We start from the raw sequence: 121,896 nt of genomic DNA, 5'->3' as shown, positions 1-121,896 counted from the left end.
GCACCTATTGCGCTTGCGCTATGCATTTAACGATCACTGGAACCAACGGTCTCGGATATTTTTTGGGCCCTTTAAATAACACGTGTTTGAGCGAAGGTGAACCGAATGATTAAAAACAGGTTTTTTGAGGTATGAAGACGGCTTCTGCGACACAATAATACCTACGTCAGCGGACATCATAAAACATGTAACGAATGTGAACTAGTTAGCCGCTTAAGTAATTTCTGATAATTATTTTTTAACTATTACAGTTCAGCTACTTGCTGCAGTTAGTGACTTGTAGCCAGTCGTTAGTAATAGCCATATCAGTTTTTTCCTTTTTTACCCGTTTTTTTTTTATTTTGAATTCAGCCGCCCCGGTGGCTCAGTGATATGGCGCTCGGCAGCTGACACGGAAGATGCGGGCTCGATCCCGGCCGCAGCAGTCGCATTTCGATGGAGGCGAAATTCTAAAGGCCCGTGCACTGTGCGATGTCAGCGCACATTATAGAACCTCACGTGGTCGAAATTTCTGGAGCCCTTCACGATGGCGTCCCTCGTAGCGTGAGTCGCTTTGGGACGTTAAGTCCCCATAAACCAAACTAAACTTTTGATTTCTGGAAGGGCAACTTTGAAGCAGACCTCTTGAATTCACGTAGCTGCTTTACCGCAACTAACTTTCGTACTGCCTCCATAACCGCTGCTAAGAAGCGGTTCATAAACCAAGGGAAACCTGTACAATCTTAGAAGGCCCAATTGCATTCAAACAAAGCCGAGAGACGTTAGAGATCCTGAATAACATGCATACAAGGAGCAATACCTTTTCACCGAGGGTAACTCAAAGGGCTCAGTTTTCATGCGCGGAGCGCAGACCAGCAGGTCGAGAGACTGCACTGTCGTTTGAGGCGAAGTGGCAACGCAGGCCGCATTCTAGGAGTATGGGCATCGGAAGTTCCGATTGGTCTCGTTTATGAAGATGAGCTGAAAGTCGGCGGTCGTTGTATCCGCTTTTACATTACATTCTTATGTCGCTGTTGCAACATGAATTCACATGCGGTGTGGCACCATTTCAATAAGACGTAGTATATAGTGCATACCTCATACGGACACGTTCTACCTCAGTGGCTTTGGTGTTCGGCTGCAGAGCCTAAGGACGCGGGATCGAATCCCAGCGGCGGCGGCCGTGCTCAGATGGAGGCGTAAGGCAAAAACGTCCGTGTACTGTGCGATATCAGGGCTTGTTAACAACCCTTGGTGGTTGAAATAAATGAGTAGTTCTCCACTGGAGCGTCCCTCGTAGACCATATGCAGCTTGGGGTGTCAAATCTGTCATACTACACTGTACATACCTTTTACAAGTAGCTCAAAGGCAGCGTCCATTGTTGTTTGGATAGGTATCGGATTAGGTTCCTAACTAAAAGACATCATTGATTAAGGGAGTGCTCTGCCGGGGTAGCTGTGACGTGGGTAGGTATGTCGTAGTTGTGTGCGGTGGAATAGAGACAAATGAGTGTTTATAGTAGTTAAAAAATATGAGGACGTGTATTTCTGAAAATAAGTAACACACCTGGTTAACTGCCTAACAGGCACACTGGCCATGAAGGGATGTCGAGTATGCGCCTTACTTCATTGTTCTGTGGGAGCATTCATGTTTAATAATGTCATTTCCACGCCATTGTTTTTTGTTGCTCCATTTCCTATTATTCTGTAATCAAGAAAGCGTCCAGAGATGCACCAAAAGGATTCGGCGTTAGAGCTAGGTAATAGCAACAGGTATTGGCATTTTCAGACATTACAGTTATTCTTGGGGATTATAGCTATACTTAGCTTTGACCACGGCAATAGATGAAGATAGAGGGACTGTTCTCTGTGACTTGGTTTTATGATCGTCTAATTAAAACCACGCAACGAGAAGCAACTGTCCAGATACCAAGATATGACTGCTCTCTTTATTAAGTACTGCGTCAGCCCTGTAACCTAGCAAGTGATGTTTACCAAGTTATTTGTTTAAAGCAAAAAAAAAGAATGAAACGGATGCAGGCGTTGTCAGCGGCGTAAGCGCGCGCGCGCGCGCACGCACGCACGCACGCACGCACGCACGCACGCACGCACGCACGCACGCACGCACGCACACACACACACACACACACACACACACACACACACACACACACACACACACACACACACACACACACACACACACACACACACACACACACACACACACACACACTGCTGCAGACTTCTGCAACAGTGCAGGCATGGTTCGCTTTATGAAATGAGTCTCGGCGCCATCTCGCAGTGACAGTCTCCAGACGTTGGACAGGAGAACAGTGAAAGAAGAAGAAAAGGTAGAGGTGAAGAAAGCGAGTTCACAAACAAACTGCGACACTTTGGAGCGTTTATTTAGGAAACATTCATCCACCGCCAACCGCCCCACCCGGGAGAAAACAGCCGACCCTTTGAGAGCGTTGCTCGCGGTTTCTTCACGATCCCGCGTCGCGCGCGAGAGTGTTTTTCTACGGTTTTGTCATTCGCGCTGGCTACATGGAGGAGAAGAACGGATATATTGCTCTCTCTGCTCGACGACGAGTTTGGAGTAGAGTGCGCGTGTGTGTGTGTCTGGACGGAGTCGTTTGCGAGTTTTCTCTCCTTTTATTCCATCTCTCTCCCTCGCTACGCGGTGCATGCCCCCTCGACGTTGAAACCTTTCCTTCGGAGCAGACAGGCAGAAAACTGCCTGCGGGGCCAGGTCGGAGAAGGACATTGACTAAGCACGTCGCTGAAGAGAAGACGGGAACCAATTCGCCAGAAAGCCTTCTCGGTGCCTCGCGTCACGTCATGGTGTGCGTGTCTCCAGTGCCGACGGTGGCCTTTGAAATGTAAGTCGCCGCACAAACCAGAGTCCTCGCAGCCTTCAGGGCATGTCACACTGTAGCCCCCCCTCCCCCCCTCCCCCCCTCCCCCTGCCACCGTCCGCGGGATGTGGTACTTCGGGTGCACGTCTCGTCTTCCAGCTTCTTTTTCTTAAATGGACGTTTCGAATTTCCTTTCCACAATTCCGCGCGCGAAGCCCGAGCCAACACAGAGGGCGGGAGCCCTTTTGTGGCACTCTTCGTCGTCCGGTTCTATTGTGTGTGGGCGGACTGTGGTTCCGAAAAAAAACACCAGCGACAAAGGATGTGCGGCGTGAAGAAAGGAAGTAATGGACAAAACGCCGAAAATACATGAGGTGGACATTGCGTGAAAGGCATCGAGCCGACAGAATCAAACACTAAATACTAGACACAAACTTAGACCGCAGAAACGTGCCGTGAAAGTTTAGAGAATAATGCACGCGTATCATGAAGTCGTTGCGAGAAGCAAAACTGCGGGGAACCAAAGGAGGAACAGGAACACACATAAAAGCAAATTTCTGGTCACACAGCGAATTTTCTTTTCGCGACTCGGGCGTTTGCGATTGGACCCGTAGAACGGATAGCACTGCTGGTTTTGGTGTTTTAGAAATTGTCTACTTTTTGAGAATTCACTTATTTCCTACCTGGCCTAGCAAATGTTGAAGGATTGGCGTTACGTAGTTGACTGCACTTTGGGTACATGGAAAAGAAAACTGAATAGTGAAACTTGTTCTGAGCAATACCTAATCTGTTTAATGAGTAGTAATGGTCACTGGCCAAAGTCAATAAAGATGAAAAGACGTTTCGGGAGCACTACGGCTACCGATATAGTGAACAAGAGAGCCGTAGTGCTCCCAAAACGTTTTTCCCTCTTTACTGACCTTGTCAAGTGACCAGTGCTCCTCATGACCATGATTCTTGACCAGACGGTATGCCGCCAAACCCTCGACTACTCGTAATCTGTTTCTGTATAACAACTGAGGCAGAAACTCGAGAGCTAATGCGAAACTGATGTCATAGCAGTCATATTCAGCGTGTCATGACGTATCTCACAAAAACCTCGGGTAGCCTTGAAAGGCGTCGTAATATCGAATTGGCGGCGTCTTTTTCCGAAGCTGCTCGATTCAAGCGAACGGCGCACTCGAAATCAAACTTGAACCAGCTGAACTGTCTCGTAACTCCCGGTGGAATTTTAAAGCAACGCGTGGGGTCATTTTTATGACATGATCCACTTTCGGATAATGTCAATTTGCGAACTAAGGCCAATAGAACTGAGAGATTTTAGGCGTGGGCGACGTGCCTAATAAGCGACGTTGCAAAGTTGCCGTCTACTCACACTTGCCCTACAAAACCTGGTCTTATTAGACCGTACATCAGTGCTCATCCCGCCGCTAACCAGCGTCTTTACCCTTGAAGATGGAAGTGACAGTGCTCAAGAAAAAAATCGCGTTTCATTTCATCTGCACGGTAAGCACAGAGCACTTTGTCTAGAGCAAAATTGTTTCACGAGTTTTGCAGCTTTCACGTTTTCGAAAAATCCCATTTTAACGAATGAATGTTCCTGGGCGCTCAAGCGCTTCTTCTGTTAAGGTGTTCTCGTAGCGCTGACGGAGAAAAAAACATGCTGTATGTGTTCCCTATGCAAAGGCGATTCAAAGGACCAGTAAGACGTGCGATGTTTTCGCGGAATCGAGTGGTGGCGAGGAAGCAAGGCTGTCGCGGCCTCCGCTCGTATGTTTAACGTGTTCTGTGCGCACACATTACAATTACCGCTGGTGTTAAGTGTAATCAGACTAAAGTTAATACCCATGATAACCAGTTGTGTTTGTTGTGCACACAGCACGTACTATTTCGAATGTCCATAGTTCGCCCTCTGCTTCAAATTCAGCCGTGATATTCTTGTCACCTTCAATGTAGCACGCATCATACCCACACCACCCAGAACGATCTGTATCGTTCGCAGTACGAGCCCTTGTTCAGTACCTGCCGCACACGGGTGCTGAGCGGCTTAGCAAGAACCCCTAACGTTAGGGTGAGCTGCGTACCCGACAAAGCGCCTTCTTGGGGGATCGCGCCTGGAGGATGGACGCTACAAGAGTAGAAATTGGAGCACGCGATAACAATTCGGACGGTCAGGATCACGACTGACTGCGCATGTTGAGCGATTAAACATCCTACCACTTCATCGACGACGTCAGGGCTACAGAAGAGGTACTAAATCCTCGGTCAGTCGAAGCACTACTGCGATCCCGAGGTTTAGTACGTCCAGTTTGCTGCAGGCCGACCTGTTTTCCTAGAAATGACAACTGCTGACCATAGGAACAAATAGACAGAGGCATCACTTTCTGTTGTATGTTCGCGAGTAACGTGTGTAGGCAGGTTTGCCGGAATGCCAGGCCAGGGCTGGCCATGGTGACCCGTCTGATAAGAAACGCCAATGTCACTTCAGGAATGCAGTGTGAATGTGACACTAATGTTTAACTAGACCTAGTGAGTGTCAGGTGAGGATACCGCTACTCTCTTCACGGTTCCAGTGAATACGGCTGAAGAATATTCATCAATAATTCGACAGTGTCCTCCCTTGTTTTCAGGCGGCGGCCCACGTGCTATGTTTTACTGATTCCTTTCGTTAAGAAGGTATTAGGACCTTGACGGAGTTCGCGCGCCAAGACGTTGACGTCGTGGAGACAGACTAATAATCCGCCGCTGAGTCATCGTTCGAGGTCCTAAATGGCCATCACAAAGCTTGAAAAGCTGAAGGTCGACAGTGCGCCAGTCGGTGCTTCGACCCGTCCATCAGCGTTACAGGCCAGAAACCGCAAAGAAAGCCCACATGACAAGCAATGACCAACACTTGCATGATGTCCACTACATGCCTCAAGCTCGTCTTTCCCTGTCTTGTCTTTCTCTCCAGCAGGGGTTTGCCTGGAACAGGGGTACAGGGGTTTGCCTGTACAGGGGTTTGCCTGGAACCTTGCCAGCTGCAGTGTCACGGAAGAAAAGAGATCAAAAACTTCGGAAAAATAGTCCTCAATGACCCGGAGCCATATTTTGTAACGCTTCTTTTCCCCAGCGATTATTTTCTTTCTTTCCTATAGGCCATTGTTGTCTTTTATATCGACGCCGACGAATATTCGCGCTAGCTGCCTGGCTTACGTCGCCAACTACAGTGACGAATAAGAGAAGGGCCAAATAATGAATAGGGAAAAGACCGATTCCGCACTCCGCATCCAATATTCGTTTCCGTGGCGCCGCCTTTCCTTCTACCCAGCCTCACGTGCCTCGGTTTGCGTGGAACATATCACCGGGTCATGCCAAAGGCACGTCGAAGTGGGGAAGTGGAGCAGTGGTTAAACAATCGCGCGCGAAACTCGGGCGCTTAATTTGTGGACACAGTGCAGCACGAGCAGCCCCAGCGGCATTCCGCCAACGCAAGACGCCAAGAAGGACGCCAGGAAGCGCGCGCGTGGCGCCCCCTCTCAGTAAGGGGCGGAGCACGCAAAGTCCGTGGAGCCCTCGACGGAGTTGTCGTAGCAGATGGGTTCGTCGGCAGCGCCGCCCTTGCGGCGGCGCAGCGCGAACACGAGGCAGGTGCCGAAGCCGAACACCTCGAGGAAGAGCGCCAGGCCCCCGACGACGGCCGAGGCGGTTGGCTCGAAGCACATCACGCCCAGATGCTCAGCGATCAGGTCCTCCATGCTAGCCGGTCGCCCTGTACATTAGCAGAGAGAAAGAGAGAATAGGGAAGGGCAGCGTCAGATGACAATAATCTCGCAGGAACATCACATGACTCATAGTCTTAAGTGATATATGACCTACGGCTCAAAAGAGAAATTAGAGCGGGTCGCCGATTGGTCATATCAGTAGACCATGTGGCGCATTCAGTAGACATCGTTACAGTTAAATAAACTCGCAACTGAACCCTCGACACATTCCCTAATCACATTTTTTCTTCCCTCACTCTTGCATATACAGTCGCAGTTTATGTTGAAACTGGTCTAGGGATGTGAACCCACCCGCCGCGGTGGCTCAGTGGTTAGCGCGCTCGACTACTGATCCGGAGTTCCCGGGTTCGAACCCGACCGCGGCGGCTGCGTTTTTATGGAGGAAAAACGCTAAGGCGCCCGTGCGCTGTGCGATGTCAGTGCACGTTAAAGATCCCCAGATGGTCGAAATTATTCCGGAGCCCTCCACTACGGCACCTCTTCTTCCTTTCGTATTTCACTCCCTCCTTTATCCCTTCCCTTACGGCGCGGTTCAGGTGTCCAACGGTATATGAGACAGATACTGCGCCATTTCCTTTCCCCCAAAACCAATTATTATTATTATTATGTGAACCCCACTTTACCTATGTCTGCAGATAAAAAGGAAAAACGTAGGGATGATTTCGAATAAAAATATTCGCTTTGTTGTGCGTGTTAAAGCATATAGTGCTCCATTTAATTTATCTATACACATTCTGAATTCTCACATGAGGCTTTGTCGATAGGGAGAGTAGGAAAATGGAGTACAAACGCATCTGAGACAGTCAGCAGAGAGTAACGATTCTTCAAAGGTAAAACACTAATGGCGCCAGGAAGGCAGTTCCACACTGCTGTATTTAGCATGCGAGAAAAAAAATGCTCTATTTAAACATGTAATTCCGAGTATTGAAAGGCGAAATGAGCTTGATAATGTTTTATGGCTGACTAAAGCAAAGTAGTTGAGCAAAATCATCCTGTCTACGCACAGTAGGTGTGCATTTCGCCGCTAATGAGGGGGCGAGCTTCTAATTGCGTGCTCATAATAGCCTATATGCGCTAGAAACACATAAGATGACCTCACTGGATGATTGGTATAAACCGATCCACTATTTTATCCCGCACTACATGAAGCCGAGGGTCACTTCTACACGTTAAGTGGACATTGGTACCAACGTCATGCAATTATTGTTGTGAGTAAAAATTATTTGGCTCTCTCTGGCTACGTTGATTGTCCGGCAGCGAAAAACGCATTTATAGGCGAGAAAATCAGATTTAAAAAAAATCTTTCCGCCAGTGGATAAAAACTCCTTATAGAAATGGACGGATTGCCGGAGTTTGGAAGTGAACGGCAGTGTAGAATAGCTTCCGGGATCCGCGCTTAAATTCGGTTTGGTTTGTTTTATGGGGGCTTAACATCCCAAAGCGACTCACGCTATGAGAGACGCCGTAGTGAAGGGCTCCGGAAATTTTGACCACCTGGGGTTTTCTAACGTGCACTGACATCGAACAGTACACGGGCCTCTAGAATTTCGCCTCCATCGAAATTCGACCGCCGCTGCCGGGATCGAGCCCGCGTCTTTCGGGCTAGCAGCCGAGCGCCGTAACCACTCAGCCACCGCGGCGGCTGTGCACTTAAATTCGATGTCGACGCACACATTTTACTTGCGAAATAGGATAGTGGTGGCGCCACCTGTATCTTGTTTTTTTTGTTTTTGCCTTTCCTAGCTTATAACAGCTCTGTTTCCGGTGAGAGTGCTGTCTTAGCGATAATAACGCGGCACTCTATCAATATACTCCGACTTCTATATATACCAATTCTTCCTTTAAGAAACCGAAACAAGCCTACCACACAGAAAAAAATGTTAACGTAATGTTCACTGAAAAAATTTCCCCCATATAACATTTATGTTTTCTTGTTCTCCCTTTCACTTCCTTCGATATTATTTTTAAGGATCAGTGTACCAATAGGAAAAAAAAAACCCTCTAGTGACTCCAGCAGCAACAGTAGATAGAGACTCTCCAACCTCTATGAAGCGCCAAAAGATTAACAAAAAGTAAAAGCGAAATAGACCGTGGGGATTTGACAGCATCTCTCTATTCGTTTTTTTATTTCGTTGCTTTTGCGTTTTTCCCACACGGTCCTAACCACCAGGCCACGGCGCAGGTAATTCAAACTGCAATTCAGTTCACTATTAAGTCTAGAGTACATGAGTGAACGAACAAATCAATACTAAAGAAAAGAAGACACAGATTGATAGTTTAAGCAAGCTGGGTGCCACTCAACCCTGCCGATCCCAGAGAAACCTCCCTTTCCTTTCTCGGTATTGTGCCGCTGGCTTCGCTTGGAGCGTCACGAGCAGAAGTCATCACTGTTACTGGGCATTGGAAAGAGTGAAATAGCAGAAGCGAAATGCAGCTACTTGTGCCTTTAGTGAACCTGAAGAGTCCTCACTACGGCTACTAAACCACAGCAGACATAAAGCAGCCAAAGAAAAATCCATTCTGAACCGTGCTGTGCCGTGGTATATCACTTGTGAAGAGTTAGGCAATACACGACGCCTCCAGGAGTGTAGTGTTTTCCAGGTGACGCGATACGCACTTGAGGGCTCAACCAGCAAGCGCTTCTGATTTTACTTGGTGCTGTGTTAACATTGACATGATTTAGATCTGTACACGGCTGGTTCCTGAGGCTTATTCTGACAGAACGCGAACAGCGCGAAGAAACTAATAATTGAGAAAAGGCAGACGCAACGGAATCGCTTGCGTTGCATTCGTCCATCCTTTGGCCTTTCGTTTTCTGCTATTCTTTTGCAGAAGCTGAAGTGAACAGCGGACGTGCATCAAGCAACTTGAAGATATTGGCTGGGAGTTCCTTCTTGATCAACATTCCAAGTTTAACATGATCTAATCCGCACTGACAAACCTGATGTCAGAAATTTTGTAGCAGGAAGCCGCATTAAGAGATACCGTTTAAAATATAACGAAACTAATCATCTCATGTAAGTGAGTCCACGTAAGCTAAATACTTGGCCATGTACCCACCTATGCTCCCGTATCGCTCTTCGCACTGGCCGCACTGAATTATGTACCGAGAATTGATATCTATATCAGTTTTTAGAATTTTGAAAGCGCGGTTACGCTCAGCGCTGTGGCCAAACAAATTTTGGCTCTTTCGACGAGTTACGTCCGCTGGAGAGGTTGCTTCGCCTGCAAGCTTCTTGAAAGCGCTCGTGGTACGATGTAGCCAGCATTTGCTGTGCCACAGCACCGAGGGTAACCGCGTTTTCGAAATTCTAAAAAAAAACTGATAGGGATATTACTCACGGGGGGCTACACGCCTCTCAGTAATTAAGCAGTCTAACAGCAATAGCTAAAAAGTTACCTATTCAATATCAGTAAAGCGGCCTGCTACTTAGCACGTCTTAGCTGAATTCTGATGTACCACACCGCTGACAGGGCTGTGCCGAAAAAACCCTGTTCTAACTCAAAAAGCCAATCCTTTTAAATTGTGTAAAAATCTTACGCGAACCCTGCAAATCGTCCAGGCAATGAAGAAAGAGCGAAGAAAGACGAAAGCTCACAGCAGTTGTGTTGCATGGCTGCATTGAACAATTAAAAACACAGCCTTTACATCAGTGCTTAACTAATAAAAACAAAAATAACACGTATTTCCGGATGATCTCGGCATCACATGCGCAGCCTCCTTCAAGAACGAACTCAATGGCGGCCTCATTTAAAACGTTATGCCCGCACGTTAAGATGTACATGCATTTTTCAAAGTTGAACCGGAAGCCTCATCATTGCTATAAGAGCTACAGCAGCTATATGTGCTTCTCTTTCCTTAAACGTGTTACGTATACAGGACTGTGCTTGGGGTCGTCAAACGCTTTTTATCAAAGCTTCGCCCCCGCATCTACACTGCCCATGTGCAGACCAGGAACGACCCACACTGCCCCCCCCCCCCCCCCCCCCCCCCCCGGTACCTCACAGCCCAACTTCCTCAGAAGATCTCAATGCGGGCCACTCGCTAAGGGAGGCCCGTGCGTCTAAAGGCTAAAGAATAAAAGCGTACGTATAGGTACGCACACACAGACACAAAAAGCAGAAAGGCTTGCCGAGCGAGCCAACCGCCCGTTGAGACTCGCCACACGGGGAGTCCTTACTCGGAGAGCCATCAATTTTTACGAGAGGCAAGAGTAAGAACAGAGGAAGGGGAAGAAAAAAAAACGTCGCCCATAAATAACAAGAGCGGGACGAAAAGTTAGACACGGGACACGGGTCGGTCGGGCCAGCGGACTACTCGTTTAACTCGTGGCATAGCGAAGAAGGCCAAAGAAAAAAACGAATAAAAGAGGAGTATACGACTGAATCGGGTCTTCCCTGGTTCTGGTGTGCGTATATATATTTTTAGACCGAGTTGCTTCATTCTCGAGACAAAAGCAGCTCCCGAAATGCGACGGCCACCTTTTTTCTCGGCGCGCGCTTCGGGACTAATGCCCGCAAAAAAGTGAGGGACGGCGCGCGCGGCTTCGCCCTGGCCGAAGACAAAGGAAGCTTCTTTCCCGAAAAGGGAAGAGAAAGGGGATGAAAGGCGTCCATCTCGCCGGCGCGGTGGCTATTTCGGTTTCCTGGCCGGCCGCGCGAGAGTCAGAATCGATGCTGCAGTGGCGGAGACTTTCGTTTCGAGATTGAACAGTTGCCGCGCGTGGTCTTCTTACCAGCACAGAGTGGAGTCGGAGGAGATCCAAAAAAAAAGTACTGCGCGCCAACTTCGGGAAGGTCTCTTTTATTTTTTTACTCCTCCCTCGCAGTGTGCATGGCGTTCAATTTCGAAGTAAAGTAAAGCAGGCCTTCGGCAACACGGACTGTAAAACTAAAAAAAAAATAGCGATGAACGCAACCGCTGGCCCCAGGGGATCATTTCGCATTGCGCACCGCCCTCTGAAAGTGCCACTCTGAGAGGCTGGTCCCGAAGGGACGCTGGTCGGGCCTGTGCGGTGGCATAACTTGTCGCTGTCGGCTGGCGCGCCGGTGCTTTGCGTCAAGTGAAGGTTCTGGTGTTACTGCGCGCGTGTGTTATGAGCTGTGCTTCCAGCGAACCTCACGCTGCAGACCCGAGCCGTACTTTGTTTACTGAGCCCTAAACTATAGCGAGGGCTATGGCGTTGCTGCGCTCAGCGAGCTGTGCTGAGAATTTTGCTCGTACACAGTTTCCACAGTTCATGGAGGGGTGGAGGAAATTAGTCTGGAAACTGAAGCGCGGTTTAGTTTTAATGATTTAGACCTGCATTCTTTCTGGTCATTTTCTTCCTTCAGTGTGCGCATAGTTTAGCACTGTGAGCTTCACGATGAAGACGCAGAGACGAGGTAACAGCAGCGCTGGCAAACGGTGATTTAGAACCCATCGAATGGCACTGAATTAATAATAATAATTGGTTTTGGGGGATAGGAAATGGCGCAGTATCTGTCTCATATATCATTGGACACCTGAACCGCGCCGTAAGGGAAGGGACAAAGGAGGGAGTGAAAGAAGAAAGGAAGAATAGGTGCCATAGTGGAGGGCTCCGGAATAATTTCGACCACTGGGTATCTTTAACGTGCACTGACATCGCATAGCACACGGGCGCCTTAGCGTTTTTTCTCCATAAAAACGCAGCCGCCGCGGTCGGGTTCGAACCCGGGAACTCCGGCTCAGTAGTCGAGCGCCCTAACCACTGAGCCACCGCGGCGGGTAATGACACTGCACTGAATCCAGTTTTAGTAAAGCGAACATCGCACGTAGTCAAGATTTTCTGCCATTCAGGAGTCGGAAGGCGCTATGCATTTAAGGAAAAAAAAAGTATAGCTTGCTTGATGCCCTTCAACGTCATTGCGGATAAAGTCCCTCAGAGAAAATCTAGATAGTTATTACATGAAAAAAAGAGTGCAGACGGTTTAGCACGGCTAAGAGCGAAATATCATGCGTTAGTACTAGTTGCGGTAGGCATTCAAAGTCTTTGTGTGATAAACGCATTTTACGTAAAGACCTTTACCATAAAGGCTTTTGGCTTAATTGCCTTCTTTCTAAAGGCCTTTACCCAGAAGGCATTTTCCATGAAGGCCTTAATTCACCCAAAAAGACTTTGGCTTGAAGGCGTTTGATCCAAAGGACTTTACCACAAAAAAATATTAGGCGTACAGGCCTTTAACATGAAGGCATTTGGGCCGTCACCAAGGTGTACCCTTCACCTATGCGAAGGCCGCCATGAGTACACACCTGTCAAGTTTCCCACAGGTGGGCCGCCTGCCACAAAGCAGGCTTCAGGGAATTACGTACTTATGCACGCATTCCCGAAACGAGAAAAAAGTGCCACTTTAAAAAAATGCGGTGGGTGAAATTACCCACGTACAAAATGACGTGTGAAACGCTTGAAGGTACTATCGGGACAGAAGACTCCAAGACGCGCGAAAGACAAATGAGGCGCATGGCCTTTTTTTCCGTACCAGTGGCGAGGGACCCCGTTTCAGAAGGAGAAATTCCGACCTACTCAATCTCTCATGCGGCAGTGTAGCCAACCGATCGTTGAAATACACAGAAGCAACAGGCGGAGATCGCCGCTAGCGCGTCCTGAAGACACTTTTGAACCCGGTGGTGCATGTACAGGTGGGGACAGAAGTCTTCTAGCGAAATTTTCGCACTGCCCAGATGAATCCTGGTGGGGTGGCTTGAGCATGCGGGTGGGTATTGCTGGTGCGATTGCGCACGCAGGCACTAAGCTTCATGTATTGCAGCACCATGTTGTATTAGGCTATTTCCCATTGTTTAGCGTCGTCGGTGACGTCCGTTCGCACGCCTCATCACGCATCAGAAGGATAGAAATATATATGTACAAAGCTGTCGTCTCAGGCGTGGTCACACTACGAAACTCTTATGGCCACCCTACGACCATTCTCCACTAGCCATCCTCCCACTAACCCCACTAAGACCATCCCACTACGACCATCCTCCCACTAGGCCACCACAGCGGTGGCCTAATGGCCCCGGATGCAGGAGGTGCGGGGTTCGATCCCCAGTGCCGAAGGTACCCACCGGTGATACAATGGGAGCAAGCTTCCCCCTAGCCCGGTGCTTGTCTTCTTCAGGGTGACATGCTTGGGAAATGGATCTTTGACCCCATCTTGAGAAGACGACAAATACCTTGTGCCATGGCGCTCTTTGTTCCCAGATGCCCTTGCGCCATAAAGATTCATCATCTTCATCATCATCATCATCACCATCATCTTCATCATCATCATCATCATCATCCCATAGACTCCATTCAGCGGACGACCTAACACAGATCACGATTCGGAGTACATTTCCATTCAGCCATGAATCCACCCAATCATTCATATCGTACTTCGGCTATATGTGTGTGTTCAGCGACAATTCAGTAGCTGCGGCAAACGCGTTATTGGCGGTGATAGTGGCGCGAGGCGTCATCCGTGGAGCCATCAGTTTGACCTATCATTCCTCATACCTATGGGTGAGCTGCTGTTTTTTTTTTTCGGAACAGGTTTCAACAGGCTCCGAACAGAGGAACGTGCTACGTTCACTTCTGTCACCACTGTACAAGGACCGTTGTGAACAGGTACGGCTCAATCGCAAGGCAATTTTCTAAGGAGGTGATCACGTATTAAATGCTTAAGGTTTCGGCATGATTCGTAAATCTGCTACTGTCATCGTCGCCTTCCTCACTGACACCAAATTTGGTGGTGAACACTTTTCCTCCAGGTTCAAGCAAACAAAGGCAACGAGTGGAGTAAAGAGTAAGAATAGCAGGAGCGAACAAGAAAGGGCGCCGACGGTAATTTGCATAGCTAACGTCGAGAGACGTCTCTTGAAACAACACCGCCTCCATCTGGCGTCGTTCCCTTACACGGCTGTTTTCTCTGCCGTACACGCTTTGCGAAGAGGCGACACGTGCGAGACTGCATAAGCACCCATATGAAACACTCTGCGCAAGCATTCTGTCGCTGTCTTCCCGCTTTTTCATTTTTTTTTTCAGAATACCTCGGGGCTCACGCGATCCGCGTCAGGAATTCCTGTCGCGGTTTTACATTCATGCAAGCTTCCGCGCCCCTTCAACAACACACTCTCTAGAAAGGTACACACGCGATGAAAGGAGTAACCGCGCCCAGAATGCACAATGCGGTCTCGGTCTCCGGTATCTCATGACGCTATGCGCAGCTCGCACCAGAGCGGCTCACCGGAACGCTCTGTCGTGCAATAGGAGAGTCCCGCGCACTATGCGATCAGAATAACTACCGCGAAAGGTGCTCGCCTTTCTTTCCTCGCATTCCGAGAGGCGTGTGCAGGCGGTCGTGAATTCGCTTCTCGTTTTTTTTTTACTAGTATTTTAGGGTCTCGCTTTTACTTGTGTAGCGCAGAGGACAAGGTGGCGAAAGAAGCATTATCCAGGCGCACTCGCGGCATGTCGTGCGATTACGGCGCAGGAGCCAAGAATAGAGGGTCTTGAGCGTATTAACGCTTAACTGCTGGCAGGCTAACTATTTGGGGGCAGCAAAAACGCGTTCAGAAGCATGGTAGTCATATTGAGTGTATCTTCCACCGAGAACACCACAGGCCCGACTTCTGCTCCGCCAAGAATAGAAAAGCTGAGACTGAAAATAATTATAATGGGCGAAAGGTCGTTAGTGAATACAATTCCTGACGCTAGGAACTTTGCCTGGGATGCAGCTAATAAATTGCTAGAACGCTAATTAGCAAACAGGAAATGCTCTGAATTCATACGGCTATCATTTCGTATTAAACCGCAGCAAACAATAACATCGGTGTAGATCAAAGGTATGTTTGCAACCGGCTATTGCTCATCGCTCTTAAAAGGGATCTGTTGCCTCGTATGTAGCAAGAATGCATTAAACGCAGATAATACAAGCGGTTTTCGAACTTCCGACAGTTAACAATACATATAAATGAACTACTATGACGCCTAATTAATTAATTAGCTGTGTTTAGAAACACCTCTGATAAGCACCTTTAAAATATCAATAACACTGTAAGAAATAAGAATTAATAGCTTTTGATTTGGCAGAATTTTTATCTCCAGTTTCTAGTGGCGTAGCCTCGAAAACCTTAGGCTTACATTCTTTTTTGATAAATATTGATAAATATTTATTATTCTTTCCTGGAGAGTTTCGTCACATAACACATTTTTCTTCATAAGTTAACTTATGGAATACCTTACATGATTACTGATGCCGAATCAATCGCAGTGCTACGAGCACTCAGGTGTACTCATCACGCATATTTTGCAATAAGTGCTTACTTGACGTTAATCACACTGCCCCTCAGCCACCAGATTCAGTATCATCTGCCCGGTCTCGCGCTCAGATTAATAAAAACAACAACAATTAACGCATGGTCTAGCATCGCAGTGCAAAGACACGTACCACAGATATCCCAAAATATCTTTATCGCAAAGATTAGCTCTATCTCAAGCAGGAACTACCTTGGAGGCGTTTTCTTTTACTACTACTGCCGCTAAACAATTGCGCGCCCATTTTAATGCAATTATTTATCATATCTCGTTAGCAAGACTCCATGCACTTGTGGTATACTTTATAAGCTGCCTTAATCTACTAACTTGGCAGCTTTAAAGATATACAGCCTTTGTCATAAGTGTCCGGCCCACAAGGTTTGCTGTCCAGTCGAGCAGTATAGTGCAGCACTACAACGGCTCCCCTGCAGCTCCATATCTCAAGAGGGTGTGCAGACTTCTGCTCCTCGCCCACGGAGCTCTCCAGCATCAGTGGTGATGTAAATATTTCTCTACACGGCTCGGCAGTGGACCATATCGCCCAGAAAATTCTGACAAAGGAAACGGAGACCTCTTCAATAATTGATATATAGTTCCATGCCCCCCCCCCCCCCCCCCCCCTGCGATTTCATAAAATTTACTACGTTTCTTTAATTACGTACAAGCAAAAATTGATCTATCTATTATGTTCAGTTTTGACCACAACTGCTACTCATGACAGAAAAAGTTGTCCTCAATAATAATTGCCGTACAGAAACTTACTTTCAAGAAAAAAAAATGAAGCTTGAAACTGACGTCCGCAGTCCTTGAGCCAGCAGTCAGTAAAGTCGGCCTTAATGGGTCTTCAATCGCCAGGGTGTCCGAATTCATTCAAAACATTCAACTACGGTGAGCAAAGCTCGGCGTATAAGACGCGCTAGACTTAAGTACGTATTTCGTCCCTGGGCGTCTGTTCCGGTTCCCGCATTCAATGTTGCGTGCATCCATCCTCCGAAACACATCAAACCAAAAACCGCACGTTCGCCTTCAAATAACGACGCTGTCGCCGCCTGGAGGCGCGGACCGCAGAGCTTACGCTGAAACCGAACAGGCTGGCGGCCGCATCACACGTGCGCATAGAAATACGAAACACGATCCCCAGAGTGCGCCACTAGACAGCAGTTTTGAATTTCGGAGCGGACCTCGGTCCGGACCGGGGGTTCGCTTCTCAACTTTCAATTCACGAGCTCCCGTTCCGGTGTTTTTTCTTCTTACTTTAAACTGAATGTCACGGGAGAAAACGAAACAATACAAAAAGAGCGCGAATGCGGTTCGCACGTCGACCGGAGAGCCCGTCTCCGACAACGAGGTTGACAGTGCGCCGGTGTGCATAGCATGCAAATTCCACGCGCCTTTTATAGGGCGCGATGACCGCATCAGTATCGGAAACAGTGCGTATGCCGCTTCCGTGCGGTCTGAGCTGCGGTGGGAGAACATATTTACGGCCATTGGTATTCCGGTGTTCCGCTCTCGACAGGCACAAAGCGGCGCGACGTCAGAGCACCAGGGTGCTCTGATCGGGGGCGGTGAGGGGGAAAAATAAATGTTTTATAGCGGGCACGGGGAGCGGGGGGGGGGGGGGGGGGTGAAAGAAGAGTGAGATGGCGGTTTCGATGCCTTCGCCGGGAAAATAACTTTGCTCCGAGTCGTTTTGGCGGCTGAAAGCGAAACCTTATATGCATGCCTCGTAGCACTGAAAGCGGCGCTCTGAGGAGTATAGTTTCTGGTTTGAAAATTTAACGCTGCGCTTTGCGTTCTTTATTCCTGTTCTTTATAGCATTGTATAGAACGGAGAGAGAAAGAATAGACAAAGTAGAAGTGTTTCACGCGTGAAACCGCGGTCTGGAATGTGCAGTGGAATCAGGGCACCTGCTTTTGCTTTAAAATGCTTTACGACGCAGGAAAAGCGGTGAAAAGCTGTTTCATTGTTTCTTTCTGAAATCATTTCAGAAATTAATTTGGCATACTCTTTCTTCTGGCCCGCACACACGCTAAGAAATAAATTCACGGCGACACCATATTACATTGTGTGTTGGCAATGCAATAAAATCAAGCTGGGAGAAAATGATACCCGTAGTGCAGTATACGAATTATCGATTGGCTTCGCAGGCAAAGAAAGCTTTCGTCTTTGAAAGCCCGATATGTATTCAGTGACCGGGCCCATTTTCCTCGACTGATATTTTATCCATGATACCATTTAATAGAAGATCAGAAATATAGAGCGGGCCGACTGGGTTCAAAACACTTGAAGCAGAACGCTGAATATTTCCAATGTATTCGCGTCACCTCGCGTGATGTCAATTAAAGCCCAAAACACATCGATTAATCGATTTGAACATTGCGACTCAGTCCGTGACTAGAAAAGGAGTCGTATATATGAGAGTGTACTGAATGATATATCAGCCCATCGAATTCAATCGTGCGAAATTTTCTTGACGAACAAATAAATATGATGTATTATCGCCTCATCGCAGACAAAGGTTGCATTGACCATCCTAAAAAGCAAATTTTCCCAGAAAAAAGAAAGATACCGCTTTTCTCGTCGGAAATCTCGAAAATAGTCTGACGTTCCGTAAAAATTATTCTTTCAGACAGCTTGACGGGGACACCGGTATACAGCATTCTTTCATTTATATCACCCACTCCGAGCGAAGCGCGAAGACTTGACCCTTGTAACCAGAATGAAGCGATTTCTGAAGCGCGTTACGTCGCTACCTGACACCTAACCTAACCTAACAGCGCCACTTAACCTAACCTGAACATATCGTACAATAGCGCACAAAAAAAAAGTCAGGAATGGGTCTCGAGAGAGCGACAGGAGGACTATCGATCGCTCGGCCAACTTTGGCACACATGTTAATTCCTAAAATAAATGAACAAACCTAAAGACGCGGAAATACTGCATGTTCCGTGCGCATCCTATGAACACAAACGCTAAGCTGCCACAATCTTTTTGATTCAGTTTGTGGTTTTAAGCGTCCTTGATAGTATCATAAACTGACGAGAGTACACTTAAACAGTAGCGGCGAAAGCGGGCCATCAATTGGCAAATAGAATCATTAAACTCTGTGTAGCGACTTGGTGACACTGAAACGGAAGCTGAATAATGGTGGCATATACAATGTGAGGCACGCGAAGCGCTTCTTAAACGACCAGAGTAGGACATTCAGTTATGGCAATAATACTTGAATAACAGAAAAAAGAAATAGTTGAGAATGGGCAGAGTAAGAGGCGGGAAAAAATACAATTTGTCATGACTGCACAAATCAATAATGAAATTCGAACAGTAGAGCAGGATAGCAGCTCGCTAACCCCTGTTTTGTATTTTTTATATTTTCACCATTGTATATATTCTGCGTGTTTAAATACAGACGCTTTGTCGATAGCAAAGCGCTCGTCTTTACTCTCGTCTCTGTCGTGCGCGCTTTTGACACTTCTTGATATGGAATTGTACTAACATACCCACCTAGCGCTTCAGCTGGAAAAGACTGCAAACAAAAACAATTAAACCAAGAAAAACAGCACAACGCAATAATACAGTCGCAAATACAGCGCAGAAATGTAAAAAAGAAGGGAAGACAAAGCCCAGTGCGAGAGCTAAAAGAAATGTTAAAGCAGCAGCTTACTTCCCGGGTTCGACGAGTCATTAACGTATATAGCTGGCTTCTTGAGATCATGCATGAGATCATGCATGACTAATGAATAATGATATCACATGGTGCATGAATAATGAGATCATGCATGACTACCACTGCCAGTGAACCACTTTGCCAGTGTTACTGAATCGGCCCTGAACAAGAACAAATAGCTGCTTTAACCTATGAGGTATTGAGCGGACTTGGAGAAGTATATATATTCGGCTCGAATTCGCTTCACCGAGCTGGCCTTCGCCGGAAGTTGGAGACCAGGATACAGCGGTCGCAAGGTGGCTGCGCTTAAGCCAGGAGGTCAGTACATGTCCATATTTTGTTGTCGGTATTTGTGCTGTGGGATGAAGCATGCTGGCTGATGAAGACACCGACGATGCAAAACAGGGGGAACTAAAGGCTAATACAGGCAACACTATGAAAAGAATCACTGCACATAATGGACGCAGCGGAAGCGCCCCTACCGGACGTGGTGGGCGCCGTCACGGGGAAGGCGTAGCTGACGTCCTGCGTCTGCTGGCCCACGCCGAACTCGCTCGCCACCACGGACAGCTTCTTGGTGAGCGTAGTGCGGCGCAGTTCGTCCTCGGACAGCGGCTCGCCGTCGGCGCTCCGCCGGCGCCGCCCGAACGATGTCACCGTCTCGATGTCGTCCTCGCGACGACCAGTGGGGATCTGGCACAGCACCTGTGGAAAGGAAAAAAAAGGGGGGGGGGTGCTAACTACATCCTCTCTAGGCCTTCACAAAAGATCGGTTTGTCAGTGCTAATAATAATAATAAAAAAAGCACTTTCGAATTCTGCGTGTTCCCATCCAAAAGTAACCTTGCCAAAAGTAACCGAGCAACAGTTTTATGCTTCTCAACCGTATAGTGGTGCCCTTACGGGACCTCTAAAGACCGACAGGTGTGAGAACGTGAGACTGAGGTCAAGGGTTCACCTAACATTCAGAGCTTAACAGCTTCCATAGGTGCTTCGGTACGCGGCTAAGAAACGAACCACCGTTGCTCGGTTACTTCTGGTAAGGAATGCGAAAAAGACATTTGTAGCCGCAGGTGCAACAGTTTTTTGTATTTAAATTTGCTCTTTGCTCTGAGAAACGGGCGTCTACGCCTTCATAAGCATGCAGGAACGTCATATTATCAATAATTAAAAGTTACAAATAACCTCATGTTGAGGCGCGATAAACTCGAGTTATTTGGTCGCCACGATCAGCAAGCCGGTTTAGACAAAGCAACCATTTTGGAAGGGTGCTCAGAGTGCTCTATTGCTGAGTAGTTCTTCAAAAAGTGGTGAGAGCACAGTGAGAACTCTGCCTTCCAATGGCACTTACGCTGCGGAAATGATGTGCTTAAAAGAATAGAAAAGCCACAAAAGACAGGTGTAAATTATAATGTTCGCGAGGTGTAACGAGTATAAGGTAGTTGGTATCTCTTCACGTCTCGGAGCAGCGCGGGGCATGTGGTGAAGAGGGGCTAAGTGGGTTCCACGTGCTGGAGTCGCACAGTCTTGAAACAAAGCAAATCAGCCGTTGGGACGCGGACCGCGATCGCTGTGATGTAAATGACACAGGGAAGATTATCAGGCACAATGGCATGGCATACGTGAAGCCGGCAAGCCCACGGCCCACTGTCGTTAGTATATAGCCCACTGTCTACGAATCGTAGCTCCGTTCCATTCTAATCAGGCTACGTGCTTGGAGAATCCATATCCACGAAAAAACAAAAGGAAGGGATTTCAGTCTTGTCTTAATAATTTTCCTCTAACTGGATTTGGCTGTGCCATGAAATATGCTAACCCTGATCGATCTACGTCGGTGATTGAGTGATACCTACACTTTAAAAATAAAGAAGTCTTCATAGGAATGAAAAGGAGTCAGTGCACACCCTTCTAGGGGCAGGGTATACAGTCCAAGTTCCGGAACAGATTTCTTTCACTAAATGTATGGAATGCTTACTCTTGGCAACGGAGGCGCAATCCCACTGCAAAGAACAGTAACTTGATGCAGTTAGCAATGGGAGAAGGCTTCTTAAATGTGGCGCCGGAGGTTTTGCGGCTAGCAATAAAGAAGATTGAAACATGGGTTAAAATATTTGTAACCGATAGAAGCTCGGATTTTTTCACACCGTAGCGCACACCCTTCTAGGGGCAGGGTATGTGGTCCAAGTTCCGGAACAGATTTCTTTCACTAAATGTATGGAATGCTTACTCTTGGCAACGGAGGCGCAATCCCACTGCAAAGAACAGTAACTTGATGCAGTTAGCAATGGGAGGAGTCTTCTTAAATGTGGCGCTGGAGGTATTGCGGCTAGCAATAGAGAAGATTGAAACATGGGTTAAAATATTTGTAACCGATAGAAGCTCGGATTTTTTCACACCCTAGCGCACACCCGTCTAGGGGCAGGGTATGTGGTCCAAGTTCCGGAACAGATTTCTTTCACTAAATGTATGGAATGCTTACTCTTGGCAACGGAGGCGCAATCCCACTGCAAAGAACAGTAACTTGATGCAGTTAGCAATGGGAGGAGTCTTCTTAAATGTGGCGCTGGAGGTATTGCGGCTAGCAATAGAGAAGATTGAAACATGGGTTAAAATATTTGTAACCGATAGAAGCTCGGATTTTTTCACACCCTAGCGCACACCCGTCTAGGGGCAGGGTATGTGGTCCAAGTTCCGGAACAGATTTCTTTCACTAAATGTATGGAATGCTTACTCTTGGCAACGGAGGCGCAATCCCACTGCAAAGAACAGTAACTTGATGCAATTAGCAATGGGAGAAGGCTTCTTAAATGTGCGCCGGAGGTATTGCGGCTAGCTATAGAGAAGATTGAAACATGGGTTAAAATATTTGTAACCGATAGAAGCTCGGATTTTTTCACACCGTAGCGCACACCCTTCTAGGGGCAGGGTATGTGGTCCAAGTTCCGGAACAGATTTCTTTCACTAAATGTACGGAATGCTTACTCTTGGCAACGGAGGCGCAATCCCACTGCAAAGAACAGTAACTTGATGCAGTTAGCAATGGGAGAAGACTTCTTAAATGTTGCGCCGGAGGTTTTGCGGCTAGCAATAAAGAAGATTGAAACATGGGTTAAAATATTTGTAACCGATAGAAGCTCGGATTTTTTCACACCGTAGCGCACACCCTTCTAGGGGCAGGGTATGTGGTCCAAGTTCCGAAACAGATTTCTTTCACTAAATGTATGGAATGCTTACTCTTGGCAACGGAGGCGCAATCCCACTGCAAAGAACAGTAACTTGATGCAATTAGCAATGCGAGGAGGCTTCTCAAATGTGGCGCCGAAGGTATTGCGGATAGCAATAGAGAAGATTGAAACATGGGTTAAAATATTTGTAACTGATAGAACCTCGGATTTTTTCAGGAGGGAATCTGGTTATGCTACCGACCGTAAGTATTCCGTATTTTTAGTGACGGAAGATTAGCGCAGGGCTTGGGCAGCACACCTAGACTTTGACCTTGACTTGATGTCTTTGTACTTGTAATTCGAAGACGCCGAAACCACACACACGAGAGAAGAGAGGGTCATTGTGCTGCAGCGGATGTAACGATTCGAGCGATGGTGTTTATGACGTCATTCAAAGTTCGCGGTACGAAAGAAGCGCGTACCTTGAGTCTTCCGCTGATTGTTTTTTTTTTTCAAACAGTATGACCTCAAAACTAGGAACATTAAGGAGACGCCATTGAATAACCCACAGCGACCAACAGTAACTAAAACCAGTCATCGCTGCCGCTGATAATTTATTATTAACGAAGAATATATCATCCCCCTTCTTTTTATCGAATGCTCGCATGCCCTGACGAATGTATTCCGAAACAGAATGGACGGAAAACTAAATCAAACGGCTCCATAGAAGGGGTTACCAAAACTCCGTGGACGTGGGTGCTAATTTTTACGCAAGCTCAATTCCGGAGACCCCGTAAAAGGCTAAAGCTTAATTGCGCGCAGATGAATTTAGAATAACTGATGCTGAATTATGTTCTTTTCAAAGAAAGGCCACGTAATAATAATAATAATAATAATTGGTTATTTTTGGGAAAGTAAATGGCGCAGTATCTGTCTCATATATCGTTGGACACCTGAACCGTGCCGTAAGGGAAAGGTAAAGGAGGGAGTGAAAGAAGAAAGGAAGAGAGAGGTGCCGTAGTGGAGGGCTCCGGAATAATTTCGACCGCCTGGGGATCTTTAACGTGCACTGACATGGCGCAGCACACGGGCGCCTTTAGCGTTTTTCCTCCATAAAAACGCAGCCGCCGCGGTCGGGTTCGAACCCGGGAACTCCGGAGCCACGTAATCGCAGCGTCCACTTTATATCGATACACAAAGCGCTGTATAATTTGCGATAATAAAAAGCACGAAGTCGCCAGATTATACTAATACGAGCACGAATTATGCAGACCTTTTATGTGCGTTTTATGTATTTTTTATGCGACAAAAATGCAAAATCTTTTAAGTATAGCACGCGTGGTGATACAAGTAATTTTCATGCTTTTCATCTCCAAGCCCCACGGAAAGCGGCACACAGCGCAGTGAGTTAAAACTGGAAAGCATTCAGCGCTCTGTCGGTACAAGCAGTCCAGAAACGCGTACAAATGAGTCCATTAGAAGCAGAGCAAAAAAAAAAAATCCAAACAAAGAATGAACGCTTCCAGAGACTGAGAAAGTCAGGAAGTGAAAACCGCGCCAGAGTAATAAATGAAGCCCCATTCCAGGCGCTCTCACGAAAAAGTGCTTTTCTGTATAAATAATAAGCGAGCAGTAATGCAAGGCTCTTACGTAAATCGCCAGCTCTTTGGCGTACCCTGACTGCAGACACCTAGTTTTGGCGTTTTGAACGTGAAACCAGAAGAATGAGGTTGAAGGGCAGCACAGAAAGCGAGCCTGAACGCTGGAGTCATTTCATCGCTCCTGTCTGAAGCACACATTACTGTTTGTTTCACAGCTATACGCGAAAAGCGAGTCGTTACTTGTATTCTTTGTTCAACTTGCAAAACTGCTTGCTGGGCATGCTCCTATGCTCAGTTTTTTCTTACCTCCTCACCCCTAGTAGTGATGACTCAGCCGTTTTTGTGTTTCTACAGAGGAGGAGGAGGAGGAGGAGGAGGAAGAGGAAATAATAATAATAATAATAATAATAATAATAATAATAATAATAATAATAATAATAATAATAATAATAATAATAATAATAATAATAATAATAATAATAATATTATTAATAATAATAATAATAATAATAATAATTGGTTTTGGGGGAAAGGAAATGGCGCAGTATCTGTCTCATATATCGTTGGACACCTGAACCGCGCCGTAGGGGAAGGGTAAAGGAGGGAGTGAAAGAAGAAAGAAAGAAAGAGGTGCCGTAGTGGAGGGCTCCGGAATAATTTCGACCACCTGGGGATCTTTAACGTGCACTGACATCGCACAGTACACGGGCGCCTTAGCGTTTTTCCTCCATAAAAACGCAGCCGCCGCGGTCGGGTTCGAGCCCGGGAACTCCGGATCAGTAGTCGAGCGCCCTAACCACTGAGCCACCGCGGCGGGGCGAAGAGGAAAGGCAGGGAGGATAACCGGAAGAATAACCGGTCTGCTACTCTAAACAGTGGGAAAGGGGTGAGGGGTTGAAAAAAATTAAGGAGAAAAAAGAGTCGCAGGAAATTGAAGTCACTATGCAAAGTCCACAGAGAATCGCATGAGAGCTTGGGGGGGAAGTTGTAGGGAAGTCTCACACATGCCTCGGCAGCTGCCGCTGCTTTGAATCTTAGGAAGTTGTGAAGCACACAAACATCTGCTCAGCAGCCAGGCTGAGGTAAAAAAAAACAAAAGAAAGCAAATGGAGTTAGTCTGGACACCGAGGCGTCCCCACGGCTGCACCTAATCGCTCCCCGGGCACCCTTAGAGCTCGGACATTTTTATTCTCCTATTCTGCCCCTTCGTAAGAAAGGCGCACCTGATTAAAAGAACGAGTAGAAATAGTGCGAAACAAAGTGCTTTCAAAAGGCGAGAAAATTGCTGTTGCTTTGTTGGCGCTATGTATGGCAGGCAAGGCACGCGCCTCAAGTCTGCAGAAATCGATGGCTCGGATTTGAATAGACGGAGAATGTAGAAGTGAATCAAGAATGTTCAGGCGTGCAGGGAACCGAGTCTGAAGGAAGCTCCTGGTGCAATTCGCGAATTACGGCCCGCGCATTCTGTTAATAAATAGGCGTTTACTCAAGCATGACATGACAGTTTAATGCGTGACAGACGTGATTCTCAGGAAAGAGACGTTTCCCAAAGACCACGAAACACCACGCGAATATAATATAGAAGACCAAGTCCAGGAATAAAGGAAAAAGGAAAGAAGAGGAACGTCAGACACATTTGAGAACAACAACGTTTCAAGTTTGTAGCTTTAAGCGGCCATTGTTGACATTTGCTTTCTAAATTAAGATGGACGAAACATAAGTTGCAAGTATTGTAAGAGTGGGTCGTGAAGTATTTGCTGGAGCCTCATGAAATAATTCAGAAATCAGTGCTTGCCTTCTCTTAATGTCTCTGCGCCCTTAGTTCGAAAAGTCGCCGTCGCGCTGCATGCCTTAACGAATGAGCCGCAAGGATAAACAACAACATAACTTTCGCAGCGGTTAACTCGGCAATTCCACTTATTTTGGGAGCTTAACTGAAAGCGTTCTATGTAGACAGGCTGCTTTTTCATATGTCCGGCTGACAGAAAGGAAAATTCATAGTTTTATCATTAAAAAATCGTGATTTAGTCACTCAATTACTGAAGACATTATTTAATTATTCTTTATCTTTTACAAGGTTGACACCGGCTCTGGGGCACTCCTGTTGGAGACTTCCAGGTTAATCTCGACCGCATGGGGTTCTTTAACGTGTCCCTGAGCCTCAGTACACGAACTCATTTTTATTGACTGTGCCGCCACGCAGACTAAAAACCGAATCCAGTAAATCGAAGGTGCAACTTCAAAGCCAGAAGCAGAATACCACGGCTGCCCCACTTAGCCACCGCTGCCTGCTTAAAGTCCCGGGCGTTTAATTATACGCCACCTAATTCCCCCAAGTGTCACTCAAGCCATTTACCACTTCTTTCCGACACGGCAGTCGAGGTTCATTCGTGAGGTGTGCGACGTTCAAAGGCTTTCTCTTTCCGAAGCGAGCTTACTATGAGAGTCTGGCTTATGGTTAATAATAATAATTGGTTTTTTGGGGAAAGGAAATGGCGCAGTATCTGTCTCATATATCGTTGGACACCTGAACCGCGCCGTAATGGAAGGGATAAAGGAGGGAGTGAAAGAAGAAAGGAAGGAGGAGGTGCCGTACCTGGGGATCTTTAACGTGCACTGACATCGCACAGCACACGGGCGCCTTAGCGTTTTGCCTCCATAAAAACGCAGCCGCCGCGGTCGGGTTCGAACCCGGGAACTCCGGATCAGTAGTCGAGCTCCCTAACCACTAAGCCACCGCGGCGGGGTCTGGCTTATGGTTTACGTTAATTTTATGGTAAACTTATTCCCTTAATGACTCAGGCAGGTGGGAGGTGGCGGGGGGGGGGGGGGGGGGGGGCTGGGGGTGGCGTGTTTTATGCGGGTTGAAGAGGGCCACAATTTTTCTTCTAGAATCAGCAAATTAAGACCGCGTAAGGAATCGCCCGATAAAACGCAAAAGAAAAAACAAGTGAAAAGAGACGAGTCTAATTAAGAGGCTTACGTCATTACCGCCTTAGCGGATAAAATTCGTGCAACAGTATTCGTGAACTGCGCTGAAGTAATTATTATATACGATTATAATGGGCCTCCGTAAACGGGAAAGATAAATGGCCCTTCGTGAATCACAAAAATTGCATTGTTGAGGCGGAAAAAAAAACGAAAGATAGAAAAAAGGAAGAAATAAAGAGAAAAAAGAAAAATAGAGAGGAAAAGGTGTGGTGCTTTGCATGTTTCCGGCTTCAATCATTCAGCGAGAGGATGTTTGGGAAACGATCGCTAAAAGCGAGTTAAAGAAATTAATGGTCACCTGTGGGACCTCCCAGCCAGAGGCATGAACTGGCTATATCCAGAAGAAAGATAAAGACACGATAAGCAAAACGCGATAAGTGAAAAGAGGGGAGCAACGAAGAGGTTGGGCGAAAAGCCACGGTGGCAAGCCACCTGAAAAAGGCGGACAAGACAAAACGATTCACACACACCAAGAAAGAAAACGGCGGCGACGATCATGGCGCTGCCGCCAAAAGCAATAGCCTAATTAAGCGAAGACCAATTAAGATGCACCGCGCCGAACGAATAGAGAGGCAGGGAAAGTGTGTGGCAAGGTGATCCTGGCCTCGCCCAATTTATAAATTGGCTTTGCGCTCCAGTAACGGCGTTGCTTGGGGGTGGATGACGGTGATGGGGGAATAGGGGTTGGTGGCCGAACGTGAACCATTAGCCGGATGGGAGCACGGCCCAGCGCCGGGATAATGCAGGGCGGGGGGCCACTGTGGATCGATAGGTAGATTGATTAAATTGTTTGCGCGCCACGAAAAAAGGGTCGTAATATGAAAGCGCCTGAACTGCTTTTGTGATGCGGCCAGGTAAAGAATGGTATCCGAGAGAGGTGAACAGGAAAGTTAAACAACGTAAAAGAGACGCTAAGGCGCCCGTGTGCTGTGCGATGTCAGTGCACGTTAAAGATCCCCAGGTGGTCGAAATTACTCCGGAGTCCTCCACTACGGCACCTCCTTCTTCCTCTCTTCTTTCACTCCCTCCTTTATCCCTTCCCTTACGCCGCGGTTCGGGTGTCCAACGATATATGAGACAGATACTGCGCCATTTCCTTTCTCCAAAAACCAATTATTATTATTATTATTATTATTATTATTATTAAAAGAGAAAACGCCGATCTTGCGTTTTACTTTGGAAGACTGCCACCCAAAATGCGACAATAAAGACGCATTGCCAGATTAAAGAAATGTAAACTTGGAAATGATAGATTACACAATGAAAAACTACGACTTTATGGTTTCTGCAGCACCATGATATATGTGCAGTGAAGAGGAACCTTGGCACTTATATCTCGCAGGATAATACCAAAAATATGAGGAGCTTTAATTAACATCGATTTTGTGGGATGAAAATAGGGATAATAATAGGCCTGCTTTGCAGGGTAACAACGTCGTCGAGATTGAAGTCCACAAATGAGTTTTTTTCTTGAGAACGTCAGCTTAAAGACACATGAAAGCTCTGAGAGCCTCAGGAAACTACCCACAGCCCACAGAGCTCAATTGCCTACGAACTACATGTGAAATGAAAAAAAAATACTGAGAGAAAAATAAAGTTATAAAAGACATAGCTAAGATTATCAATCTTTCATTACGCCGGTCTATTGACTCAGCAAATGAAACTGCTATCCCCCTCCATTGATTCGATGCAGTGAAGAACAAAAACAGCCCCAATTACTCCTTCCTCGTTTCCCTAAATCCTCCTATCTAAAAGTTGTTTCTGCCGAGAGGGTCTCTATCGAAGGAAAGCTTTAGAGGATTTCTTTAATCGAAGCGATTTATCTTTGCCACGTGCAGAGCTGCAGGAATGGAAACTTTTTCAAGCACGAATCATTTGTTTTCATTTAAACGACGTCAAGAAGAGAAAATAATGTATTTTTTTTCAGTTCTTTAATAAAGGTCCCAGTTTATCCCTAGGCGTAGCTCACAGCATGATGAAATTGTACCGTAAGAAAGAGGGAAACTAAAACCTGCAATTTTATCTCTGTTCCGGCGTTTTTGCTTTTGTTCATCAGACTTGTTGCAACCTTTATAGAATAGCAAAAAAAAAAAACAGCATACTGCAACGCAGTAAAGCTGCGCAATTCTCCCCGTAACATACAATGGACGTCGTACGGGCGGGCTGTGAACAAATCCTGCCCCCCACCCCAATTCTTTTACCATGAGAGGAAATTTCAGCTCACGAACGCTTTTACGCTTCACTTACGTCGAACTGAGGCAGCTACAACCAGGAATCGAACTCAGGACCTCAAGTACAGCAGCACTGCCTCACTACCGCTGAGTCAGAGCGCAGGTTGCTTTGCGCAATCTGCGAAATTTCCGAACCAACGCCAAGGACTGCTCCTTGCATATCGTCTTCTTCCTACATTTCATTTTGTTTGAGCGTTTTGAGTTAAATGTACATCAATGACTCTATTTCGTGTTATTTTTTTTCGCGAGCCAAATTGTTGCCTCTCAGCCATTAGTCGAGCCAGACTTTGATACATCCAAGCCTACAACCGAAATTGCTTGCTGACGGCACCGAAGGGAGCTGTAAATTATAAAATACAAAAAAGGGAACTGCCGTTGACTCATTGCAAGATACGAGCTAGTTCGACTACCCCCACTATTTCAGTAAAGAAATGCTTGTTTCCGCCGCCGCGGTGGCTGAGTGGTTATGGCGCTCGGCTGCTGGCTCGAAAGACGCAGGTTCGAACCCGGCCGCAGCGGTCGAATTTCGATGGAGACGAAATTCTAGAGGCCCGTGTACTGTGCGATGTCAGCGCACGTTAAGGAAACACAGGCGGTCGAGATTTCCGGAGCCCTTCACTACAGCGTCTCTCATAGCCTGAGTCGCTTTGGGACGTTAGACACCCATAAAATAAAAATAAATGGTTGTTTCTTTCCAATTCTGGCAATTTTTCGAACACAAGACTGTCATAATGACTCTCACGTGGAATATAGAGAAAAACTAAAGTGCAATAGAGAGGTTCAACATTGAAAGCCGCAATTGTTACTCTTCACATTCTGTACCGTAAATCATCAAAGGCGATTATTCGAGATGAACGACCGGAAGCAATGACTGCCAGAGTCCCTAACCTCCGATCATTACACTACGCGTCCCACCAATTTTCCAGTTCCTGGGCCAATCTATAACCTCGTACACATATTTTTTTACAATACTTTGCTCCTTCCTTACAAGGCTCATCAACGCCAGGTCACACGATTGCTTTCAATTCAGAGTTCCCCTTCCCCTTTTCAAGCTTCCTTAAAGCTTCACCTCTTCACAGAAGCAACCAACCGTAATGAGTCCTTCGAGGTTTTAGTTTCTTTTTTTTCCCCATTTTTCACACCTTTACATGTTGTAAGCTGTAGGCGCTGCGACCCCGCAACCTTCGATCCTTTCAGACTCGCTTCTCTCGGGCGCAGCCCTTTAAAAAAACGCACAAAAGTATGGGAATTTTTTTTCTCCGCTTAAACACCTTTCCAGCTCCCCTTCAGCGCTTGCCTTTTTTTTTGTGATCGTGAGGTCAGTCACTGCACCTCATTTAACGTCCCTACGAAAAAGGCCCGCCGAGCTTTCCGATGTGTTTTACTTCGAGCTAGGTAATTACGTTATAACGATTAAGCCGCTTCAATGGGCACTGTGTGGTGATTCACTTTTTCTCAACGACAATCCCTTTCTGCCATCCGGCCCTTCAAAACCTTTTTTTCTTTTTTTTGACCAGCCTGCTATTTTCGTTTTGAAGGAGTTTTCTTTCTTTTACTCTACTTTCGCCGATTGTGTTAACAAGAATAGAGGCTGTCATTCCGCTATTGGCGCTTTTTTCGCGTTGAGGGCCGCAAACAGGCTTCCAATTGAAGGGTATGCTTCAAGCCGTGGTGAGAAGCATCGTATTCTTATTAGATTTCTTCTTCCAGCGAATAAAAGTGTACTTAAATTTGCAGATTTCGTCGCGCGATTGTATAGATAAAATCGGCAAGCTTTGCATACCCTTTTAAAGCCTATCAGTGCATAGTCGTTTTCACTGTAAATGTAAGTGCAGGAACTATTTACTAAAAAAATCGATTAGCCGAGAAGTACGGTTTTGGGAGCACTTATATAATGCTAGTGACCAGCTCGAGAACTTAGCGATTTCTAAAAGACTTTTCTCTCATTAAAAGGCTGAAATGTTTTGCGCCCATGGAGAGCTTATTGTTCCGACTACCGTAATTTCCGATACACTGCCCACAGCCCAGAGTGTAGTCTGCGTGGCTCAGTTCTTGTTGAGATTTTTTTTTCTCGATAAATTCTCCGCCACAGGTACATAGCCAGCAGGAGACGATAATGCAACCCGCGCATACAAAAAAAAAAACTACGTGCACATATAGCGCACCATTCACAAAACATCGTAATAGAATACGCACTCATAATTTCATGACATATTCGGTTATATTGAAATGAAGAATGCTCTGTAGTTAGCATTTACCGATAATCCACAAAGTGTAAAACGTCAAATTTTAAGCCCGTATTGCCCACGAACTATATACCGGAAATTTCGGTATTTCGTTGTATCATGCCGGGCTGCAAAAGCATGCAAATGAGTTGGCAAGCTTGTCATATAGGTGGTGTACATACCACGCTTCTCTAGTTTGTGGCATTACTCGACACGATGTTTTGGGGACAAATCTCAAGAATCTCCCAGACGCTATGTCATCAAAGAAGCGTGAATGAAAGAACATAAAAAAATATTGTTTGCTTCCGAATGGAGTCTCGGATATTCTTTGAAAAGGTCAGCGCCTTTTCATCTACCATCCGGAAAGACGGAATAAATTAGACCATGAAAAAAAGCAGCGCGTAGAAAAAGACACCCCCCCTCCCCCCTCCCTAAAAAAATAAAATTGTGAATTGCTTCTTTCAAAGTGATGATCATTTTGCTTGGTGTGGGGCACGGTATATATATAAAAGGGCGCCTCGTATACATGAGCGGAAATGAAAGATTTCTAGAAATCAGACAAACACGCCACTAGTACAGCGCAGGAAGCGAGCTCAATTCATCCGAAGGGATCCAACTCAAGACAGGAACGTCATCCGGACAGCTGGCTAAGAGTCAACGCTGTTCGTTGGCTTCTCAGGCTTACTGACCCTGCGGCGAGGCTGGGCCGATATGAAAGTATTCAAATGTAATAAAGTTTAGTTAGTTAGTTAGTTTACGGGGGTTTAACGACCCAATGCGACTCAGGCTATGAGAAACGCCGTAGTGAAGGGCTCCGGGAATTTCGACCACCTGGGGTTCTTTATCGTGCACTGACATCGCACAGTACACGGGCCTCTAGAATTTCGCCTCCATCGAAATTCGACCGCCGCGGCCGGGATCAAACCCGCGTCTTTCGGGCCAGCAGCCGAGCGCCATAACCACTCAGCCACCGCGGCGGCTTGTAATAAAGTTTGCAGCGTTCATTGTGGCATAGGCAACCTATGCTAGTGTGCGTCTAACACGTTCTCAACTTTCTGGGCCGCCGCGGTGGCTGAGTGGTTATGGCGTTCGGCTGCCGGCCCGAAAGACGCGGGCTCGATCCCGGCCGCCGCGGTCGAATTTCGATGGAGGCGAAATTCTAAAGGCTTGTGTACTGTGCGACGTCAGTGCACGTAAAAGAACCCCAGGTGGTCGAAATTTCCGGAGCCCTTAACTACGGCGACCCTCATAGCCTCAGTCGCTTTGGGACGTTAAAACTCCATAAATCATAAACCAATCCACTTTCTGGGTACATGCTGAACGTTTCAGGCTGTGTAGTTAAAATGTTTCCATCTTAAAAAAAAACAAAACAAAGAAACGACGGGGGGAGGGGAAGGGGGCTCATACGTGATTTCGCGCTGAGAAAGAAGCTCGGATGAAACGATGTCTTCATAAAACTGTGAGAAACGATTATTTCTACAGGTTAAAATTTTTTTCCGGATATTTCAGCGCGAAATACTGTCCGAGTTTAAGAACTTGCTGAAATCATGCGGTGTTCAGAACAAGCGGCGAATTGTTTTCTGTAGAGTTGTCGGCACCAACCGAGGATCTCCATCTCACCGGCTTGCATCGCTCGAGACAGGTGACGACCTCGGCCTCGAGCTCCAGCGTGCTGCTGCCGGTGAATGCGAACGCCTCCAGGTAGCTTTCCAGGGACTTGCTGTGCGAGTCGATGGTGCGGATCTCACGCATCATCTTCGCCTCCACCGGACACCTGCGTCGACAGACAAAGTGTTTTGTAACACCAGTGCCCCGTGCTTTTAAGTTCCCACGACTTCAGGCCCAATTGTCACCTTTGCTCTGCCGGACCGGGCGCTTGTGCAGCGATTTGACTGCTTACAATGTCGGCTCAACGACACATGACCACTGGTCAGGACATTTAGTGAATGGGGTACGTTCCTGACCAACTATTCCGGCGCAACACCTTTGGTTATTGTCTTATGGGCAGCGAAAGTTTACGGGACGTGTGTTCTCGAAAACAAAAACAAAAAAATTTGGCTGTGGTTTAGCTCTGGTTAAACCTTATTGGGGGTTAGACCCCCAATCGGTTTCGCCGGCGCGCCGCGCACCTGCTCCGCACCACGTGACCAACCACGTGACAGCGTGGCGGCGCAGCCACGGAGCTCAAGGGCGGCAACGCTGAAAGCTCGAACTGCTAGCATAACGTAGCTATCGGTACAAAAAAAAGTTTATTTCAACTCTGCCTCACAACCCAGTCACCTGGTATCGGTACGTCTTCTAACTCTTTGCACTCAACACACGTTTCGGTCCTTTAGGGTCTTTCGGGAGGGGAGCAGTGTCATATGAGTCATTTGTGCTCTGTCGACTTCCTGCTTCATGCTCGGTGCGAATCGACGGCACAGAGTAAGATGATCCATGGGAATCGCTCGTGGGCTGCATAGTGACCGCTTCGCCTGGTTCTTGTTTCTGTTACACCTGTGTCTGAGTGTCTCAACGACCTTGTCTCATTTCCTGTGTGTCTCGAATGTCTCAATTCCTGAGTGTCTCAAAGACCCGTGACAAGATTTGGATGTTTCTGTCAAGTCAGCTCCGCGCATTTGCTTGCCCCTGACAATCGTGCATGTGATGTGCTTCATCAGCGCAGAATATTTAAGGCTAGTCTTCACTTCAAATTTATATCAACAGCCGGCAGAGCCGCAATCAAACAGATTCACGTTGAATACAGTGCTCTGCATGCAGGGGAGTTTATAGCTACTCCACGTATTGAGTTTATCCTCCATTTATATGTATAACAGCATGTATCAGGTATCATGTTTACCATGTGAACTACTGATCATGCACCTTTAGCAACAAAAAAAAAAAACGCGTATGAAAGCCGCACCTACCGCGGGTCGCATCGAAGACGCAAAACAACCTAGCCGGACGGGAGCTCACGGCATATCAGCTTACCCACCATGCAAGCGAGAATTCCAGGTTCCAAGACAAAGATGGAGAGGAGTCTAGGATGCGGCGGCACACATTATTTAGTGACAGTTTTGATAACTTCGATGGCCCCGGGCGCAGTGAGCCAATGAAATGGAAGCTCTGTTACGTCACTATACCTCCCCCGCCCTGCTTTTATATGCAAATACGTATATCACCGCTCCGCGCTTCACAGCGACGCAGAATGAAGCAGAAACCGTCGTTTGCTGAATCGAGCAGCATAAGCGGATAGCTCGTTAACTACACAAAATTTGTAATGTGTAATCACTAGATTAAAAAACAATTGAAGAGGACACTTAAGCTCCGCCTAAAAGGTATGACTTTATAGTGTAACGGGTTGATCCCCATATATACCCAATGCGCACCGAAACTGCAATGGACGTCCCAATTGTCCCGATTACCTCCAAGGGAGTTTCAGTGCCCACTGGGTATGCAGAAGGTGTCATTCTCTATTTTACAGTCATAGATCCCTGGGAGTCCTCATACAGGCCTCCAGGAGCAGTGCTGCAGCGGTTAAGCGATGCGCCACTGCCCTGCGGTGGCAGGTGCTCCCAGCGGTGGGCCTCGTGCGGCCGAGAGAGAGAGAGAGAAACCTTTATTGGGAATATATATGGAGGAAGTATGAGAGGGCCCTGAAGGGACCCTTCCTTACAAACAATAGGTGGGCTCCTCGTTACAGGAGCCCATTGGCCTCCAGGGCTGCTCGGGCTCGGACAACTAGGGCCTTTTGGCTCGTTAGGTCGGAGCAGTTATTAATTCAACCAATTATTAATTCAAATTGCCACCTGCCACGGTGGGCAGGTTGCTCAATATCCGCTGGGCAGGTTGTGATGACACCGCCAGGTCACGTGACCTAGCTAGGTGGCCCACCTGCATCCTAGGTTGCTCCCTGGAGACCACCTGCCAGAGTCATGCCCGAGATTTTTCACTCACAACGCCAACACCGGATCTTCTGGACAACGAGGCCTTTAAAGCTATCGTGTTAAAAAGTTTTTAAAAGCGCATGCATGACAGGAAGCCTGTAGGGAACTCACCCTGTTTTGTCAATCAGCGTGAGGTTTGTGGACCCAGTTCCGTCCCGGGCGATCAGGTTCTTGATGAAGATGCCGTAAGTGTCTGCGGCAAGAAGAATACAGCAGCGATCGCATTGCATGCCGTGTTTCTAGTCATGTCTAATGTTTTAAGAAAACACTAAGCTCGCGTTTTGTTGGGCGAGCGGCGGCGTCTCAGTCGCACATGAGTGCGTTTAGTGTTCTTTTCGGTACTCTCCAGAGCGTGCGCTTGCGTTCGGACGTTTGGCTGGGCACTCTATGGCGCACAATGCACCGGATAACTCAGACAAATGGTTTTTTATCCCTCACTGCTATATATCATCGGCTGCTGCTTCTTTTCCAGAAACAGAGTCAGTGTTGTCGACCATTCGCTTTGGAGTACGTATGCAAGATACATTACGCAAATTGTTTGAGCAGTGCCGGGCGCGAAAAAAGCCAAGTGTAGTCGCGAGACGCGTATTGAAGCAAGCAAAATTTATCTCAGTTTTGGGCTTCTGGAAAAAAAATGTCATTTTTCAAACAAGCGCTTCAGTTCACTCCGCTTCTAGCGAACCAAAACTAAAACAAGAGAGCGTCCAGCCTAGAAAGCGGACCATCGTGAATTAATGAAGAATGCGGACGATTGTTCGCACGTGCGAAACAGGAATAAGGAGCTGAAAGTAATTCCATACCCAGAAATTCTAGGGAAAGCAATTTTTGAGCAGGAAACCGTTTATGAAAGCAGTTTTTTTCATATAATGTAACGTTTTACTATAATAATCAATATAGCCCCAAATAACCCGACGGCAGTATTGTATTTTTTTTTCTATTCACATTTTTGCTATCGTTAAAAGCGTTCCCCAATGGTTTTCTATGGCGGTCCTAACTGTTCGATGCGATCGTTGGAAATACTTTAAAAGAAAGATTTTTCCCCATATCTGACCCGCCGCGGTGGCTCAGTGGTTAGGGCGCTCGGCTGCTGATCCGGAGTTCCCGGGTTCGAACCCGACCGCGGCGGCTGCGTTTTTATGGAGGAAAAACGCTAAGGCGCCCGTGTGCTGTGCGATGTCAGTGCACGTTAAAGATCCCCAGGTGGTCGAAATTATTCCGGAGCCCTCCACTACGGCACCTCTCTCTTCCTTTCTTCTTTCACTCCCTCCTTCACCCTTCCCTTACGGCGCGGTTCAGGTGTCCAACGATATATGAGACAGATACTGCGCCATTTCCTTTCCCCCAAAACCAATTATTAATATTATTATATCTGAATAATGGACCGTTACTCTCAATATTTCCATGAGAGTGTCTTATAATTTTCCAATTTTCAAAATTTTTGCCCGAGAAAATTAGACTTGAATGAGGAAAATGAAAAAAAAATTATAGCAAGTTTTAGAGCGTACCTAGAGACGTACGGAAGCTTGAAAGCAGGTATCGAGCAATAAGTTCTAACGAACTAGTGTAAAATAGTCGCATACAGTGTTGGCTGTTGAACTTTTATTAGAAAATATTAGCATAAAGTTAATGAAAAGAAGGAAAACAACGGGCCCGATATAAGCGTTTTTTAGTTCAGCCTAAGCTTTTTCCGCCACCAGGAAAATCGTTTCATGCCATAAATCAGAAACAGCAGCTCGAAGTACGAAATTCTTAGTCCGCAAAGCGCTCGAATTCGTTTTTCGGACCGCTCTTAAAAGCACTACTTAAAAAGTGAAACTTGTTACTTTACAAAGTTAAAATGACCAGTTCAGCGACATCTACTCCTGCAAAGTATACTAATTAACCTGAGTCCAGATGGCGCTTATGCCCTACACGAATAACTTTTAAGAGTTCTAGTCCAGTTTTCTTTGACATCAATCTTAATTGTTACAGAAATTGTGCAGTATTGTAAGATATTGTAATCAACATATTGATGTCAATGGTATAGCTTTCCGGTGGGCAGCAAAATCTTCCTTTTAAAGTTTGTCCTGCGCCTGCACCGGGCAGGTAAGACTGCCATATAAAATCCAATGGCATGGGTTGTCACAATAAACAGTTCCAGAGCCAGACATGCCTTGTTTTTTTTTTCCACAAGCAAAAACGAAGCAAACCAAGCATGTTTATGCGCGATGTAAAGAAACAATGCTATTTTACACAAGTAAAATATTTAGGTGAATAGAAAATGTGTTTCACGCCCCCGGACACAGACGTTTTTAGCTCGAATCACGCATAGAAAGAAAGCGCCGCCGCTTCTGGGTACTCATGCTGCACGCTATGAATTTTGCAAAGATGCTTATTTTTTTATTATTGAAAAGCTATACATGACGTTTAGAAGGCACAAACAGAGGTTTTAAAAATTCTCGCTGGCAAAGTCCCTTAACACGACTGCGTACTTTATTAAAAGAATTAATACGAAAAGCAATTACATTGGTAGACTACACGGAGGCTGGAGCAATGCTTTAAAATCTTATTTACAAAACTATCTTAAAATCACTTATAAGTAGTAAATTTGTTAAAGGAGGCAATTCCTTTTCGTGCTTTGAATATAAGTTTTTTTGATTGTTTCTATTCCTCTGGAAACGACTCAAGAAATATGTTGGTCACATTTATACATACGTGTTAGGCATACCTTATTCGACAACAAGTAGTTGCCCTCCAATATCAAACAACAAAGCAAATAACCTGGCTAATAATAATAATAATAATAATTGGTTTTTGGGGAAAGGAAATGGCGCAGTATCTGTCTCATATATCGTTGGACACCTGAACCGCGCCGTATAGGAAGGGATAAAGGAGGGAGCGAGAGAAGAAAGGAAGAAAGAGGTGCCGTAGTGGAGGGCTCCGGAATAATTTCGACTACCTGGGGATCTTTAACGCGCACTGACATCGCACAGCACACGGGCGCCTTAGCGTTTTGCCTCCATAAAAATTCAGTCGCCGCGGTAGAGTTTGAAACCGAGAACTCCGCATCAGTAGCCGAGCGCCCTAACCACTGAGCCACCGCGGCGGGTATAATAACCTGACTACGATCTGGAATTTATGAAACACTGCTCAAGAGGTGGTTCGTCAGTCTGGATAATGTGTGACCATTCTGCACAAAACTCGTTCCTGTTATAGCCCTGTCACACGGCCAGTTTCAATGGGCATCGAGTCGAGGGCCTTCGAAATTCTCAATCGCCATTGAAATCGAAGGAGTTCTGTCACTGCTCCGCGGCAAATCTCAATGGCCGTTGGAATGGTTTCCGTGTCTCACGCCAAGCTTGTGTGGCGCCACGATCGCTTGTTTCGATTTCGCACGAATGACAAAAATATTTTATAAATCTATACTAAGTGCCGAAATCCACTTATTTGGAGTCATGTGAGGTTTTTAGTTGTTATTAAACGCCAGCTGCATTGTCTTGAAAGACATTGACTTTTGTACGATTTGCTGTCCCAGCTTTGCAAAGCTCTGGCAACATTGATACTGCTGGTGTTTCTGTCCTCTGCGGTCGAGAGTATATAATTAATGCGCTTTAAACCAGACCGACACAGTATTTAAATTATTGTACAAACTGCTTGCAATAAAGCTTGGGAGAATAAAGTGTGTTCAAGCTTTTGTACCGTAATCATATTGCGGACGAAAGTGCACACTGGCACCGCTCGAAGAAACGCTAGCAACCATTGGCAGCGCTCGGAGGCCCTCGAAATCTTGACAGAGTTCCGCGCTCCTCAGTTGACTCCATAGAGTATTGACTCGATGACCATTGAAACTGCCCGTGCTGTAGCTCTCAATGGCCTTTAAGTCGACTGACTATCGGTTCGAGGACCTTCGAAATGCCCGTGCGACAGGGTTACTCTGACTTTCTGCCTGTGCCTCTGACACTTCTGTGGCTTTAGTTTTTCCCGCTTTTTGTTTGTTGTATTTACTTTTACGCTTTTCTTTTTAAATTAAGTATTTTTTCGAGCGTTTAACTCCTTTTCATTTTTTTTGTATTGGCTTTAAGCCCGGTAAAGTGTTGCTGGTCTGGGCTCTCTCTCTCTCTCTTTGATTTATGTTTTTTTTTCTGACTGGACCAAGAAAGGGTAAAAGTGGTATTAACCACCGTATTTCCTCAAATTTTTACACTGCCAAATAGTACCATCTACATTCTACTACAGAACTAAAACCACGAGCAAGCGCCGGATTCGTAAGTGTCAGCGAAAGACGCGGTTTTTTAGGCGAGCGGCTGTGTGCTTACCTTCTTCCGACATGCGAACCTGGACGCGCACCAGCTCGCCCAGGGACACCGACTCCCGTTCGTTGCCCCGCATGTCGAGGATGTGTAGAGACAGTTCGGGCAGGGGCGGCTTTCCTCGGCTGTGGTCGGTCTGCCTCGGGTCCCTGGGCCAAGAAAGCAAGCGTAAGGAGGGTCGACAGCGTTAACACAATATGTAAGACAAATGACCCAAACAATCGCACATAATTCAGTCAGTAAATGTCGCTAAACGTACAATGCCAGATCTGTAAACGTCTGCAGAAAACAACGGTTAAATTATCAATAATTCTATTCTGAATAGAATATAATTCTGATTTGTCGACTTTATGGCGTGGAAGTAGAACTCTGAGTTATGAGACATAACTTTGTGGAAAACTCCGGATTAAGTTGAACTTGTCCTTTTAATAGGCGCCCACTTGTGCTTTCTCCTGGTATGTGCTCGTGTACTTGTGCTTTTCAACTCAGCCTGCACCGAAATGCGGCCGCCGCGACAGGCAATCGAACCCGCCACCTCGGTCCTGGCAGCAAAACGTCATACCCGCCGAGAGACCGCGGCACACTCCAGGAACGGCAGAGGGAACACCAGGAGTCCGGGAAAACAAAAAGCCACAGACGATCATTGTGATCTGGTGCGGTATGGTATGCGATAGCATTAGTGCTCCCCAGATGCCAGGTCCACCAATCACAGAGTGACACACACTATCCCCTCTCCACTCGCCTAATCGAATCCAGCAATTACAGTGTGCCACGCCGTAGCTCGTCGTTACTCTCCCCAACCCTCGTCTTTGATTGGCGACCGCGGGGATTTCACTTTCCATTTTGCTTCCTCTGCACCGAAGCTTCACATGCCATCGCGAGACGCTTTTTGCGATAATCAGTGTTCTAATGCTAACGCCTCAAATTTCCCACATCCGTATCTCAGACGAAGTGGCTCCTGTTCATTACGTTTGTGTAGCACGGAGAATGCAGTGTTGGAAGAAATCGGTAAACGAGCCTCCCCCCCCCCCCTTCCAAAAAAAAAAACGGAAGCGAGGCCAAAGTATGCAGATAAATCACAAAGTTAAGCCTCGCTACTTGGATGATGTCGCGCATGTAAGAGCTAACAAGCGGTAACTAGAGAACAGATGAAACCCGCCGCAGTGGCTCAGTGGCCTTGGTGTTCGGCTGCTGATTCCAAGATCGCGGGTTCAATCCGCTTAGCGAGAACCAAATTTAAGGGGGCAAAATACAAGAAAGCACTTGCGCTGTGCAATGTATGCGCGAGTTAAAAAGGCCGAGGCGGTCTAAATTAATCCGGAGGCCTCCACTAAGGCATTTCTTCGAGCCTATGTGTCTCTTCGCGACGTTAAGCCCCTAAATTTCCAACTTATAAAACAATACATGCGGCTTTAACAACAGCAGTTTCAAATTTGAATAAGAGCGATAGAAATAGACAGGGAGATCGAATTACCTTATGCATCGGTAATGCGATAGCATTATAAACTTCTGACGTTTGTATTGAAAGTGACGTCACTGGCCTTCAGCCAATGGGATAATTTAATGGCTGACGACAGATTTGTTTCCCTATGAGGTTTTTAATGCTAAAACAGCAAAAGAATTCTAGACGTACTTAGACTCCGAAGAGCCATCACAAACTGGCTGCTGGTCTAGAACAACTTCAGAAAAAACTAGTAGCTAATGAAAATAAACAAAACAAATATCTCTCTTCGCAACATTTCCACTATGTACAGATCGGCATGATCAGTTGTGATACAGGCCAAACACAACATGGAGGCTGCATAGTGATAACGAACAGAGCATTATTTTCCCTTATAAGGACACAGGGATCTATAGTCAAAGGAAAAAAAAATGCTACTATAGTCGGATGCAACTCAAGAACGCAGCGGCTTTTTTCCTTCAAAGGACCCCCTTCCAGCCAATGGCGTCGGCCGATTCTCATGACCCGGCTAGCGTGACAATGCAGGGAGAGGACTATTCCCTTTCATCTGCCACTCAGTGCATTGTCATACTAGCAGCGTTGTAAGAATCTGCCGACGCCATTTGCTGGAAGCGGGTCCTCTGACGGGGAAAAGCCGCTTCGTTCTTGAGTTGCATCCGACTATACGGATCCTAGTTGTAATCTGAGTGATTCAAATGAACATATGCGTACCGTTCTGATGGTTTCCCCAGCCGACACTACACGCCTCAACTCTGGCGTCGCATATTTTTTGTCTTTACAGATGTCTAGCGACGCATATTTTAAAAACTGCGTGAATGCGATGAAAGAATGAAAGTGTGAAGGATCCAACGCAGACACTTACGAGACCTTCGCTGTGGCAAACTCGGTTTTGTTGCCCACATCGAACGTGCACGAGACGCCTATGGCTTTGTCCATCGCCGTCACAACTTGGTCGTTGCTCTGGATGACCAGGACGTTGGCGAAGTGGCCCTCCGCCTGCGAGGAGACATGTTAGACATGGTGACCATATTGTGTTTATCGCATGAAATAATAATAATAATATTAATTGGCTTTTTGGGGAAAGGAAATGGCGCAGTATCTGTCTCATATATAATTGGACACCCGAACCACGCCGTAAGGGAAGAGATAAAGGAGGGAGTGAAAGAAGAAAGGAAGAAGAGGTGCCGTAGTGGAGGGCTCCGGAATAATTTCGACCACCTGGGGATCTTTAACGTGCACTGACATCGCACAGAACACGGGCGCCATAGCGTTTTCCCCCATAAAAACGCAGCCGCCGCGGTCGGGTTGCATGAAGCCGGTGCAGTGCGATTCTAGGGCAGTCTCAGCAACCATTCCTTCAGGGGCACAATCGCATAGAGCAGCAACGATTATGAAGCAGGTTTTGCAGCTTGTTCTCGCTTGCTGTACCCGCCGCGGTGGCTCAGTGGTTAGGGCGCTCGGCTACTGATCCGGAGTTCCCGGGTTCGAACCCGACCGCGGCGGCTGCGTTTTTATGGAGGAAAAACGCTAAGGCGCCCGTCTGCTGTGCGATGTCAGTGCACGTTAAAGATCCCCGGGTGGTCGAAATTATTCCGGAGCCCTCCACTACGGCGCCTCTTTCTTCCTTTCTTCTTTCACTCCCTCCTTTATACCTTCCGTCATGGGCGCGGTTCAGGTGTCCAACGATATACGGGACAGATAATGCGCCATTTCCTTTCCCCAAAACCAATTATTATTATCATTATTCTCGCTTGCTGTGTTCAAAGTATTTCGCAGCCATGGAAATTCTTTATTATTTTTAACTGGCTCAGTGCAATCAAAATATTGTACATTATTCTGAAATATTTGCCAGGTGGGTAGACAGGAGAACTGTTTATTAAATCTATGCAAATCCTTTGAGCTTAACAGTAGTTAAAACCAACATTAAACGAAAGGGGTGAAGGCTTAGGAATTAAAATTGGTTGCTAAGAAACCGAATACGTCAGCACACTAATGCCGAAATTCGATCAGTAATGCGATTTTGAGCGAGAACTATGACTCTAAAACAGGGTATGTAGCTTTCGTCAAAAACATTGGCACGTGACGAAAGTCATAACGTCGAATTCATCGCCGTTCATCATTTGGACATCCCGACTTTCCCGGGAGTTTCTCGAAAAATTTTGTTTCACCGAACCTTCTGGAAACGGAAAATCGCCGCCATCGCTCATTTTTTTTCGGGACACTCGGGGCATAGTTTTACGTAGTATTAGGAGAACAAAAAATAAAAAATAAAAACAAGCATCGGGAGATTTTATTTCGCCCGAGGAGAAAAAAAAACCGAAAATAACCCGCGAGTCCGGCCGACAGCAGGAAAGCTCTCGTCCGTCAATGTTTGGACCAGCCCTGGACCTTCTTCGTTCGTCGGGAAAGTTCTGACCTTTTTTTTTTCGTCTACAGTACTTTGTGAGTTCCTTCTCCTCATCAGCGCTGCGGGCAGGTCCCGGACAGCCTTGTACAACCGAAAAAACATGGCATTAAAAAGAAAAAAAAAACAGAAAATAAGTGGATAAAGGTCAGTGCGTTGCCACAGAAAACGAGAATGAATTCTGTGCCGAGGGACCAGGGGCGGCGGACCCAGGAAAGATCCGTCTTCGTTTGAATACCAAGCAGCTCACGTCACAACACTCCCGGGCGCGTGAGAAAACAGCGAAGAACTTATGGCACACTCCCCCTACCCACCCCCTCGTCTTTTCGCCTTCTGGCCGCACCTTTCCACCCACGCGCTCGCCAACGCCACCCCCTGCTTCTTCACATAAATAGAGCAATGCGAATGCTTGAAGATTAAAAAAAAGCTAAAAAAAGGGGCCACAAGCTATCGATTTCTCGAGCACATAAGCACTGCGCATCGAGTCAAAGGAACCTCCAAAAAACGTCGAATTGAAGGCACGCGTAAAAAACTAAAGCCCGTAGACAACGCCGCAAGAAGGCCCTGAATGCGGCTAGCATCGCGTGCCGAAAAGTACAGCTACAAATCTCGATAGGAATCAGGAGCTGGAGGAGAACAGAGTCGATGTTTCTCGGGCACGCAGATTGCGCGAACAACTACACAGCCTCGCAGGAAAAAAAAAAAGAAGTATGCGGGTCAGAATCGCATCTATACGTATATAGAATCCGATGAGTGCTACAGCAACGCGGGAAAGAAAAAAAAAAGCGCAGACACAGTAAAGTAAGCGGGCAGCCAGCCCGCCGCTGTCCAGACGTTCTCCCCGAGTTTTGGAAGTTGTGATGGATGACTATACGACCAGATGCAATTTGCGCGCTCCGTGGCGCGTGAGGCAAAGGAAACAAGCCAGCTTGAGACGTAACGGCATTCCTCCGCTATACGCTAGCACCGACGTGTTGAAGAGAGGCGCTGCTGACTCGCTGATTCGCGTCTTTCTTGCACTCTCTCCCTATCTCTTTCTCTCCTGCCCTTTCCGGTATATGTGAGCGGAGAAAGGAGCATCGAGTCATAATGGGCAGTGAGGATTACACACGCACGCGTTCCGAACTCAACCACTGAGTGTTCCATCTTTTCCTCTTCCCGGCTCGACCCATTGTTCCTTTCTTTACGGGGCTTGCCTTCTCCACAGGACCCGGTTCTCTTCGAGCATTCGCTTTGATAAACACGAGCAGCTTTTGCAACTTCGTGCCTTCGCAAACGCGACCTCTGCGTACGTAAGCACTGCACGTATGCGAGAGAACATTACGCGAACCCACGAATAGCCGGGCTGATAGGTTCGCACGCATCCAGTTTCGTGAGACATCTGTCACGCACGTCGGAGAAGGTGTAGGGAGCATTCCGAGGCAAACTTTCGATTACTTTTTGTGTGTCTGTGAAGTGAAAGCCAGTTCGCCGGCTTTTGTTTGTGGCAAAATGCCGGAGCTTTCCCTGAGAACAGTTGGCGCTGAGGCAGGAGAAACGTGGTAGTGAAAAGAAGCTAGAATAGACAGGGATTCTGATTGAGCCCGAGCCAGTGTGGGTTTTGGCTGAGGAGAAAACGGGAAAAAAGACTCGATGCTGAAGAAGAATGAAAAGTGGTAGCGTTTTGAAAGATGAATAGCGCCACTGAAATAATCGCCACCGAATATTTTTCTCGTGCCTTCTAGTCATCCTTCAGACAAATAGAATGTATTTCTCGATGGCATTTGTCATGTCAATGCAGCGCTTAAAAAATGAAAAATACTACACGTTAGCACGCGCTAGAAACTTTACAACTGGCTTAAACGAATTGCAGAAATAAATTGTTTTGCGCAAAACAGTTCAAACAGACTTTCGAATACCCGAATGATGAAAATAAATTAGAGTTCACATGTAAACCAGGAGTCATGTTTCGTAACACGTTCTTTACCAATACCGTTTTCTACAAGCGCTGCCTGCTAGCTGCCAGCTGGGAGTTCGCAAAATGTGTCACGCAGTGGCTCTGGAGCCAAAGTCACGACTATCCGTTAGAAAAGAGGTAAAAAATTAATTCGGGAAAAGAACACTCACAAAACGTGGTTAAAGGTTAGCTTTTTGCCAAAGGCACTAGAGGCTCATTTATACAGTGCATAAAGCCCGCAGAAGTTCAGCATTCCGGTGAGATCCATCGGTGGCTGCACATAGTGTTCCAGTGGACGAAATGCCTGGCATGAAAGCGCGGCAAACTGGTTCCTTTCATGGCAAATAGTGACGACACAAGCGGCAGATAAAATGTACGAGAGTCAAGGTGACTCACCGGCTACTAGCAGTCGTAATATGACGCATATGTGTCAATCGCAGGGCCTCAAATCAAGGGGGAAAAACAGTCTATTGTTTAGCATGGCCAAGGGCGGAATATATTGCAGGAGGGTGAAGGCACTGCGCAAAATAATACAAACATGGACGAGAGGGGCACAAGGACGGGCGCATGTTTGTATTATTTTGCGCAGTACCTTTACTCAACGATGTACGACCGACTCGCCCAACAACATGCACTCCTGAAATATTGCAGGAGCACTAGTTACGGCAGGCACTTGACGTCCTTACGTGCTGAAGGCATTTGTCAGTAAGACCTTTACCATAAGGCCTTTACCAGGGAGACATTTACCATCAAGACATTCATCCTAAAGGCCATTGACCTAAAGACCTTTACCACAAAGGCCTTTAAATTAAAGGTCTTTACCCTGAAGGACTTTGCCTTGACCTTAAATCAGGTGTACAATTCACCCAGGCACTCACCCAGGTGAAAGCCTGCCAGGTGTACACACCTGGCAGGTTGGCCACAACCCGACGGGCAAGTTGGTCGCCTGCCACAAAGCAGGCTTCGGGCATTTACTACTTACGTAGTACGTATGCCCCAAATCGGACAATGCGCCTGGTAGTCCTACCGCACTGAAAAAAGCTTATAATGGTAACAGCGACGATGCTAAGAAAGCAGTCTTCCACGACCTTTCTTTCCTCGCATTCTCATATCTTCAAGTGCGCGTCAGGGAAGTACAGGCCTGCATGGTCCCATCTCGTGCGCCCGTGTGTCAGGTACATACGGACCTTGCTGATGGTGCCGCAGTCGGAGCCAGCCAGCTGGATGGGCAGCGTGAAGTCCATGCTGCTCCTGATGTCCTGGGAGCATGTGGAAGGCCGCCCACGGGTGTACACCTTGCCCTTGAAGACCATGTTGCTCCGTACGCGGGCACGCATAACGTGCGGCTCGCACTCCACCGACACTGCACGCAAGAGAGCACGACTAGTGTGAATACAGACTTTCTAACCTGTAGGTTTGGTTTAAACGTGTTTACCCACAGTTGTTTCCCGGCCACAGCTGTATTTGAAACACTTGCCGGAGTTTATCATGGGCTTGTCCGCTGTCGGCATGGAGCGTTGTGAGTGGAAAGCTTGTGCCGTCATCAGCCTGCTGTCATGTACATACTTGAATCACATTAATAGTACACACTTGGATCACACGAAGGCCACCTAGGTACAGCTGAACCACCAACTAGCTCAACTCTCCGTTTTATTGATGAGAGCAGTCACTTCAGAATCAACATGACCCTAACTCACCCAGATCCAAGTAAGAAAAAACGAGAGAATCGGTCCCAATATTTGCAAACTACTGTCATCCTGTCTGAACGACAGATTTTTCTGTGGCATCGCGAAGTGACCTGTTGTCACCGGCAGAAATGGTTCTGTCGCTGCGACAAGGGACCGCGTAATACTGCAGGAAAAGTATACATGACAAAGAAGAGCATAGGGGATGTTTTTTTTTTAATTTGAGGTGTTCATCAGTGGGAGATTAATAAAGTGGCTATTTTTTAAAGAGAACTTAGTAGAAAACAGAATAAAAAAAACAACCATATGCCACCGGTGGGATCCGCACTCACGACCTCCAAATTTCGCGTCCGGTGCTCTGCCAACTGAGGTACGGCGACGGCTGCCCAATCTTCTGCTTTCAGGGGTATCTACGTGTAGTGTAAGCGAACCCTCAGAGTGTTCACCAGCGCTACCCTCGCCTATAGCGGCGGACGTAGTCGAACGGTGAGGGCGGAAGCTCTGCGAGAACCCTCTAATGGGTTCTCGCAGAGCTACCTACGGTATCAAGACTGCCAGAATCGAGGCCCTCGTTAGCGCTCAAGGTTTGCTCCCACTATTTGTTACACTAACAAAGCTGGGAAAAAGGAGGAAGTTGAGTGAAGAGATGTCCTTGGCAAAAACTCACTGAGAAACATGGAGAAGAATAATAATAATAACACAGATTTATTCATCACAACGATGAATAAACTAAGAAGCTTATTCATTAAGAAGCTAAGAAGCTTATTATGAATAAGAAGCTTATCCTTTTCAAGCAGGGGCACTTCCGGAAACTGGGAAACATTTGTGCTTTGATCTATGGACGTTCTTGACAATCTTTTAGTGATGCAACGATTAACATAACTACTTTTAATACCTCATTAATGACTTGTTTTGGTTTAAGCAGAAGACCAAAATGCAGTTCGGGTGTGTTGTCACGCACAGAATTGCGATGCATGACCGCAAGCATTAGATTACCGGAACAAAAATCCAAGTAGTGAAACGTTGAACCACTGCGCACTTATTAGGACTTCGGCTCTAAAATTGGCGCGACCCTTCAGAGACTTAAGGAAATGTTTTGCGCCGCTGTGACATAATTTACATGCATTTGTGAACTGCGACCATGACACAGTACAGGAGCTGTTATGCTTTTGGACACATGTCTGCCGTGGTCCTTGATATTTTATTTGATCACAGGTGTTGTGTATCAGTAAAAGAAACCTACCGACAACACCGACGAGATATCTTAGTAACGTCGCCACCAGAGGGAAACAATCCAATGTTAGCATGTAATCTAATCTAATAATATTAGAATATAATGTAATTTAATCTATCTAAGCAATCTAATATACGAAACCCAAGCAGTTAGGTACATTCGACCGCAAAAGTTCACGGAACACGGAAGCAATCCGTAAAAACTGAACATTCTCGCCGCCTTTGGCCACGATCTGGAATTCGAAAGCTCGATGAGTTGTCCGTGCAAAGCTCTAGTGCAGTACACCCTTTATTTGTACTACGCCTTTCGTTCGCAGTTAAAATGTTTGCTAGGTCACCAAGTGCTGCAAACTTCAAAGCAGCCGCGTCTCTGTACGGTAGATGGAAATTACCGACGCACTTCGCAGGCATATCCCGCCGGCAGCTGTCTTTTTATTTTTTTTTTCTCACAGCTGCCGAATCCATTAAACTGCGCTACTTCGACGGAGAAACAGGCGAGATGCAAATTACTCTTCCCGCTGACACGCACTCGCAAATATTCGCACTCTGATTGAGGAGGCTAAGGGGGACTCTACGATGTACACAATGGGCGCCCCCTCCCGAACAGTGCAAGCGCGTACGGGTGCTCTAATGTATTCGAACAGAGGTGGCGCTGCAAACGGCTTCGATTTCGCCTGAACTTGTTTGCATTCCTCCGGCGCGCGCGAACGCTGCAGTCGCCCTATCGTATAAATCGCATAAAAGCGCGTGCCCCTTGGGGGGAGCGCACGGCACCCGAAGAAACCATGATTAGCCGCAGTAGAACGTAAGGCTGAGGAGGTGATGAGAAAGAAGGCGCTTGTAAGAACACAGGGTCCCTAAGCATGCAGCGAGCAAAGCTTAAAGCACGGACGAGGAAACAATTTGCGCACTTCCGCGAAAAATTTCATCCCGTATGTTTGAGTCCAAGTGTAAATGCTTTCGGCGACGTGTATACCTACAGGAGCAAGAGCACTTGGAAACGAAAAATGTGGTAATGCGCCTTCCCTCAGAAAAAAAACAAAAACAGATATGTTGGTGAAAGAAAAAAACAGTAAAAGAAAAGAAAGCACCTGAGCAAAAAAGATAGCAATTGCCGTGGAACAATGGAAGGTGCAGGAAGGCTGAAGAAAAGTTTCGCTCGTGAGGTGCGATTGGAAAGTTTGCTAAGAAAGCGAAACATCAGAGCAGCATTCAGTACCAACTTGACTTTCAAAAGAGACTAGAGACAATGTGCCGGTATTAGAAAGCGAATTAGCATGCCCTATTCTATTTTATTATTTGGATAAACTAAGATTTGAAAAAAAGGAAGGATCGTAGTTTTCAGTTAAACAGAATAATAATAATTGGTTTTGGGGGAAAAGGAAACGGCGCAGTATCTGTCTCATATGTCGTTGGACACCTGAACCGCGCCGTAAGGGAAGGGATAAATGAGGGAGTGAAAGAAGAAAGGAAATAAGAGGCGCCGTAGTGGAGGGCTCCGGAATAATTTCGACCACCTGGGAATCTTTAACGTGCACTAACATCGCACAGCACACGGGCGCCTTAGCGTTTTTCCTCCATAAAAACGCAGCCGCCGCGGTCGGGTTCGAACCCGGGAACTCCGGATCAGTAGCCGAGCGCCTAACCACTGAGCCACCGCGGCGGGGCTGAGTTTTTGACGCAGTCCGTTAACCGGCATACTTCTCTCGTCTAATAGGTACCAGCTGTAAAGAAGTAATCTTTTCAACGGTGACTATTTCCTCTTTCACGTATACCGATTCGAGAATAAACACCTCGAGAATTATGATACCTTTATCCTTTAATTAGCTCCAGTCCTCTTTGCATCTAGAAAAGTACCTACTTTGTGCCGCTCGCTACCATCAACTTAACATCATGCGAACTCAAACCCGCTTTCCAGAAGCTTAAGCAATGTTTTCAGTCGTCGTTTTCTCACCATAAGAGGTAAATAACGAGAAGGATAAGAATGGGGTGCAGCGCATATGGCAGGGCTTCTCAGATCATGAATTGCAGTTTACCAGTATCCCTAAAGAAAAAAGTATACAACAGCCGCATATTACCGGTACTCACCGAAGGGGCAGAAACGAGGAGGCTAACGAAAAGGGTTCAGCTTACGTTATGGATGACGCAGCGAGCTATAAAAAGAAAAATGATAGGTATAACCTTAAAAGACCGGAAGCGGGCAGAGTGGGTGAGGGAACAAACTCTTGTTAATGATATCCTCGTCGAAACCAAGAGGAACAAATGGGCTTGGGCAAGGCATGTGATGCGGAGGCAAGATAACCGCTGGTCTTCAAGGGTAATGGGGTGTATTCCAAGGGAAGGCAAGCATAGCAGGGAGCAGCATAGTTTATGTAGGCGAATGAGATTCATGAAGTTTGCGGGGATATGGTGGCCGCAGCTGGAAAATAATAGGGTTAATTAGAGACATAAGGGAGGCCTTTGACCTGCTGTGAACGTAGTCAGGCTGATGGTTATGATAAAGCGAACGTACTGAATCTTCTGTATCTGACCTCTTTCACTCCACAGATAAATCACATGGAACTCAAAACGGAAATAAAACATTTTTAATGCTTGTGTGGCAGGTTTTCTTTTTCAAAGCAAAATTAAGTGGGAAATTGAAAATGACATGCCGCAGCACAGACATTTCAGCGAATGCCTGGTACGATCCAGGTCTCAGCGCACCAATACTTACGACTGCGCCGCCTAGCTTTGTGTTCTTCGTAAAGACTTATAGACGCTGATTTCAGCAGCTGCTTTCATCGGCATTACGACCAGATTGTCGATCGCGCAAGCGTTCGGAGGCATGCTACAAAAGGAAATGCACCAAGAAAACTAAACAGAGCAGTTAAATAACGTAATTAGGACACGTAATAACAAGGGAAAGTAAAGTAACAGAACTTCGCTGATCTCGCCACGCTTGCAAGCGTTAAGATTGGGCAAAGAAATTTAAAAGAAATGGCTGCCACCGCTCATGGGAGACGAATACCAGCACTGAAATGATTGAGAGATCTAAGAGAAAATGTTCTGTTACAAACACTGCAATGACAAAAACGGTGTGGGTTATCTTCCGCGTTCTTAGGGGCATGGGGGAAAATAAGCCGCTGAAGGAGGTTTGTTGAACTATATTGGGATGTACACGTACAGTCCTGAGAAATATGAGATGAAACAAACTATTTTCACAACACTGCCCATCTATTTCCACAAATTGCGAGTTTTCTGGCTATTTATACACCAAATTTGGCAGTGGTTTCAATGTATACGCCAACAGCAAAACTGGTTACAAAACCGAAAAAAACTGCGCTTGTCATAAAAAATTGCGGAGTAATCCATAAATGACCGCTCACAGCTTGTTCCCTCTTATAATTCTCATGACTGTATGTAAGGAACATAAGGTCCGTCTTGCATGAGCATCTGCGATACAGTGGCTATTCTCCGCGTCCTGCAAAACAAGGGACCGTATAGACCTCACTTAGCTCTCACGCGCGGTCAAATCTGCATCTGATGAACTGGGTAAATATAAATATTTTCGCGCTCAAAAATTGCTCTCTGTCTTTCACAACTGTGCCCGTGTCAGTTCAAGCAGCGCAGCTGTAGTAAAAATTAAGTTCCAACAAGCCCAATCCCAAGCATTTCTTAATGAATTACTTTATTCAACGCAAATTTCGCTAAAGAAATATCTATAACAGCTACAGAGCGTCGCTTTTGAGGTTGGGATGTCTGGCCAGGCATATTTAGGCATATACCGCGTTTAAACACGTTTATGACTACTGATTAATTACCTGACATGTCATAATTTACATTGTTATTGTTCTGTTGCAATAACTCAATACGTAACAAAGAGACATGTTCTGTTCGCTATTGCCAAGCATTTATCATTAGAAACTAAACAAACTAAACGAAGATGCGGTCCTCTTTTCAGATGCTCTTACCGTGAACTGGCTCAATGTCATTTTTGGATAAATTCATCGCAGGGCAAATCATAACTACACCGAATGAACCCGTGAACTATTCGAACATACTCAACTCATATCGATCAATATCGGTCGGTTGGTGTTAATTCATATATTGCGCCAAATTCATTAGCCGTGGCTTCCTTTTAATTTCCACGAAGATTCATAAACGAAACTGCTTTTCAAAACCAGTTCATATCGAACTCCTTCGGAAGGGCCAATAAATATGAAAATCCCCGCAAATAAAAACAATTAAATCCTTTGTAGTCCGTCTTTGTGCCTCGAAAGCGTTCTGTTGTGCTCACTTTTTCATTACATGCATTGCTGAGCTGTTTCACATTCTTATGTGTTCCAATCTTTTTACCAAGTACAATACTGGCGTGCTGCATTGTAACAATGCCGGAGGCAGCCCTTCCGATCATATAAAGAAATAAAGGCAGCATTGGAAACAGCGAAAAGTAAATGTTCAAGGGTCCCCTACAAGCAATACGCATTTAAATAAAAAGAAATCAACTACTAGTAAAAGCTTGCGCTTGAACGCACATATCCAAAAGCGGGAAGAATGAAGCAGCTGCATTCTTACTCGATCGGGCAACGAAATGGTGTATGCTTCCGTTCAGAGGGCATTCATATCTGTCCACTTCGAATATCTTTTGTTACGAATAAGCGAAAAAAGGAAAAAAAAGAGAGAAATAAGAGACAACGTTCTCGTGTGCGACTGCCATAGAAAAGCGCCTTTCAAGATCTCCTAACAATGGAGCGACGAGTGCTTCCGTTGCTTCACCGCTTATTTCGGCCGGTGGGGCTCTTGTGAGACAAAAAGAACGCGGGACCACTTTCCGCGACAAAAATGAGGACCGGTGGCCCCTCGAAAGGGCTTTCAACTCGACGACCCGAAGGTCCTTTCTTGAGCGCTTTGGGCGACAGGACGGGCGCATTGTCACGTCATCTTTAAACGCATTGCGACAGCGCTGAAGGGCAATTTGCTAATTGATTGTTAAGAAACTTAATTTATCCCTCCGCAATGAAGGAGGGCCAGTTTTGCCCTCTGAATACTTTGCACCATCAATTTTATTGTTAGCATTTTTCAGCATTCAAACGGATTACTTAATTGGTTTTCGTGCAGACTTGGGCCAAATTATAGTAACTACATGCCTATTCAAAGAGAATTGTTTAACGCTTAGGATGAAAGGTGGTTATATCGTATGAGTGAAGGGTGAACGCACGTATCTCTCTCGTGATGAGCACTCGAAGACTTGTTGGGTCATCAGGAGACATGAATATTAACGAAATCTCTAAAGTGATCTGGGATGTTGAACTAAACTTGCATCAGACCAACCAATGGAAATTAACCTTATATATCAGTAACCTCAAGCAAAGTGCGATTGCAGTGGGTATTGTCATTACTACACTTGAACCTCGTTATAACGACGTTGAAGGAGAACTTCGATTACGTCGTTATAGCCGAAGCTTCATTATAGCCCGTGTTGATGGAGCTTAAAACGGGAATCACCATTTCTTCGTTATATACGTTATTTCGTTAGAAGCCGTTTCCTCATAACGAGGTTAGACTTTATTAAGAAAACACAGCTGGCAGAATTTTCAATTCGTAGAGCAAATGTCAAAATTTATGTTTAAAAACGAAGGCATTGTTTGATCAGCAAAAGTATTGTTTGTTCGATTAGAGCACAGCAATTTATTAAAAAGAAGAAAAAAAGAAGCCCAGGGAACAGAAGACCTTGCCGCCACAGCAGCTGTAATTATTGACAGGCCCTCCTACAAAAACAAAAGATTAGCCGAGAAATAAAAGGCAGATCGATGTTTGCACTACAGTATGAATAAATGAACACGAAGTAGATATATACAATATATTACGATTTAGAAAAAATGGCCTGGATTAGCTAAGGTTAAGCCTAGGATGCGAAGCATAATAGATTTGTGAAAGGGATTCGGTATCTCCTGCCCGTAAGTCAGGCTAGTCTCTTCGTTGTTTAGCAATCTCCTGGAGGAGCGGGAGTTAGCCTTGGTGGTCGCGGCCGCGCGGCGACCGCGCGAGTTGAGCCCCGTTTCTCCACAGCTGGCGTGACGTCAGACCACGTGCTCGGCTGCAGCGCCCCTAGCGGGAGGAGCGGGAGTTAGCCTTGGTGGTCGCGGCCGCTCGGCGACCGCGCGAGTTGAGCCCCGTCTCTCCTCAGCTGTCGTGACGTCAGACCACGTGCTCGGCTGCAGCGCCCCTAGCGGGAGGAGCGGGAGTTAGCCTTTGTGGTCGCGGCCGCGCCAGGCTGGGCTATGGTTGAGCTAGTAGTGTCCCTATTATGCTTCGCATAAAAGAAGCAATGATAAAGGATGTGGCGGCTTGCTCAGGACCTTTCTTCCACTGACAGTTCCAATAAGCACCTGCTTGCATATAAGGAGCGACAGCACCGCAACGGCGCACCTCAGAATCGGCCGAGAGAAAAAGCGATCGCAAAAAAGCACCGATCGCAAAAAGGGACGAAATACGTCAAAGGAAGCTAGTGAACCACGCGAGCGCAGAGCCATAGGAAGGGAACCTTCCAGACCGTTAAGCAGCCGGGACGAGGTGTCGTTCCTTCCGTGTCATAATTCTTGGCTCCGAAGAGAAGGCGTTCGTTTGACTCCGTACCTGCATTTTCCGCCTCGTTTTCCAGCGGAGGCGTCCATCAAGCCTTCTTTCCTGTGGAGCTCCACGCAACCTGACTTTCTTCTTCCTTTCTCGCCACTGTTTGAAGCTATCAGGAGTGCAGGAGACCGTCAAAGCTTCATGGCCTGCTTTCCCTCCAACGTCGGAAAAGAAAGAGAAAAACAGAAGAGCCGAAACCATTGGAGAAGATAGGAAGAAAGAAGTGACACAAAGGGCGAGTTTCTTCTCCATATTTTTTTTTTTTTCACTCTTTTGTTCACAGCTGCTTTCGATGCCAGTATAAATCTCGGCATGATGGAACAGCCGTCTTCCCCGGACCCCTTCTCTCCTCGTATCAAGAGACAATTTCACTGAGGGTCTGGCGGTGCTGGCGCAAGTTCCCTCTTACTTTTGTTGCGACGGCGCTTAAGACGGGAGCAGACAGGCGCCATTTTCTCTGGCTCGTTGGTTCGTTGTAAAGCAGGCGGGCGCGCGAAATGTCACACCATCATTTTTAGATTTTCCCACGCGCGCTTCTTAGCGCAATGCCCCCCCCCCCCCCCCCCCCCCCCCCCGTGCTCCTTTCTTTCGGCTCCGCAGTACCGGGTCCTTTCGACTAATCGCCGAAAGTTTGCAGCGCTGGCGGTGCTTTTGCTGTGCGAACTTGCGACACTTGCAAAGAGCCTCTTCAGACAGGCCTGTGATTCGTGTGTGGCGAAGTTCTGGCGAGGTTGCAGAAAATTACAGGCAGCAAGTTTGTGATGCACCGCAGGCCTGGGAAAGGCAGAAATGCACTGGATCACTTTAGAAGCGCAGTGGAAGAGCTTGAAGAAAGCACACGAGTCGTTTGTTCTTTTTAAAGGAAAAAACAAAAAAACCGGAGGCGTTACGAAACGTTATTCCCAGGAACATAAATTGACTTGAACTTTGAAGCGACGGGATAAGGAATGAGTAATATGGGGTAAAAAAAAAGGCGCTGGGGTGGGGAAAAGAATTACATGGAGAGACGTAGCCCCCCAAAATTTGAGACCTAGTGAGGTTAGGGTAGGCTCAGCACCCGGGTAGTTACGGGAGGAAGGTTCCTTAGAGACGACCGTCATCTCTAGTTTATCGGCTTTATCCGGTGATGGAGGCGGGGCGGATCAAAGGTGATCTTGTATCCCTAGCAATTTGCGCAGTAAAAGTAAACCTTGTGGCGACCAAAAGAAAGAAAAGAAAAATCAAGCAACAATGTAGGATGAGGCGTAAAAATGAAAGTGTAGCTGCCTTCAAGAGAGTGTGGTTAGTTCTTGAGCCAACATAGGAGATGGGAAAGTCGGATAAATGATCGTTTGAAAAAAGCCAGAGAATAGTAGGTAAAAAAATTCTCGATAAGCACTGTGTCCCATCTAGTCTCAATTTCAAGCACGCCATAACCTGCTATGCGATGATGATGATGATGGATTTTTATGGCGCAAGGGCAGCTATGACCAAAGAGTGCCATGTCACAAGGTATTTTGCTTTTTCTCAAGGTGGGGTCAAAGACCCATTTTCCAAGCATTTCACCCTAAATAAGCCGAGCACCAGACCAGGGGAAAGCTTGTACCCATTGTATCACCGGTGGGTACACGGCGGCACTGGGGATCGAACCCCGCACCTCCCGCATGCGAGGCGGATGCTCAAACGACTAGACCACCGCTGCGGTCCTGCTATGCGAGATCAGACTTTTATTGTTAGGCACAACTTGTTGATAGATTGGTCGGCCCACTTAGGGTTAGCAATACGGCCGACTAAATTTCTGAGTGATCGAGGCAATGAGAGATCGATTACTTCGATGACGAAAATTTCTTAGCGACTAACATGCCTTGTGATTTACAGTGCAATCTAAAGATCAACCTTAACACCGAGATTGATGCATTAATCCTTACGTCGGTTATTAAGAGCCAATCATCGTGAGCGAGCTAAATTAGTGAATTTTTCATTACTTGCGTTTTTGTTTCAGAGAGCGCAGAGTAGCCAAACAGTACAACTATCACGCAACTTGACCGCGTTATATCAGAACGCGTGCCGCCGGCTGTTGCCCCGGTCACTGGGAACCAATGACGCAGTAGTTGTTTTCAGAGTAAGCATACCTAAATGGCAGGTACTGATAATCGCTAAAAAAGTATCGCTTTGCACCTTTGTCCATGGTGTAATTCATGAGGTACGGCTCGTACTATAAATTTCGAATTTCGCGTCAGCCAAAGCCATCCAGTTTTTTGGCTACTTCACTGGGAGTCCGATAATTGCTCAGTAAGTACGTCCTTCGAAACTCAACTTACAAAGGTGTACTAAAGGAAAATCTGAACTCCTCTTTTTACCGCGGGAACTCTATCTACTCGTTCCGGGCATTCTTAGAAACTTCAAATTGATGTCCTGTGTCAGAGATTGTCCTAATAAAATCAGACTAAATGTCCCGGCTCCCGCCTTTTTTGTTTTTTTTTTAACTCGACGCAGTAGGTAGCAGGAGTCAACGAACGCGTCAGCCAGACCCGTGCCGGCTTGCCGCTCTGTCATCGGCGGAGTGATGCGCAAATCAAAGAGTCCAGGCGTACTTTTATTTCCGTGGGCCTAATTTGCGGCTATACTGTCTGTGACTGAAACTGTTTATTCACAGAAACCTAAAAAAAAAACAAAATAAAATCGAAAGCGAAGCCGCCACTGGACTGACTGAAAGGCACTCCACGCGTTGGTTGACTGCGCCTACCTACCGCGTTGAATTAAAAACAAAAACACGGGAGCCGGGACTTTAATGCGATTTAATTAGGGCAATCGGCTGCACAGGACAATAATTCGGAGTTTTTAAGAATGCCCGGAACGTGTAGATAGAGTTCCCGCGGTTAAAAGAAGAGTTCAGCTCCCTCTTTAGTGCACTTCTAATACATCAGGTTCGCCAGTTAGAAAATCAGCAGTAAAGCAACCTAAATGAATCCCTCGAGAGTTCCTGGTGCCAGCATTAAGAGTAGCTTTCTGTATGGTACAAGACCACTTCCTCAAGCTTTAATTTCGCAAATGGAGAAAATAACCGCGCAGACATCTTCGAGTCGAGACGAAGTGTTCTTCCTTTTTTGTTTTCGACTCGCCAGTTCGGGGGTCAATGACCTCTCCGCACTACTCTACCATTTTTTCAGGAAACAAGGAATCCCCTTGGTCCGACGTCCTCCCGTTTCTTCAATAACTCGAGAAGCGAAAGAATTGCATCTCTCGAGGCAGACTCCATTCAGTTAATTGCGGGACTCTCTCCCCAGCAAATGCAATCGGACACGCACCATTCTCAAGAGAAATGGGAGGGCGCACCCTCCTAAAACATCTCAAGGAAACGACAAGAAGTGGATGTAAGTAGCGAGTGGAGTTTTGTCGACAATAGCGGGCAGCCCAACTTGTCATCCGCGCACTCCGCGGTTCATTTCGAAAATTGGACAGCCGTGACTTGTAAACTTTGAAAAATTAAGCTTACTTGCTCGAAATGAAGCAAGAAAGAAAACTAGCGGTAGTTTCTTTTTTTTTTAACAAAATACCGCAGTTGTCCTCGTGCAAACAAAATTTTAAAGCCTGCAATTTTCAAGCTCTGTATGCGACGCGTTGCAGTGTGGCGGTAATTTTTGTTCCTTGCCAGCGTCATCTGAGAAAACCATCTCCTGTTCCGCAGACTTCAAAGGCGGGAAACTCAGGCATTTGAGCACTGCTTATTAAAGCGGCCTTGAGCGCGAAATGCCGCCCCTTGGAGTTCCTCTCATTGAATCTTAGAGGAGAATTGCAGAAATGCTTAAGCCGTCAAATTAAACAGGATATTTAATAACTCTTGGGCTGGAATGAACACCACGCCGAGTGTCCGCATCTCTTTTGAATCTGTTTCATTTGAGAGCATGCTGCGTTTGCCTTTTGAACGCGGCTGTCTAGTCGAATATAGCCATTTTGCATCACATGATTGAGACAAATGAGAACGCTAGCTTCTAGCTTGAAATCAAAAACAGAACCAGACAAGAAACCACCGGAGAAAGCTCCTCGTTTCAGTAACGTGCGGTTCGCCTGTTCCCGTTGCATAGGCCGGCTGGGTAGACGGGCGCCCGCGGGGATCGAACCACCGACCTCTAGCAGCCGAGGCGAGCAGAAGAGTTTGTGCGCGCTGTTTCACGACGAAAAGTTGTTGGGTGAAATAGAAGACGGCATGCCTATAGCTCAGCGGATACGTGACAAGATAGCTGCGAGGTATGCATCTCCTCTTCGAAAATATAGTTTCAGAAGACTATAGCTTTCACCTTCCAGCGACCCACAAAAATGAAGACGACTATATTGATTCCAGCTGCAATAATGACGCGCGATCCTGGATCCAAAACTGACAACCTCCGTTGGAGCTTCTTGCCGACGTGACCGCACGGTCACTTTTACCGCTCCCTTTTTCCTTCGTATTGCAACCAGATGGAACGGTGTTTTCCACAACACAGCTGTCATCACTTACCCAAGAAGCTTTCTTAAGAATTCAAATATTCTCTCCCGTGATTTAATGTAGTAGTCAAAGTCAAGAATTTTTGGACTACCCCCCCCCCCTCCCACGTGCTCCGGTAATACCTTAAACGTGGGGTATTTCTTCTCTACTGCGGCACCTCTTTCTTCCTTTCTTCTTTCACTCGGTCCTTTCCCCCTTCCCTTACCGCGCGGTTCAGGTGTCCAACGATATATGAGACAGATACTGCGCCATTTCCTTTCCCCCAAAATAAATTATTATTATTAATAATATTATTATTATTAGTTAAGTGAAGTGAAGAACAACTTTTAGCAGTGCGCTTAAGTTTAACGGGCCACTAGCTAGACAAGCTATCCAGTATAGTTTGTCTACAGTCAAGCTAGACAGACAGGTCAGTCTTAGGAAAAACTGCGAAGGTTTTTAGTGCTTTGCTCGGAATACTGTTAAAATAGTTACTGATTTAGGAATCATGTGAAGCTATGACGTAACCTTGCCCGCCTTCATCAATTTTGCGATGGGTTCCAACCTTCCGGTGACGTCACGGAAAGCGCGCCGAAGTAAACAACGAAGACAGCCGTCTGGCGGCTGCGTTGTTCTGTGCATGTGCGCTGGATTTTTGAGATTTCTTTTTTCGCCGTTAATCGCCGTACGCTTACAATGCGGCTGCAGTGACCGACAGATGAGTGTCCGATGCATCTGTGGGCATCATGTATTCTCCGGCTAAGAGCACCTCGCTGAAAGCGTAGGAAGCAGTTTGTCATTAGGCCTCACTTCACTTCACGCGGGATTAAGGGAGCTGAGCATTTCGTGAGCGAGTTCGTGGTTACTGATTAGAAGAAAATGAGTTGACATTGCGCCCTGGTGCAGTAACTACATCCCCCGTGCCGACCCGAAAGTTTCCGATACTAGGCAAATAACACTGCTGCGTTAAAAAAATGCGATAGAAAAATGAGCCTGAACGGATTGTAGCGTCGTCGTACGTCCGAGTGCCTAGGCTCTTGTGTCTCGTATATCTTGAATGCGCGAAAAAGGTTCACCCACAGATTATCCCACCTGTGGGGGCTGTGGTGTATGGCATTCGCTGTGTGCATTTAACGTGTGTCCTGCTTGTCGCTTTGATATGAGCCTGGGCTGTTTTAAAGTGAAAGCTTTGCTAGCCTAGCGGCGCCGATTTCACCGTGAGTTGAAGTTTGACCCTGAACGTCCTTGCTGCGCCGTTGCCATAGCAACGCCTCACGTGACTTCGCTGTCGCTTTGCCGGGGCTCCACAGCCACGGAGCGGCTGCTGCCTGACCACGTGATCTAGCCGAGCTGACGCGGATTGGCATGTTAACGTTCAGTGCGTTCCGCACACTGGATAGGCAGCGCGCCCACCCTACCACCCTGGCAGGCGGCGGTTAATGGTTGGTTGCGAGAGGTTGGACACCCAGTGAACACTGCGGCCTATTGCTGCAGTGCCGCGTGTCTGCCATCACAACGTTGTCAGTGCTAATGCATGCAGCCCACATCTCTCTCTCTCTCTCTCTCTCTCCACCGCCAGTTAGTAATAATAATAATAATAATAATAATAATAATAATAATAATAATAATAATAATAATAATAATAATAATAATAATAATAATAATAATAATAATAATAATAATAATAATTGGTTTTTGGGGAAAGGAAATGGCGCAGTATCTGTCTCATATATCGTTGGACACCTGAACCGCGCCGTAAGGGAAGGGATAAGGGAGGGAGTGAAAGAAGAGGTGCCGTAGTGGAGGGCTCGGGAATAATTTCGACCACCTGGGGATCTTTAACGTGCACTGACATCGCACAGCACACGGGCGCGTTACCGTTTTTCCTCCATAAAAACGCAGCCACCGCCACTTACCCCACAGCGCGATTGAGGTGTCCACTGTCCCAGGGAGCCGGTTTTGCTCCCTTCCTTCCCTCAAAATCATCGGCGTCTCGAACGTTTGTCAACGCCAATGCCAACAAACACAATGAACGCCGACAGCTTTCGCTTTGTATATCCTGGATTAGCTAAGCTAATCCACATTCACTTCTTTTTCAACTTTGCGACGTAATACGTAACCCGCCGCGGTGGCTCAGTGGTTAGCGCGCTCGGCTACTGATCCGCAGTTCCCGGGTTCGAACCCGTCCGTGGCGGCTGCGTTTTTATGGAGGCAAAACGCTAAGGCGCCCGTGTGCTGTGCGATGCCAGTGCACGTTAAAGATCCGTAGGTGGTCAAAATTATTAGGGAGCCCTCCACTACGGCACCCTTTTCTTCCTTTCTTCTTTCACTCCCTCCTTTATCCTTTCCCTTACGGCGCGGTTCAGGTGTCCAACGATATATGATACAGATACTGCGCCATTTCCTTTCCCCAAAAACAAATAATAATAATTATTATTATTACGAAATACGATTGCATGTGCCGTGTTCGTCTACTTGCCCAGTGCTAGATATATTCGCGCCGTGTCGTGACGCGCGCTAGCAGACGTCTTACCCTTGTGTGTACGACGTGCGTAAAGTTCGTCGGTAGCGGTGAGCATGCTATTATTTTTTTTTCATTTGTCTCCACACCGTAAACAAGCACTGGGCGGAATTCAGTTTCAAATGTTGATGTGTAGTCGTACTGCGATTTTAATGTTTATGTTTACCTCCTGTTGTAATGGCGAGTGAATAATTACTTTGCTTCTTTACGCTCGCACTCACTTCATTTCCCCTTTCCGGTTCCGGTACAATGCAGAGCGGAGAACATTTTGCGATGAGAGTCAAAGCAGGTTTTAGAATTTACGAGCCAGTCGATGACAAAGGAGTACGTGTTTTCTATGGAGGAACATAGAAAAGCTTATGTCACGGAATTTGCATGTGTGCACCATATGGACCGTGCAGCAGTTTGGTATGCGGGAATTTTCACCGCCACTACCATGGCGAACTACGTAGCGCCAGTCTGTCTGTTCCGAGTTCCGAGAACAGTCGCGTAAACATGTGCGGGAAACGCCGCCGCTAACCGACCGCTCCTCCACAAACTTAGGCCGTCTACAAATTGTTTGGTCTTTGGTGTCGAAACCTTAAGACTTCCCAACTTTATATGCATGATGAAAAAAATATTGTCGTCTGAGATCACCTAAAGCCTGCCTCTACGAAGCAGCCGATTAGACGGCTCGAGCGAGAATGAATTAACAACTTGAATGGTCGGTCGTACAAGTCAAACACGACTTGAATGTCTTTGAGAGCGCTCTGTTCTGAATTCGCGGTGTTTTGAACAGTTTCGAATCCTGCTATTGATACAGTGCATGCACCTGAGTGTTTCAGCGCTGTTTCGTGGTTCTCAGAAAATGAGAAATTATCACAAATCGACCCGCCGCGGTGGCTCAGTGGTTAGGGCGCTCGACTACTGATCCGGAGTGCCCGGGTTCAAACCCGACCGCGGCGGCCGCGTTGTTATGGTGGAAAAACGCTAAGACGCCCGTGTGCTGTGCGATGTCAGTGCACGTTAGATCCCCAGGTGGTCGAAATTATTCCGGAGCCCTCCACTACGGCACCTCTCTCTTCCTTTCTTCTTTCACTCCCTCCTTTATCCCTTCCCTCACGGCGCGGTTCAGGTGTCCAACGATATATGAGACAGGTACTGCGCCATTTCGTTTCCCCCAAAACCAATTATTATTATTATATTATTATTATTATTATTATTATTATTATTATTATTATTATTATTATTATTATTATTATCACAAATCGCTAATTTTGTTTATGCAACAATCGAATTTTATTTACAAAAAAATTACTAAATGAAGCGACCACCAGTGAGAAAAGACTGGAAGGTCATAACTTTTACACAGCGTTTGCGTTGCCTGGGCGTTAAAGCGTTAAGCGCTGATTTCTTGATGTGGGCTGCCGCCGCGGTGGCTCAGTGGTTATGGCGTTCGGCTGCTGACCTGAAGGGCGCACGTTCGATCCCGGCCGCGGCGATCCAGTATCGGTGGAGGCGAAATTCTAGAGGCCCGTGTACTGTGCGATGTCAGTGCACGTTAAAGAGCCCCAGGTGGTCGAAATTTCCGGAGCCCTTCACTGCGGCGTCCCTCATAGCCTGAGTCGCTTTGGGACGTTAAACACCCATAAACCATAAACCAATCACGGTGTCGGAACAGATGAACTCACCGTCGAAGCAAGCGCCCAGTTCGACGAGGTCGGTGCCCGGAAGACGCAGCGTGGCTCCCTTGGGCGCTGACTTTCGGGTGTGGTGGCTGAGGAAGCAGGTCTGCGTGTCCCGCTCGAAGCTGAACGAGCGGCACACGAAGTCGACGCTGTTGAGGCAGCGCTGCAGACAGTCGTCCTGGGACATGGTGCCGATGACCAGGTCCGCGAGCACCAGCTCCTGGTCCCGGTACTTTTTGGTGCTGCAGAAGCCCCGGACCTCTGCCAAGCGACGCGGGCATCGAAGAAAGAAACGTCAGGCTCGACTTTCGAAAACATTTAGTGCATGGCGCGACCATTTGACAGTCAGCTGCATGGTGAAGTATGTATATGAACGAGCCGGAAGTGATACCGAAGGTGACAGGTTAGACTGGTAGCATCCATGAGTGCGAAAGAAAGTGCAATGGCAGACTCTGCCGCTCTTAAGTACTAATAGGTGATCTGGATCGTCGTTTTCGTCATTTTTGCTAAGAAGTCAGCTCAAAGTTTATTCAAAGAAGTAATTAAAGTCACGTGAGCATGGGAGCATGTTTACAAGCTATCTTGAAGTGAGAGTCAACCATGTCAACTTAAGACTTAAGCAGGCGCAAGTGACCGCGATTGGCCTTGGCGTTTCCAGTTATCAAGATCTGTCTGTCCTGTCTCCAGTCTATGCGTTATTAAACATGCCCCGCCACCAGTAAATGGCACCCTTTTCCTGTACGGGCTTTGTGAAAAGTACACAGCCCAATAATCTTACTTCCAATCCGCGCAGTTACAGGCTGATGGAGCACTTGCGAAAGCTCTATGGACCGGAGTTGTGAGAACGAGAATTCTCACCTATGAGAGTTCAGGGATGCTGTAGAAGCAAAAGGAGCCATACGGAAGGCTCAACAAGCCTACGCTTTGGGCTGTGTACTATTGACAGAGGCTGTCCATAGATTCGTCTGTTTCACACTGCCATTCTGCGCATGTGCTTATCTTCTCCGGTACACTCTCTCCGCGCTTCCTTAGTCAAAAACAGACCGCCAGGTGGTACCACTCATGCACAGTTGGTGTTGTAGACAGGCGCAAGCCGCAGCTGCGAGTGCGCACCTGTTACTACGCATGCGCAGTTGGCGCCTCGCAGGACCTTATATCCCCTGAGGTGTTCACGCGCATGCGTTTTCAAGCAGTTTTGCGCTCAACGCACTAATTCTCACGCGCTCCCAAGATGGCGCCACATGTGCAAAAAAAGATGAATGATACTGGCGTTCGTTAAAGCTGAAAGACACGTCAATCGGTGCTCTAAAAACACGCACCAGGTGGCTCGCGAGAACGGGTCTCACCGCGGACGCAGTTGTTCTCGAAGTAGTCGACGACGAACTTGGAGTCCTCGAGCTTCCCCTCTCCGCCGGTGGCGGTGAAGCGCGAGTGCGGGCTCAGCCGGCACTCGCTGAGCTGGTAGTTGAACTCGGCCGAGTGGCAGGCGAAGTCGCGGTGCGCCAGGCACGCCGCCTGGCACTCCTCGCGGGTGTTGGCCTCCACGCTCACCTTGTAGGAGGCGCGCGAACCGCCGCCCATCACCAGCTCCTTGCCCGGGACCCGCTCGAAGGCCCAGTGCTTGTCGCACACGCTGCCGGCTGCGGTGACCGCGGGGGGCGAAGTTGAGAACACTAAGAAATTCGTTGGAGGCACTTAGGTATCTCTTACTGAAGAAGTTGGCGCGGAAAAACGAGGACAAGCGAGACAAACAACGACGAGCGCTTTACTCACAACTGAAGGTTTATTCCAGACAATGCTCGAATAAATAGTGAAACCAACAAGAACAAAAACAAACAAACGTCATGAACACCACAAGTTACCCCGTGAATCCCAATGATTTGGTTAGGAACAGATACTCTCTATCGGAGATGCGAGTTTGTCTCGATTGTCCTCGTTTTTCCGCGCCAACTTCTTCAGTATGCATTTCAACCAACTAGCCCAACTTTCTGCTCTCCTAAGATATATCTTAACTGCTGAAAGGCGAAAACCAGTGGGCAGTTTGCTCACAGTCGAGTTGGCCGGTTGTGATCACGCGACAAGGTCACGTGACCTAGGATGTAACGGAAGGACACCGCGAGATCACGTGGGCGGACGGACGGTCACCGCGAGTATGAGCCATTAAAGGGTTTCGCCTTAAAAGCGTTTGCGTAGTTAAAATCTTTATGTCCAGTCCATTCTCTATCGTCTTCTGTCGGATGTCACAGTTGTCAAATGCACCTTCTTTTTAATGTGCATTTATTAAATTTTCCACACCTGTTATAGCCGCAATGGCAGTCAGTATGAATCAACGAATGAATGAATGAATGAATCAAGCAGTTCTCGCGGGCATTTACAATGCTTTCAGTGGTAGTGTATGCATAAGGAGAAGTTAGATGGAGCAGAAGGCTTTTGTGAACGGTAATTTCAGAACTGTGTTTATAGTACAGTGGAGATCTGAATTGCATCCGAGTGACAGAAACAGTGACAAAGAAGGCTCTATAATGAAAATACTGAATTTTAAACAGTAGCTGCGAACCTATGCAATGCCAAAGAAAAAGTTGCTAATCTGTAATCGACAAGTCGATTTAAATGCTGCGGAGTCCAGGATGTAGCGTTGCCTAGATTGAGGATTGTACATGAAGAAGCTACTGTAGAGGTCGCGGACCTACGTCAAGCTTGTATCAAGGCGTTTTGTGTAGGAACCCTCCCCGTCTATGATATGAAATAAAGCCTGATTAACTTACTGATGATCGGCTGATTGATACGTCAATTGACGAGTAACTGCAAACATGTTAGTTTACGTTACAAAGGAGATTTCTGGAGGGAAATACAGGAGAAAGAGCATGCAGGAGATAGCTAAAGAAACGAAATAGGAAAAATGAGTGGTGTTTGAAATGTAGTATCAAATACTAAGCGGTATTACTGTTAAAAGTAGGGTATACGCTTTCGAGATGCGCCTTTGTGATTTTGCAATCCAGCGAACACTGATGTTGAGTCATAAGCCAGCAGCTAGCTTGGTGCTGGACTAGGACTTGAATTTAAAATGGCTGTAGATTGAAACATGGGTTAGAATCCGTCGTGCGCGTGTAATTATAAGCACACCGAAAGTGGCTCCATTTTGTGACTTCAAATATAGTCATCCTTCACCATGAATAGCAAGCCTCGACAGCAGCCTTACATCCTCTGGCCTCTGAAGCGCGAAAAACATGGTGAAATTTTAGCCGAGGGAGTGTGAACGCAACCAGCACTAACGCAGTCAACTTTAACTTCGAAGTCACGCGACCCTTTTAATGGAAGTGTTGGTGGACTCCGCTGGACTTCCCGTCCAGGAGGCAAAATTTTAGTGCAAGCGTCCCAAGCTTGGGGTCCGCGTTTCCTTTTACGCTAATGACACTGTGCTTGCGTTTGTGTATTTTCATACTTCTTGCAGTGGTTCACACAGGGTGCACTCTAAAAACCCGGGAGCGCTTTCATTTTGTTCTTGGCCTTTCACGCGCTCACAGAAACTTCTTTAGTTAAGTTTATGGGGGTTAAACGTCCCAAAGCGACTAAGGCTATGAGGGGCGCCGTAGTGAAGGGCTCCGGAAATTTCAACCACATGGGGTTCTTTAACGTGCACTGACATCGCACACTACACGGGGCTCTAGAATTTCGCCTCCATCGAAATTCGACTGCCACGGCCGGGATCGAACCCGCGTCTTTCGGGCCAGCAGCCGAGCGCCATAACCACTAAGCCACCGCGGCGGCTACAGAAACTTCTTTAGACAGTCTATAGACAGACCATATAGTTCTGTCTATAAAGTCTATAACGAACCCTAGGGAACAGTCCATAGGCAATACAAATCCTATCGACAGTCTATAGACAAGATTTATGGCCATGCATACACTTTTAGTAGACTTTTGTCAATAGGCAGTCTGTAGACTATGAATATGGACACAAAGAAATATATATAGGAAAGCAATAGAGTCTATAAGAAGTCTATAATCTATAGACCATCTTTATGAGGGCAGCACCAGTGACGCGGCGCCAAGACCCGTTGCGCTCTCTGGCCGACTCACCGGAGATGCAGACCTTCTCGAAGTAGTTCATCTGCGGGTTCCGTTTGACGTTTGAGTCGGCTCCCGTGCGAAGCGTGTCTGAGTGGGCCTGGCACAAGCGACGCCGGTAGTCGTACGACACCGAGCGACACCTGGCGTCCCCTCGGCACAGCGAGAGGCACTCGTGCGCCGACGACACGGGCGATGTGCGCAGCGGCCGGTCTGTCATGTAACGGCCCGACACGAGCTCGAACTTGACGTCCTCGTCGTCGCACGCTGGGAGAGAAAAAAAAGTTAGTGCCGACTCCCACCTTTACCCTTCCCTTACGGCGCGGTTCAGGTGTCCAACGATATATGAGACAGATACTGCGCCATTTCCTTTCCCTCCAAAACCAATTATTATTATTATTATTATTAGAATGTTCTACCAGATATCGCAGCTCGGAACAAACCTGTTTAGAGCTAAATCTTCTAAAATATGACTGCATACTCGCGATGGTTCCTTGTGAGTAGTTCGGCGTGCTCACAAAAAGGGCACACAGAAAAGGGCGGCATATTAGCCGCATCTGCAAGTTCGATATGAAGCAAAGTTTCGCTATCGTGTGCGAAATATAAACGCTTGTTCCGTTCCGATGGGCACAAATTCGAGACCTTAACTGCGTGTGCAGCTTGAAATTCCCGTGTTAGGTTGAAACAATTTTATTTTTAAACCAGGTCAAGCAGTGTGTCAAGTGAGTTTGTAAAACTGCTTCAAAAACAACTCTGAGCTAGACTCGCGCTACGTTTTCACGCAGGACAAAGTAATGACAAAAAGCCACGACACATATCGCAGTCGTCGATGTGCCTTTAGCAGTTTCAGCCAGTTACTGCCATACCACTATGTTCGTAAATATATCGAAAATATCGCCTGATTTTGAGTAATTTTGGCGCTAAACCTTTAGCTAGCACAAAAGATAGTACAAAACGAATTACCGGGAATATAGGGATCTTCATGTAAAGGGAACTGACACCGTCGCCACGCGGTACCTTACCGTCGAGGTTGCGCGCGATCTCGTAGTAGTTGACGCTGTGGGACGGCTCGAAGCTGCCGGGGTTCTGCAGCAGGCCCGCGCGGTTCTGGTGCGTGAGCCCGCAGTAGGTCTGCTGCTGGGCGCGGCGGCCGAACAGGAACGAGCGACACGGGAACAGGGCGTTGCGCAGGCACGACTCGCCGCACTCGCTGACCGACAGGCCGCGGTACTCGACCAGGCTGTACGGGTGCTCCACGTTGCCCAGGAGGAGGATCTCGGCCGTGTGGCCGCCGCTCACTGCGCTCCCGGGGGAGACAGAGACGATGGTCACCAGAGGGCAGGGCGCTGTGGCTCACTTACTCAATCGTCTACAAACTCATCCGCCAACACACTCACTAACACATCCACCCAATAACTCCTTCACTCACTCACCCGCTCAATCACTCTCTCATCCGCTCGCTCACACTCACTCACTCACTAACACATTCACCCAATCACTCAGCCACTCACTCACTCACCCGCTCGCACTCACTAACACATCCACCCAATCAGTGCACTCACTCACCCGCTCAATCGCTCGCTCATCAGCTCGCTCACACTCACTCACTCACTAAGACATCCACCCAATCACTCAGCCACTCACTCACTCACCCGCTCAATCACTCGCTCATCCGCTCGCTCACACTCACTCACTCACTAACACACCCACCCAATCACTCAATCACTCACTCACTCACCCGCTCGCACTCACTCACTAACACATCCACCCAATCACTCAGCCACTCACTCACTCACCCGCTCAATCGCTCGCTCATCCGCTCGCTCACACTCACTCACTCACTCACTAAGATATCCACCCAATCACTCAGCCACTCACTCACCCGCTCGATCACTCGCTCGTCCGCTCGCTCGCCCGCTCACTCTCACTCACTCACTCAGGTATTTGTTCCCTCGGTCTCGTGTGTTTGTCCACTCACTGTGCACTTATTCGCCTGCGTATCTATTGGTCGACTGAGCGCTCCGCTAATCAATCAATCAATCAATCAATCAATCAATCAATCAATCAATCAATCAATCAATCAATCAATCAATCAATCAATCAATCAATCAATCAATCAATCAATCAATCAAATATATACAGGAGTGTCGCCATAATGGACACTGGACTGCTCGTAGCACAGGAACAGTGGAAGATTAGGATCTCTCACGTTCTATCCACATTCTAAAAAATCGGTTTTCCCGGGGGTCGTGAAAAGGTCTATATATCAATAAGACACCACCTAAGTTAGTCATTATCATCATCAACCTTACTGCACCCACTGCAGGGCAAAGGCCTCTCCCATGTCTCTCCAATTAACCCTGTCCTTTGCCAGCTGCATCCACGCTTTGCCTGCAAACTTCTTAATCTCATCCGCCCACCTAACCTTCTGCCGAACCCTGCTACGCTTACTTTCAAGTTGACTAACTTAGAAGGTTCTATGATCAAACCTTCTAAGTAAGTCAAGCTTTTGGAATATGAGTAAAGTACATAAATAACTGATCTAGCAAAATCAATCCTACAATCCAGTAAAGGTTAGTAACAGAACACAATCAATGCGCATAGGAGGAATAGTTCATCAGATTGGGCCCTCTGATATGCACTGCAGGCTTATTGGAGGGCATCAATAAACCAAATTGATCATATCAGTTAACCGGTCAGACTACAAATGAAGGAAGCAGTAAATGAGAATGTAACCGCAATAATAGATGAACAATGCAAATAATAGTTTGATGTTGCTACCGAAAAAAAAAACGGTAGAAATGAACGCCGAACAATTTTCTTCTCTGATGCAATGGCTTCTGTCCTTAGACAGCGCTTACCCGCGCGTGCTTGCATACATATGCACGTACAGATTGTTGTACGAGAGAAGAAAATAGGTCAGCGTACGTGTGTAGCCCATCATGTAACCCGGACAATGGGTTTCGTTAAGTTCGAAGCCCATTCGCTCGCCTGTAAGTCACAGCTGTGGAACAACGAATGAAAAAAAAAATGACTTCAGTAAAACTTCTATTTGGGCTAGTTGGTGCCCTTTTTTATTCAAGGGAACGGAACAGCGCAAAAACAAGCAATCACACAAGAAGGACAAGACACAACACTTCCGTTCCCTTGGTTAGAAAAAAATGTGTGCCCCTTTTCAATGCCCTCTCACTGCCTCGAAATTTAAAGCGCCAAATTCGCGCCTGGAAAGCAGTGCAACGATTTAAAGCTTATCGTATCTTGGAATTTGCCGCACACGGGTTTCTTTTCCCAAATCTGAACACAAAGAAAAGGTAAATAGGGAGAGAAAGACAGACCCGTCATTTCTTCCCTACGGCTTTCTTAACATTGGTTCAAAACCGCATTCATGGACAGAATGCTCTAGCGAATTCCCTCCGAAGAAGGCTCGAAAGAAAGTACGTAAAAGGCTCAGTGAAGCATTTTCCCCACAGCGTGTTGTACGCGGTCGTGGCTTCGTAACGATCGCCGATGCGGAGGCACAAGGACAGGGAAGAAAGGGAAAACCCGGGATGCTTCGGCGCACTTTCGGTTCCTTCGCTCTTTCCACGAGCAACGCAGATGCCGCGTCGTATGCGCTTTATGTAGAGCTCCTTATTCCGCTTTTACAGCCGCAGTGAAGCGAACGAGGGATGGACGAAAGGAAATAAGTAGCCAATAAAGTGCGCGGCCCCGGAGACGCGGCGGGAGTAAAGATATTCGTCGGTGATGACACGCTTTCTACATCAAACCACTTCGCCGTTTCTCGGCGGGGCTGAAAACGCCGAGGCAGCGACAAAAGCGCCCCCGCGCGGTGATTTACGACGCTCCTCGATTCGTGAATGGGACCGGGCCGCAAGCACAGCTCGCCGCGTCTATATGTTGCAGTGCCCTTGCTTTCTATCCATGTCTCTCTCTCACTCTCTCATGCACTTTGCCTTTGATCTTTTCTCCTGTTTTCACTCGTTCTTCTAGAGTTCTGGCGGAGAGGAAACAGGGAAGGCCATTTGAGGAAAAAAAAATACAAGGCCGTGAAACCAGCCGCACGTACAATCCTTGCACTGTCTTGGCTACTGCGGTGTCTCAATTCTCTAAGACGTACGGTGGCCACAGTATCGAAGCGCGGCGTCTTCTTTCGAGATTGCAGGAAATCTCACAGATGGTAGCATGCACTGAAGTGCACATGCAGCGTAGCCTAAAGGAAGGAAGGAAAACGTTTATTGAGCTCTAGAGAGTAGATGAGCCATTAGGCGGAGTCAGGTGTGTCGTCCGTCTTCTTAGCTATGGTCGTCTGCCCCTAGTCCAGGGCTCCGCTGGATGCCGCTGCCAGTTGTGCTCGCCGGATCAGCCCAAGTTGGACGTCCTGACGGTCGCTGGAGCATTCCTTCCCATTGCTCCGCGCTCGTGTTTGGTATTTTTGGTGCCACCTCTATTTTCTAGCAGGACAAAATCAACAACGCACTCATCCGCAACCTCAGTGACGAGCTAGTCGCAGAATTAACCGATTTCCTCAACAAGAACTGGGCAGCGGAGCCCGTTCCCGAGCATTGGAAGCATGCAGAGGTGGTTATGATTCCAAAACCGGGTAAAAGCCTAAAGAAAGTTTTTCTTCCAGTTTATAATGTTCGCTCGCTAAATGGAGCGGTGTTCTTTCATGCCAGCTGCAGCTGCAACGAAGGGAAAATCGTGCGATGTTCGCGTGGCTGCGGTTACGAAGATCAAGACGACTGCCCACGCACAGTGCACAATGCACCAATACTGGCGCTTGGAGTTGTACGCAATTAACAATAAATGTCGTCTGTGCAGACGCTGTAAGCGAAACTAGCCGGGAGATTGAAAGCGTTGGAAGTGACTGAACTTCTTAGCAGTTTTCCTGTTTCACCTCAGATTCGCGCCAATATGTAAACGAGCTCATGAACCTCGCTTTATAGAACTGACCACAGTAACATTGAAACCTCCTTTACCCCTCCACCGTATTTCGTATCAATAGAATACTAATTAAAAGCGCCATCCCGGCAACAGCTGTTTTCAAGACAGGCCCGAGGGAAGTGTTTTCAATATACGCCTAAGGATTCAGGAGGCACTCTTTTAGGCCCGAACGAGAAGGAAAGATGTATGAGCGGATCTTCCAGGAAGCTCTAAACTGCTCTAAAGCGGCGCATCTTATATATTCCTGAAAAGCGACGTTGCCAGCAGCAGGAGACGAAAAAAAAAAGAAAACGACCGAGATTTTTTAAAAATATGTGCTTCACCGCCTCTCACAGCCTCGGGGTAAAGCAGTGATACAGCCTTTGTCCCGGCCATGGAAAGCAGTGAGGTTAGTGGGATGAAAAATACTTTAGGCTTATCTCACGAAATAGAGTGCAGCATTGCGAAAAGCTGGAAGCATAGTGTCAGCTAGTCGGTCGTTCGAATACACGAACATGTCGACTTGCACTTAATGAACAGTTCATAACTGCCACGCACCAGTCAGCAGCTCGAACATGAGAGTCCAGACGGCGGTCAGTGAGCAAGTGTTTAATGCATGTTGACAGCTGTGCAAATTCGGCTGTCGATAGGACAGACCAGCTCTGCACCTTCCACAACGCTGTACGGTTCTCGCGGAAAAGAGGGACGGCCGTAAATTTTGTAATTCTTTTTTGCTACCCACACCTCCTCTGCAGCTTGCTATGCGCGCACCGTCGCATCTGTCGCATTTCTCAGGCGGGCGTCGACGGCCAGACATGACGCACGCCGCAACCGCCAGAAAGGACAGCGCTCGCGCGCCGACATTGATAATGCTCCAAGATGGATGAGCTTCGGTGCAAAAGGAGGGTGGAACGGGCTTTCACGCATCTATACAGCTATGCTACGCGTCTCTCTAAAAGGGAGCAGCGCTCAGGAGGCAGGATAGCTGACATCCCCTCAAAATTCCTCAAAACCCACATTGCATACAGCGCCATCTCCAGTTCAGCTACAGCTCCTATGCCTCCAACTTAGCGAGCACTATTATTGTATAGAGGGGGACTTAATCAAAACAGTCAGAATCTTTACATAAACACCCCATTAGGTGAATAAAAACGCTGTTGTGCTGCCTACCAGCGGTGTTGTGTGGGGTTATTTCGACATCCCGGAGTAGTAACATATCTGGCGCAGTCGACAGGACCAGAACCTAGGCAAGAAAATGCCAACCAGTTTAATAGTCCCCCAGTTGATTCTCGAAATTAAAGGAAGGTCTACAGTCCTGCGTCTATATTTTCCCGTCCTAGACGTTTCATTGCTTCCTGTGTCTATTTGCAATCGCCGGCTGCCCCGCTCTCCCATTCCCATTATTTTCTACTTTAATGCAGGGACTAATTATTATAACGAGTGATTACGTGGCGAAAGCGCGAACTTATCGCAAAACGTTCTTAACGAGCGCACAGCTTGGAGAATTAAGCGCTTGAGTAGCGAACACAAGCTCTCTACCCTCCACAACGGTGCACGGTTTTAGGGACACAGAATGCGCAACTCATTGCAATGCTCCCTACCTTCCTTTTCCTCCTGCGCACCCCATAAATCATGTGCGTTGGGTTCCTTCCTTCCCGGAGAGCACGCACGTGGTTCACGCACCCTCTTGCTTGTGTTGTCCGTTTTGCACCGCGTTTTCTACAGAATTCACTTAGAGGGCACGCGCTGCTTGCGTGTATGGATGCGCCCCGCTTCCGCACCCTGAGGCGCTTGGGACGCTGTATGCAAACGGCGTAAGGCGCACTCTGCACGGTTGCCGGGACGGAGGTGACATGAAAATGGTCTTCCGGCTTGCTGCGAAAATAGCGGGGATCAATGGAATCGAATAGAGGAACGCATGGAGGGTTTTGTGATGAACCGCAGTATGCTCTTGGATTTGTTCCATTCACAAATGCGAAAACCCGGAGACTTCCCCAAGCGCCTCAACGGGCCTGAAAAATCGCGCATTGCACTACAGACCTTTAAAGGAAGAAAAAACGCTATAATATGGATCGAACTGTTTGGGGCTTGTCGTACTCTTCCAGCCGTCCTATCACTGGCATGGTGATTGACTTCTCCAGAGGAAAAACCTGAGCAGAAACCGTATTTCTTAACGATTACTTTAACGTGACACCATTAGAAGCCCCATGGGGCCAAAATGCGTTTTCGGTCATAAGGTTCTTCAACTGGCCGGAGAGAAATGACGTCTCCTGACTAGATCACAACCATTGGCTGGAGCATTCCCATTAGCCAAATGGAGGCGACGTCTCTATACCGGAAGTGATTTCCCCAGACCGGATGTTAGGTCACTTCCGGAAAAGACATCCAGAGTTGCCAATTCTATCGCATTGCCAATACATAATACAATTATGTGTCACTGTGAATTGTTTAGCTGATTCTATATTTTTACTTCTTGGCATTGCCAAGCTCCGCCTTCGACACCACGGCAAGCGACTCAGATTGCTTGTTTTCCTGAAAATTACAACGTCACGAGTCACAACAACTAGTGACAGGAGGGAGAAGGAAGGCTCAGGAGAATATTTACGAAAATACGGCTCCAGGACCTAGTTTTGCCTCGAAAAATCTGTGTCAGCGTGGCCACAGATTATCTTACGGCAGTCGTACAACGTCTGTATTGTCACAGCTTTTAAGTGAGGCAGTGTTCTACTGCGGCCGGGGTTCGGTATCCGAAAAATAAACCTTTTCAAAGTAGTGAACGTGCTTCTAGTATCGATTGCACTACGCAGTCTGTGACGTCACACTTGCTTGCTCATTCTTTTATGGGTACAGGACACACCACAGCATTAAGCTCAGCCGGTGTGCTTCATGAACGACTGCGCATATAAGCGGGTGAATAAGAGAAGGATGGCAAGGCAAGCGTCGTGTGATTACATTCGTAGCCACGCAACCCCCAATTCTAAAAACCCGCGGCAGTTTGCCGTAACCACTCGCTAGAAGCCTGGTTTATAGTGTAACCGCTATTCGCAGTTAAAAGGGGCACACATTATTGAAATGATCCCCGCCGCGGTGGCTCAGTGGTTAGGGCGCTCGTCTACTGATCAGGAGTTCCCGTTCGATCTCGACCGCGGCGGATGCGTTTCGATGGAGGCGGAAAAACGCTAAGGCGTCAGTGTGCTGTGCGATGTCAGAGCACATTAAAGATCCCCAGGTGGTCGAAATTATTCCGAAGCCCTCCACTACGGCCCCTCTTTCTTCCGTTCTTCTTTCACTCCCACCTTTATCCCTTCCCTTACGGCGCGGTTCAGGTGTCCAACGATATATGGGCCAGATGCTGCACCATTTGCTTTCCCCAAACCAATTATTATTATTATTATTATTATTATTATTATTATTATTATTATTATTATTATTATTATTATTATTATTATTATTATATCGATACCGACTAGTGCACCCACCGCCATCTAGCAGTGAAACCGAAACTAGGCATGAAAATTTAAAATTGGTTTTTTGGGAGAGGAAATAGCGCAGTATCTGTCTCATGTAACGGCGGACACCTGAACCGCGCTGTAAGGAAATGGATAAAGGAGGGATTAAGAGAAGAAAGAAAGAGGTGCCGTAGTGGAGGGCTCCGGAAAAATTTCGATCACCTTGGGATCTCTAACGTGCGCTGAAATTACTCGAATTTAAACACTTGAAACGTCCCCTGCAAACTCCCCGAGATCCCGAGAGCCAATGAGCTACTGCGAAACACTGCGCGGACTAAGAAAGATTTTATGATATCTAGGACACTGCAGATGAAGTTAAATAATAATAATAATATTAATAATAATAATCATAATTGATTTTGGGGGAAATGAAATGGCGCAGTATCTGCCTCGTATATCGTTGGACACCTGAACCGCGCCGTAAGGGAAGGAATAAAGGAGGGAGTGAAAGAAGAAAGGAAGAGAGAGGTGCCGTAGTGGAGGGCTCCGGAATAATTTCGACCACCTGGGGATCTTTAACGAGCACACACATCGCACAGCACACGGGCGCCTTAGCGTTTTTCCACCATTAAAACGCAGCCAAATGAAGTAGCTGCGAACGACTAACAAAGGGAGTATAATTTTTTTCCTCCATAAAACATCGCGAGCCCCCGCAGTGGGTGTATGAACTCGCTTTCATCGAATCCGTTTTGCAGCCGGCCGTGGTATGTATATTCGACACATCGCGTGTGCGCCTTCTACTAACTTTCACCGCTCACCGCCGCTGCGGGCTCTTCCCCAGTCCTCCCTATCTCCCGCCTCCTACGGGTAGAGGTGTATATACGCGCTACACACTCCCAGCAGAGCTCCGCTGCCCAGCTCCCTAACTCCTGTTCATCCGCGGTCCCCGCCCAGCCTTTCAAACACTGCGCCCGGGTATACAGAGCTCGTGTCTCCTAGGGAGCTAGGGAGTGTCTGCTGTCAGACGCAGCGGCGAACGCTTCCTTTCCCTCCCCCTCTGTCCTCCCTTTCTCCCGAAGTCTTCCTCTCCAGGCAACGCCGCAACGTGGGCCTTGTCTCCCGGAGCTCCCAAAACAAGTTCCCGACGCCGCCCTCTGCGCCCCGAACGGAATCCAAGCGCGATGATTAATAAGCCCTGTTCTTCCCTGCCTTCCTTCCACGGTGCTGAGTGCTCGGGCAGACTGAGTATTGGGGAGCGCCTGTGAGTGACAAGCATTCAGGCGAGGAAAAAATGGACACTCGCGCCGAGCTCCTCGAGCACCTTTCAGCGGTCGCTCTGCGATCAGCTTGCTCAGCTTGTATACACGCTGGTTCCTCTGACTCTCCGACACGGTAGGCGCGGTGTTAAAGGCGCCTGCTTGACAAGGAGTTAGGAGAATCTTTACACACACGCATTTCGTTCTTTTTCTTTTTCCTTTTCTATTTTTAGCCCACAGTGCGTGCGTTTCCCTTTTTATTTATGAAGGCTTCTTCACTGCTTACCGTAACCTTTCTTATAAGGAGAGGCAATCCCATTTTGCCCAACGCTTAGGAACGAAGGGTAATCCTTCGTAACCCACATTAATGTATCTCGGAATCCTCGCTTATTAGTTGCCTTCGAAGCAACTAAAGATGGAAACCATAATTCCATTCTTGGTCAAATGACAAGACAAGTTTGTCTCGACCGTTGTGTCCGTAGTGGATGTTGTGACTGTTATGATTCCCTGAACGTGAAGAGCGGATCTTTTGCGATTTCACACAACTACACCACTTCCTGCAGTTACAATCTGTTGGAAGCAGTATTTAATTGCTTCCTCGCTTTTTTTTCGGTGCATCTTGGTTACAGGGCGCTCTTTTACCATGAGTCGTGTCAAAGAAGAGAAGAACTTGCAACTAAGCAAGATGGTGCGCATGCGACGCTGTACGCGGTAAGAGATAGCACCGCTCCGTCCTGTGTGCACGCAGGGCTCGCTGAACGAAGGCTGCTTTCGCTTTGTTCGTCAGTTATTCCTGATTACTGCGGCACTAGTTGCGTTCAGATGCTTGAAGAAACCGGCGGCCACTTCTGCAGAGATTACGCAACGAACCCTCCCCCCTTCTTCAGTAACCTTCGCATTAACCTTACTATTTACTCAAAAGAATGTCTCAAAGATCATATTCCTTCTTTTTAACGCTTCCAATTCCAGCACTGCAAGCTCTTCGTGTTAGTTTATTATAACCTTCCCGGAATATCTATGCCGAACGCATGTAAAGCAGAGGCCTCGTTTGATTCATCCAGCACTTAAAACGGAAATGGTACATTACACGGCGAGCCGTAACACCTCGTTGCACAAACAGCCTGAAGCGGCGAAACTTGTTGCACAATTTCCATCTAAAGAGAATCCGCAATTTTTCTCCACAAAACGAAATGGGACACTCCTCAAAGACGGCCAGACCAGACACGGCTTTTTCGGGACGCCCTGTCGACGACGTCCCACGTCTGCGTCGTATGTCAGGAGCGATGGACCGCAAACAGCCCCGGGGCAGCCAAAGACTGCGGCTTGATTTGAGGACCCGCGGCAGAGAGGCACACACACACACACACACACACACACACACACACACACACACACACACACACACACACACACACACACACACACACACACACACACACACACACACACACACACACACACACACACACACACACACACACACACACACACACACACACACACACACACAATGACGACGCCGAAAACGACGACCCGCTTCCCAAAAGGGGATGAAGGGTCCCTAATTCAATTCAACGTCCCAAGAGATACGAGCCAAGTGCAAGACGAGGGAAGTTAGGGTTCGCGAATAAGACCATGGTCTGTGGCTCCAGGATCACAGTAGAGAGCAAATATATTGAACTGCGCGCCAGGAAAAAAAAAGAGATAACGGACCGGACGGACAGTTGAAGGAACCTACACACAGCGGATCAGGAGGGCCCTCTCAAGCTCGCGTTCGGTCGGCCTACGCTATCACCCTGCGGGTAGTTCTCTGCAGTGCTAAGATGACGGTTCTAAGCAATACTTTCACCTTCACGTGTGCGAGAAAGCACTTCGAGTGATGATTATTTTTTATTACACTCACGTTGAAGTTGGCATGCTTAGTTAACGGCGTCGAATACGAAACTATGAAGCTAAAATTCACGGGCCCCAGTTTGAGGAACGGATGGAAAATTTGGGAGACGACGCGGACCAGTTACCGAAACGTATGATCCCGGTCCTATTTTGCCTACACATACGAAAATAGGTACCAATGTGAACTAAAACCAAGCAGTTTCGATTGTCTGGGCCAATTATCCGTGGTTTGGAGTATAACAACACGACTTCTTGGGCTACCAGTTCTCGAAAAAGTAAAAAAAACTTATGACAGATATGGACGCTCTCAAGAACACTGGGTCACGCCGTCTTCGCGGCAGATAATGGTTCCAAATTTGGAGGCCTATTTTTCAACAATGATAGTTAATGTACACCGAATCAGACAGGCAACAGAGGAAACAAGACTAGAAAAAAGGGACTGCTCTTGCTTGTAGGAAAAAAAAACAATAACAGGAGGGCTTTCCACAGGCAAGCCTGCGGCTGAGTGATGCCACGATCAAACCCGTTCCCCTTGCTGTCTAGATGAGCCTCTCCTTTTTAGGGAATGCACCTAACTAACTGCGTATAGGATGCTGACGCGAAGGGAGAGACCGGGAGAGATTCTTCTCTGCCACTTCGCTCCGACAGGCTTCTGAAAGCGGTGTGTGCGGCCATCCGCAAATCCGATTACGCGACACAACGGCCAAGACAAACATGTCCGCGCTTTCGACCAAGACGCCGCCGCCCGCTCGGCCAGTCCTCCAATCACCGGAACAACGCAGTGCGGCCGAAATGCTTCCCGGCCACTCCAGCGACACGAAGGCGCATGGCTGCTCTTTTTTCTCCCAACGCTCCCTTCTGGAAGAGTCAGCTGGAAGAGATAAGGAGTTGCGCAACCCGATGTTTGCTCCTCCAGGTCCGCGCCCAAGAGCAGCAACATAACTGTAAATCATAATAACCAGAGTAAGGAACAAATCCAACAAAACGATGCATCTTCCCGGAAGAGCTTCTATCCTTTTTCCCTAATTAAGATAAATGAGCGTTCTTGTGCCTTACTGTCTACTTTACTTTTCCCTATTTCACCAAAGTTTAGCTGACAGGGAAAGCGAGGAACCACATTAAAGCAAAAGTTAATAGGAGAGAATAAAGGAAAAATCGCGTTTATCGTTAAGTTAGTTACTACTGATCCGGCTACAGATGCGGAGTTCCCGGTTTCGAACCCGACCACGGCGGCTGCGTTTTTATGGAAGAAAAACGCTAAAGGCGCCCGTGTGCTGACCCGCTGCGGTGGCTCAGTGGTTAGGGCGCTCGGCTACTGATCCGGAGTTCTTGGGTTCGAACCCGACCGCGGCAGCTGCGGTTTTATGGAGGAAAAACGCTAAGGCGCCCATGTGCTGTGCGATGTCAGTGCACGTTAAAGATCCCCAGAGGGTCGAAATTATACCGGAGCCCTCCACTACGGCACCTATTCCTTTCTTTCACTCCCTCCTTTATTTCTTCCCTTACGGCGCGGTTCAGGTGTCCAACAATATATGAGACAGGTACTGCGCCATTTCCTTTCCACAAAAACCAATTATTATCGTAAAATTAGCCTGTTTCTGAAAGCTGCACTGCCCGCGGCCCACATAATTATGAGGGTAATGTGGGATAAAAAGGAACTCATATTAAATGCGAGTATAAACGGTCATATCAAGGTGCTAACACAAGTGGCAACCCTAAGTTTCAGCCTAGTTTATAGTTCCTTTAAGGCGCCCAGCCATAACGTACGATATCCTACCGCATAAAAGAGCCAAAGATAGATTGCACTACAGTTTAAATGTATTTCACCCAGCCCGCTCTTTGCCATTGATCGCCATTATAAGTTTTCTTCACCGCACTGCAGAAAAGACGCGTTTTCGGCAACCTTGAAAGGCATTGAATTGCTCCAACCGTGCTGATCTCCAGGAAGGGAATAGAATTCTAAGGTCCTCCCTATACGCATGATTCTGCGCCTTCCTGGACTAATATATCAGAAACATATCTATTCAAATGCGATAGCGTTAAGCCTCTCTTTCAACGGTAAACACGGTGCCGGTGATGCCCAGGTGATGCCTGACGTCACGCTTGGATGTCTGGAATGAAATTGATTGAAAAGAGGGCTAGTAATATGAATTAAAGGTAGGAACACCATTTCAGACATTTACCTTCATAAAGTAACTGATTTTACGTAAAGAGAACATTTGCGGAATTTTAGTTGGGATTCGAACCCACGACACCTGGGTAGAACGTCAGGCGCGTTACTGACCGGCTACGTATGCATGGCGGAAATACAAGTCGGAGTGGTGTGGTGTTGGCTTAATTTGAAGCTGAGCAACGCTGTAATTTGTGTAGTGAGCTAGATGCGTGCTAATTAGTAATATTATGCGCGAAAACTGCAGTGTAGATTAGTGCTAAAACAAGAATGTGGAAACTATGTTGTGATAACAGTGATAAATGCATGAATGTGATTGAAGAACAGGGATTGTGTGCGAATAAAAACCACTTAAAAGAGCCATTACGGCTGTCGGGTCACATCATCGAAAAATATTGAGCTTAGATGTCCCCCTAATCTTCCTTTCTTTTAGTATAATAGAGCACAGGTAACATGCTATGCAGCATCAAACACTTCGCTTAATCTCAGTTTCTAATCTTAAATTCGATTAGAATATCAGTAACTGTGGTTCTCAGATCTAGGCCGACCACAGTTTTGTGCTTGTTTAAATAAGAGCGTCCCTTCGGACGCGACCACTGACAGAAATCTGCCTGGTCTATAGACGAACAAGAAATGAATGAAAGAAAAAAACTGACTAAAGGCTTCGCAGCCTTTGTATGTGTATGCACACTGCAGTATATGCGACAAATCTCAGTTAGCAGTACTGCTTGTATATTTCACTTTTACACTGATCGCATTCCCACTGAATCTTTGAATTTGGTTTCGCGGTCGCTTTTTTGTTCCGCTGCTGCTTAGGTTTCTGGTGGGTGGAGCCTTCCATAGGGTGACGTGGGTGGTGGATATTAGCTTATAAGTGAAAATGGATTTTTACCGGCGGAACCGGAGGGTGCCTGGAAGATGCCCCGATCCGCTAGCTCTTATAAAAAGTCTATAAACTGTCTATAAACTTTTTATAGACTCCGTTGCCTTTCTATAGATATTTACTTTCTCTGTTCAGTCTATAGACTGTCTATAGAAAAAGTCTACTGGAAGTGTGTGGCCATAAATCCAAAGAGAAATCTACAGACTTTCTGTAGGATTTGTATTGGCTATAGACTAGTATATATGATATGAGTTTAACAATCTATATACTTTATAGAGAAAAGTTCATGGACAGTCTATAGACCGTCGAAAGAAATTCTTTTCAAGGGCAAGACGCTGGGGGATGGATGCATCACGCTTGTGTTGAGTAGTTGTTTTCTCTCTTGATAGTCGACTTTTAGCGCTCGTTAACCATGAACTTTTTCCAACTCGTCCAACTTCTCAAGACACGAAACGAAGGCTATTTTGCTGAACGAGGAGTATACCAAAATTGCAGTAAGAAAAGAATGTAAAAGACAGCCGATAGATGGTCGTTTCCAGCACATTTTCATCCTCCTCCAAACTCTGAAAACAGGTGCTCAGTGAAAGAAGAAAGGAAGAAAGAGGTGCCATAGTGGAGGGTTCCGGAATAATTTCGACCACCTGGGGATCTTTAATGTGCACTGGCATCGCAAAATCCCCGGGTGATCGAAATTATTCCGGAGCCCTCCACTACGGCACCTCTTTCTTCCTTTCTTCTTTCACTCCCTCCTTTATCCCTTCCCTTACAGCGCGGTTCAGGTGTCCAACGATATATGAGACAGCTACTGCGCCATTTCCTTTCCCCAGAAACCAATTATTATTATTATGCTCACTCTTCAACGCCCGCCGCGCTCACCGGGTTTGTACGCGCACGTGTTGTCGAAGTAGGAGACCGAAGGGCGTGCGGCGCGGCCGAAGTGCACGTGCCGCGAGAAGCGGTCGTATCGGCTGAGCCGACACTCGCCGCTGCTGTCGTCCCACTCGGCCGACCGGCACACGAACGACCGCTCGGTGGCGCACGCCTCCAGGCAGGCCCGGCGCGTGGCGTTGCGCAGCACGCGGTTGTCGTGGCCCTCCAGCTCCATGCCCTGGATCCACTCGGCCACGAACAGGCGATCGCAGGAGCCTGCAACCGAAGGTGGCAAGGGCGCGTAAGTTCAAAGCCGGAATTCAAATTCGTTTTCCTTTGCCCAGAGGACCCACCACCTCTGAACTTCGAAATCTCAAACCAAAGTCATTGGGAGATTGCGTTGCTTAGCCCTCATCCGGAGTTACAACTCCGGATAGTGGGCCGGGCGCTGGAGGTCGCCAAGAAGCATGGTCTTCAGGCCACCTAGCTCCGTCGCCAGGGCCCACCACGCACCTGTCTAAGCCTCATCCCTAACCCCTACCTCTTTGTGATGCGACAAATAAAACCTTGTTCCTCGTCCTTACAAAGCGGCAGTGTAGTTGGATACAACTAAAGAACGAAGCGGCTTTTCCCTGCCAGAGGACTCCCCCCCAGCCAACGGCTGCTGGCCGATGCTCATCAGACTGCTAGCGCCACAATGCAGGGAGTGAATATGATAGGGGACAGTGCTTCCCTTCCATGGTCGGCGATACTCCCTTCCCTGCATCATAACGCCGCTCCCTTTATTTTCATCCTAGCAGGTTAATGAGAATCTGCCGACGCCATTGGCTGGAAGGGGGTCCTTTGTCGGGGAAAAGCCGCTATGTTCTTGAGTTGTATACGATCGTAGTGAAATGCCGATAATTCCAACTGGAAAGAGAGCTTGCATGTGCTACTTTTACTTATTGATACACACGATGATGGCACAAAGGCGAAACTTCGAATAAACCTGGATATTCAGGTTGAGCATTTCGAGGTAACCGGATTCCACCCACAAGGAGGAGTTAAGGGCCGCATATCTACCAAACTCGTGGGCTAAATGTACGTCATTTTATATATCAGGATAAAATTTCATCGAAGTTTCATTATTGTTATATAGTTTGTTCCAAATAGTCGCGGTGTGCTTCGCTACCTGTTTACAAGGAAGTGCATTGCGATGCAGGGCAGCATGCAGCCATGCCATTATATTAACGGTTCCTGCGCCATCGCGAACTTATATTAAATAAGTTGTGCGGATGAGCTAATTTCCCTGTTTTGTCGCGGAAATGCATACGCCTGTCTCCAGCCGCGTTTTTTCTTCCATTTTGATACGCGTCTTGTGCATGCGGTGAGATGGAGCATGCTAATCTTGTGACAGCCGCCAATGTAGCACAGTTCACATGCGCCTACGCTATGCCGGCGACAATGCCTACGCAAGACTGCAGCCTAACCTTTGACGTGTTCAGTCAACGTCATTGTGTGCTACAGTATGCTTTGTAAAATAAAACTATACCTGGGAAAAGGGGATGGGGGCTTGGAGCAATGATAGAGAAACAAAACACCAATCAATCACTCTTAGTGCATCCAAGTAGTGTAACCATTGTGAAGTAAAGTTCGTCGCTACCGCTTCTTTCGCACCGCAAAACAGCGATCTCCGCCATAAAGTAGGGATCCCATTTTGTCACACAAAATGTTTTCGTGACTCATTCATTCCCAGAACTTGTGTCAGCTGGAATCACCTTCCCCATGATATCGCTTATATCTCCACATAATATTGCATTTCGGAAAGCCATTAAAGTTTTTCTCTGAGTTGGGGCTTAATTGTTACTGTATAAATTTTGCCTTCTACAGTTTGAACACTATTTTTTAACGCTTTGACTGTTTGGCTTTTTTGGGGTTTAACGTCCCAAAGCGACTCGGGCTATGAGGGACGCCGTAGTGAAGGGCTCCGGAAATTTCGACCACCTGGGGTTCCTTAACGTGCCCTGACATCGCACAGTACACGGGCCTCTAGAATTTCACCCTCATAGAAATTCCGCCGCCGCGGCCGGGATCGAACCCGCGTCTTTCGGGTCAGCAGCCGAGCGCCGTAACTACTGAGCCACCGCGGCGGGTCTATTTTTAATGCATCCTCGCTGCATTTATAAAAGTAATTGTATTCCTGTGTGCTTGCGCCTATTACTATGTGTCTGTACTTTTCATTTTATTTCTCTTGTTTTGCAGCTGTTTACGTTGTATTTAATCCACTCCCCTCTGTAACGCTTTCGGCCCATGAGGGCACAAAAAAGGAATAAATAAAAATACATTAGTAAATATTTGCGTTACGGACAAAAAATATCGACGAAAGGCGTGGGCAGTTGATAAACCAAAAAAAAACGAGGAACCAAGATTACTTTTTCTGTCCTACTATTCAACCCATTCTACAAAAAGAAACGTGCATAGCGACCGATTCCATACGCCAAAAGTGGGCACGAGAGTCCGAAATCAAGAATTCAAAGTAAATCCTTTTCACGGAGTCTCAGCAACAGACTGCAGGTACTCCTGTTTATACGGGCTTCGGAGCATACTTAAAAAGGGTATACAGGTGGGAGATTACGCGCGCATATAGGAGGAATACGTAACCTCATCTTTCCAGAGCTCACACGACTTTGCATTTTGTTATTTGGTTTTGCAACTTTATTCTTGAGAACAGCACAGCTTTTTGTACACGTACCTAAATTTTGAAGCACGAAAAAGCCGCGATAGAGCCCCGCGAGCGTTGGTGCTGATTCACGAGGCGGGAATGGCGCGGGGTGGGCGTGGCTCTCAATGCTGCTTGGTTGTGTATTCACCAGGCATCCATCCCTGGCGCTCCTTGAAGGATCTTATCTCAGATATGGGCCGGCTGGTAAGGAATGAAAACATCTCTTGCAAAACACAAAACTTGCTTCGCGGCGTGTATGAAGAAACCAGACAAGAGGCGGGTCATATTCTTGCTTCAAAGCCCAATGATATATGGAGGTGAAGCCGGGACGCCAAAAGTTGGCTGGGAAAATAAAAAAAAAGAAGAAATGTGAACTTCCTGAGGGAGATGGAGTTGTGAAGATCGAAATCGAGTCTTGTAGCCTTGTTTTTTTATTTTTTGAACATTTTTTTACGACTCGAAAAAGGTTCGTAAGCCTTGGAAGCTGCGTTTACAGTTACAGAGCAAATATCGTAGAATGCGGGCACAGCAAAATTATTTTTTTTTTACCTTTACGTCCTGCAGAATCCACTTTCAGCGCCTGACTGGCTACCACATGGTAGACCACGCATGTGCCGTAATGATTGCAAACATTTCAGTGAAGGGTTCTGCATAACCACGCAGAAATAAAATTTTGTTTTGCGGGAACTCGAATTTTGCACTTTTCTCCATGACTGTACTTCCAATTGGCGTAGACCTGCATTACCTTTCAACACCGACCTTCTACGTGCCTTTGTTTCAAAGGTGAGTAATAGATGCTTTCACTTAATCTATGTTTTCAATAGTTAATGTGTTTATATGCGAGGTTATATTTACGATGAAACACGGCATTGTTGTTTGACATTCAAAGATAAAATCCTCTGTTTTCCACAAAGACTGAAGCCGATGCGTGCGCAGTAAGGAGACCGATAATGCAGGCGGCAAGTATTTAACACACCTGTCATCCCTTGGAAAAAGGCGCAATAAAATAATAAACTTAAGCTTGGAAATAAAATTGCAATAACATTGGAAAAGAGGTGCAATAAACTAGGCAACCGCCAGTATCTTTGTTCAGTGCCAACTATTCTTCTTTTCAGCAAGGCTGAAGCAAGCTGGCGGTATATCTTCTGAGAAAGTACTCTGCTTACGCGGGCAGGTCTTTTAGCACAAAAAAGTAAAAGCAAAAGAAAAGCGAGAGATGCAAATGAGCCGAACAACCGCGCCATCTCTGGGGAACCTGAACAAAGAAGAACGTCTTCCGGTGCACCTGCTTCTCTGCAAACAAACCTTTCACGCAAGAACACATACTAGAAAACAATGAATCGCGGCTGATGCGGTCTTCGATCAATTGTTGCGGGTATGAAAACCATCCTGTGTTTTTTTTTTTTTCGTGCGGAGTAATATCCGCCGTGAAACGGGCAGACGTTTCCTCGAGCCTACCACTACGCTACTATACACCATGAAAGAAGAAATAAGACATGTTGGCGTCAATTCCCGCGTAGCTAGAAGCGAGTGCACCGCCATCTTGGCAAGATCAGCTGGTTCGTTGTCCTCTTACACCACCCCTTCGCAGTTTTTTTTTTTTCATTCACGTGCACATCCGCTGACTCCGCCTTTTGACAAGGTTTTGACACCTAAAGAAATACAACGCCATCGCTTTGGTTAATGCGACATGCGATCTATTTCAAGAAAAAAGATATTAGAGAAGGAAAGTCATGTCTTCCGCTACTCACGGACTCGCTACACCGACTCGTTCACTCTCTCACTCTCTCTCACTTAAAGTGCGCCCAAGTACTTCGGATGGAGAGCTTCTCTCCATTTGCGAATGCATACTGGGTAGCAGCAGGACATTACTGACGTGTTCCCACCTCTATCGCTTGTAACATCAAGAGAGAACTGAGTTAGAAAAAAAAAAAACAGACGCGGAATGAGCGGGACCGAGGTATTCGCTGAGGCAGCCCGAACTCCCTGCATTAGCAGCTGTGCCCCCCGCGGGGCTCTCGTTAGGGATGCTAGCTGTTCCACTCGCCCTAATTCTCACGACATTCCGTTCGCCTCTTGCAAACTTCCGCCGTGGGCAGGTTTCTTTCGGGCGAAGGAATTCGTTCGACGAAAGCAAAATAATAAGATAGGCAACCTGAGGGGCCAAGACAGCAAGGGAGAGGGGAGGGGGGGGCAGGTCTGGAGGAGTGCTTTTCGAAACGCTGACCCAAGCAGCAGTTCTCGCGGTAACGACAGCCGTTTCCCAAACTGCCAGGCTGCGGCGTCCGCGAGAGGCTAAGGCGGGCGTATAGTTTCGCTTAATGCGATGACGAAGCTGGAACGCCCCAAAAATGATACTTGGATGCCGGGAGTTGAGTCGGCGCTGAGAACCACGGCTCTCTGGGTGTCGTTGCAGTCATCGCCTTTTGAAACTGGCAGCTTCGTTCGGTAATGGCCAGTAACGCCCTCACCATTTATTTGCTGCGTGCGTGAATAGTTTCGCAGTGTCTTGCTGCTGAAGCTGGAATGATGATATCGCAGTCCTTTTTGCCAAGCCACAAGTGAGCGCTCGTTTATGTTGTTTTTAGTCCAGCATTTCACTGCGCCATCTTTGCTTCTGTGAGTGTATTTGGCGCACCAGACTTCTTTTTATGCGGTGATAGTAGAAGCTTCATCGGGAATAAAAATGCGGCGTCGGAAGCAAAATTCGCTGATTGGCCCGACAGAAATGACGTCACCGGGCCGGAAGTGACGCCACTTTCGGTAAAGGCATTAACAGCTTTTAATGCTATTGCATTGCAACACATACTGTAATTAGAGTCCTTGTTATTTTTTCTGATTGCCATGCCTGTGTCCTTAGAGGGAAATTATGATTCACTCTTAAAACAGTTTGTGACGGAAAGACTTCGTGGCTCTATTAGATAGTATTTCTGAAAAATATAAAGTATATATAACGCAGCCATACCAAGAACTTCGATTCGATGCCAAAACAAGGATGATTAAAACAAATTGTTAGCCCTCACCGCCCAACATTGAAGGGATGTTGGAATGATTTGGAGAAACTGCTTACAAGAACAGACCAAGAAAACAAACATAAAAATACAGCGAATCCACGAACTTCGAGGAGCTTACGATCACCGAGCTGGTTGAGATCCAATCGATGAACGGTGTAACTGAATTACAATTTCTTAACACCAGTCACAGCGCATAAAAGAGAAGCTTCTGCCCGGTTCGCGACCAGTGGGCACGGCGGAGGCGTTGGAACCATGCGGCTAACAAATCCGTTCCTGTTTTTTGTCCAGGTAAGAGACAAACAGCCTGTTTACTCTTACCGCAGTGACAATGTGTGCCTACTGCTTTTGCCGTGCCCACGGTCGTTAGTTACGCTCTTTACAGCAATGTATCATTGTTTTGTTGACGTGCTTGCTATGTGTGGTGACGTAGAACCAAACCCAGGTCCTTCTACACAGGAAATGCTGCAAACAATAATGGGAGATCTTAAACAGCTGAAACAAAATACAAGCTCTACTAACACCAGACTGTCTGCTATCGAAAAGAAGCTAGACGATATTTCCGCAACGGTTACTGACTACACCTCTAAAGTAGAATCACTGGAAAAAACTGTCGACAGTCTACTTATGAAAGTAGACGACCTAGAAAATAGAAGCAGGCGGAACAACCTAATTGTGTTTGGCGTTAAGGAAACCGAGGACGAAACGCCCCAAGACCTTGAGAACACGGTCTGCAAGGATGTTCTTCTGAACCGGTTGAAAATTTCGGATGTGGCTATTGAACGTATCCACAGAATAGGAAGGCCGGCTGAGGACAAATGCAGACCGGTTATCTTTAAGCTAGTTGACGGGAGGGTCAAGGAGAGAATTCTCAAAAGCTGTAAAAATCTGAAAAACACAGGCTATAGTATATCCGAGGACTTCTCCCCTCGCGTTCAATCAATACGAAAGAAGCTTTGGGAAAGTGCGAAAGAGCAAAGGTTGAAAGAACAGAAGGTCATGCTCAAGTTTGACAAAATTAAAATAAATGGCAAACTGTATCGATGGGACGACGCCTGCAATGAATGAGTTCCCTGCGCTTCAAAGTGATGGTCTGTTTCCAAACCCGTGTCCGCACAGAGTAACACACAGAGCTCAGGAGCACTAAGAGCACAGCCATCTTTGAATTCCTTTTCAATGCTTAATATTAATACTAGAAGCATAGTAAATAAATTCGACGAACTTGAAAACCTCCTCTTCACACACGATCCTGACGCCGCTGTTGTAACAGAAACATGGCTTCATGATGCAATTCCGAATGATGCAGTTATCACATCCGAGCAATACGAAATCGTTCGTCGCGACCGCACTTCAAGAGGAGGCGGTGTCGCTATTCTGATAAAGAAAGGCATCGACTATACGCTGATACCGCATCACACCAACACTGAAATGGTCTGGGTTGTTCTCCGTCTTTTTCAGCTTAGTCTTTTAATAGGTGTTATTTATCGACCACCGAATGCTGATACTTCTGTACTGGACAACTTGCACGACTTTTTAAATGAACATACAAAGCGCTATAGCCATGTTATCGTATGCGGCGATTTTAACTTGCCAAACATCAACTGGGATTCTCTGTGCGCTCAAACTTTGTGTGCTAACTCGGATGCTTTGCTCAGCATAGCTTTTAATTATAACTTAAACCAGGTTGTTCAGAAACCTACGCGCATTACAGCAAATACGAGTTCTCTTCTTGACCTGGTATTTATATCAGACCCTGTTAGTCAATTGGGCTTTTCGACAGATGTCTTTCCCGGAATATCAGACCATGAAGCGGTGCTACTTAAAAGCGAATTGATGCGACCAGTAATTGTTCATCAGGAAGGAAAAGCGTTTCGCGACTTTAACAATGCTCAGGATGAAAGCGTTCTAGATCAGCTTGAACTGACGTATGAATTCTTTGCTAAAAAATACACTGATGGGCGTACAAGTGTGAACGACTTGTGGTTAGAATTCAAAAGTACGGTTCATCAATGTATCAACAAGTACGTGCCGCTTAAACATAAGAAGCTGAAAATGGCGTGTCCCTGGATAACACGCGAGATCATACAGTTAAAACGTCGCGTGAAGCGCTTATCAAGGTCAAGCAATAAAGTTGGTGGTGCTTTGCCGGCTCTTCGGGCTGAACTGCGTTCAAAAATAAAATCTTCACGGTACCACTTTTTTAATGTCAAGATGCACAATTTTCTAAAAACTGACCCCCAAAAGTTCTGGAGGCATCTGTCACAGAAAAAAGACCCGGTTAACAAACTTCTCCTTAACAGCACAGTTGTTACCGACTACCTCTGCTTAGCGACTGCCTTCAATGAGCACTTTTCCTCTGTATTCCTGAGTAACAGCAACTCAGTCTCCGAATCTCGAACTAGCCATTTCAATCTGCCAGACCTAATTATTAACGAGGAGGGTATTGTTTCGGCTCTATTGCAGTTGAACACAAAAAAATCCTCTGGACCAGACGATATTCCTAACGCTTTTCTGTACAGATATGCTGAGTGGTGCGCTAAATACCTTTTCATTATTTTTACTGAAAGTCTCAGGACAGGAGAAATTCCAAACGATTGGAAAACAGCAAAGGTGATACCCATTCACAAATCAGGAGACAAGCTTTGCGTGAAGAATTACAGGCCAATTTCTTTGTTATGTACGTCCAGTAAGGTGTTAGAACATTTTATTTTCAAGCACATAAGTCCATTCCTAGAGGGAAGCGGTTTTTTTATTGAAAGCCAGCACGGGTTTCGGCAAGGCTTGTCGACAGTGACGCAGCTTATTCATATCACAAATGAAATTATGATGTCACTAGACAATAATGGACAGGTAGATTTAATTTTCATTGACTTTGAAAAAACGTTTGACCGGGTATCGCATGGCAATCTTTTGTTAAAAATAAGGTGGTGTTTAAATAATCGGCAAGTAGTACAATGGTTAGATTCCTATCTTACACAGCGGCATCAGTTTGTTCAGATATCTGAATCTCACTCCACAAAAGCGCCGGTACTTTCAGGAGTTCCCCAGGGCTCAGTCCTTGGGCCGCTTCTCTTCCTTATTTATTTGAACGACCTGTCCTTCAACTCACACATACGCTGTCGGTTCTTCGCCGACGACTGTGTTATATACCATAGTATCACATCAGTCGAAGACCAGACACTCCTAGCCAAATACTTAACAGCAGTTTCCAGCTGGTGTTGTACTTGGCAAATGGGTATAAACAGTTCAAAATGCGGAAAAATGACAGTAACACGAAAGAAACAACCGCTCCAATGCACATACAAAATCAATGGCCTTCCGATCAACTCAGTGACTCAGGTGAAATATCTTGGGGTAACCATGACATCCAACCTGAACTGGAGCGTACACATCCAGTCCATTGTCTCAGCAGCGTCCAAAAAACTTCGATTATTAAAGCACCGCATAAAGCATTGCACGAGCAAAACTAAACTGACAGCATACACATCACTTGTGCATCCAGTGCTCGAATACGCCGACGCTGTATGGGATCCGCACACAAAAACGGATATAAAAAATCTTGAAGGCGTCCAGAGGAAAGCACTCCGGTTTATTTACCACGCTTATGGTCGGCAGGTCTCGGTGTCTGATTTGCTCAACAGATCTGGGCTTCCCACTCTTGAATCCCGTCGCAAGCAGCACCGACTAAAAATGTTGTTCAATATCATACATAATAAAACAAAACTGAATTTTCAGAGTTACATGCAATACAACACAACACGCCCCACCCGTAACAAACACGAAAGGACTATCTTGATGCCACGATGCCGAACAAAAGCATATTCTTGTTCCTTCTTTCCGCGCACCATTTCCGAATGGAACCGACTGCCAAGCGATATCACCAACCTGGTATCTTCAGAATCCTTCTTGTCTGCTGTTTCGGCTCATGTATCGCAGTAGCGTGTCTAGTACACAGTGTATTTCGGTTTCCTTGTTTTTATTCTGTTCACTTAGACTGTTTGACGTCGGATGATTTGCCTGTACTTTTTTTTTTTTTGCTTCCCGTTGGTCTTATTGAATTTTGTCCTCGTACTGTAATCGCCCTTTGTCGCTGTTATTTTGTTGTTACCACTTTGTAATTTTTTTCCTTTGTGCACTCCTGCCCTGACCGCCAAAGGGCAGTCGGCAGTATTTATGAAATAAATAAATAAATAAATAAATAAATAAATAAATAAATAAATAAATAAATAAATAAATAAGCACACGAGTAGAAAGTTTCACTGGCACAAAATCGTAGATCCTCATGACAGAACAACGCTTAAAAATAATTAGCCAGCAAAATAAAAATCTCTAATTGAATTAGTAACAATTCAACATGGACATAAGACAACATTTCATATAGTAGAGGTTAGAGAAGTCTACTTGGAAGTGCCGAGCTTATTGCAATTCTTACGTGAATCGTATACCGTCTGTGGCTAATGTATGCGACACCTGTGGGGTGTGTTTCGCACTGGAAAATACGTCCTGAAAGGTTGGATCTCTGGTTTTTGATCACTTAACATAGGACCAGCATCATCAAAGTTGCACGATTTTTTAATAATAGTGTTAACTATAGAGCCACCCTTACTGCTACGGAAGAACGTTAATCCCTTACAAAAATTTCTTTAGACAGTGTATAGACTGTCAATAGACTTCTATTAACAGTCTATAAACTGTCTAAAGAAATTTTTGTTCAACTGCAGACTTTCACCGGGTGCTCTTTTCTCCGCTTATCTCCATGTGTGGGCTCAACGCCCAACCACTACTGTTCACGCTGCTCCTTTCCATTAGGGCGAAAACACATTCAGCCCAGATTCGCGATAAGTGAGGGCACGCGAAATGCAGACTCTTCGCACTGTGTATGTACGGCGCGCACCGTTGTATAGGCAGCGAATACGCTATAGATGTTCCAGGCGCTCGCGCTGATTGGTGCACGGGTGGCGATGAGACGGTGGATAGTCACGGTTGTCTCATACGAGCAGTCGCCGACAGAGCATGCCGACCGCGCAAACTTCGTTCCCGCTTGCGGCGATTATCGACATAGACAGTAGCCCTCCAGGCCACCAGATGGCAGAGCGTGCATTCCCGGTCATCAAGCTCCGCACGCCCTGTACGCTTCCTGTCGTTAAATTGAATACCACGGGCGTTAGAAGCCGGGAGGCAACGGAGCATTGCAGCGTTAGAGCTACGCACGTTTTGCGGTTGGAGGTGCGTGTCGTGTCTCATTACGGAACTCCCGCCATTCGTGGGATGAGCTGAGAGGCGCATCTCTCGGAATCATTACGCTCGTCCCTCGTCATACGCACTCGGGCTGGACGCTCTCGCTGCTCGAGCTGACCATCTTACGGGGCTTGAAAAATGTGCTCGTGTTTGCAGAGATCACCTCGTGATACTTAAAATGTGCAGCATCACCTTGCTTAGACTTCTTAGCGACGGTAGGCATACCGTAAGTGTTCACACAAGCAGCGTTGCAGGGTGCTGCACCGTTTTGGTCGTTTGCAGTAGAGAAGCTGACACATACTTAGGCTTAGGATCGTAACGTTATTTTAGGTTTACAAATGTGCACTAAGAAAACAAACACGGCGGAACTTTGGAGGACAATTCAGAACGTCAAATATAAGGGGAGGGCTCCGGAATAATTTCGACCACCTGGGGATCTTTAACGTGCACTGACATAGCACATCACACGGGCGCCTTAGCGTTTTTCCTCCATAAAAACGCAGCCGCCGCGGTCGGGTTCGCACCCGGGAACTCCGCTCGACTACTGATCCGGAGTTCCCGGGTTCGAACCCGACCGAGGCGGCTGCGTTTTTATGGAGGAAAAACGCTAAGGCGCCCGTGTGCTGTGCGATGTCAGTGCACGTTAAAGATCCCCAGGTGGTCGATATTATTCCGGAGCCCTCCACTACGGCACCTCTTCTTCCTTTCTTCTTTCACTCCCTCCCTTATCCCTTCCCTCATGGCGCGGTTCAGGTGTCCAACGATATATGAGACAGATACTGCGCCATTTCCTTTCCACAAAACCAATTATTATTATTATTATTATTATTATTATTATTATTATTATTATTATTATTATTATTAAATATAAAGGGTCCCTAATGAGCTCTTGGCCCAGCTACTAAAACGCTATGCTTCAGTTCGAGCCCAATTTGACGTTGTTCCCGTCTTGCACGTAAAAATAAATTAATCCAGCTCTTGCATGACTGGTGCAAGTAGTGGCAGGGTTGCGGTCGCGTTGCTGGGGGCACAAGCACGCCAGTAAAAATGCAAGCTTGGAGTGAAACACCAGATTAGTACTGATAAAGTAGGAAACCGCGCATTGTCACTTTTTCTTCAAAAATCTACTGCTGTTGCGTAACGGGCGGCTGCAATTTATATTCACTCTCCAAGTTCTGGACACAAGCAACGGCTTGAGCTGGCACTCTTGATCACTTCGATTAATAAATATTTTTTAATGAGCTATGACACTCCGTTCTTCTCCTGCGTTAAACATGTCTTAACTAGGATAAAATAGTTGTAGGCTGTTTGAATCCCACTTCTAGTTTCACCCCATTCTCAGTCTTCGTCGTAGCGTTCATGTTGTCTCGTTCAGAAATTGACCAAACTAATCCGCACACAAGCCATTCTCTGAAATTCAGCTAAAATATTAAATAGCTTCCAGCTTCAATGCTCTAGTCAATGAAAAGGCAATCACAGAAGTATTCAGAATATCAAAGCCAAGGAAAAAGTCAACTTTGCACTTTCGCACTACCTGAAGGCACGGCGAAAATTACGGGCGCAATGCACTTATAAGTGAATTGGTGCATGCTAAGACTTCCAAGAAATTGTGCTTTCGACAGCAACACCTGTTAAATGAACGTTTTTAGGTCCCACGGCATTGGTGTTGTATAACATTGTGCCACTTGACTGGTCAACATCCAGGGACATCACAAATGACGTCATTGCAACGCACCACGCAGAATGATCCAATCACGTTGACGTCGCGCGTGGCAGTGTGGTGGTGTGAAGCGCACTCTACCATAAAAGAAGACCAATAATAAGCAATATGTAATGTTAGATTCACAACCGCAAGTACCTGTCGCTGAAGCTCGTGTTACGCAATGGTAGCCGCTCGGTGAGTTTCTTGTTGCTTCCATGTTCCTAAAACTGCTGGAGCCCGTGCACCATACTTGCGCAATATAGTGCTTCGATGCAGGCGAAATTCTAGAGGCCCGTGTGCTGTGCGATGTGCGTGCATGTTAAAGAACCCCAGGTGGTCGAAATTTGCGGAGCCCTTCACCAAGGTGTCCCTCATAGCCTCAGTCGCATTGGGACGTTAAACCCCCTTAAACCCAACGATCTTTCCCTTTCCACTCCATACACTTTCCCCAGTGTGGAGTTGTAGGCTAGGATAATGCTATCACCGGCCGACCTCTCCTCCTTTCATCTGATTAAATTTCCTTTCTCTCTTATCGCAGTCGCCAGAACAGTGCTGGCCGGTGCCAACCCTCACCTTTGAGGCAGATCTTCTCCATGTAGTAGACGCCGTTGACAGGAGACAGCGTGCGCTCGTGGGTGACGGTGGCCGAGGCGGCGTCGGCCGCGGTGCCCATCAGCTGGCAGTAGCTGTCGGTGGCGTTCTTGACGAACGTCAGCGAGCGGCAGCGCGGATCCCGTCGGCAAGCCTCGGCGCACGCCGTCAGGTTGACGCCGTACTCGCTCCAGAAGATGTCCGTGTCCAGCCGCGCGTTCGTGGCCAGCAGGAACACGGGCTTGCCGTAACGGCAGGCGCCATCGTCCGGCTCTGCGCGAAAGATCAGACGCGTCACTCACTGTATATATACTTAGGTGTACAGCTGGGCGAGGGCATTAATACGCGGCGAAGTGGTTAGGGCGCTCGGCTACTGATCCGGAGTACCCGGGTTCGAACCCGACTGCGGCGGCCGCGTTTCGATGGAGGCGAAACGCAACGAGGCGCTGCTGCTGCTGCTGTTGCTGACAGGAACAAAGGAAAGGATAGTGCATGGGCCTGCCTGCTGGCTCAAGCCGAACCACGCTCGCTACCACGTGATGAAAGTAGGAGAGCTAGAGATAGAAAGAGCAAAGATAGAAAGATAGCAAGAAGGCGCCCGAGCGCTGTGCGATGTCAGTGCACGTTAAAGATCCCCAAGTGGTCGAAATTATTCCGGAGCCCTCCACTACGGCACCTCTTTCTTCCTTTCACTCCCTCCTTTATCCCTTCCCTTACGGCGCGGTTCAGTTGTCCGCCGATATGTGAGACAGATACTGCGCCATTTTTTTTACTCAAAAACCAAGTTTCAAATTTTTCAAACACGGGAGTATACAAGGGCGTTCGTCTCCCACCCGCCGCGATGGCTCAGTGGTTAGGTGCTCGGCTGCCGACCCGGAGTTCCCGGGTTCAAACCCGACCGCGGCGGCCGCGTTTCGATGGAGGCGAAACGCTAAGGCGCCCGTGTGCTATGCGATGTCAGTGCACGTTAAAGATCCGCAGGCATGTTGTGTGGCATCACCGTGACACCGCGCCACGCTGATTGGTGAGCAGGCAGTGACGTCGCGCAGGACGTCATTGCGCCACGTTATGGCACCGAACAACGCTGAATAGTCCGAACGCAATGACGTTAGAGCACTCTACCAAGAAAAAGACATGACGAAGGAAAAATGTCATATTGACCAGCGCAAACAGCCAGCTGCCAGTGAATCTTGCGTTACTTAGCGTTAGCCGTCCGGTGAGTTTTTTGGTTGCTGAATGCCTTATGATTTGAAGCGTGTTCCACGTGTTAACTCTTTGTCATTAAGCTTCGCCACAATGACTAGGTATTCTGACTAGACAGAAAACTATCACAGGAATCTCACACAAGACGGCAGTAGGTAGTATAGAAGCTTCGTCGCATCCTCGTCACGTTTCAGTGGTCCGCAAAACACACCTCGAGCGTTTTCGGCGTTCTCTAAAAGAACCCACAAAAACACGCACACACGCACAGGAAACACCAGGGAAGAAAGCAAAAGGCACTCGCAAAGCTAATGGAAGCTTCACTGTATGTGTCGTAATAATAATAAAAAGAAAACAAAAATACTGCGCAGACACCTTCTAAGTGTGACAAACAAAACAAAGCGGTGGCACTATGGGAACACCTCGGGGGCATTAGGGAGGCTAATTAGGGAGAAAAGGAACAAACCGTCCCAGAATGGAAGCGGTAGAAAAAAAAAGAATGAGGCAGCTGGAGGTAGGACAACGAGAATAAATAGCCGCTCGTTAGGTTTTGTTGCCCCATGCGTCGCATGGTTCTTCCCGCCGAGCCTTCCTTCTCCCAACAGCTCCCCTGACTGCCTCCGCTCTGTATTCTTCATAGTCAGTTTTTTTTCTTCATCTGGGGTCGCACCAGAGCTACCCGGAAATTGCCCTAACAAGCCAGACCGGAGGACCATCGCTGCCCGGGGAATCATCGTCACTACACTTTTCTTTTTTTTTCTTTTTTTTTGCGCAGCGCCCCACACTGTCATTTCCACTGCCTCCTCGGTTTTTGCCGGCGGTAGAGGCAGCAAAGCCCCGCACTCATCCGATGAAGCAACATCGAATAAAGAGGGCGCTCACGGGAGAAACTTCCCTTGTTAGCGCTTCCGGGAAAAGAAACATAGCTGTGGGTAGAGAGTGAGCCAAGCCCCGAGAGAGATTGGCAGCGCAACCTTGTCGGCGTTATGGCCTTTTGCACAGCCTGATAAGAAGAGGCTATATACCGTGGCCACCCTGCAATTCACGATTTAGCTCCACGAACATCACCCCCCCCCCCCCCCCCCTTCGCCGATTCGCGTAAAGCCTCTGGTAGAGCTGCAGCTTTCGTCGCGCCTTTTTCTTTCTTCAGGCGACCCGCAGACTTTGTTGGTGGGGGGGGGGGGGGGCAGGATATTTGTTTGCCGAACCCGCTGTTATATATCTACCGGCTACTTTCGGTCTATTTTCATCACTCATTTGGCAAGCCAAGGTCCCGCACCGGTAAGCCCATACTATCGTGTACCTTAGGTACTCTGGGTGTAGCGGTGATCGACCCCCTCGACACGACCGTAGATCGCGGTTCCCTTCCGCAAACGAGCTGACAAAATCTTCGTTCGGAAATTGGGCGGTGGATCTATCGCTCCCCCCCCCCCCCTCCCTCTCCCTCCTTTTTTTCTGCCCCTGTTTGATCTGGGCCCGCGCTTTATCAGGCCACTGCCAGCCGGACGCCGGGAAGAGAACAAAGCCCCCCTACCCCGGACCGGGGAGGTTAAGAGCCCGCTCGTTCGATTTCCGCCGTTTGATCTGCCCGGGGAAGCGGCCATCTTTCTCGGGCTTTGAAAACAAACCGTAGCGCTCGGAGCTTTCCGGATAATTCGAGTTATTTGTGTCTACGTCTCCCGCAGTTTGCTTTGGAACAGAAAGGAGATGGGTGAACATTACTGCGACGTACGCAATATATTAATGGCCGTTCATAAGCCCCGCAGTCTCTCTCTTAAGGTGTCTGGGTTCACTGTGTTGGGGTTATTTCGCGCAGTGTCACTTTTCCCAGGTTAAAAGCCGCTACCAGCGTTCAGCCTAAATCACTTTCGTCGCCAGAGGAGGAAAGGCGACAAAGGTTGGTCTTCTTTGCAAAATAGAACATGGTACCGATATTGACCCCTAGTAATTTCAGGTCGTTTTAGGGAGTCCTTGCTAGGCTACATGCTTATGAATCCATGTGCGCCTAAGGATTCGAGCCGAAAGTCGAGGGCAGTGCCGTGTATCTGACCTTGACATGTGGGCGCTGCCGAAGGACATTGCCCTTGGCCAGTGCTGAGGTCGTTTGCTGTAAAGGCTTGCTATAGCCCTATAGGCTTCGCTCTCTGAGGACGTCGCGCTCTTGCGGCAGTTTGGGACACTGCTGAGCGCTCGTCGAAGCACCCGTTATTTCCCCACACAGACCAAACCATTTTCTGGTTAACGCTCCCCACCTAACCTTCCTAGTTATCTTTCTCTTTTGGTTGTCCTGCCTTAATGCTAGGTTAACTTTTCAGCTACATTATTCTTGCAAAATACATAACAATAAACTTGAGTGACGTGTAAGCTCAGTATCACCATAGCTGATCCCTGTCTGGGAGCCTGCACTTGTTAACGTTACGTGCAGTTTCAATAAGCGTCCCCTTAATCGGATGGCGCAATAAAAAAGATAAACTCCACGCCCCATCACACAATCAACCGGGATTTATTTTATTAATTCTTTCCAGTGACGCAAAATAAAACGTATAGAAAGCTACGGCCAAAGTCTTTCTTTCTTTCTACGAAGAGAGAGCACTCAGTGATTCGTTTTCCTAATGACGTGAATTGTCGAAGAGGACTTGAAGAAGCAATTAGACTGTTTCGCTTAGCGCGGCGCCGTATTGGAAATAAAGGAACAATTCTGAGAAATCGTTTTCCAAGGCCGTGCCTCTCAAAGAGTTCAATAACCTATAGATGCTTGCCATCCACATAGTAGTCTCAAGCGCTAGAAGACGCAGCACTCATTAATAATGCAAATTGGTTGCCTCGCACAATTGGCATTGTTTCTTCATATGTGTGTGTTTGTGTGTTCTGTGCATTTGTTTGTGGAAGAGCTACAACGCTTGCACCAAGCCACACAGAAGAGACATCCATATTGAGGCGGGATTTTAGAGAAGGATCACCTTAACGAAATGTACGTACACTGCTTAAAGTGCGGGCCTTGACTGATTGCATGTGTTTCTGTGACAGAATAGAAGATCGAGGAATAATCAGAGTTCAAAGGTGGCCTTCGAACTAAGAAATCTGTTGTGCCTTATGGACAATCGGCGGACGTTTTCGAATGACTAATTTCGAACAGAGTAAAAGTTTGCAAGCGGTCAACAAAAAGTTGTGACATGTCCCGCTTTCTCGGGAAAAAATTTTGAAAATCGGAAAATTGCAAGACATTGTTATGGAAATATTGAAGGTAACGGTCCATTATTCTGATATGTAGCAAAATCTTTCTTGTACAGTGTTTTCACCGATCGCATAGAACAGTTACCATAGAAAACCAATGGGGAACGCTTTCCATGATAGCAAAACGTGACTAGAAACAAAAATACAAGACTGACGTCCGGTGATCTGCGGATATATCGATTGTTATAAGGAAATCTTGCATTATATGAAAAAAAAACTGCGTTCTTAAACGGTTTCCCGCCCAAAATGCTTTTGTTCATAATTTCTCGGAAACGCCGCGGTGGCTGAGTTGTTAGGGCGCTCGGCTACTGATCCGGAGTTCCCAGGTTCGAATCCGACCGCGGCGGCTGCGTCTTTATGGAGGCAAAATACCTAAGGCGCCCGTGTGCTGTGCGATGTCAGTGCACGTTAAAGATTCCCAGGTGGTCGAAATTATTCCGGAGCCCGCAACTACGGCACCTTTCTTCATTTCTTCTTTCACTCTCTCCTTTATCCCTGCCCTTACGGCGCGGTTCAGGTGTCCAACGATATGAGACAGATACTGCGCCATTCCCTTTTCTCTAAAACCAATTATTAATTATTAGTAGTATTGCTGGGTATGTTCATATGATGTTGTTTCCCCCATCGACGCATTTGTGCTTGGACTCACGAAAAAAAAGTAACAGCTTTATTTTTGTGTCTCAAATCATTCGTAACAGCCACGCCTTTTCTGTGTATACTAATATAAGCGCGGCCACACAGGACGGGCTGAGGCCATCAAGGATGATGTAGCTGCTTCATTCTGCTTTAGAAGCGACAGGGTCACTCGGCCCACTTATTTAAAAGTTACCGCCCATTGCTTTTGAACCCTGTCAAAGATGGATGGAAGCAACCCGAGACAGCTTGTTGTTTCCGACAAAGATGAAAATGAAACATGCAGTTTCTCGGAAGCAAGTATCGTTTCGGCGAAGCTCAGCAATACAGCAAAAGTCGTAATCATGGGTTGCACTAATATAAGGCAACGGGTGAAAAGCGTACGCAGCCATCCAAAATTAAACACTCAAATGGAAGAGCACTACATTTTTATTCAGCCGCTAGTTGAGTGTCGCTTCCGAATAACTTTTTTGTTTTCCGCCTTTATACATGCACCTGAACTCCACCGATGGAACGAATGTGAAAGCACTCAATTCTAATTGTGGATTTGGTTCGGAACGAATTGCGATGGTGCTCAGAGTAAACTCAACATGAGTCACTTATACAGGACTGTCGTCTCGTTGAGTTTTTCGTATTTTTATTAGCTTGGTTCTAAACGGCTGGTCAGTCATCTTACGAACTGCAGTGCAAAGGCCTATAGCAAATGGTATAGGTGGACCGGTTTGTGATGAAAAAAGTGCTAGCTACTTGCGCATTCGCAAGAAATAATGATTTGTATCAGTTCCTGATCGTAGTGAGATAGAGCGTAGGAGAGCTTGGAAGCTCGGAAGCACGGACACAGATGAGAAAAGACAGGCAGCTTCACTTAACCCCTATCTGCCGAGACAAAAACCCACTCTGCCTATGCACCGGTGTGTCTTCCCTGTCCAGCTAAACTTCGAAGCGTGTCACCAGCAGGCTAAAATGTTCCAATTAATCCAAGTAATTCCCGAGATTCCGAGGTCTTACGGAGTCTGTGGTGCGGCGTATACGCCCGCGTTAACGTGCCCACTCACGTCATATTGGAAATTTCCTACGCAGAAAATAATTCTGTGATTTACTCCTATCGATCAGGTCTCTCCTTGTGTGCTGTGCTATGTCAGTGCACATTAAAGATGGTGGTGGTGGTAGTGGTTTTATTAAAAATAATAGTAAAAAGGAAGGAAAAGATTTTTGCTTGCCCCGGCATCTGCCATCGATACCGAAGCACCTGAGCTGGGGCAGCGGAAATAAAGGATATCAGGTAGAATGGAGAAATGAAATGAAAGAGGTGAGGGGACAGGAAGAGAGGATAGGGGGAGAAGTAATATGTACAAACTAATTACACAATAAGAAATGTGTCCAGGTTGTGCGCGTGATTAGTTCATTTTAGAGGAATTAAATCACACACGCGCACAGCACTGTGTTGGTTACAACTGGAGTGGGGCGTCCAGTTATTAATCGTTCACGTTAAAGATCCCCAGGTGGTCGAAATTATTCCGCAGCCCTCCACTACGGCGCCTCTTTCTTCCTTTCTTCTTTCACTCCCTCCTTTATCCCTTCCCTTACGGCGCGGTTCATGTGTCCACCGATATATGAGACAGGTACTGCGCCATTTCCGTTCCCCCCCCCCCCCAAAAAAAAAATAATTATTATTTACTCCTCAAATTTCTCTGATCGTTTAGCTGAATAAAGCGCTTCGCTGTACTGTACTGGTTTTCGTTTTCCGTTTAAATAATGGATACCGAGACCACAATGCCGCAACGTCTTTCTGATGGTGGCAAACGTACGCAAATTACCACTCGAAAATAAGATAGTGATGGTGGCGAGGAAGTGATGAATGAATGAATGAATGAATGAATGAATGAATGAATGAATGAATGAATGAATGAATGAATGTCATTACAAATGAGTGTCTACACAAAAACCTGTACAGAAAACGATAGCTCGACAATATTCCAGTACAGCTCAGAATACAGCCGCCGCGGTGGCTCAGTGGTTATGGCGCTCGGTTGCTGACCCGAAAGATGCGGGTTAGATCCTGGCAGCGGCGATCACATTTCGATGGCGGTGAAATGCAAGTGGCCCGGGTGCTGTGCGACGTCAGTGCATGTTAAAGAACCCCAGGTGGTCGAAATTTCCGGAGCCCTTCACTACGGCGTCCCTCGTAGCCTGAGTCACTTTGGGACGTGAAGCCCCTATAAACACGAAACCCACACAACCGAACATACCTGTTCTCACGGCATCGTGGCCAGGTAAGGTAAACAAGGACACACACAAATAGCAGCGCGAGCTCGTTCATACCTGCGCCGGAGACCGCCGCGACTCCGCAGAGCAGTAGACCCGCCGCGAGGCAGAGACAAAGGCCAGGGCAAGTCAGTGTCCGCCTCGCAATGACGGGCCGGGTCATCGCACCCTCCGGCCGCCGGCGTCGCTCCTGCGAGACGAGGAAAAAGCAGAGCGCACGCACAGGTTACGTCGCCCGGTGGTCGCTGTCAACGCCCACTCTGCTCATCTTGGCCTCGGCCGAGCTCCGCCGAGGAGACAATGGTTGGATTCAGATGCCTTCCTTCGACCTGGGCACCAGGATTCCGGTTGCATCGAACGCAACTGGACAGTGCCTAGCGAGTGCGGAACTGAGGCGGCGAAATTTAATCCACGTTACAAGCATTATTTCATTTGTGAAGAGGCAGCGGTTATTGGCATATCTGCTCATTCACAGTGCCTGAAGCACGTACCCTTCGGGTTATAATAATTATAGGAAGGCGGTGTAAAGGCGTTGAGGGGGGGGGGGGCTGGGTAAAGGCAAGGGATAAAAAAAAGCAACACAGGCTGCAGAATTGGGTAACAATGCAGGAAGAGGGAATAAATGTTCTAGTGAAAACCATGAAAGGGCTAAACAACAAAGGAATAATACAGGGCGACTGTCAATAATTTCCACTTGCGAAAGCCAAGATCAAATCACTCTTTAGATATCCACACATTTCTAGGGTACTGACAAGTGTTTAGTTGGACCTCTTACATTGTTTTATAGCAGGGAAGTCCATTTCCTGCGCACTGAAATCTTAGGGGAAGATCACGCGATATTTCACCCTGTCTACTCACTTATTTATAATGTTTATGCTACACCATCTGAGCTCGGAAAGGAAAGACAAACATCTACCGAGGTGTTTCGTTCTCAGACTGCAAAAGCCGGGCGGAGACGTTGTCTGGGTGCCCGGGCACACTTTGATACCAACGCGCCCCCTTGCGTCTTTGACGCTGAAAGCCATTACTGTTCAGCCGCTTATGATATTCGTAGGCTTCTTTCGGGTGAGGCCTGTGCTCACTTTTTTCAACAGGCTCAAAAGCTCCCTGACGACACCTGAAAACTAGTGGCGTTCGGCTGCTGAGCACAAGGTCACGGAATCGAACACCGACCGTGGCGACCGTATTTCAAGAAAGGCCAAACGACCGCGTGCTGTGCGATGTCAGTGTGCGTTGAAGAACCTGAGGTGGTCTGAATCAATCTGGAGACCTCCACTACGGGACTTCTTATAGTCCGTGTGACACTTTGGAATGTCGAACCCAGCAAACCGAACCAGACATTTGTATACAGAGTATATAGTGATAATCTCAGAATATGCTTTACAGCCAGAGTTGGCGTATCGGCTACGGCCCTCGCGACACGCGCGAAAGTTTGTCCGCAATCACATGAGCAACTAACCACCTGTCTCGCGCACCTACTCGTAATCACGTGACTATGGGCAGCTCTTTTGCCGCGAATTGTTCACCACCATGCGCATGCACGCGTGCCTAGCGCAACGTGAAATCATTGCTGTTGCCGGGCGGAATTCGTGGTCGTTAAACGCCGCCAAACGCTCCATGCTCGCGTGTATATAGATTGTTAGTTGCAGGGATTGACGCGGAAGCAGCTCCGCAGTTAGTGGACACCTGGAGGGGGCCGTGGATTCACTTTCAAGCATTTCTTTAGACAGTCGATATGTCTATAATTCTGTGGCAGTCAATAGACTTTATAGACAAATCTTAGAGACTAGTTTAAAGGCAATACGAACTCTCAAGACAGTGTCTAAACAACCCATAGATTTATGGCCATACACTTTTACTAAACTTTGTCTGTAGAGAGTCTATAGATGGTGGCAATAAAGTTTACAAGAAGTCAATAGACTATCAACACACTACTTTTATAAGGGAAAGGAGGGATTGCAACAGGTTGACAAGAGGCACACATTAAAAAAAAGACAGCATCAACGCGGCGGCTGCGTTTTTATGGAGGAAAAACGCTAAGGCGCCCGTGTGCTGTGCGATGCCTGTCTGTCTGTTGTTGTCAGGAAGAAAGAAAAGGAAAGTGCACAGGCCTGCCCACTGGCTCAAGGCGAGCCACAATCGCTACCACGTGCAGATAGTAGGAGATTTGAAAGATGGGATAGGAAGACAGGATAGTAAGGACGCGCTAAAGACAAGGCCGATCCAGGAGGTAGTGCAATACCGGGCCAACCGGTGGCGGGAGTGAAGCATCCTTCAAACTCTGCGCCACATTTCCAAAAATAAGTCCAATTGGACCCGTAACAGATACTCTACGGGGTCCGGACAATCGCGATGTCAGTGCACGTTAAAGATCCCCAGGTGGTCGAAATTATTCCGGAGCCCTCCACTACGGCACCTTTCTTCCTTTCTTCTTTCACTCCCTCCTTTATCCCTTCCCTTACGGCGCGGTTCAGGTGTCCAACGATATACGATGCAGATACTGCGTCATTTTCTTTCCCCAAAAACCAATTATTATCATTATTATTATTCATTTGCGCTTGCTGTAGCTGACAATGGTGACTTACGTGCCATAGTGTAAGTTCAAGTTTAGTCAATTTTTTGCGTCCTTCGGCGCTAAATCAAATGAAGCGACTGCGCTTTCACTTTGGCGTGAAAGAGAACTTCCTTCCCGCACCAGATATTCTAGCATGTATCTCTCCAGAAGAACATGGTTAGGGACTACGCGCTGGAACACTGCAAGCGACTATAGCGGACTACGTGCTTCACAAGTTGCGCTTTGCGTAACTGCCTGTGCGTAATTGCCTGCACGTTACGAATCTGCATCCGTGGTGATAGTCCTTATCGCGTCATTGTTAACAGATGGCATGTTTGTTAGTTTCTCATTATATACGCTATGCTCACGGTCTACGGTCAGCTTGTCTCTTCTCTGATTATGTATGTAAAGCTCACCTTTTGTCTGCATTTCGTTTTTGTATATCAGACAGTTGTTCTCGTGTACTAGTTTTACTCTTGCTTAAAATACTGTGGGATCGAGGGATTTGACATTATTTGAAAGTGTATGTGTTTGTCCCTCCATGCGCAGATATATAGGTCGCTCCAATATGAAAAGGAACGGCCAGTCCAGCACGCAATATCGAATTCTGTAGTTATTTCTGCACTGAAGCTGAAAATATCTAGTGGGCACTATCGTCCAAAAGAAAGCTGTTTAGAGCAAAGGAAATTGATATTTCATATTCCTGGCGTAATCACTGGCTGAACGCGGATAGTGCGTTGACCTTCGTATCGAAGCTACCTCTAGTCATCCTAGTCATAACTACTACTATATTCTGCACTGACGGCCGTTTAGTCAAGACATAGACGGCAACACCTTTTCATTGTAGCTAGATATCCCGCTGTCACCAAACAAAATGAACGAATTTGAGCTAGGCCAATTTTGCCTTGTTAGGTCTTTCGTGCAACCCACCCAGAGAGCTAAACAGTGTACAAAAAACTTCCACTGGACTACGAAAACTGGAAGGTGTCACCAGATGAGTGCGGATGTCGTTCCCAAAGTGTCAAATATGACACCTGCAACATCTTCTAGGGCAGCCAGAAAGTTTCAGCATTGCTGTTGAACCCAATGTTACAAAATGTTCTATTAAAGACGGTGAAGCACTCTTTACACGAAACTTCTTTGTACCATGCATTGCATGATATTAAAGTGTATGTCACAAGGTCAAGCTTGTTATTGATACAGGGACACGAACCGTCGATATATACCAGTGACCTCCGCATATAAAGAAAGGCGGCCATCCCTTACATTATTTAAGGATACTTTTATGTGTAATGTGCAAGCTCAAAGTGAAGTGCAAAGTCTTCTCAGGCTACCGTGGTTCGAATAAGGGCCGTTTAATCATTTAAAGAACTCAACTGAGCCCTTTTTCATGATTGTTAAGTCGCTTCGGCAACGTTGGCCTATTTCCCAATAATAGCCTCACTGAGTACGCATGCGGCAGGAACAAAGTGCCGAACACGTATGCCGGTGCTTGAACGGGACACGTGGTGTTGTCACGGAAACCACTTTGATATGTTACGCTTCATGAAACACACGCAATGCGGCTCTATATCCCTCTTTTAATCGTGATTGCGTCATTACGAGGGTACTGAACATTTAGGCGAAGCTGGTTTAAGAGTTACGAAGAGGGTCTGCTAGAGAATTTTCTTTGTCCTGTATGCTTGTATAGTAATTATACTGCCAATGATTTTATTATTCTTTTGTTCAACGCCTAAATCACAAGGAAATTTGATGTAATATAGTCTCACAAGAAAGGCATACTAATCCCCGAATATTATGTAAAGGTGTTAAGATTAAGAACTGTGGCGCAAAAGCAGATACACTAGCTGCAGTATAGCATTGCAACATAATAAGGCAACTTTTCTTCGCTGAAACATTCTACGCTGCGTCGAAAGGTTGGAATAACAAATGGCTCTGCGTGGAAGGTCTTGTATAAAAAAAAATGTCTAACAGACCTCCGAGAGGCGAAAAAAAAAACAAACAAGCTCAAAAGCGTATGCGACAACACGAGTATTCGCCCTCCCACTTGTCGGAATTTCCCTGGAAAAAGTCATTACTTCGAGCGCACATACCAATAATTGTATCGGAAATCGATGCGTCGCGTATACACTGCTCCTCATCGTAGGGCCACAACGACGCCAAGTTTCGTGTTATGCCAGCGACGAACTTTTCCGGCTCGTCGTGTCTAAAGATCCACTTACCACCCTACTAATGGAGTCAGAGGAGTTTCTATACGACGTATATTATCTTTCATTATAGTACCTGTCACAAAAAAAAAACACTCTACAGTCAGTCTAAACACGAATACGCTTATATGGGAGTAAAAAGGTTGTAAACTGTCCTCTATCTAGTCCACGCCATTTTATATAAACAGAGTTCGCTAGAGGACAGCTTACTCTCTTTTTACACCTTTCTGTTTAGAGTGCAAGAGGAAAAGAAAACTGAACTACAAGTACCGCTAATATGAATGAGGATATAAAACGAGCATCCAGCCAGAGATGGCATAAGTATTTTTCCTTTTTCTGTAGTTCTTTTTTTTCAAGAAAAACCACATTGTCCATTTTCTAATTCAATGCAGAAACAAAGAAGATGTTATTTTATTCTTGAAACTGACTGCTCCATTTTTATAGCACAGCCCATAATCGAAGGAGGGCCCTATGAATGAAGACTGCTCAACTCCGTAAGAACGTTTCGAAGGGCACGACAACACGTAACAGCTCACCTGCCTCGCGATCTGCATCATGAAGCAGTGTGACACGCAGGAGAATTCCCGACAACCCTGAGGTGCCGAAGGCATGCAATTGGATCCCAATGGGCACTGAAACTCCCTTGGACATCCTGAGGACGTCTGAGACGTCCTGCGGACATCCAATAAAGCTCCAGTGCCGATTGGGATAATAATAAAAATTGTTTTTTGAGGAAAGGAAGCGCAGTATTTGTCTCATATATCGTTGGACACCTGAACCGCGCCGTAAGGGAAGGGATAAAGGAGGGAGTGAAAGAATAAAGGAAGGAGAGGTGCCTAATGGAGGGCTCCGGAATAATTTCGACCACCTGGGGATCTTTAACGTGCACTGACATCGCACAGCACACGGGCGCCTTAGCGTTTTTCCTCCATAAAAACGCAGCCGCCGCGGTCGGGTTCGAACCCGGGAACTCCGGATCACGGTTCGAACCCGACAGCGGCGGCTGCGTTTTTATGGAGGAAAAACGCTAAGGTTTTTGAGGAAATGAAGAGGCGCAGTATCTGCCTCACATATCTCGGACACCCGAACCGCGCCGTAAGGGAAAGGGATAAATGAGAGAGTGAAAGAAAGGAAAAAAATATATAGGTGCCGTAGTGGAGGCCTTCGGAATAATTCAGACCACCAGGGGACCTTTAGCGTGCACTGACATCGCGCAGTACACTGACGCCTTAGCGTTTCGCCTCGATCGAAACGAAGAAAAGAAATAGGGGGTCGACTTTTTGCTTTTCATGAGCTAAATATTCGGCGGTGTTTTCAAGTGTTTAGCTCAGAGCGCACCTTTCGTTTCTGCGCTCTTTCTTCTTTCACTCCCTCCTTCATCCCTTCGCTTACGGCGCGGTTCAGGTGACCAACGATATATGAGACAGATACTGCGCCATTTCCTTTCCCCCCAAAAAAACAATTATTATTATTATTATTATATTTTCCAGGGAGGAATGACCGCGTTTCATTTTTTTTCTGCGATACATGTAGAGCAGTATTATTATGCGGTTAAAACTCACGAGAAGTTAAAAGTGTGTGTATCTGATCTTCTTTGCCTCGACGAACAGTAGATTTACCAGCAATTTAAACCTAAATAACCGCGCGTAGAGCTCTGTTTGTAGAAGAAAATGCTATCGCCATTAAAAGAACAAAAAGTAACGGAAGTCGAATGATAGAGCCGTCAGACAGAAGCGTAAGTGAAAATTTGCTTCTAAAAACTGCGTTGCCATATTATCGTTGGGTTGTTGCGCTAGGTTGAGTGGGAGGGCAGGGCATCGATGAAAATGCCGCTCAACCACTGCTCGAGTTCAAAAATACCACTTCTTCGCGACACTTACGCATGGTTTTGAGTATCCTTACATGCAGTGGAGAAACTTACTTAACCACGTAGCTGCAAGCGGATGACAAGCAGACGGCAATGTGGAGCCTCCCGGTCCACACAGGTATGTAAGGTAGCGAAAAAATGCCCCAAGACGCAAACTATTAACCCCGTGTCGCCGACTCGCGAGGGGCCTGCAGGAACATCGAAAGGGGCTTTATTCCCTATTTGGCATACCGAATCCTTAAACATAGTAATTATCTCGGGACTCCCGCGTCCCGCACAATAGTATGGACTCCCGCGCACACGGGTCTCGGGGGCAACGAAGCGGCCGACGCCGCTGCCCGCGCGCTCACTCTCCGGGCATCACCCTCGCCTCCCCACGATGCGGACTCCGACCCTAATTCGGCTTTTACCTTCAAGGAAATCATCCAGTATTATCAATGCGGCCATACAATATTCCCTAAGCCCTGCAAAGGCCTCACGAAGGCGGAGGAACACTTACTCCTTCGCCTTTATACTAAAACACTGCTGTGCCCGGCAGTCATCAAAACATTTCGACCCTGCATGCACAGGGGAGTGCCCGCACTGTAGGGAGAAGTCTTCGGACATTTACCACATGGAGTGGGCATGCCAATCAACTCCGCGTGTACCCCCTAACCCCAACCCTGCCCGGGAGGACTGGGAGGCGGCCCTGCTCGGCTGCTCTGACCTGGCGAGCCTAAAGGCCCTGGTCGGGCGCGTCCGAGCAGCAGCTACCGCCAATGGGCTGTTTTGAGAACAAAGTTTTCAGTCATTCAGTCAGTCTCAGCTCTACCCCCCCCCCCCCCCCCCCGCACCTTCGGCTTCCATACTAGGCATTTTGCCTTTTAAACTCCTCCTACACAATAGCGAGCTTGCTTTGGCGGGCACATCGAATATACTGATATTTGGTTAAAACAGAATTTCGGTTTACTTTGCTCGATTTTTTTTTCGGATTAAACCGAAAAGCCCGAAATATAACATGCGGAGTGACAACCGAGTTACAACACTACGCCATACAGGACGTGTTGAGGTATTCAGCTTCCAAGCGCGCTTGGTCATTTTAAACTTAGATTTACATCAAAGGCCCGTTAGGCGCAAATCGAGAAGCGGTCAGTGGAGCGCCAAATATGTGCAGGAACTCACTGTTTCTCAATCTGCGTTGAGCCTGAATGCGTTCTTCTCCACTCCACACCCGTCGCACTGCCCATCCGTTGCGGGTGCCCAAAGGGAAGTAAAATTGATTTTCTTGAATTACACTGGAACGTGATTGAATTTTCTCTTGAACCCCCTAAACCAAACCAAACCAACGATGTCAAGGAAATCCCGTCGGAAAATGTTCAGTTTTAGACTTCCTTTGACTGCATTCACAATAGACTCCATTCAACAAGCCCCCCCCCCCCCCCCCCCCCCCCTCACCGCCCTCCATGAACTCTGAAGAAGAAATGATGTTGACCTAGATCGATGAATTACCACTTCCTAATGGGAAAGAAGCCTTTTAAGCTGGAAAAGACAGAAAAATGAAAGACATCTAACGGCATCACCGGCTCTTTCTGCAACTAAACTGCACTGACTCAAGGAAGATTTTCTTTTTGCCGTATAGAAGGTTAAACAAAGCATCACGGGCCGGAATAATAATGGAACTTTTGGTGCGCAACGCGAAGTACAATTTTATCAAACAAAAGGTCAGAGAAAAAACCCACGACGTGATCACCAACGTCGCGACTTTAAACCAAAGTGTGGCAAAAATTATAATTACAACTCCAAATATCGTACCAGAGAAAGCATCTCTGGCAGTCAGACAAACGTCGAAAGAGTCACGAATGACGAAACAAGCGGTTTCGTCCAAGAACAAAACACTGTGGAGTTGTTCTCAGTACTCAGTCAGATCGCTCCCTATCCATTTTTGTTCCCATTTTCCGCGCAGAGATCACAACATGAGGCAGGAAGCTTACCTCACTTGCATCGCAAATGCAACACTCGTTACGAATTCGCTGCACCTGATTGCATTGCTTAGACTACTTTTTTTCATATGAGGCATTACTTGCATCCCCTGTAATACACTTTCCATTCATACTGGGCATCCAACAAGGCGAGCACTCGGATGCCATCGCGGAGAAACACTCGATGCATCTGCGCACGCGACTACAGCAACGAAGCTCTCACCAAAGAGCGAAAAATATCCGCCCGGGGCTTTGCATCTCAAGGCTAACGTCGCCTCAGACAACAGGCAGTGAAGACTGAGAAGCGACGCACGGAGGAAGAAGGTCGGAAAAGGAAAAATAAAAGGGGGTGAGGGGTGGGGGGCGGAGGCCCGTCCATTCGACAGCTGCCGGGTCTGGCCATCTCTTTTTTTGCTTCGTAAGTTTGAACGTTTTTTTTTTCGTGATTGTGAGGAATATTCCTTGGGGCGTGCATGCCAAGGGGTAGTGCGCATGGCCAAGGAGAAAGTAAAGACGAGAGACGCGAAGCGGCGTAAAAGCGGCAACGCGAGAGGACAGGCTGACGATTATTCTCGCAAATCCCGGGGGTTTCGAGAGAAAAAGAAAGACAACGAGAGACAGGGATAGAAAGAAGGAAGAAATAAAGGCACCGTCTAGGGAAATAAAGGAGTACACGAAGAAAATGATGGAGCGATAAGAGAAGACGAAAGCGAAGACATCGAGAACTTGTCAAGCGAAGGATCGAAGCGAACGCGGGAAAAGCTGTTATAGAAATATATATCTGCAGGAATCCAAGAAGGGAAGATAAAAGGGAATTAGGGAGAGAAAGCCTCCTAGCTGCTGCCAAGAAGTCGCGTTTTGGCGAAAAACAGAGCCCCATGAAATCAGACAGTTGAGGGAGACAGAAAAGGAACGGAAAAGCGACGCAGATGCCAGAAGCGAACGGGTGCGAAACTTTTAAAGCTCAGGCAAGGTAAGCAAGCTCCTGTCATTACTCCGACCATCAGAAGTGAGTTGGGCAGTATTTGCTTGGCCCTATCCAGGACAAGAGGAACTGGCTTCGTAATCTCCTCGACAACATTTGAACATTTAACGCCCGTGTTTCCTCGTAAAAGGAATAGAAAAGAGTGAGGGCTCACAATATAAAGGTAAAAAGATAACGTCGTCTGAGCGAACTCAGTGAATTGGGAATGATACAGAGAGCGAACAGGCGCTGACACCTAAGAAAATGGGGCAAAAAAATCCGGCGCGCCGCGAAGACAAAACCAAACGCGTTCGGCGGAAAGAAAAAGGTGGAGTGGAAAGGAGGACGATACAGGAACAGGCGGGACGTCGGCGCCGTCAGCGACAGCGCCAACGTTTGGGGGAGCCCCTTCCCTCCTCATAATCGAGTTGCAGCGGCAAGGTCAAGTTCGTCCAACCAACCAGTCCGCTTCTTTCTCCTGCTGTTGCGTGCTTTCCGATACGCCCCTTCCTCCTCCTCCTCACACCTGACTCTCGCTTCCTCCGGCATCCACCGGAGCGAGCGGGAAAAATAAAAGTGCACCGTGCAAGAGGCCACGACACGCGAAGCCATTCCACCGAGTGAACCTTCTTCGGCTCAGAGAAGTGAACAACCCGTCTAGGAGAGAGAAAGGTGAGAGAGGGAGCGCGCAAAGCCTGCGGCCGATCGAGGACCTCCTCTCCTCTACGATCTTCCGCTGCCGAAAAGGCGGCGGCGTGGACCTCAGACCTACCGGTTTGCTGGCGTTCCTCAAACAGCGCGCCAGTCGGGCCGCCCCCAGCGGGGAGTCGTCGGATTCGGCTGCAGCCGGCGCAACGTCTGGACAGAAGCCGCCCTTTCTTGTTCTGTTCTTCGGAAGCCGCTTGGGACGGCGTAATTTATCAAGTGACATTCGTTGGCGGATAAACCCTTTCATTCGTTTAGTTTTATTTTCTTGGAAAGCAATGGCCAGAGTGGTTTTGCTGCGACCTGACAAGCCGTTTGCCCACGTTAAAGTCAAAGAGGGATAGGGGAGGGGGGGAGGAGGATCGCGACAACAGCGGCAGAAAAGCATGGTAGACAGCCCATTTAAAGTCTTCTCAGTCACTCTATTATATGGAATTAGGCCAAAGTACTAGTTTACAACTGACACGACTCACAGACTCCCGACAAGAAAGGCACGTAGACTGCTCCCTGTTCAGTTGAATTGAAGACTACTCTTATCTGCTCTGAAATTTACTTTTGCTATCGGCATCTGTTCTGGAGTGTTCATGGTTTATCCAGGAACAGTAGACCATCAAAAAGAAAAGCGGATTTGTTTTCGGCTGAAGGTATTATCAAAGGTCCCCATGAAGCACTCTGGACGAAGTCAGTCCATAGAAGTTGAAAAGAGTCATGCCCGGCTACATGGACCATGCACGTGCTCCTTTACGCTTCGGAAAAAAAAAAAAACTCGACACAAGTGCGTGGTTAATGCACCTCCTTACCTGCGGATCATGCACAAGGAACTGAGGTTTCTTCCTCATTCTTCTCAAGGAACTACTTCCCAGAAAGGTCCTCATCTGAAGACCTGCGCTCGTCCTTTGGCTTTCAGCAGCGAAACAACAGACGATGACCCGTCCACTCCAACGACACTGACACCATAACCTACGTCACACACTGGCGTTCGGTCGTCGCACCGCAGACACGAAAGCACTCACAAAGAAACACGGAGAAGCCCCAGATATCCCAGTGCCGCCAACGTGCAGGAGGAGTCGATGCACGGAACGCAGTCAGTGAGAACGGTACGGACCGGATCCACGACGAGGATCCGAAGCGAGCACGGAATAGCAGACAACAGACCCGAGAAGAGAGGGGGCAGCGGGATCGATTCTTCCTTCACTGACGCCCACCTCTCTGGACGACCAGCACGGTGTCGATTCGCGAACGACACACCGCAGTCGAAGTCGACCACCGCCGCCGCAGTTTCAAACCGACAGCAGCGACGAAGCCGACACGCAGCGAGACGGCGCGGCCGCCCGAAAATTTCGGCAGGAGCCAAGTGGTTCCGCCGGCCGGAGATGCTCTTCGCACGCGCACGGTGACGATGCAACTCGCTCTTTCTTTCCTCCTCTCTTTCTTCGCTGCTCTCTCTTTCCTTCTTTCATCGGATCACCCTTTCCCCGAGATGCGCTCGTGTAAAGAGGAGGGATAGAAAGCGAGCAGATTTTCGATCTGAGATGTGGTGCCATCTCTCGGCTGCAACTGGAAGCACATGCTGCCTTTCTGCCTTGGAGCGCTTCGAGCTCGGCGAATGCTGACGCCGCGCGCTACACATCACCAGCAGCGCCGACGGGAGGCTGGTTCAAGCTGTTGGCATCACTAGAGTTCGCTCGAGACGCTCAAGTTTGACGTCATTGGAGCGCTTCGAGCTCGGCGAATGCTGACGACGCGCGCTACACATCACCAGCAGCGCCGACGGGAGGCTGGTTCAAGCTGTTGGCATCACTAGAGTTCGCTCGAGACGCTCAAGTTTGACGTCATTGGGTACTTAAACACTTCCACATTTTTGCCTTCACTTGCGTTGGTCACGGATCGTTTTTGTTTAGTCAGTAAAACCTACCAAATTGCTGACGGATTCATTCATATTAACCACGGACTGGACTGTCTACTGCCTGACTTACTGACCGAGTTGACTGTATTTACTGATTGCACTGACTGAGGTGATCGATCTGATGGACTGTACTGGCCAGCTGACTGACAGACTTACTAGCTGGATGACTTTCTGGACGGGACTGACAGGCTAGAATGACTGACCGGTTTCACTGGCTGACTGGATTGACGGACTGGGCTGACTGCTTGAGCGTCTCGAGCGAACTGAGGACCGAGAGATTTACTTATTGACTTTTTTTCATTTACGAACTCCAAAGATGTTTCTCGAGTTGGCACCTAGCCTCGCTCGAGACCACTGACAGGCAGTATGAAGTGACAAGTTGCCCATATATTTTTTAAGATACGATTAGACAAATCAATTTAGGCAAGGTAAGGGCGGCATGAATAATGTAGACAAGAAGGGAACAGTCTACTCGTATAGGCTTAGAACTCTTTAGACGGCGGATGCCATCGCAATGGTAAAAACTGCGAAGTTTGGAACCTCTGAGCTGGTAATCGCAAACGCTGGGAAAGACGAAGCAAGCACAATAGTAAGGCACATACAAGCAAAAATAAAAAAGCTCGACTAATGCATTGAGATAATGTCACAAGACACACGAAGTCCTGAGCAGCCTATCTGGGGTACTTAGTGTGACATCACAGGAAGTATAAGTTCATAGTGGGGTTTACAATCACACGAACATGAACATGTGGTGTGCGCACAAGTGAATTTAATGCAATCTATGACCTTGTCCATACATTTCATTTTTGTTTTAAATGCAATTTGCAAGTGCTTTTAACATGCACTAACTGCGACTGCACTTGAAGTCCGCTTCAGGCTCAAATGAAGGTCGCCCTGCCCGGAAATTTCTGTAACAAAACCTATAGCGGGCATCGAAGGTTGATACATTATCGCGCGACTACAATGTTATCACAAGATTAAATTTTCAACAGCGCTCCAGAATTTTCCAGATATAGGAAGAGGCAAACACGGCGCTTCCCATGTCTGGAAAATTCTGGAGCGCTGTTATAGATAGGACAACTTTATTGAGCTCTAGAGCAAGTGCTTTTATGCGGTTCAGTTGTGTCCATCTCCGCAACGGTCGGTTGCCCCTATTAGTGGGCTCCGGTGGATGCTGCCGTCAGCTGAGCTCGCCGTATCAGACAGATCTGGTCATCGCGGCAGTCACTGGAGAGCATACCCTCCCATTGCTCCGCACTTGGGTTTGGTATAATTGGAACGACGCCGACTTTTTGACATTCCCATGTTATGTGATCTAGTGTAGGTTTTTCATGGAACCACGGACACTTGTTTTCGTAAAGTGTGGGGTGGGTTTTACTTAGTGTGTTTAGGTTTGGATATGACCCCGTTTGTAGTTGTCTCCATTTGACAGCCTCTTTTTTAGAGATTTGTGCGGGGGTGGGGAGCGCTGTTGAAAATTTATTCTTGTCATGGAGCACCAACTCGCCCAGTCTGCCGTCCTTCTAAAGTTCAATGTTATCGCGTTTGTTTCGGCAAAGATGGACGAAGAAATTTTTCCTGGCGTGACAGTAGGTTCGTTTGTAACAAAAATGAAGGTGCAGGATAAAGAAAGCCTTCGGCTACCTAAGCAACTGTATTTTTCTTGCGAAAATAAAGCATGTCAAATAATTTTATTCCGAGTAGGTTTAACGTAACGTGATCACATTCAAAACGCATCAAGCCGTACTACATCTTTTTTTCAGTCGATATTCATGACATTAATATACAGAGAGCTTTAACAGATAACCAAAGCGCAAAATGCTTCTTTTTAGAGATTGAATAATATACTGGGATACAAAAGCGCAGCTCCGCTTCGTCGCTAGTTATTTTCTCTTTTTAGGTGCCCCGCTTCAGCTCTACCAACGCGTTTTCATTGGTATTTGACCGTCACCCCCACCCCTGCTTTTTTGGTTGTCTCAAATGAACAAAAGAATTTGTTCGTTCAAAATGACGGACACGCGTCTCGCCATATCTTGGGAGACCAGTCTCGCTTTGCGAAACGTCGCCTAGAAGAAACGCAGCACCACTATTGGGAATACGATGAAAAACGCGAGCTGCTACTGTACGCCTGTCCTCCGTGCTTAACGGATACCACTGGAGACTGTCGAGAAATGGAGGATTTGGAGGGATACGAGATTAGGATATCTCACGGGAGCCGTCAAAACATTCGCGTTGTTCTGGGTACTCCCAGACATGAACAAAAAAACAACAACAAAACACTGGAGGCTTGCGTCGGTAATCTGGCCAGATATGTATTTATATGCCTCGATCTTTCTTCAATAAAGCAGTTGTCAGTAGCGCCCGTGCTTGTCTTGTCTGTATCTCGTCCCGTCCTTTGCGCTAAAAATATGCCTGTAAAATAGTGTAAGCGGCCCGCCGCGGTGACTCAGTGGTTAGGGCGCTCGACTACTGATCCGGAGTTCCCGGGCTCGAACCCGACCGCGGCGGCTGCGTTTTTATGGAGGAAAAACGCTAAGGCGCCCGTGTGCTGTGCGATGTCAGTGCACGTTAGAGATCCCCAGGTGGTCGAAATTATTCCGGAGCCCTCCACTATGGCACCTCTCTTCCTTTCTTCTTTCACTCCCTCCTTTACCCTTCCCTTACGGCGCGGTTCAGGTGTCCAACGATATATGAGAGATACTGCGCCATTTCCTTTCCCCCCAAAACCAATTATTATTAATAGTGTAAGCTGTAGCAGTTTTCGCACGAAGAATCCAGATTGTTTCACCACAGAAACAATGATAAAAAATAATATCGATGAGAGGCTGTAGGAAACCGTCTCTAAGGGGAAACTCGACACGCCAACCGAGCCGGCGAGACATCGCTCCCCGCACTCTGAACGACAGGCGAGGAGTGCCACAACGAATGCGATCGGAGGCCTCAGGAAACTTCTGCGGCGGCCGGAAGTCGGTGTCTCCCGTGACTGACGTGGACCGGAAGTAGAGAACAAGTTCTGGGAACTCTTACAAGGCCGCTCTGTGCGTTAAGGGGTGCGCATAAAAGGGCGGGTCTGTCTTCCGCTCTCGTGATCTGTTTGGAGCCTTCAAGAAATAGCGTGCGATATAACCGGCCCAATTGAAGAATTGTTCCTAATTTCTGCAGTGGGATTTAGGAACAGTTATATCAGCTTGGCCTGTATTTCTAACAAAGACAGCTTGAACAAAGACTAAAGCTTGGTTCACGAAATGAGTTTCACGAAATGAAATAACGAAAGTGAAAATGTCCCTGACAGCCCTAACAGCCCCACTGACGCATTGCAGGCTAAGCCAGCATAAAATAAGTGATGCAAGACCATAGCGAGATCAATATTTAAAGGGGAGGGGGGTGTCCACCATCAGCAAAATCTACCTTTCGGGCAGTGGACCTAACAGTGGGTCTTTGAACATTAAGGTATAAAGGTCGTTCGGTCGTTGTTGCGTCTCTTTCGCGCTCTCCATAACGACTACATTACACTGAGGCGAAGCGCGCGCATATATATATATATATATATATATATATATATATATATATATATATATATATATATATATATATATATATATATATATATATATATATATATATATATATATATATATATATATATATATATATATATAGATAGATAGATAGATAGATAGATAGATAGATAGATAGATAGATAGATAGATAGATAGATAGATAGATATATATATAAGGTGTTTACACATGTTTATTTCGAGCCTAACAATTGCATTGTAATCAAGTGGCCGCCTTCAGTCTGGAATCCTCGGTAACGGAATCGGCTTGTTATGGTCGAAGGTTTCTTTTGCCTTCTGGATTCGCGATGCTGAAAATACCTCGAAAACATAAGCCCCCCCCCCTCGTTTGTGTTTCTTTTTTAATTGTTTTACTGTATGGTTTAAATTAAATATAGTTGTTGTACGAATTGAATTTTATAAAAATTGTGTGATAGGTGACGGTGAAGCTCCTCTACGGAAACTTACCATATAACAGCTTTTGCTTTAAAAAAACAATTTGAACGGAGAAAGAGAGTACGACAACAATTAAGATCGAAAATATTGCAATAAATCCTCATATTATTTCTAAGTTAGTCAGCATAAAATGCAGGGTGTCATCAAATATGGCCAGACAGGTTTATGTGTCACGGCGCAAGCTCACGCAATACAAAACATTGCTTGCCAGCCTTATCTGATGTCTTCTATATACGTGCGTCGAATAATTCGATAATTCGGAGATAAAAAAAGTACGGGATTTCTTCTCAGAGAAATTCTTAACAGGGCTTTTCCAAGGGTGTCCCCGAAAAACTTATTGAAACCGCCGTATAGGCTAAAATTTGGTGTGACCGGTAGAAGCAATACCTTTTCTGAGGTGAAAGCATTCCGTCCTCCTTGCGAAGAGGGTTAAAAAGACGAGGAAATGAAAACCTAAACTCGCAGAGAATTCACCGAGCCGTTTCCGTCATGTGTCTTCGTTAAGCGAAGCGATACTGGAGCTCAAACGGCTTTTCTGGAGTTCAACGTACTACCCTCTAAAACTGTACGACGAGCACGCGTGTGTAAAATACCCACACTTTGAGGGATACCTCTAGACACGTGCGCTCAGGCTGACGCACGAAACAAAGTTTCGAAGCGCTACTGCATTGCACAGTGTTTCGATAAAACTAACCATCGATCTGAAACTTGAATGTTGTTTAACCTTTTTTTTTTGCCCACCTTCATTAAGGTCGTTCCCATGTGTGTCCCATTAACGCGCTGAAATTGCGAGGGCTAACCGTGCAAAAATAGTAAGAAAAATAACAAAAGTAAAATGCAGATTTTTTTTTTGCCTTTCGCGCTGAAGCGGCCCGGAGAGCGCTGGCTGTCCCCCGGGAAGAGGACGACGCCTGTGACTGGAAGAACTTGTCAAGACGAGAGTCTCATCAACCTGTCGCATGAAGATCACCGCGCGACACATCCCGAGGAGATTAGGCAACACCTTACGACCTCTGGGAATTTCTGCACGCGCATGTCTTCCTCAAGGTCTTATAACGCGGACGACGTAATGAGAAATTTGGAGAGTTCGTAGATGGGATTCAGCACGACAAACTAAAAAAAGAAAGAATTGAGGGGACCCAAGAGGGGACATGGGTGCGCGCTTTGGGAAAGCCAGATTTGAAATTAAGTAACAGGACGCTTACGAAAGCGTAAGCCGTGTTTTGAAGGGCGCACTTAGTGCTTTCTTAATACCTAGGATTAAAGGTGCGTGGCTCTTACTCTTTTTATTTCTGCCGTTTCTTCAGAGTTTTTCGCAAAGAAAACAGAAACAGGGTCGTGCGTCAAACTTTGAGAGCTTACTGCGAAGGTGTGCGCAAAGGTGTCTTCATGCACGTTTGTTTTGGGAAATTGGGAGACGGGTTGGCTACAGAACTGTTTGTCGAGCTTACGTTGATATCAGCACCATTCCAGTACTTACTGCTTTGATAAGTCGTCATGGTGACGTGAGGTTATTGTAGCTGGCTGTCCGATACTGCAATAATATTTGTGGGCAAGTTTTCTTTATACTTAATGAAAAAGGTAAACTGCGCGAAAGAAATAAAACAAGATAAAGATACACACACGACATACACGGTGATCTGCGTTAGTATAAGC

At 47.0% G+C, this 121,896-nt stretch overlaps 1 protein-coding gene across 1 annotated transcript; it reads right to left on the bottom strand.

The window, feature by feature from the left end:
* Nucleotides 1-2,367: 2,367 nt before the first annotated feature.
* Nucleotides 2,368-115,696, bottom strand: LOC144110160 (uncharacterized). Its single transcript, XM_077643001.1, has 15 exons — nt 115,122-115,696; nt 104,124-104,256; nt 96,717-97,007; nt 83,498-83,767; nt 69,070-69,345; nt 68,060-68,314; nt 65,326-65,619; nt 63,983-64,240; nt 47,005-47,180; nt 42,340-42,473; nt 40,022-40,164; nt 35,838-35,919; nt 33,421-33,574; nt 20,072-20,294; nt 2,368-6,591 (listed from the first exon to the last, which is right to left on the bottom strand). Exons 1-15 carry the CDS (start codon nt 115,194-115,196, stop codon nt 6,359-6,361), a joined length of 2,997 nt encoding a protein of 998 aa, XP_077499127.1. The 5' UTR covers nt 115,197-115,696; the 3' UTR covers nt 2,368-6,358.
* Between the last annotated feature and the right edge of the window lie 6,200 nt (nt 115,697-121,896).

The sequence above is a fragment of the Amblyomma americanum genome, chromosome 11, assembly GCF_052857255.1.
Source record: "Amblyomma americanum isolate KBUSLIRL-KWMA chromosome 11, ASM5285725v1, whole genome shotgun sequence".
NCBI lineage: Eukaryota > Metazoa > Arthropoda > Arachnida > Ixodida > Ixodidae > Amblyomma > Amblyomma americanum.
Note: the sequence above shows the minus strand (reverse complement) of the source record. Positions and strands in the feature narration are given on the sequence as shown.

What these genes read in the sequence shown, in the direction of transcription:
- LOC144110160 (XM_077643001.1), bottom strand. Translation starts at nt 115,196, where the DNA reads ATGAGGACCTTTCTGGGAAGTAGTTCCTTGAGAAGAATGAGGAAGAAA. An exon ending in TTTGCCACAGCGAAGGTCTC is followed by an intron (nt 40,165 to 42,339) that starts GTAAGTGTCTGC and finishes TTCTTGGCCCAG; the next exon opens with GGACCCGAGGCAGACCGACC. An exon ending in GGTTCGCATGTCGGAAGAAG is followed by an intron (nt 35,920 to 40,021) that starts GTAAGCACACAG and finishes TTCTTGCCGCAG; the next exon opens with ACACTTACGGCATCTTCATC.